Raw genomic sequence first — 142678 nt, 5'->3', positions numbered from 1 at the left:
ACACACACACACACAGGGCCACAGTCAAGTCTTATTATGTAGAGTCCATGTGTGTGACACTATCTAGTCACTACGTTTGTTTGTGACCTGCAAAGCAACTCTTCCGTCCGCTCATGTGTGGACGGGCACAGAGCAGTGAATGGCCACCAGCTCCGCCAGGCCAGAACCCCCAATCTCGGGTGGAACAAGGCCGCACTCAGCCTTCTCGTTTCCTGTCACGCTCCACACAACTGTCTTCCCATGCTCTGCTCTCCATCTTTTGGTGCTTTTTCTTGGTGAATTTGCTGTGAGTAGAGTCCCTGAGAACCGTGCCATAGAACCGTTCCCATTCCTTATCACAAGAAGGCCGGGCTGTGCTCCCCAACAAACCTGGACTTGCACGGGAGCGGCAGCCAGAGAGATGGTGACGGAGATGGGGGACCCCAGCAGGGATGACAGGGGCGATGTGGTAGTGAGGACAAGGCTGATCCTGAGGGACACAGCGCACCGGGGGCCTAGGCAGGGGTGACAGTGTGGTGACAGCGATGGTGACGGTGACAGCGACCGTGCTTGCTCTGATGTGAGGGCGATGTTGACATCGAAGGTGAAGACGATGATGGTGATGATGACGGTGATGATGGTAGTGCTGGGGGTGGTGCTGATGGTGACTGCGATTATGACGAGGACGACGACCACAGTGCAATGGCTGAGTGAAGCTACAGCAACAGGGATGGTGGCACCGTGCAGTGGTGGTGGTGACGCTAACAGTGGAGGTGGTGGGGACGCTAACAGTGGAGGTGACTGCTGGTGATGCTAACAGTGGAGGTGACTGCTGGTGGTGGTGGTGGTGGTGGTGGTGGTGGTGGTAGTGTGGTAGTGATGTTAACAGTGGTGTTGACGTGGTGGTGGTGGTGATGTTAACAGTGGTGGTGGTGGTGATGGTGGAGGTAATAATGTGGTGATGATGTTAACAGTGGTGGTGGTGGAGGTGATAGTGTGGTGGTGATGTTAACAGTGGTGGTGGCGGTGGTGGAGACAGGCACTGGTAGTGATTGTGATGCTATTAGTGGTGGTGATTTTGATAGTAATACGGGTGGATAGAGTTGTGCTGCTGGTGACGTGGCAGTGGTGGTAACAGTAGTAGCTGTGGTGATGGCCACGGTGATTGTTCAGAGTGATGGAGGGTCCGTGTTGGTGAGCAGCACTGTGTGTTCGGTACAGCACGGTCAGTAGAACGAGGCTATATTCTGATGCAGGACTCTCAGGAGGCAGCGTAAGCAAAGGCCGGAGCCAGCCCTGGCTTTCCTTCAGTTCAGAGCATCAGCACTGGGTTCTTCGGTGTTCCAGTGACTTTACAGCACAACTACCTTGAGTATCAAGGATTGACTGTGTGTGTACAGTTACACACAGATGACCTCCACAGGCATTCATGCATAGACATGTGAAATGGCACCCGTCGGGGGTCATATCTTGGTTAAAGGAGACATGGGGTCGGCGTCCTGCGGGGTGAAAGCCAGAGCCCCCCAGGTAGCTGTGAGAGCCTTGTGGAAGGAGCCCATGGTGAACCTCAGCTCTGTGAGATCGGGGTGAGGGTCACGCCCGCCCATCTCACCTCCTCCACCTTCCCAGGCGTCTCTACCTGACACGGCCAGGCTGGCTGGCGAGCTGCCCATGCGGGGGGGCCTCTCTCAAGGCAGCTACGTAGTAACACCCCAAAATTTCAGTCTTGTAAATGTCTAAGCACCACAAGTTATCTCCAAACAGTTTACATTAAAAACTTCAGGCACTAATATCCTAAACAATCACACACACACACACACACACACACACACACACACACACACACACACACACACACACACACACACACACACACACACACCAGCTGGCAGTTCAGAGAAAAAGGAGCATTCCCTGTGTCAACCTTCGGAGCTGTGTGATCACACAGCCTGCAGTCTCCATAGCAACACATCCCACTGCCTAGGCAACAGTGGTCTTATGATGTCACCAATGAGCTAAACTTACTCAGAAACACACGGACAGTTCCTCCTGGGAGCACCCACGTCTTACAGTTTTATGCAAGTCTTCTGGGGTTGGAGTGCCTAGAATGGCTTCAGGGACAAACAGGGAGAGTGGAGCACACAGAATTCCAGGATTTCAGGATTCCTGCGGCAGAACATCTTGTGGGACTGACCCCGCCCCCGTACCTCCCATGCCGTCCCACAGAGAGCGCCCCAGCTGCAGAACAGAGGCCAAAATGAAGACAAAATAGGCAACCACTGGAAAGAGGCACCGAGGGGTGGGGTGCGGAGAGTCTAGTGATCCTGTCTCCCATTCAGCCAAAGAGGGTCACACTGGAAAAAGCTGAACCATCCTAGGCCAGTCTTCTTTCCTGAACTAAGTGACTACCAAAATGCAGGTGCCATCTGGCAATATTCCCACACACTTGCTCTCTGGTGAGCCAGAGTCATACTCAGGCAGAGGTGTGAGCGAGAGAGGGTTACAGAAATGTGGTAGATTCTGCAGTGGGTTCAAGAGCAGGGTGCCTACACTGTCCTCTGCACTTCCTCTCATTCTGGTCTAGAAAATATATGGCATTCAGGAGATATTTGCCTGGGTTGGGCTTTGGTTTTTTGGTTGTTGGTTTTTTGGTTTATTTGGGTCTCAGAACCACTGTCCTGATGCATGTGTTGACTTCCCTGAATAATGGAGCACTTGAGATTGAACTTGAAGCAGCAGTGTGATTTCTTTGTTGCTTTGTATGTCCCTCCCCCACGGTATAATTTGATGTTGGTATAATTTGTGGAGGGGAAGGGAAAAAACAAATCGTTTAAATAGGGATACAGGTGGACCCATTGTAACAATGAGATGTACAAGTCGTTATGTCGAAAAATGAACTTTACACCTTTGGCCCGGGGGGGGGGGGCTGATGGGAGGGGGGCTTGGAGGGGGGAAGGGAAGGGATGGGAAGGGGAAACAAAGGAGGAGGCAACAATGCTAGATAAGAAATGTGCTCATTATCTTGCCCATGGAATTGTAACCCCTCTGTACGGTATTTTCACAATAAAAAAAAAATGGCATGGGCTCTGCCAGGAAAATGCAACTAGTCTAAGTCCAAATGAATTCTCCTTCCCAAAAGTGAGAGGCATGCTTGCATGGCTGTGTCCAACTGGAAGGGTGATATTCCAGGCTCTGGTGAGGCCTGGGCCGAGAGAGAGAGGAAACAGGCACAAGGCCGGTGGAGAGGCCTTCCCCCACACCCGCAGCACGTTTAAAACAAAGCCACGTCACAGACTAAATCACTATGATGATAGAAGAGAAGTAATCTGGGAATAAGACAAGAAAGCATGAGCAATCCTGCATCTGTGACAGAGCTGATATTCCCTACACAGTTGCAAGAGGCAAGGAAGGATGGAGCAGCTGGTGTCACAGTTTTGCTCCTCATTTCTCTTCTCCATAGAAGCAGGACACGGGACAGGATAAAGCTGTTGGCTCTTTGCTGACTGGTATGGGTTGTAAGCCTTTCCTGTTTTCACTCAGTACAGCCTCAAAAGGCAAACAGTAGCAAAACCCGAGGTATACTCCTGACATGAGTCACATGGCATCAGTGCCAAATCTTTTGAGACCCAAGTCATTACCACAAAGCCAAGTAATTACCACAGACCCAAGTCATTACCACAAAGCCAAGTCATTACCACAAACCCAAATCATTACCACAAAGCCCAGTCATTACCACAAAGCCAAGTAATTACCACAGACCCAAGTCATTACCACAGACCCAAGTCATTACCACAAAGCCAAAGTCATTACCACAGTCCCAAATCACTACCACAGACCCAAGTCATTACCACAAAGACCACATCAATACCACAGACCCAAGTCATTACCACAGACCCAAGTCATTACCAAATACCCAAGTCATTACCACAAAGCCCAAGTCACTACCACAGACCCAAGTCATTACCACAGACCCAAGTCATTACCACATACCCAAGTCATTACCACAAAGCCCAAGTCACTACCACAGACCCAAGTCATTACCACAGACCCCAGTCATTACCACAAACCCAAGTCATTACCACAAAGCCCAAGTCACTACCACAGACCCAAGTCATTACCACAATGCAAAGTCATTACCACAAACCCAAGTCATTACCACAAAGCCCAAGTCACTATCACAGACCCAAGTCACTACTACAGACCCAAGTCATTACCACAGACCCAAGTCATTACCACAAAGCCAAGTCATTACCACAGACCCAAGACATTACCACAAAGCCAAATCATTACCACAAAGCCAAGTCATTACCACAAAGCCCAAGTCACTACCACAGACCCAAGTCACTACTACAGACCCAAGTCATTACCACAGACCCAAGTCATTACCACAAAGCCAAGTCATTAGCACAGACCCAAGTCATTACCACAAACCCAAGTCATTACCACAAACCCAAGTCACTACCACAGACCCAAGTCATTACCACAAACCCAAGTCACTACTACAGACCCAAATTACTACCATAGACCCAAATCATTACCACAGACCCAAGTCATTACCACAAAGCCAAGTCATTACCACAGACCCAAGACATTACCACAAAGCCAAATCATTACCACAAAGCCAAGTCATTACCACAAAGCCCAAGTCACTACCACAGACCCAAGTCACTACTACAGACCCAAGTCATTACCACAGACCCAAGTCATTACCACAAAGCCAAGTCATTAGCACAGACCCAAGTCATTACCACAAACCCAAGTCATTACCACAAACCCAAGTCACTACCACAGACCCAAGTCATTACCACAAACCCAAGTCACTACTACAGACCCAAATTACTACCATAGACCCAAATCATTACCACAGACCCAAGTCATTACCACAAAGCCTAAGTCACTACCACAGTCCCAAGACACTACTACAGACCCAAGTCATTACCACATACCCAAGTCATTACCACAAAGCCCACATCATTACCACAGACCCAAGTCATTACCACAGACCCAAGTCATTACTACAGACCCCAGTCATTACCACATACCCAAGTCATTACCACAGACCCAAGTCATTACCACAAAGCCAAGTCATTACCACAAAGCCAAATCATTACCACAAAGCCAAGTCATTACCACAGACTCAAGTCACTACCAGAAAGCCAAGTCATTACCACAAAGCCCACATCATTACAACAGTACCACCTTATTACCACAGACTCAAGTCATTACCACAAACCCAAGTCATTACCACAAAGCCCAAGTCACTACTACAGATCCAAGTCACTACCACAGACCCAAGTCATTGACACAGACCCAAGTCATTCCCCACAAGAGCTTGCAGGCTTCTTCCTTGACCTTCTTTAGAAACCCCACTTGGATGCTTCAATCCAGGCCAGCAGCAGCCATGGCTTTGGCATTGTGAGAATCTCGTTTTCATTCTATTTCTGGCGGCATTTCTGAGACAACCCAAAGTTGGAGCCAGTCCTAAAGCGAAAAGGTGAAGTGTCTATCAGCAACACGAGCTTTGACGGGAAGGGACTCCAGAGAACAAAGCCCCAGCATGCTGTGGGGCTCCGACACTGGGCTTGTGAACAATAGCAATCCGTGAGGAACTCCACTCCGCACAGAGGCTGGGTTGACATTCCTATGGGAACATGAATTTGGAACATGCCATGATTCCACTTTACAGATTCTTTTAAAATGTTGTCAGTAATGATCAGAACTAATGCCAGTTGCCAGTTCCTAATTTGCAATCTGTTAAACCAAACACATTCCTGTAAAACCTGCCAGTTCCAAAAAGTTAAAACGTCAGGATCATGAGACTGAGTGACCTGATTCTCCCACACGTTCCCTTTGGCCCTCACGGGGTTACAGAACTTGACCTCAGCTCAGCCTCCACCAGCAACCGTCGTATCCAACAACCCAGCACCACCATAAACGACGGAGGAAGAGGACGCAGCTGAGGAAGAGGACGCCCCTGCTGCTTAGGGTAGCCCTGCACGCACACTGACCTGTGTTTATATTGATTGTGGTGCTGCACACTCTCATCAGGGGACCGGGAAAACAAATTAAAGCCAGAAGCCGATTCCTTTTGGTCAGCAATTCCCAGCACTCTGCTTCTTCCATGCAGGAAGAGCCGGGTACCAAGGGCTTATACCTGTAACCCTACTGCTCAGGAGACTGAGAGCTGAGGACTGAGAGGCAAAGCCAGTGGGATAGGAAAGTCCCCGAGACTCTTATCTCCATGAAACTACCAAAAAACCTGGAAGTGGAGCTGCGGTTCAAGTGGTAATGCTCTAGCCTTGAGCAAAAGAAGCTCAAGGACAGTGCCCAGGTCCTGAATTCAAGCCCCAGGACCAGCACCAAACAACAACAACAATACACGCACGCACACACACACACAAAATCATTAAACCTTGATTTGCCCACGAGATGCGGGCAACCACACTTCCATTACATTTAACTATAATTAATTACAATCAGAAGTCAGAATAGCCCCATCCGAATCTCCTCTCCCCAAATGGGGAACTCTGGCCAATCCTCTGCCTCTGGCGGGCAACAGAAAACCAATGAAAAATGGTTCAAAACAGAAGTCTTAGGACCAAGTGAACTCAGTATCTTGAAAACATCAGAGCTTTGCAGCAGGCCCTTAGTAGTTCCTTCCCCTGGGCAAGATGGCAGCAGGAACACCCAGCACCTCCCTTGGGCCGCTCACACCAGGGAAGGGGGCTGGTCCTGCACTGCCCAGCCTCTTCATTGGCTTAGAGAAAGTCCTTTCCCCCCAGACCCAGCAGATCCCTCCTCCTGCTTCCCAGGCCCCTGCCAGGTTGGACGATGGCTCTCGGTGAGAGTGGCCATGACTGTCTTAGATCAGTGATGATTTGGGAAATGAAACAGGCAGAGAGGCAGGGAGGGAAGGTGGTGAGTGTCCCACAGCGGCCCTGCCTCCAGCTGGGAGCAGACGTGCGTCAGGGGTGTGCAGGGCAGCCAGAGGTCTGCGCTGAGCTCTGCACAGTGGACACTGGACTTGCAGATGGCACTGAGTTCGCAGTCACTGAACTTAAAACCAGGGTGTCCAGATGTGCGCACATATGCACTATGGTCTGTGTGATGGATGGTGGCGTGTGCAATGTGTAGTGTGTACATATGTATGTGAGGATGTGACAAGTAACTTAGTTATAGATGTGATCTATGACATGTGCAGTGTATATGTGTGTAAAATGCAGCACATGTGATGCTGTGTGTGTGCTGTGTAGTTGTGTGTGTAGTATATGTGGTAAATGGTGTGTGGTGAGTGTGCACTGTGTGTATGTGGTTGTGTGCAGTGTGGTGTATATAGTATGTGGTAGTGTGGTTGTAATGTGGATGATACGTTAAGTGTGTTTGTGAGGTGTGGTGTGTGGTGTGTGTGGTTGTGTGTATGTAATGTGGGTGACATGGTATGTGTGTAGTGTGTGTTTGTATATAATGTAGGTGAGGTGGTATGTGTGGTTATGTTGTGTAGTTCTCTGTATGTAATGTGGATGAGGTGGTATGTGTGGTTTTGGTGGGTAGTTGTATGTATGTAATAAGGGTGACACAGTATGTGTGATTGTGGTATGTGGTGTATGGTATGTGGTTGTGTGTATGTAATGTGGGTGATGTGGTATGGGTGGTTGTGGTATGTGGTTGTGTGTATGTAATGTGGGTAAGGTGGTATGGGGGTGGTTGTGGTGTGTGATTGTGTGTATGTAATGTAGGTGAGGTGGTATGTGCGATATATGGTGTGTGGTTGTGTGTACATAATGAGGGTGATGTGGTATGGGTGGTTGTGGTGTATGGTTGTGTGTATGTAATGTGGGTGACATGGTATGTGTGGTTGTGGTATGTGGTGTATGGTGTGTGGTTGTATGTAATGAGGGTGATGTGGTATGGGTGGTTGTGGTGTGTGGTTGTGTGTATGTAATATGAGTGAGGTGGTATGTTGATATATGGTGTGTGGTTGCGTGTACATAATGTGGGTAAGGTGGTATGTGTGGTTATGTTGTATAGTTCTGTGCATGTAATGTGGGTGAGGTGGTATGTGTGATGTATGGTGTGTGATTGTGTGTATGTAATGTGAGTGACATGGTATGTCTGGTTGTGGTATGTGGTGTATGGTGTGTGGTTGTGTGTATGTAATGTGTGTGATGTGGTATGGGTGGGTGTGGTGGTTGTATGTATGTAATGTGGGTAAGGTGGTATGTGTGATGTATGGTGTGTGGTTGTGTGTATGTAATGCGGGTGACATGGTATGTGTTGTGTGTAGTTGTGTTGAGATGTGGTGATGGTGGCATGCATGTGTGTGTGTGGTGTGTAACCACAAGTGTGAGTACATGTCTGAAAGGGGGTGGGCCTGCTTCCTGTCTGGCCAGGCCAGGTGACCACGGGAAGCAGGCGTGGGTGCAGGTGGGTGCAGACCGGGTGAGGCTGTCGGCCAGAACTGGGGACTGGGCTGCCAGTGGTGGGGCGCTGTGGGCAGGGCTGAGATGGGCCCAGGAGAGAGCCACAGGAGCTGACGCTAAAACGAGCCGACGGAGAACTGTCCTGGCTTGGCATTGTGTGTATTTCTCTGTTTATGAGTGTAGACAGGAGCACTGGGCCTCTGAGTTTCTTCTGTGTCTACCTCGGCTTGCTGTAAACGGCCTGCCATGAACACAGGAGCAGAGCAGCCAGTTCACCTATGTCAGCCCTGGAAGAGACGAGCGCAGCAGCGTGCACCTCCACAATGTCACAGTCAGAACACAGTCAGAGAGGGAAGTTTCTCCCAAGATTACCTCCTGTGGGTAAAGCCTGGGTGTTACCTGGAAAAGATCATAAGGAGGATGAAGCCAGAGCATCACACACAGGCACGCGCCCACGCACACACACACGCGCCCTCTCTGTCACCAGGGCAGTTTTGTGACGGCTGACTTGAGTGTCTCCAGATGTCTGGGACCACGTGAGCAGGCTTCCTCTGCCTCTGCGGTCCATGAAAGCAGCTGCCGGTCCCCCTCAGGGCTAGAGCTCCCTTAGACAGGCAAGGACTGCAAAGCATGACCCCACTCGCTACTGAGCTGAATGTGCAGCTCTGAAGATTAAAAAGCAAACGTAATAAATGAAAGCTATCTTCAATGTTTTGATAGTTGAAGTATCAAGTGAGAAAGAAGTAACTGATTCCTTCCTTCTTTCAAAGTAAGGCCATCTGTTTACTGTCAAATGGGTGGAACAGTGACCCAATGTCACCACAGTCACCGCAAAGCCTGCTGGGATGGCCCTGTGGGGGGGCGTGTGGGAGATTGTGAGAATGTGAAGATTACCCGAGAGCGACCAGAGTCACTCTCACCAGGGCAAGCCTGGAAGAAATCGGTGGCGAACACACCTTTGTCCTCACGCAGACAGATCTGCACACCCAGTCTTTTCAGTCTTGCAAACAGTTGGCTGAATCCAGTGAATGACGGAAGGAAGGACTGCGCGAGGCCCCTCCCAGAGAGCCAGCCCCTCCCGCCCATTCTCAGCACACAGTGGAGGTGCCAGTCTCAGCGAAGTGGGGGGCAGGGGCGGAATTATTGCCACTGCTTTGACCCAAGCTTTGACATTGAACATAGGTTACTGCACCTAACTTTAGGGAGCAAAATGTGAACATACCCTACCTAACCACGGCACAGATTATATAAAAAAAAAAAAATCATGCCGGGCGCCAGTGGCTCATGCCTGTAATCCTAGCTACTGAGGAGGCTGAGATCTGAGGATCGAGGTTCAAAGCCAGCCCAGGCATGAAAGTCCGTGAGACTCTTATCTCCAAAAAAAAAAACACTAGAAAACCGGAAGTGGCGCTGTGGCTCAAGTGGTTGAGCGCTCGCCTTGAGCTGAAGAGCTGAGGGACAGCGCCCAAGCCAGAGTTGAAGCCCCATGACTGACCAAAAAAAAAACACTCTAGGAAGGAAACAGCTGTACAATTTGGACTTATATCCTAGAATGTATCTACTAGTAGTTTAAACTTTACAGCTTGTAAAACAAAAAAGAATGCACATATTTGCCAGAAATCTGTGCCAACTGCCTTTTGGGGGAGAAAAAAAAAAGCAAAATTCTATCTACAGTTAAAGGTAATTCGGGTTCCCAAGCTTCACCTCAGGAAGCAGAAGGGCCACCGAAGCCACGCTACTTCTAAATCCAGAGCTGACTGGGTAGCGACAGCGGGTCCCGTGCTCCTTCTGCTGGCCACCGTTGCCACGTGCTCAGTCATCCCGCACTATCAGCCTTCAGAACCTTCTGTCACCCAGTAGGTGTTTTCCGGAGCTTTCTATGACCTGTGAAGGCAGCCGGAGGGCTCACGAAGTGCAGTGTTGGTGCGGCCCTCTGCACAAAGGTTTTGGGGTCTAAAGGATGAGATGTCACAAAGAACATGGAACAAGGCGATGGGGAAGAATGTGTACCACGGGTTTTCTGAGGTGAGATGAACAAACATTGCAGAAAATACTTAGAAAAGTGCAGGGGGAACCTTCGGAGCCCAGGGCCAGGCTGAGTCTTTAATACTGAAGTGTGATGTGGGCAAGGGTGGGTGGACAAGATGGAGCTCACCTCCATGGCCCAGGCACCCCTAGTTCCAGGGCGACGGTGCTCAGGGTGGGACCAGTGTGAGATGCTCCGCCCCGAGGACACCGCCCCCACGAGCGGACGGGGATCATTGCTGGTGTTGGTGGGGGGTGGGGTGGAGTACTTGCAGGACGTTGGCTGGGGAGTAGAGTCATGCAATGGCCGGAGTCCGGAGCCAGCAGCTCTAATCACGCGATGGAATTGGGTAGAATGCCACACACGAGTGCACACAGAACTTGTAAGTGAGGAGAGTATGTGAAGACTCCGGGCCCTATTCATGATACTAGACTGTAGTAATGCAAGACACCACCATTGGGTTAACTGCAGTAGGAGCACATGTCTGGGACTTCAAAGTAATTCTTACAATTGTATAGAATCTTACAATTGTATAGAATCTGCCTCTCTTTCAGAAGATTTTATTTGCTTTTATTTATTTATTTATTTTTACCAGTCCTGGGGCTTGAACTCAGGGCCTGGACACTGTTCCTGAGCTTCTTTTGCTCAAGGCTAGGGCTCTACTCCTAGAGCCACAGCACCACTTCCGGCTTTTTCTGTGTGTGAGGATGGTAGCAGGAGAGAATCAAGGCGCCTTCCAGACACCAGCAATGACGCGCCACATCCCACCCGGGAAAATATCAGACTTTCCACACGGTCCCATGCCCTGCACCTCGGACGGCGGCGTGGGTCACTGAAGAGCTCCTTCAGCCTGGGAGCTGTCCAAACAGCTCCATGTCCTAGCGAGGCCTGGAACTTCCCATCAGCAAGAACTTCTGCTTTGAACGGACATTGGGTGCCTTGCTCCTGCGTTTGCAGCAGTCTTTAAAGCTTGGGTGGGGCAGGAGGGAGGCAGAGAGGAGAGAGAACTCACTGGAATCCTGTAGCACTCTCAAGGAGAGCCAGAGAGAACCAGCGAGCGCAGCCCGAGGCAGGAAGGCGGTGCATTACACACACAGGGGGTGAGGGGAGAGGCGGGTGTCAGAGGCGAGGCTGACTCCCGGGGGTCAGGGAACCGTGGGTTCCGCGTCTCCCTGGGGACCCTCCCGAGGACTGGGAGCCCCCTGCTCAGAGTGCCCACAGGGAGTGTCTGCAGGAAATGTCTCAAAGCCAGCAACAGCTTAAACAAATTTCTCCACATTCATATCTTAAAATGATCATATAAAACAGCTGGGCTGAAACACAGTCATAATAAAGTGTTTAAAAGGTGGTTTACAAATAGTAACGATAACAAAAATATTATTTTGGAAACGTGTCAGTGCATAATCAGCTATGTGCAGATGACTTAAAGGATGCACACGCATTGGGCTGCGGGTAATCAGAGACTGAATATTGCTCTGTTATTGTTTGCATTTTCTCGCTTTTCTTTCATGAGCATTATGAAGAACTATATAACCCCATTTTAATACATAATTCAAGGTAATTATATATAACTGGTATATCATTATATATTCATTTACACCATTTTATACAATATTTTAATACTTATAAAAATCTGTGAGGGTCTTATCTCCAAGTAACTACCAAAATGCCACAAGCGGAGCTGTAGCTCAAGTGGCAGGGCACCAGCCTTGAGCAAGAAAGCTAAGGGACAGCACCTAGGCCCCGAATTCAAGCCCCAGTACCCACACATGTGCGTGCGCATGCACATGTGCACACAGGTACACAGGTTTCACCAGCAGACTTTCCCCTCCAGACACGTGGAGATTACATTCTGTCTGTATCCAAATGAGCTCACACTTTGCATTCTTCATCCACACACTGCTGAGGAAAGCCATCCTGTACATGGAAGCCCGGGGAGGAAGGAGAGACTCCATTATTTAAGCAGCAGCTCGTGCGCTCAGAGCACTTCCTGTGGACACCCGAGCACTGGGCTCTCCAGGCTGTGGCTCCTCCAGGGAGACATGGAAACCCGCGAGGTTCACTGACCCACAGCCACGCTGTCTCTGCGGCTCTTCCCCGGCCTCTGGGCCGACCCGGTGAGACACAGAACCAACTGTGAGCTGAGGGACTGAGGCGGGGGCCGGACCACGCCAGCTTCACAGGAAAGGCGCCGTGGCCTGCACCAAGGTAGAGCCGGCCTGAGCCTTCTAGTGTAACAGGTGGCGGGGGCCACCCGGTCCCCTCTGCCCACAGGCGCAGACAATATCTCTGCCTAGAGCAGTAACGGGAACGCAGTGGGACCTCGGTGCGCATCTACCCAGCCGGTGAGTCAGAGGGGCCCCTCCAGCACCCCCACCTTGTACCGCCTGTGTGCACCAGCCTTGGGAGAGGCGGACAGAGGTTGGGCCCTGCTCCCTGGTGTTTGAGCCTTGCACAAACCACTCACCCCCCATTCCACAAGACTCTGAGGCAGAAAGAGTTGTTATCAGACTTGATTGTGTGCAGATATGAACTGGGGGGAGGGGCTCTACCCAGTGACGCACAGTGGTCAGCAGCTGTGCCCACCCTCTTCCCCTTGTCTTCCAGCTCTGGGAAATCAGCGTCTTCTGTATGGAAAAGTTCAGATACAAATGTTTGCTCGTTTCTTAAAAACAAAAACAGACACTAGCCAGCTGTCCTCAGGGCTGTTTCCCAACGCTGTCCTGGGGAAGCAGAGACCGCAGCCCAGAGCCCGGCAACTGCCAGGACAGGGCTCTGGGAGGGATGCAGGTCAGGTACAGCACACACCTGTCAACCAACGCTGCCACAGTCCCTGGGGCCAGACAGATTTTAACTGTTGACACACTTAAGTTTTGCTCTTCTGGGGCAAGAAGGATGATAATAGAAGCAGACACTTAAAATACAATCGAAATGTAATTTCAGCTTAACTCATCTCACTGACCGACACGCTTTGTTACTGGAGTTTTAAAATTTAAAACCCATTTCTTTTGTTCTGTCCCATCTCCCTCTCTCCATTCCCTCATGGGATAGAACTGGAGAATGGCCTTACAAACTAGACACAGTGGCTCAAGACTGCAATCCTAGCTTCTTGGAAAATGTCTTTACAAACTGGATGAGGTGGTTCCTGCTGTAATCCTAGCTTCTTTGAGGCAGAAATTAGGAACTCAAGGTTGAAAGCTAGCCAGAACAGCAAAGTTCTCAAGCAACGGCAGGGTGCTGCGGCACACACCTGTCATGTCCCTCCACTCAAGAAAGCAAAAGTAGGAGGATCACAGTTCAGGCCAGGCCAGACATAAAACCAGACCCTACTTGGAGAACAGCCAATGCAAAAAGGGGCTGGAGATGTGGCTGAAGTGACACAGCACCTGCCTAATAAGCAGGAGACCCCAAGTTGTTCAAGAATTGTTAGGCTGAGTGTGGTGGCTCAGACCTGAAATCCTAGCTATTAGGAGGTGGAGATCAGGAACACTGGGTCCCAGGGCCTGCATGGACCAAAACATTCACAAGACTCCACCTCGGCCAACAGAAGCCGAGTGCCGTGGCTTGTGCCATCATTTCAGCTACACAGGAAGCGCAAACAGAAGGAACATGACTAAAACCAACTAAGACAAAAAGGCTGGCGGGATGGTTCCCATGGCAGAGCAACTGTCTAGTAAGTGCAAGGCTCTAAGTTCAAACCCCAGTACAGATGGATGGATGGATGGATGAAGAAAGAACTGTCTACCTTTCAGATTATATTTATTTTCAGAAGAAAGGCCCTTTGAGAAGCATGCTGTAGTGTCTTTACCCGGCTTCTAGTCAGGCTCGGATCCAGGCTCGGATTTGCAGTAAACTGTCTGCAGACATGGCCGGCCCAGAGGCCGCAGGGAGGGAATGCTGTATTCAAACGCATTCGGGGGAAACTCGAGAGCACACAGACATTGGCAGCCACTCACTAACACCCACGCCAAGTGCAAAGTGCAAGCAGGGAAAATCCACCGACCACTCCTTGTTGGAAAGCAGAACCTACTGGAAACAAGAGCCTGGCTCTTAGCATTCACTCTCGGAGAGTTCCCAAAAGGCTTTGTACAGTTTTCCATCTTCTGGACGCTGGGCCTGATGCCCCGGGTAGACTCCCTTCCTGCTCTGAGCAAAGCGGGTGCCGGGGCCTTGTCCACATGGTGCCTGTCCATGCCCGCCCGCCCGCCTGGCTCTCGAGCACCTTCCGGCCCGCAGGCCTCGGGGGTCTCTCCAGAGCCGCCCCCACGTAAGCTCACAGCTTCCCTGTACTAGAGGCCCTGAATGAAGCGAATGCGATTTGTGGCAGAGCATGAACTGAAGCTCATGGTAAAGTATGGGAATAAAGGCAATGTCCTCCACACTCAAGAAAAATTGCTCTTTTTTTAATGAGAAGTGTTTATAGGATTCAAATTGGTTCATCTTCAAGTAACTCTTCGAGAAACTGTGAGCACCACGAACCTGAGGGCTGCTGTCCTGCTCCCCAAGGAGACCGCAGCGGACGAGGCCCAGCGCCCATCCCACAGGGGCCTTGAGGCCAGGAGAGCCCAGGATGTGCTCTAGCCCTGTGCCCTGCCTGGGCTGCTGCTTGCGCTCTCAACACAGCAGCTCACAGGACAGGAGGTGGCAGCTGGTTTCCCTCCCCCAGGATTCTGGAGACTTCCGTGGGACAAGGATGCCTGATGACTCGCAGACGATGCTTTAGTAACTCAGTAAGAGCAAACGTGGAGAAAGGACGTTGATACAAGTCTTTCTGAAGCCAGTGGAAATCCCCGATCTTACACCTGTCAAGGCATTGCTTTCCGGGAGGTCAAGAAATCCACTTCATCTGCTCTCGGCTCAACCCAAATTCACCCCAGTCCGCAGTGAGCGTGCTGTGTCTCCCAGCTTTCCTCCTAGAGTACTCTGTACCTGCGATGCTGAGCACCTAGCCGCAGCACCCACCCACGTGACTCCACCCCACTGTCCCGGCCTTCGTGATTTCTGAATGGATGCCCTTCCCAACAGGTGTGTTTTTCTTTTCCTTATAGAAACTTTGCTTGAGGGCTGGGAAGGTGGCTCAGTGGTAGAGCGCTTGCCTTGCATGCATGAGGCCCTGGGTTCGATTCCTCAGCACCACATAAGCAAAAAGAAAAAAGCCAGAAGTGGCGCTGTGACTCAAGTGGTAGAGCGCTAGCCTTGAGCTGAAGAGCTGAGGGACAGCGCCCAGGCCCAGAGTTCAGGCCCCACGACCAGACCCAAAAAAAACAAAAAACAAAAAAACCAGAAACTTTGCTTGATAAATGTATGGTCCTACCTCCATTTCTAAATATTCCAGTTAGGTCTGCCAACAACCACAGTCATCTGTCACAGATGGATTGAGAGACCGCAGAGGGATTGAAAAATGCCAATTTACAGTGCATGCGTGTGTGTGTGTGTGTGTGTGTGTGTGCATGTGTGCGCACAAAGGAAAATCTCACTAGAGCCTGCTCGTTTTTCATTTCCTCTCTGCCTGAAGAATGATTTTAAAAGATGCTGAGAATGTTGGCGGTTTTGCTCTGAAGGCCGGAGGCACCGTGGAAGTGGCTGCTTCCTCTGTCCCGACACACCTGCTCGCCCGTGCTGGCTGCCCACCCCGCATGGGCAAGGACAACATCATTGCTTGGGTACCAAAACATGAATGAGCTGGTTTCATGGCTACTAAAAAGCATAGCATACGCGCTTATCCCCAGCTCTGGATGCCACTGAGCACACACGAAGAGCAAACACACGTAGCCACTGCTGTTTCCAAAGGTCAAGTCATCACACTTTCAGCCAACGGTGCGGGTTTCTCTTTGCAGGACCACGTCATATCTGGAAGCTTCCTTACTTCCAGCTCCGTGAGACACCACCACACTAAGACTCAACTGGTGCCACCGCCCTAGGGCTGGCCTCCTCGAAGAGCAGCGTCTCCACATTCTAGAAGGCGGACACACAGCCCCCTCCTGCGGTCAGCGCCCCCTCCTGCGGTCAGCGCCCCTCCTGCGGTCAGCACCCCTCCTGTGGTCAGCATCCCCTCCTGTGGTCAGCACCCCCTCCTGAGGTCAGCGTCCCCCTCCTGTGGTCAGCACCCCCTCCTGCGGTCAGCACCCCCTCCTGTGGTCAGCGCCCCTCCTGCGGTCAGCGCCCCTCCTGTGGTCAGCATCCCCTCCTGTGGTCAGCACCCCCTCCTGAGGTCAGCGTCCCCCTCCTGTGGTCAGCGTCCCCCTCCTGCAGTCAGCTCCCCCTCCTGTGGTCAGCACCTCCTCCTACAGTCAGCGTCCCCCTCCTGCGGTCAGTGCCCCCTCCTGCGGTCAGCGTCCCCCTCCTGCGGTCAGCGCCCCCTCCTGTGGTCAGCACTCCTCCTGTGGACAGCATCCCCCTCCTGTGGACAGCGCCCCCCTCCTGTGGTCAGCGTCCCCCTCCTGTGGTCAGCGTCCCCCTCCTGAGGTCAGCGTCCCCCTCCTGTGGTCAGCAACCCCTCCTGTGGTCAGCGTCCTCCTCCTGAGGTCAGCGTTCCCCTCCTGTGGTCAGCGTCCCCCTCCTGAGGCCAGCGTCCCCTCCTGTGGTCAGCACCCCCTCCTGAGGCCAGTGTCCCCTCCTGCAGTCAGCACCCCCTCCTGTGGTCAGTGTCCCCCTCCTGTGGTCAGTGTCCCCCTCCTGTGGTCAGTGTCCCCCTCCTGTGGTCAGTGTCCCCCTCCTGTGGTCAGCGTCCCCTCCTGTGGTCAGCGGGGCCCTCCTGTGGTCAGTGTCCCCCTCCTGTGGTCAGTGTCCCCCTCCTGCAGTCAGCTCCCCCTCCTGTGGTCAGCGTCCCCCTCCTGTGGTCAGCACCCCCTCCTGTGGACAGCACCCCCCTCCTGTGGTCAGCATCTCTCCTGCGGTCAGCTTCCCCCTCCTGTGGTCAGCTCCCCCTCCTGTGGTCAGCTCCCCCTCCTGTGGTCAGTGCCCCTCCTGTGGTCAGTGCCCCTCTGCGGTCAGCTTCCCCCTCCTGCAGTCAGCTCCCCCTCCTGTGGTCAGCGGGGCCCTCCTGTGGTCAGCGCTCCCTCCTGTGGTCAGCACCCCCTCCTGTGGTCAGCACCCCCTCCTGTGGTCAGCTTCCCCCTCCTGTGGCCAGCATCCCCCTCCTGTGGTCAGCACCCCCTCCTGTGGCCAGTGCCCTTCCTGTGGTCAGCGTCCCCCTCCTGTGGTCAGCACCCCCACCTGTGGTCAGCGTCCCCTCCTGTGGTCAGCGCCCCTCCTGTGGTCAGCGGGGGCCCTCCTGTGGTCAGCGCTCCCTCCTGTGGTCAACGGGGCCCTCCTGTGGTCAGCGCCCCCTCCTGTGATCAGCACCCCCTCCTATGGTCAGCGTCCCCTCCTGTGGTCAGCGTCCCCTCCTGTGGTCAGCATCCCCCTCCTGTGGTCAGCGGGGCCCTCCTGTGGTCAGCGCTCCCTCCTGTGGTCAGCATCCCCCTCCTGTGGTCAGCGTCCCCCTCCTGTGGTCAGCGCCCCCCTCCTGTGGTCAGCGCCCCCCAGGTCACAGGGCGCCCTGCCGGCCACGGTTCCACCCCGCTGTTCTCCACGCTCCAGGATGAAGTACTTGATCCGGGGGAAGAAAAGCCCCAGCCAGCGTTGAGTCTCGAACTCAACTCTGTGGGAAGAGACAGATGGCAGAGGCCGACCAGAGCGCCTGAGCTTGGCCTGACCACACGGAGGCCGGAGGCCAGGGAGAGCCGGCCGAGCTGGGCCCCCAGACGGCACCTACCTGCAGCCAGCCGCATCCGACGGCAGCCTGCCCAGGACGCCGCTCCCCGGAGGCCAGCACAGGGCGCCGTGCTGCCCGCCTGACCTCGGCCTGAGAAGCAGTCAGCAGGGCGGAAACCCACAGCCACCAGAACACAGCCGAGCCGCACTTGTGGCCACGGCACGCCTGTGAGCATGTGCACCTGTGACCGAGGTGCACCTACGTGTGTGCACTGTGACCGAGGCGCGCCTGCAATTGTGCATGCCTGCAAGTGTGCACGCCTGTGAGTGTGTGCGTCTGTGAGTGTGTGTGCCTGAGTGTGCACGCCTGTGAGCATGTGCACCTGTGGCCAAGGTGCACCTACGTGTGTGCACTGTGACTGAGGTGCACCTATGTGTGTGCACTGTGACCGAGGCGCGCCTGCAATTGTGCACGCCTGCGAGTGTGCACGCTTGCGAGTGTGTGCGCCTGTGAGTGTGTGTGCCTGCGAGTGTGTGTGCCTGTGAGAGTGTGTGCCTGTGAGTGTGCACGCCTGTGAGCATGTGCACCTATGGCCAAGGCGCACCTACGTGTGTGCAGTGACCAAGGCACGCCTGCAATCATGCACGCCTGTGAGTGTGTGCGCCTAGGAGTGCACGCCTGCGAGTGTGCACACCTGTGAGTGTGTGTGCCTGCGAGTGTGCACGCCTGTGAGTGTGTGTGCCTGAGTGTGCACGCCTGTGAGCATGTGCACCTGTGGCCAAGGTGCACCTACGTGTGTGCACTGTGACCGAGGCGCGCCTGCAATCGTGCACGCCTGCGAATGCGCGCACCTGTGAGTCTGCACGCCTGTGAGCATGTGCACCTGTGGCCAAGGTGTACCTACGTGTGCACTGTTATCAAGGCATGGCTGCAATCGTGCACGCCTGTGAGTGTGCGCGCCTAGGAGTGTGCATGACTGCGAGTGTGCACACCTGTGAGTGTGTGCACCTGCGAGTGTGCATGCCTGTGTGTGTCTGAGTGTGTGCCTAGGGTCAGGGCCACCTGTGAGTGTGCATGCCTGTGAGTGTGCACACCTGAGTGTGCACGCCTGCAAGTGTGCATGCCTGTGAGTGTGTGCGCCTGCGAGTGTGCATGCCTATGAGTGTGTGTCTGAGACTGTGTGCCTAGGGTCAGGGCCACCTGTGAGTGTGCACACCTGCAAGTGTGCATGCCTGCGACTGTGCATACCCGGGGCCAGGGCCACCTGCAAGTGTGCACACCTGCAAGTGTGCATGCCTATGATGGTGTACACCTGGGGCTGGGGCCACCTGCGAGTGTGCACACCTGGGAGCCCGGGGTTGGGTCCTAGCCCATACCCACTCCAGGAAAGGCCACAGAAGCCAGCCTGTCCAGCCTACCCGTGCCCTCAGGACCCCTCATCACCCCACAGCCCCCGGGGACAGGGTCGTGTGACAAGGCACAAGAGCGCGGCCCGTGTGCAAACGCTGCGGAGACACCAGAGCCACAGCAAGCACTGGAACCCACGGGACACACAGGGGAGGGGGAAGCTGTACCCAGGACACAGTCAGGGGCGGGGTCTACCCCAGGCAGTGGCGAAAACCCCAGACATCTGACCTCCAGCCTGCAGCTGACAAACCCACCCGCAACCCCCAGAAGACGGAAGGGTGGAGAACTTGCACCTGGGTCCTGTGATTGCCACCCTAAATTACCAGAACACAGAGAACTCTTTCTGCAGTGCTGTTCTTAGCATGTGCAGTTGTCCATTTCTGTTGTGCATTGTTTTGATAAGTATATACACACACATGTACATATCTTCCTTTTCTCTCCTTCCCTCTTCTCTGTGTCACCTTTCTCCCAGTGATTGAGAGGTGATCACCGGCCGTGGCCAGGGCTGTTTCAAGCAGGCCGCACAGGACTGTATGGGTTTAGAAGCATCTCCTCACGGCTCCTTCCTGGAATAGACCACAGGTTTCTCGAATTTTTCTCTTCCTTACACTCATTCCGCTCTTCCTCCTTTCCTCTCTAAACTCCTCTACCATCCCTCTTTCACCCACAGATTATCTGGGAAATGATTCCTCTCCGTCCTTCCCTTACCTTAGAACCTTAATTGTTTCACGCAATGGATAAGCTTTAATATCACTGCTCCCTATCACAACTGAACTGCATTCCTGCACAGAATGGTCTTCATAAAAGTAAATCTCAACCAAAGATCAGACTCGACCAATTAGCCAACTGAGAAGAAAGAAAAAAACCTATTAGGAAGATTGCAAAACTAGGGAGGTCTTCAAATGACTAAAACCCATCACAGATATACATGAAATCTGAGAAATCAAGAAAATACAAAATTCAAAGAAAACAGACAACAGAACAGATAAGGCCCCGGATGAAACTTCACAAACTAGATTAAAAGATCTGCTGATAAAAAATGATTAGTGGAACTGGGCACTGGTGGCTCTCACCTGTAATAGCTACTCAGGAGATCTGAGGATCACAGTACACAGCCAGCCTGGTCAGGGAAGGACATGAGACTCTTATCTCCAATAAACCACCCAAAACCAGAAGTGGCACTGTGGCTCAAGTGGTAGAGTGCTAGCCTTGAGCTGAAGAGCTGAGGGACAGCGCCCAGGCCCAGAGGTCAAGCCCCATGACTGGCCAAAAAAAAAAAAAATCAATGGAAAAACAGAAAGCTTTTACAAGACATTTTGTGAACAAATCACTGGAAGAATTTATGGAGAAAACAAAATGCTCAAGGAATTCCAAGAGATGGCAAAGGAGTCCACTGGAAAAAAACCACTCAGTTAAAAAAAGATGAAGTCAATACAAAACCTAAAAAAAAAAGACTTCAATAGAAAACCTCAAATATGACCAAATAGAAGACAGAAAAATAAAAAAATAGAAAGCTTCTATAGCAGAATAGATGATGTAAAAGACAGTCTCTGGGTTGAAGATAGAATAGATACAATAAAGAGGGGAGGTAACCACACAAAAACCTAAGAAGCAAGAAGGGAAAAACTTGGAGGAACCTGAGGACTCTTTGATAAACAAGAACATTAATTAGATCGTCTCATCAGCTGGGTCCACAAGCTCCCCAAGGCAAAGGAAAACAAACTCACTGGGGGAAAAACCCTAAATTTGTCATTTATAGTTTTATCTTGAGCTCTGATTACTCAATGGATTAAAATCCCAAGCAACCATGTATGCTGGCACACATGAGTGTGCATGCACACACACACACACACACACACACACACACACAATGAGCTAGGCCAGAATTATTATTATAACTTAAAAAAAAACAGTTAAAACTTAGAAAAAAAATGTTACCCTATTAGGCAAGGGAATTTTCCAGATGTTGAAGAATGCGACTTTTTCCATCCTTTGAAAGTTTTCCAAATTATTCACTGAGGTTTTTGGTAGGCCTTTCCATACATATACACTACTCACACATTCACACATACTAACACACACATAGGCTGGTGTGCACATATTCATACACATACACATGTACAATATCACGCACCATGTGTGCATATTGATAAACACATACATTGATGTGCTTGCATGCACGCACTAACACACTCGTACACATTCACAACTATGCTAACATGTACAAACAGGCATGCACAAACACACAACACACCTGCACAGAGAACAAAAGTCATCTCGACTCCCCACGCGGGCTCCTCATTGTGTCTCACCAAAGGACTGAACAAGGACATAATATATGTGCGTGATTTATTTCCAAGAAGCAGTATAAAGATTGTACGAGATGCCTATGAAATCCAATGGGGGACTAGTCATCCATGTGAGAAATGACAAGGCCCTGAATTAAGATCATAGCGATGGGAAAGACACGAGGAGTGATGAAAACGTTATCCCTCCACCTCTCACTGCAGAGCTGGGACTCCGGCCCTGAAGCGGCTCCGGAGCTGGCTGGGTGACGCAGAGAGGCTGAGGAGGCCCCGCCACCAGGAAGGGCTGTCCATGACTACCCCAAAGATTGACTAAACCATGAGATCAGACACCTACACACACATCCTCCACCGGGCCACAGAACTCCAAGACAGGACTGGACGTCCAGGAGACGAATCGGAGACATCTGAGCCTCAGACCCCATCTCAGACCCAAAGTTAGAGAAGGAGCGGGGGGCCATGGAAAAGTGATGTCTGCAGAAAGAGGGGACTGTGCGTGGGGGAGGCTTGGGGAAACGGGGGGGGGGGGGTGTCAGGGAGCCAATCTCGAGGAGCTGGCTCTGCACCGGCTCTGCACCAGCTCTGCCCACCCACAGGGAGGCCTGCAAAGGGGAGGGGTCTCGTGACCCCCTGCGGGCTCTCAGGGCCCTCCCTCCCCCTCTTGGCGCTGCTGTCCTCACCATGTTTCTCCGTCCTCCACACGCCCTGCCTCTGCACCTGCGGCTGTTTCTAAGCTCTGGGTCTTGGCTGCCAGTACCTGTGCACACACTGAGGGAGGGAAGGAGGGAGGGAGGGAGGGAGGGAGACTCGGCCCAGGGAAATAATGTTTTTCTTCATTCCCCTGCAGTGATTCATGCTTTAAACTGAGACCTGTGCCTTTTTTTTTTGGGGGGGGGTCAGTCGTGGGGCCTGAACTCTGGGCCTGGGCGCTGTCCCTCAGCTCTTCAGCTCAAGGCTAGCGCTCTACCACTTGAGCCACAGCGCCACTTCCGGCTTTTTTCTTTTTGCTTATGTGGTGCTGGGGAATCGAACCCAGGGCCTCAGGCATGCAAGGCAAGCGCTCTACCACTGAGCCACCTTCCCAGCCCCCTGTGCCTTCTTCAGACAGCTCACAAAAGTCTACACAGTGAGCAAGAAAAATAAGAGATGAAGTAACCAGACGAGGGGCCTGGATGAGGAGGGAGGGATGAGGAGGATGAGGAGGATGGGAGAGGGGCGGGACCAGGTGAGAGTGCCGGCCAGGACCGGGTCCCGCTCCCCACGCAGGCCAGGACCCCCGCAAAGGCCAGGACTCCGTCCTCACCCCCAAGCCTGGGCCGCCGCTGAGGATGAAAGGGGGTTTGGGGGTGGAGTTTGCTCTATACAGACAAAACAAATGATCTGGCTGCCAGAAACTTTGGGGGTCACTGGTGACAGCCATTCTCCCTGAACAACCAGAAACCATTTATAAGCACAGGTGAGTCGCAGAGAGCATGTGTGGTGGGTGCAGCCGGGGAGGAGAATGGTCTGGGTGCTGTCTTTGGTGCTGCGTGCGAGGCGGTGGTGACGGCGCGGCCAGGCCCGCAACCGCTCACCACAGGCGCGGTGACCACAGTCCCACGCAGGGGCAGCCTCGCGCATTCCCACGCAGGGCAGCAGTCACAAAACTCAGTGTACAGCTGGACGGCACCGCTCCACACCCGGTGTCCCCTCCCAGATCCAGTGACACCCTCACTGTCACACCAGGCTGCCAACTTGCACCCAAGGTGTAAAACGTGTTCGTGTTACACCCAGAGGTGTCCTGGGGAGGCGCTGGGCAGCCAGAGCACCTTCAGAGTCGTGAGACCGCAGGAGGCGGGTGGGCAGAGGGCACCGACGACCACGGGGCAGGAAAGTGGCGCACGGTGCCTACAACATTCCATCCCCAGGGGACAAAAGAGCTGATAAAACAGAAGCTGGCAGGAAGAGGCAGAAGTGGGAGGCGGTTTACAGGGAGTTCCTGCCAAGGCTAGGTTGAAGACAGGAGAGGCTGACGTCCTGGCTTTCTGGGGCTGATGGGGGAGCGGTTCTCCTTGAGGAGGACAAAGAAATACCCCGGGTCAGCATGGGAGAGCCCAGGCCCCACAGGGGTTTCTACAAGGAAGGCAAAGGTATTGATGACAATGGCTTTGTCTGGCTAAGGAGAAGCAGAATCAGAGTTCCACACCAGGGTAGGAGGGCCATGGCCCACAGGGAGGGAGGAGAAAGTCACCAGGTCCCATGAGATTCTCTAATCCTGACAAAGTGACAGGAAAATCCTTGGCGTATCTCCCACAGGACTGTGTGGATTAAAAGATGAAACTGCAAAAGCCATACGGCCATATCTGCGGCAGCTGGAAACCACTTGGTAAAGATTCTGTCTCCAATGTGCATTCTTGATGAAAGATAAAGCAATAAGTGGCCCGTGGCTAGCCAGAGGAGCCAGCACTGCACCAACTGGCTGGGGACCGAGACGATCCCACACCTCCAGGGGGAGCCCCAGACGACCCCACACCTCCAGGGGGAGCCCCAGATGACCCCCACACCTCCACGGGGAGCCCCAGACGACCCCACACCTCCACGGGGAGCCCCAGACGACCCCCACACCTCCACGGGGAGCCCCAGACGACCCCACACCTCCACGGGGAGCCCCAGACGACCCCACACCTCCATGGGGAGCCCCAGACGACCCCACACCTCCACGGGGAGCCCCAGACGACCCCACACCTCCACGGGGAGCCCCAGACGACCCCACACCTCCACGGGGAGTCCAGGGAAGGGTTCTGTGTGTCACCACAATGATAAACACCAACACCACGATGCATCCCCACAGAAAACCTGTACTGTAATTGTTTAATGACATCCTGGCACCTGGAGGCCATACAACAAGCATTGAAAACACAATTCTGAAAGGAGAAAGCCAATTGGCTGGAGTTGAAGAGTTGGTATGAACTTCTGATGCTGAGTGGACAAAATAATCATAAATACGTTAACAGTAAGTAATTGTACTATCTTAATTCTAGGTTCCTCTTTTGTTAAGACAGAGGGCTTGAGATGGTGACTCTGTATGAAGCTGAAGCAGTCCTGGATACCACAGCTGACCAGACATTTCCAAAGATAATTGGTATGACTTTTTGTAAATTGGCATGTAGGCAGCCATAGTTTTTATTTCCTTCTTTTGCTGTTGCCTCTCTACCTATCAAATCGAGACTAGTTGTATCTCACCCTTGATGGAAAAAAATGGAAGAATTGCATGTCCTTCTCTGGTGACTCAGCTTTACCTCCAAACACGCTAACCGATAAAATACAGAGTGACGTCAAACTTGGCTGTGATCAAGGATAATAACTGAGGCCACAGTTCAGCCTCTCTGGGACGGGGGCCGGGGGGGGGCAGGGGGGAGGGGGCGGCAGAGGGGAGAAAACCTGCGCTGTAACAAAGCACCTCACTCAAAGAAAAAAAATGTAACTATTCCCAAGCACCCTGGAACGAAAGATTGTGAACTGTGTGTGAAAAGTTTTCAAAGGCCTAAAGTTGATGTCAGAAAGGTGAGTGTGCCATTGGCTCAGTGCGGAAAGCAGAGAACATTCTGTTCCACCCTCTGGGGGAGAAATCCGACGGGGCACTGCCACCTACAGACAGGAAGGAGGTCGGCGCCCTAGGCCCCGCCCGCCCCCTGGGCAGGGCCCTGGAGAGGACCTGCCCTTCTTACCCCCTCTCCTCTCCCCTCACCCTACCAAGTGTGTCCCTCCTCCCATTCGTCAAGACACAAGTGATGCGTATCACTAAGTGACAGGTGACAGACCTGGCACACAGGTAGTCGCAGAGCAAAGGCAGGCTGCCAGCAACCATGCAGGAATGCTGGATGTTGGGGGGGGGGGGGTCCACGATCGGTGACGTAAGAGAACCTTAATCCAAGGCAATTTGCTGCCATTGGTTGGCTGATTGATTTTCACTAAAAAACGACTAGAATTCTGGCACTGGAGTCCATCCACTTGGCCAAGGTGGCTGTGAAAGGAAGCCTAGGCCAGGGATTTTACCACTTTTTCCAATCACCATAAAAACGTATCTGAAGTCAGTCGTGATGACACGTTCCCATAACACCAATGCTGGCAGTTGAGGCAGGGAATGACAAGTTGGAGGCCAGCTCAGGCTACAAGGTGAGGCTGTGTCAACAAAAATGTAATTTTACAACTTTGGCGGGGGGGGGGGGGGGGGGGGGATGGGAAAGGGGGAGTGGGGGGGGAGATGGGAAGGGATGGGAAGAGGAAACAAAGGAGGAGGCAACAATCTTTGATAAGAAATGTACTCATTATCTTGCCCATGTAATTGTAACCCCTCTGTACAGTATTTTCACAATAAAAAAATGTATTTGATAACAGAACCAAAGTCACTAATACCTCCTTCTCTTTTCCTCCCCAGCTCTTTGTCCGTCCCCTTTCTGTCCCCCTCCTTCTCTTCCACTCCACTGACTTTTAAGAAAACACGGTTAGGACTCTATAAAAACACAGACTTGATGAGTCACAAATAGGCCACTTTCCACAACTCAAAGACATCCTCTGACATGGAACCAGGGGCACAAGCACGCAGGTATGTTCTGTGAGTGAAAGCCAAAAGGAAGTTTCACTGAGCTGGCTGAAGTGGATTAAAGGACACATTGTATCACAAGTGATGAAGTAGTCACCAAAAAAAACAAAAAACAAAACATCTCAAGCTGGGCACCAGTGGCTCACACCTGCCATCCTAGCTACTCAGGAGGGTGAGCTCTGAGGATCGAGGTTCAAAGCCAGCCCATGAAGGAAAGTCCATGAGACTCTTATCTCCAATAAATCACCAGAAAACCCAAAGTGGCGCTGTGGCTCGTGTGGTAGAGCGCCAGCCTTGAGCTGAAGAGATGAGGGACAGCGCCCAGGCCCAGAGTTCAAGCCTCATGACTGACCAAAAACAAAAACAAAGCCCACCTCTCTAGAAGTCACGCCCACCCCTCCCACGGTCTGAGGATGGCAAGTCTGAGCCGTCCAGCTGAGACCACCAGGGAAGGACATGCAGACACAAGCTCAAAACCAGCCCAGCCGAGACAAGGGAGACAAAGAGCCCCAGGAACCTGAGAGAGCGGACACAACCGGAACGTGGGCTTTCCTGTAAGGATCTGTCCGCTGTCATTGTCTATCCTCTTCAACAGCTTGGCAGTTTCCTTCTTCAATAATACGATAAAATGTCTAAACTGAGGCATTTTTGCAAAAAAAAAAAAAAAAAAAAGCAACAACAACAAACCTAAAAAACCTGAAACAAACTGTTTTCCTCTTATATTTCCTATTATCTACAGACACAACTCCTAAATGATACTGAAATTTAATTCATATTTTCCCTCCATCTGGGAATTTCACTTGTGATTAGTGCAAAGCCTCTTACATCACCAATATGTGGTTCCTTTCTTTCGCGTCTTTCTTCTTTCTACACCCATACATGCTTGACAGGTGACACCTCAGAAACACAGGCGTCTATTTGTTAAAAATAAATACACAAAAGTAGTCTCAGGGCCTCCCCTGCCATTCACCAGCACCAGGACCACAGAGACACGTGCTGCACACGCTCACCCTCGTGCGCAGACTCGCCCGGCCAACAGGAGGAAGAGCGACCTCCCGAGGCACGGAAAGGTGTTCCGACCCCCAGCACTCCGCCACGCCTTGGGAGCTCTGTGACCCTGTCCAGCAGGTAGGACGCAGACGGCGCGGGGTACTGGGGGCTCGTCCGGGTCCAGCTCTCAGAGCACTCTCCTGTTGAGTCTCCAGGGACTTCCAGGGACACCCTGTGGTTGCATGCTCTTTCTTGGGGTTTGGCTGTCGTCCCGAGAGGAGCCTCACACCACAGAGGCGCAGAAGCAGAAGCAGAGACAGACTCGTCAGGAGGCGTGGCTACATTCTGGAATTCACTCAGTGCTTGGCACATCCAGAGAGAAGTGGCACTAAGAAGCAAGTGTGGGTGCACATACGACACACCCAGGGCGCTGAACTTGTGCCAGGCTTGACGCTAACACCGAGAGACGCTGGAAGAAGTGGGGGAGGAGCTTCTGCCTTGCTGGAATCCTATTCTCCTGGGCAGAGGCAGAAAACACAGACAGGCGAAACAAGAAAGTGCCAGGCAGCACTCTGCCCCGTGGGCTGCCCGGCCACCCTCACCTGACCAGCAAGGCTGTGCCCACTCCTGCAGCCCTGGTGCCCGGAGCAGAGCACCACCTGGCACCTGAGATGCATTCGTGATGTATTTGACACTGGAATAGAACGCATGTCAGCAGGGACACTGGATAATCCTCTTCCTCAAATGGGAAGAGCAGGCTCTGACCACGATCAAATGTTCCAGCCAGCATCAAGCTAGGAGGAGAAAGTGGCCTCAACACAGTCTGAATGAGATGGACCTCTACCCAACTGTCAGCTCTGATACCAAGGCACGCGAAGACTGCTGCTCAGGTACAGAGGCTTCCAGGGACCAGAGCTGGCCCCACGCAGGCCTGGAATGGTGGGAGCAGGAAGGCAGCTTGCACCTGAGCAGGCTGAGGGTTCTCAGGCACTGGCTTGAGCTTGTGGGCATTTGACTCCAACTGACACCAAGGGAAGCGCCCGTGGCCTTTGTGATCTGTTGACCCAGGTGTGGGCAGAGGAAAAGGGGACACGTTGCTGCTCCCCTTTTGACCATCCTTACCCGGTGCTCATACCAGAAAATCCAGACTCATACCGGAAAACAGACTTTTACAGGTATGCAACTCTGTGTTGTAATGACTCCCGTATGTTTCATGTCAGAGCAGAGTTTCCCTCGTGAATGAAAACGTTCACAGCTGAGTATATGCCAGGCCACTGGAGAGCAGAGGCAGCCGAGAAAAGCCACTTCCTTATACACCACCGTCCCAACCGTTCTTCGGGGTACTAGCCTGAAATCACTCAAACCTGCAAAACAAGTTAGGTGCTAAAAGTTCCTGCTGACCTCGGCCATATCAATCCTGCATGTGACAACCAGACCCTGTGCAACCTCTCTGATACCAACCGGGGAGTTCGCTGGGGGCGTACCCCAATACACTTTTATTCACATTTACCTCCTCCTGCGTGTTCTTTCCTCGCCTGAAACCTGACATCTGGTGCGGAGCCTGGAAGGTGCTTTGCTTCCCTCTAGGGTGACCGATGGCAGTGCCCCTTCTGGGCCTCTCTCTCCCTTCCTCCTTTCCAGAGGCCTCCTCCATCGGGAGCACAGAGCTTACTTTGGCCTAAACAGCCACCTGAAAAGACCTGGTGGCCTTTGCCTCTGTAAGCGGTGCATATCCCATGGACGGCCACCTAGTGGCTTGGGATATTATTGGACATCTGTGTAAACCCAGCGGAGGGCGCTCTCTCTCTCTCTCTCTCTCTCTCTCTCTCTCTCTCTCTCTCTCTCTCTCTCTCTCTCTCTCTCTCTCTCTCTCTCTCTTCTCCTCCTCCTCCTCCTCCTCCTCCTCCTCCTCTTTCCATCAGACCAGGACCTCAGCCCGGCCTTCTGCACATCCACCACATTCAGACTGGGTGAGTCCTTACCCTTTGTCTCAGGGTGTGCTGCTCTCTGGGAACTTGGTTCCTTCTGTTTCTGTCCATAAAAGTCACGTACGCTCATGCCCGAGTCTCGCTCCGGTCTTTGGCCTTGGTGCTGAGATCGATCAGGGATGCTGGTCTTCTCTGTCACCCCGTTTTTATTTGATAACTCTTTGGCTAAGGCAGGGATGCCTTCTTCAGCCTTAGTTTTACCCCGGGCTGCTTGGGCACCATGGGAAACCAAAATTCCAAACCAGACCCACACACTCCCCTGGGTTGCTTATTGGCTAACCTCAAACCTCTAGGCCTCAGAGCTGACCTTAATCTTCCTCTGTAACCGGGAATGGCCTGTGTACCAGCTGGACAACCAGCCGCGCTGGCCTGAAAATGGGACTTTCAGTTTCAATATATTCACCAATCTCTGCAAATTCTGTGAGTGGACAGAAAAGTGAGCCAAGGTTCCTGACATGCAGGGATTCTTCTCCTTAGGCTCCGTCCCTCCCTCTCTCTCCTGTCCCTCACCCCAGATCTTGCTCATGTGGCAAGATCCCACCAAAAGCTCTCCCCCTCTCCTGACCATCTTGACTCTGTTATCTTCCCCACCTGTGCCATGTCCCCTGCCTTATGCACTACCTGACCCCACACTGGGACCTGTTTCTGATCCACAAAGCCCTTCCTGCCCTGTCCCAACCCCTGCCTCAGCTTTCCCTCCCCGTTGCTGGCCGAACTCACGCCCAGACAAGACCACTGGAACATTTGCTTCCCTGCGCGCGGTGGCTGGGGCAGATGACCTGGTCTATCTCAGACTGAGGCTAGCCTGGGGTCTTTCTCCAGTGACCCGTCCACCTTTATCAGGGAGTTTCGCTATCTGACCCAGGCTTGTGAGCTTGCCTGGCATGACCTCCACGTTATCCTCTCCTCTGCTCTTACCATGGAGGAGTGTGAGTGAGTCCACCAGGCTGCTCAGGCTCATGGGGATGAGACCCAGGCCACAGCTACCACCGTGCCCGTGGGAACGGAGGCGGTCCCCAGACAGGACCCTTCCTGGCCATATCAGATAGACACAGCTGAGGGTCACAATGGCCGCTTGCACAGATGATTCAGCGCCTTTGGCTGGATTACAGGCGGCCTCCCTTTGGGTTATTAACTTTGACAAACTGTGGGAAATGACTCGACTTCAGGATGAGAACCCTGCTGCGGTTCTAGCTAGACTTCCTGAGGCCCTGACTAAGTGCACCCGCTTGAGTCCCACCTCCCAGCCACAGCAAGCCTCTGGTCTCTCATTTCATATTTCTCAGTCAGCCCTGACATAAAGAAAAAAACAAACCTTAAAAATGCTGAGGATGGCCCTCAACCCCTGCCCGTGACCTGGGGAACATGGCCCCTAGTTTTCCATGCCTGGGAGGGACAAGAACAGGCCGATAGGGAAGCCCACTCTTGCCAAAAGGCGGCCTGCCAAGCCAAGCTCTGGTCGCTGCCCTAAGGCCTTGTAGGACACGGGCTCCAGAGGGGTGCATCAATCACTCGGACCCTGCCTCAAGTGCGGCCAGGAGGGCCGGTGGGCAGGGCAATGCCCTAAACCCCGCCCTCCCCAGGCACCTCGCCCACTGTGCAATCAAAAGGGACACTGGAAGACTGACTGCTCCGCCACTGAAATGGTTTCACAGAAATGCTCATTTCATTCAGTAAGGAACTACTGTGGTCCCACTACATAGTGGCATAATGACATGGAAGGGTAGAATAGTGGGGGAGAGAGGAATCAGTACCCAGGTGAAACCACGCATGAGCACATTAGTAAACGTCTCACTGGCCTTCGTGAGTGTACATCCTAACTGAAAAACAAACCAGGAGCCTCCAAACATGAGAAATACATAAAAGGCATAAACTCCAAACTTGGGGCTGTAATTACATAAGAATTCAACATGCTATGTAGTTATATGAACTAAAATTTTAGGTATCTCCTAGAAAGAATACCAATATCCTGTGTTAAAATAATACAATTTTTAATAACAGTTCTCTTGCCAGCATGACCCTAATTCCCTAGATGTATATTGTATAGCAAAATTACAAACCCGTGTCTATGTATCATAGCAGAGATGGGCAAAACACAACGCCAGACTGCACTGGCCAGTCTTAATATCCCTGTGACCGAACACCTGAAAGACTGACCACCTGACGGGGGGAGGGAGGACTGATTGACGGATTGGTTGGTTGGCGGGCTGGTTAGTTGGTAGGCTGACTGATTTATCTACACAGTTTCAAAGCGTCAGTCTGTCATGGTGGGCAGGTGTAGCGGTGTGGAGCAGCTCATACCCTGGCAGCCAAGAGGCAGAGAGAGAATTCCTGAGCTCACGGGATTTTTCTTTCATTCCATCGAGGGTTCCCAGATTGTGGGATAACACAGCCCCTCCCCTTATGCTTCACGCTCCCACAGACACAGGCCAAGTGCATGTTACTCATCTCCTCGGTGCTTCCAACCCAACCAATGACAATCAACATCTGACACCAACCCGCCATCCAATATCTGCTTTAACCAGAGGAAAGGAAAAAAATAGTTTCAACCCTAAAATCCATCACAGGGATGATCACCCTGTGGCTGCGACTATTTGAAATTGGAGAGCTCTATCCATTGATCTGAGGAGCGGACATACATGAATCTCTGAGGCAGGTATCTCTGAGAACTGCAGGTCAAGCTGCCCAAGAAATGGAGGCAGCTGTGGGCAAATTGGGATTTGGTGTTCAAAATGCTATCACATCTTTGACCCAACTCGAATAACAACAAATAAAAATATGCACATACTGAAAAAGTACCCTATGGTTGCTTGTTACAACAGTATTTATTGACGCAAAAGACTAGTTTGCCACCATGCACTGGTGGCTCACGCCTGTAATCCTAGCTACTCAGGAGGGTGAGATGTGAGGATCGCAGTTCAAAGCCAGCCCAAGAAGAAAAGTCTGTGAAACTCATCTCCAATAACTTACTCAGAAAGAGCCAGAAGTAGTGCTGCGGCTCAAGTGGTAGACCATTAGTCTTGAGCATGAAGAGGCTCAGGACAGCACCTAGGCCCCAAGTTCAAGTCCCAGACAGTCAAAATAAAAAAAATACTAGTATGTTGAGTATTATTTAATATTAAAAAGGAGTAATTAAGCCAATTACAGTACATTGTACCTTAGAATACTATAAAGTATTACACAGACAAAAATTATAAACAGATCTGTATATTCTGATAAATACCCAAGCTATATGTAAGTCAATAAAGTACAAGATACACATAGAGAAACATGTAAAGGTGCATGTGTGTGCAGGATATCACATGCACATTCTGTGTAACACAGGGTTGTCTCCAGCTTCACTTAGCCTCATACAAGCCTGGGAACCCAGCAGCCTCATGGCCAGGTGTATGGCAGAAGGCATACTACACATCCACGCACCTGCTCCTGACATTTTACCTGGTATGAGATTAAAAAAAATACTAGTATGTTGAGTATTATTTAATATTAAAAAGGAGTAATTAAGCCAATTACAGTACATTGTACCTTAGAATACTATAAAGTATTACACAGACAAAAATTATAAACAGATCTGTATATTCTGATAAATACCCAAGCTATATGTAAGTCAATAAAGTACAAGATACACATAGAGAAACATGTAAAGGTGCATGTGTGTGCAGGATATCACATGCACATTCTGTGTAACACAGGGTTGTCTCCAGCTTCACTTAGCCTCATACAAGCCTGGGAACCCAGCAGCCTCATGGCCAGGTGTATGGCAGAAGGCATACTACACATCCACGCACCTGCTCCTGACATTTTACCTGGTATGAGAGCTCATTGTGTGTGTGTGTGTGTGTGTGTGTGTGTGTGTGTGTGTGTGTGTGTGTGATGGTTGAGGGTTTCTTTTTATTGAAAGTGCTCCTCTAGCTCACAAAGTGAAGATAATTTCTGTTGACCTGAGATGCAAATGTCCTTTTGTACTGTTGAGTCTGGCTGAAGAAGAGAGAGGAGCAGCTTGGTTATTACATGGCTTCCCCCAGTCCAGTTCTGTGTTGGAGGGAAGAGGGGTGAAACTGGTGTGTGTTTCTGGAGCCGCGGAGAACACTAACATAGGCTTTGCCTCTTTATAATGTAAGCTGGTTGTTCTAGACGACAGGCCAGACGTGTTCTTCCTCCATGACACTCAGAGCTTCTGCCAGTTCCAGAACAAGCTTTTCTCCTGGCTCCCAGCTCTTCAGATGGTCCACTCTGCAGACAGTGTCCTCTTCCTGGCCTCTCACATTCGTGAGAGACCCCTTGCTTTGCTTCTCTTGTGGGTGTGGGTTACCCGTTAGACTGGGGTGCCGTTATCGCTCATTCATCCTTCATCCCGTCACAGAACTGGACCGCCAAGGTTATCTAACGCGTTAGCTGAGAAGAGAGGCACAGAGGGCTGCCTTCAACTTAGAGAGAACTTCCTTCCTGTGTGAATTGGGGGAGGGTAGAAACGTGAGCGTGATAGCACATACCCCGTCCTAGTGCTAGGCGGCCGAGGCAGGAGGTTGGCAAGGTTGGCAAGTTGTGGGCTGGCCTGGGCTCCACAAGGAATCCTCCCCACAGCAACTAAACAATTCGGGGGAGTGTGGTCAGATCCAAGAGTACAGCCCACGCCTCATCCCCCTCCGCCTGTGCTGCTTTCCCCACACCTCACCTTCCTCCCACTCCTTCTTCGGCCCACATGGTAACAGTGGCTTTTCTGTGGCCCAAGAAAGTAACACAAGAGCCAGCCAGAGGTCTGAACTGTAACTCTACCATCAAACTCTAAGTGTGTGCTTCTGTGATTGTTCTCTTTGACACTGATTTCTTCTTCAAAGGGTCATGCCCACACTTTAATGATAGTTAATGTAATGTAATGATTATGTTGATTGTAAGTCGTTCATGTATATCAAAATATTTTTCGTAGCAGATTAAAAATGGTGAATCTGTTCAGCTCCATTAAGAACGTTACCCTTAGATGACTTTAGGGGATGGGGCAGCTGTAGGGTGGTTAACAACCTACACATTCACTTCCTACCGGCTTTGTGGTATGGACTTCTCCGCCTCCAGTTCCAGACTCCCCCAGGGCCAGCTACACATTATCAATATAGGAGGTGAAAAATGAGAATTATTCTGACAGTAGGAAGGCTCGTGGTTAGAAGCGGTCATCCACTTAATTGGCCACAAATTCAGGGGACAGTGGAACAGGCACCTGTAGATGCCCACACGTTTCATTTGGTTCCAGAAATCCCAAAAATGCAAAATCTGAGTCCCTTGGACTCATGACATTAAATTTTATGTAACTGAAATTATTTTGCATCCAAGGGCCATCTTGGGGGGGGGCGGGTGGCTCACGCCTGTAACCCCAGCTACTTAGGAAGCTGGGACCAGGAGCATCAAGTTTCAAAGCCAGCCCAGGGAGAAGTCTTTGAGATGCCATCTCTAATTGGGTTTGAGGCATGGCTCAAGGGTAGAGTGCAGGCCATGACCAAAACAAGTTGAATGACATGCAAGGCCTTGAGCTCCATCAAAGAAAGAAAGAAAGAGGGGATGGGAAGGGAAGGAGAAGGGAGGAGAGGGGATGGGAGGGTGGGAGACTGTGGATCTGGACCTCAGAGACACTTCGGGAGATGATGATGATAAGTACCTCTGGAGTGATCGGGTTTGATATCACATCTCAATGCAGAGTAGTGACAGAGGTCTGTGATTAAACCAAGGTTTCCATGTAAATAATAATGCTTTGAAAAGAGACTAGTAGGAAAAAATACGTAGAGAGTAGACAAAGGTGGAAGACTGTTGTCATGTTATGAAATCAATAAATGCAATTATTAAGTATTTACCTCATAAAAACTCCCCATGAAACCTTCAACATTTCCTTCATCTTCATGGTTAACACTGTGACATACTCTTATTTATTTCTAAGTTCAAAGCAATGAAGACAAGTAGAAACAAAAAATAAATGTGACTGGCACTGTCCATTTGCAGGCCAAATTTAAGTTATTTAGACAAAAACCTTTAGAAGTATAACATTACACGTAAACGTAAATATTCTCCATCAGTATAATCTACATCCATGCTGGGCATAAGGCTAGCTGAAGTCCTCAAGGAGGTTCACTGCACATCACACACACACACACACACACACACACACACACACACACACACACACACACACACACACACACACACACACACACACACACACACACACACACACACGCCTGTCAAAAAAACCTCAGTAGAAATCCAAAGAAATGTTCAGCCAAATCTTGGATGATATACTGTAGGAAAATCACATCAAATAGGATGGACCTCGCCAAGTCAGAGTAGAAAACAAACTCATCCATGTGTGAGAATGGCTCATTCATGACCCTACCACAACCCTCAGAAGTCATCTCCAAGGAAATAGTATCGACCCAGTGTGGCAGCACCATACCACCACCCAAGCACATCCACACACATGGGCTGGCCCCAGTACCTGGTGGGGTTAGTGGTAGGTGAGGACATGGAGAAAAGCAGTGAGTTTTGTTCAAGTCTCCATCACACTCTTCCTTCCTGTCCTCTGCCCATATCAGCCATGTAAAACTTGAGGTCAGATCAAGTTCCTGCCCGACGATCTTAGAACCAGTGAACACCACTGAACGAGCCTTCTTCCAATACCTTTCATGGCTGAAATGCACAAACACCTGCTTCCACCTCAAAGTCCTCTGCGTTTCAATGTCAGCGAGATCTATGCTCCAGAGGGACTAGTGTCCATTTGGCCTGGTGGCCAGAGCTGAGACTGAGGACAAGGCAGGTGCCGGGGGGTTTCCTTTCTCCTGTTGTCCAAGGATGGTCACAAACACAGCCGGCCATGAGCTGTGCACCCACAGTAACACATGGGTGACGGTACACACCTCCGTGCTTTGCAGTCCCACAGTCCTCAACAATCACCAGAAAGAATTGTTATTTACCAAATGCTAGAGATACAGGAAAATCTTTAGACCTTTTGGGTTCTTTTCAAAAAGAAAACCATTTGACCAATAATTTCAAAATGATGCTCATCCCTGAGCAATATGGATATAGGTTCTTATTGCTGCATATTCTGACTTAGAAAATATTCTCTGCAGAGACCCCTTCCCTGGGGACCGAAGGAATTGTCTGTTACTGGCAACATAGCTCTCCCTCTTCTCCAGAGCACAGCTTTTTAGTTCTTTCTAATGCCATATAGGTCCACAAAAGGGAGGAAATGTTTATTAAAATACAATTCCTATTTATTTCCTTATAACAGTCTTTCAATCATTAATTATGAAAACAGCATAATGTATATCCAGAATAATATTTATCTGAATAGTAATATTCATTTCTATTGACTACCTTAGTTTCTTGGTCCACATGGAAAAGCACGTCACTTTACAGAGCTGCCCGGAGCAAAACCGACACTGCATGTGGCGCTCACGGATCTGGAGACAAATTATCCCCCCAGGGATGGAAAAGTACCAACCTTTACAAGTACAGCCATTTGCATTATCTGAACTTCTTAATATCTTTTTCCCAATTAAAAAAAAAAAAACTCATGTCAGAAATGCCCCGGCTTCACTGTAAAAGCGCAACTGAGCAAAAGTCAGAACCAGGCCATGGCTTCAAAGGGAAGAGGGCAGCCCCGTGCCCAGCAGCTGCTCCCACAGCCGACCTGCACTGCCCAGGGGCAGCCAACCCCAGTCCCTTCTGTGGCGGGCCCCCGTGGCAGGGCACAGGGGTGACGGCAGTGACTCCCTGGGCTGCCACGGCGGAGCCCAGTGACTTGAGACACCCATCACCCGCCCTGATGTGCACCGGCCCTGCCACCAGCAAGGCCACCAGCTGGCTGCCGGAGGAAAAGCTGGCACACAGAGCAACTGCTCTTCTAACCAACCAAAACCCCTAGGCCTGGATCACCCCCCACACACAACACACACACACATACCTTCCTACCTCCTAATTCTCACAGCTTGGCCAGCAACAAAACCTTCCCATCCCGTTCTTTTTCCCTTTGCATTTTAACTATAGTCCACAAAAAAACATATCTACTTCATTTGGGCCTACTTCTAAGCAAATCCGGAAGGCCTTGAATGAAATAAAAGGTGTCGGCTGGGGTTTCTTCTACGTGAAAATCGGATGCCCAAGACTCATTTGTGCTTCCAGAAGAAATGTCCCCTCTTTCCCCGGCCCCCCAGGCAGAGAAGTCCCCAGGCCATCTGCTTCCCCCTCACGTCCAACTTGAAGACGCAGCAGAGGGTCCTGCCTGTGCAGGGCCTCTACACTCATGACGCAACCAACCCTGCCTGGGAGAAGCTCCAAGGCCCTGGCCCTCCCTGCTGCCCCCCCCCACACACACAGCCGCTGGAGCCACGGGGCATGGCCAGCCCCTCCTTCAGACATGGGGTCCTGTACCCAGACATCAGGCAGGCCTTCTGTCCCTCCCTCCCTCCCTCCCTCCCTCCATCTCCATCCTTCCATCCCTCCCTCCCTCCCTCCATCCATCCCTCCATCCAGAGGGCAGGCTTTCTGGCCAATGCCCCGACAAGGCAGGCAGGGAGGGATACCTCCTGGCTGACTGCCCCCCCCCGCACCTCCCCACCCCACGTTCCCCCCCACCCCAGCCCCTTCCGCATCCGCCCAGCCCCAAGTTCCCACGGAGCTGGGTCCCAGCCGAGTCTGCTCATCCCCACCCCACCCCGGCTTCCCGGGCCGGGGGCAAAGTGTGCAGAGTTGCCTCCCTCGGAGGGGAGGAGAGCCGGGCATTCCTGAGCAGCCCCCCCCAGCCCCTCCGTCCCGCGCGTCCCCCCCCTACCTGGGTCCTCGCTGCCGCCCCGCAGCCGGGCAGGGGGCTCCTCGCCGGGGAGCCGGGCTTCTCCTCCACCTCCTCCACCCTCCGGGGCTTTGCGTTTCTTCGACATCTCCGCCCGGCCGGGCTGGGGCTCGGCGCTCCCCACCCCCTGGCCCACCCCACTTGGAGAGGGGGGTGAAGGGGCTAGGGGGAGAGGAGGGGGCTCGGGGGCTCGGAAGGGGGTGTGGGGGAGAGGCCAGGGGGGGCGGCGGAGGGGACGAGGGGAAGGGATGGTGGAGTGGCAGGCAGGCAGGAGGGGCCGGGCTGGGAGCGGAGCCCAAACCCCACAGCCACTGCCATCAGTGCGGCCCGGTGTCTGGGGCTGGTTGCGCCTCTCCCCCCCCTCCCTCTCCCTCTCCCCTCTCTCTCTCCCCCCCCACATACACCTCCCTCCCTCTCTCTCTCCCTTCCTTCCTCTCCTTCCTTTTTCCTCCTTCAACTCCCGGGGTGGACCGAGGGGACGCAGAGATCAGCACCAAAGCTCCCCGGACCCGGACCCGGACCCCGGGAGGGGCGCTGGGGCTGGAGCACCCCGACTCCAGCTGGGAGCCAGCAGCGTCTTCTGGCGGGGGGGGGGGGGGCTCAATGGATAGAAGGGAAAACTGGGTAAAATGAGGAAAACAAAACACTGTCAACGGCAAAAGAGTGCCACTTTCAGGCCTGGCAGCTGGGCCCCATCACTTCACAGAGTCTGTGCGAAGAAGCGGATGGGGGGGCTGAGGACGATGACAGGGGAGGGGGAGGGCGCCCCCCAGCCCGGGCGCGCGGCCGCGCTCCCCGGGCACCCGCGCCTCCCTGCGCCTCCCCGGGCACCCGCGCTTCTCCGCGCCTCCCCGCGCCTCCCTGGGTACCCGCGGCCAGGCTGGGCACCGGCACCTCCCCGGGCACATGCGCCTCCGGGCCGGGTCGCGCGGGGCTGGGCCACCGACGGGACCTCGAACCCCGAGGAGCGCCCGGGGCGCGAGCGGCTGCCACTCGCCACGCCGTCCCCAATCAGACTCATGCGCACACGCGCGCTCGCACACACACCGCTCGCTCGCCCCGCTAAGGAAGTTGTGCGGTCTTCAGGACGGGAAGCCGCGGCGGTGAAGTTACTGGAAAGGCCAGGTCCGAGGACCGAACTCACCCGCCGAGGCGCGCCGGGGCCGGGGCGCTCACTCCTCCCCGCCGCCCGCCGCGTGGATCCGAGCCAGGCGGTGCGGAGCGGCCAGCCCCGGCCGAGGGTCCCGGGCCCCGCGGACAGCCGCGCAGACGTGTTTCCGGGCCAGGGCGGCCCAAGTTCGAGCGCCGGGTGTCCTTGTGCCTCGCTCCGTGCGGCGGGCGCATCCCGGGGCCCGGGGCGCCGCGGCTCCGCGCCGCCCACCTCGCCAAGGCCGAGCCCCCCAAGCCCTCCTCCGGCCATCCTCCTCCTCCGGCGGCTCCGGGCTCCGGCCCGGCCCCCCCGCCGGCGGCCGCCCCTCCGACCCCGCACCGGAGCCGAGCGCGCGTGGGTCCGGCCGGCCGGGGGCGCGTGCGCCCGCGCCACGCTCCGCCGCCGCAACTTAGAGAGTTTTCCTTTAAGCCGCGCGGCGCGGGCCCCTCCCGCGTCCCGCAGGCGGCGATGACGTCCGCAGCCTCGTTGCGGAGCAGCCGGGCGCCCGCGCGGCTCGCACGTCAGCGCCGGACCTCGCCGCCCCCGCCGCCGGCGCCCCCGCACCTGCCGGCCGCCAGCGGCGCGGGGCGGGGCGGGCCGCAGGGGGGGGTCGGCCGCCTCCGCGCCCCGCAGCCCCGGGTTATAAATAGCGCAGTCTCCAGCCAGACTCCCGCCCCCCCCCGCCGTGGTAGGGGGAGGGGAGGGCGGGGGGAGGCGGAACGGAGGGCCTTTCCTCTTCCCATTCACAGATTCGCCTGCAGCCACCGTGAATGGACGCGGGGACCGCCTCTTCCCGCGGGGCCGCCCGCGCCCGCCGGGCCTCCCCGCCCACCCCAGTTCGGGGAGTCGGGCCTGTGTTGTCACTGGTGTCCCCCTGCCCCTCGGGGTGCTGGGCCGCGTAGCTCGGCCCCCACCGGGCGGGGCCGCGACCCCCCTTCAGCAGCGCGGTGGCTGGGAGGGGGAGCGGGGTCACCCCTTCCTGTGCCGGGCTAACCCTAACCCCGGACCCCGCCCCCCAGCCCGGCGCCGTGCGGGCGGGTGGGGAGGACGGGGAGGGGGCGCGTGGCTGGCGCCCTCAGAACCCCAAAGTGCAGACCGCGCTGTGGATGGGCGCCCACAGGTGTGGCCACGGCAGGAAGGGCGCCGCTCCCTCGGCCTCCCCGGCACCCACGGGCCTGACGCCACCCCTACCGCCAGCTCCTCCCCCTCCACTCCCTACAGGACCAACAGGCAGCCCGACAGACAGACAGAGCCCCTGGCTCTGCCCGCCTAGGCCCCCATCCGCGCCCCCCCTCCACCCCACACGCTGCTGGGTCTGGGTCTAGGTCTGGGTCGGGTCTGTCTAGGTCTCTGTCTAGGTCTGGGTCTGGGTCTAGGTCTAGGTTTGGGTCTAGATCTGGGTCTGGGTCTGGGTCTGTCTAAGTCTCTGTCTAGGTCTGGGTCTGGCTCTGTCTAGGTCTGGGTCTAGGTCTGGGTCTGGGCCTGGGTCTAGGTCTGGGTCTGGGTCTGGGTCTGAGTCTAGGTCTAGGTCTGGGTCTGGGTCGGGGCCGGGTCCTTCGGGCCTGCTGTCCAGGCCGGGCCTAGGTTTGCCGACCCTCAGCCCCAGGCTGCTCTGTGCTGGGCTGTAGGCCAGCCCCTAGTAGCCAGGCTGGGGGGGAGGGGCATTGTATTGAAAGGCTGCCTCAGCGCTGGAGGACTCTGGCATTTTCCATTGAGCTCAGACTTGTCCCCTAAGCTCCCAACTCAGGACAGCCAACAGCTCCCTTGGGAGCCTAGGGGACCCCCAAACAACCTGGCCAGTGGAGGTTCTACTCCATCCCTATGGCAGCCCTGGTCTCCCCTTGCCCCTCAAGGCCCTTAGACCAAAGCCATTGAACTGAAGCTGGCCCCTCCCTCCTCACACCCCCATTCCTCTGCCCTGCTGGCCCTGAGTGTCTCTCAGGCCTCAGCCAGCACTCTCCACTACCCCCACTGACCTACCTGACTCCGCCCGCCACCTCCCTCCTCGGCCTGTACCTGGTGCAGGGGCCAGGAATGCCCTGGGAAGAGTAGAGAGGCTCACCCCACCCACCCCACCCAGACACAGCCAAAGTCCTGGGAGGATCTGCAGACCCTGGAAACACTGGCTTGGCCCCTCTGGTCCCTCCCCTCTCCTGTGTCCTCACGGACAATCTTGGGGGCACCTGGCGCCTCTCCTCCAAAGCCTTGGCAGCTGCCAGGCCCTCCCCAGGGGCTGGAATAGCACCCGTGTTCCCCTTCCTGCCCCGCCTGTCTCCCCCACCTCAGGCCCTGGCTCTGCCTCCCTCACCATGTCCGCATCCTGTGATGGGCACTGTCTCCCTGGCTTACAGTTGTGTGAAAACCACTCCAGTTTTTCAGAAGTCCTTCCCTCTCATAGCCATGCACATCTGGGAGATGCAGGCAGAAGGTTCGCGGTCCGCTAACTTAAAGCACACACGTGCACATTTTTATGTCTGTAGGAGCATGGGAAAGTCTTTGCCCCAGACCACTGCCTTCTCTCTGGTGATGCCTGAGAAACACAGGAATCTGCTCACTTTCTTCCATCTCTCCTTCTTCCCTTCCCTTTTTCTTGCTGTTTCTTTTCGGTGTGAGCCTAAGGACAGCCACAGCGGCCCAGGAGAGGCGCTTCTGGATGCACACTGCTCTTCCTACGTCCTGTGACACCCTTCCCACCTGGCGAGGGAAAATTCCAGTCTCTGAGGCTCCGGAGCACCCAAAGTATGAGCCCATGAACTCAGCCACCCACCGAGCTCAGGGCCCACACACGCTGCCCTGAAGAGCAGGCCCTCCCCAAGGCACGGGGTGGGATGCCACACATGTCCTGCCCTCAGGAAAATGGTGGAGGAGACCTGGAGGGGAGCTGGAGGGGACTGGCCCCACTGGGGCGTTCAGGTTGTCAGAAGCATGGGATGCAGGGGTGCAGAACCCAGGAGAGGAGAGCTCGCAGGGGGAGAGCAAAGGATGCCAGCCACATGGCCCCCGGGCAGCAGGTGTTGAAAGGCTTTCAGGCCAGGCTGAAGAGTTGGAACTGTACCCGAAGGCCTTGAAGAGATTCGAGAAAGAGGTGAGATCACATCACCAGGTAAGGGCGGAGCTGGCCTATCTGCAAACCTTCTACATGACCGAGAGGGCCTCAGTAAGACCACGGTTGGAGGAATGTACATGAAATCTCACGACACACCAGTTAACAGGAAACAACACTGTCCCTCTGCAGCAGACGGTAGGCCCTCGTGAGAAGAATACTCTTACATTATCTGGGGGGGGAGTCCCTTTCCAGGCCAGCTCCCCTGAGAAGTGCTGTATGATGTGTCCAGCCTGCCAGGGCACCGTGTCCAGCAGCCACACACGCAGCCAGCACGCCCCAGCTCCTCCCTCACCCCCTCCACAGACACATGCATGCCTCCTAAAGGATTCCCTTGAGGAGTTCTGTAAAGGTGGGAGGCAGGAGGAGACTTGGGAGGGCCTGGAGAAAGGGCTTTGCTTGTGGAGGAGCTGCTCGCAGGGATGTGGGCAGAGCTTTTCCTTCCCCTTTGTGGCTCAGATTCTTCCCACTCTGAGACCAGAGATCTTCAGATACATGCAGCATCAAGTCCCATCCCAAAGGACCGGAGACACACAGCAGCTGAAGAAATAAGTGTACTTCATCAACATCACTGACAGAAGAACGGAGCAGGCACTCCACCTCCACGCCTGTGCTGGGAACGCCATCCCCAGCTAAGTGGGGTTGGAGGGAGCTGGCAGGAGGCCAGGTGTTTAGGTAGCCAAGGCACTACGCCCCTGAGTGGAGCCGGCTGGAGCAGGCCGGCCAGCGGATCTGAGCAGGAGCAGGCTTCCCCTCCCTCCTCTGCCATGAGATGCAGGAGCAGCATCCTCTCCAAGGACGGCACTGACACCTGGGATTCCTCCAGGACTGCAGGATGTCAACATCTGTGCTTCATAAACTTCCCAGCCCCCAGCACTCTGAGACAGCCGCATGATAAGGACTAAGATAACACACTGCACTCATCAGCTGAGCAGTCATTTCAGTAATAATTGGAAGGAACATGAACTTACCTAGAGTCCAGCCCCACAGTCCCAAATACTCATGAATGGAAAAAAGGAGGACAAGAAAAATGAACTTTACAACTTTGGTTGGGGGGGATGGGAGGGGGATGGGAAGGGATGGGAAGGGGAAACAAAGCAGGCAGCTACAATGCTTGATAAGAAATGTGCTCATTATCTTACCCATGTAATTGTAACCCCTCTGTACAGTATTTTCACAATAAAAATATATTAAAAAATAAAAAAGATAAAAAAAGGACAAGCTATGCAACAAAGCCAAGAGGTCATGGATTTTTTTTTGTAGCCGTGTATTTCTTTTTTTTTTTTTTTTTTTTTTTTGTCGGTCGTGGGGCTTGAACTCTGGGCCTGAGCGCTGTCCCTCAGCTCTTCAGCTCAAGGCGAGCGCTCTACCACTTGAGCTACAGCGCCACTTCCGGTTTTCTGGTGGTTTATTGGAGATAGGAGTCTCACGGTCTCTCCTGCCCGGGCTGGCTTTGAACCGCGATCCTCAGATCTCAGCCTCCTGAGTAGCTAGGATTACAGGCGTGAGCCACCAGCGCCCGGCGTGTAGCCGTGTATTTCTTTAAGACATTAAACCAAACATTAATTATGTCTGTTCTGTTCCAGAAGTAGGTTAGATAAGTTATCCTAACTACATCCATCTACTTAGATTTCATTGTGTACACTCTGTGCTTTAAATTTTGAATTAATTTCAAATTTGCCAAAAGAAAGTTGCAAGGTACACATAGTAGAAACAGTTCCCCTGACAGCTGGTACCAGATTCCACTCTCATTAACCTTGACCCCATTCACGTCACCAGAGCCTGGGCTGTCTAGTACTTTAATCACTGGAGCATGCCCAGTATGTGTTTTCATTGACATTAAATTAATGTCATCAATACAGTACTGTTAATCTGCTTGGTTGATGGGTGCATTCATGACTCTGAGATGTCACCCCAGGAGGGCATGCAGTCTTTATCTTTGCCTACACTCCTTCAACCTGGATCATTTCCAGAGTCGTTCCTTATCTATTATAACCTGGACATTTTTGAACAATGCAGATCCTCTGTGATTTTTCATGAAGCATTTCTACCTATGACACATTTCCCCATCTGTCGGTCTCCCATGAGTCTCTAAGCTGTGCCGACTTTCCAAGATAGTGATAGAGGGGGATGAACGCTTCACTGGGATGGTTGGAGTCCTAGATTCTCTAGTCTCTCCACTTACTAACTCTCTTTTTCACTCTACAAGTCTATTCCCCTCTCCGATCTTGTCCTTTATAAAACGAGAAGCTACTACCTGGAAGCCTCACTGTGGTCTCCACACTCTGGTCCTTTGTATAACTTCTGTGAAGTTGGCAGCCAGGGTGAGGGAGGGAGGAGGGAAGCGCCATGTCTCTTTGTGAAGGGCTGAACTAGATAAAAATGAGTCGAGGATGGAATTCTTAACAGAGAAATCCATCACGGTTCTTTAAAGCCTAAGATCATCTTTTCCCCCTGGGAGATTCAAGACCAGCCACCTTTGATTCATGATTTTTTTTCCCTTAAGAATCTTTTCCTTTTGTCTTTTCATGATATATAAACTAATGACTCTGAACTTAGTTGGCAAACACAGAAAGCTTCTGAAGGAAGAGAGCGTTCGGTGTGTGGCTGCCACGACTGCCGCCTCGTGTTCATCCAGGAAAGAAAGAGGGTCCACCCCCAGGCAGGGGAAAGAAGACACGAAATTGGAAAGTGGAAGGAATGTATATTGAGAAGGTGTCATTTTGAAATTCAGCTTCATCAAAGACTTCAAAGCCCTGGATCTAAGAGGGCAGCCTACCATCTTAGATTTGTAAGCTAGATTTAGCTTACAAACTCAAAAGTAAACATGTTGAATGGTATGCAAGGGTATCCAAATGTATTCACTGAAATGGGGTAGACTCAAGGGAGATCCCAATACTACAATTCCATAGAAAGCCAAAGCTCAGCACCATGAAACACAGAGAGTGGGTACTTGAAAGAGGTAAGGCGGGGTCAAGGGAAGAGAGTTGATGAACGAAGAGAAGGGGGACTGCAGACAAGAATCCAGTGTGTATCTACAAAATCAAGGGGGTGGGTAGGAGGGGGGGTGGGGGAGGCTGTTGAAAGGGGTGATCTAATCAAGATACATTGTCTTCATAAACTGCTTTGTCAAATAGCAACTCCTTTGTACAGCTACTTAAAGATAACTAAAAGATCAAATTTAGGATGGCAGCCTGTCCTGGCCTAGGGCCTGCCCCGGCTACGCTGGCAGCGGCAGGGCTTGCTGGCCATGCTGTGGACAGAACCAGCCAGATGTGCGCACAGCTCCTGCAACTCAAGGCAAACTCACAGTTCCCAACCCTGCCTGGAGCGGACCACCACCTCTGCCCCCTCTTGCCCCAGTGCTCCCTGTGTCCACTGGGAGCTGCTGCATACACAGTGGTCTTCTCCCTCCGACCTGGCCACCATCACCGCCTACCACATCTGCGCTCCAGGACCCGTCTCTCCAGTCCGCCTCCTCGGCACCCCCATCTGAGCTAGGCCCTTATCACTTTCACCTTTGACTCTTTGGAAGCCCCCCCCCCCCGCCCCCAAACACATCTTCTCCTGTCTCCCAAGTAAATTGTATGAAGGAACATCTGGACCACCTGGTGTCCAATTACTCAATCCATTGGGAACAAAGTACTTTCTCATGTGATCTGTAAGCAGCGCCAAGCTGGAGAGAGTTGGAAATGCTCATCATCTCGGTTATTAAGTGTTTTCATCTTCGAATTTCCTCCCCCCATGGTCTCAGAAACAACTCAACGCTGAGGTTTTCTTATGCGGAGAACAAATACATATGTCATGGAAAGCTGTGAAGTTGTTGCTCCCAGATTTGAGATGGTTCTCAACAGTAAGCTTTAAAATGTTGGCGTCTCTTACAAACCTGGAATTTTCCATTGAGAAATGCCAGGATTTTAACTAGTACGCACACAAGGAACAAACGGATCAAAAACATTTTCAATTACTTCTTATTGGTAACCATGCCATTATTAAGGTAAAACATAAATGTATACAGTGCTGCCCAGTGCCATGAACCATGCCTGAAATCCCAGCTGTGTGGAAGGTGGAGACAGGCATTGAGGTTTAAGAACATAGTGGACCAGAAGGGTAATTTTAAAGAAGACTATCTCAAGCATGGTGGTGCATGCCCACAGCCCCAACTGCTTAGAAGTAGAGGCCAGAGAGAGCAAATGTGGGAATCACTATCTGGAAAAAAAAGAAAAGAAAGCCAACAGGACTGGAGGGCTTCAGGGATAAAGGCTCCCTAGCAATTACCAGGTCCCAAAAAATAAAAGCCAGATACCACCAAAAAATAAAAGCCATACATAATGACTATAGAATGCGTGCTGCAACACAACGGTGGTGGCATTTGCACATGCTGTAGGATGGGTGTTGGTCCAGACCTTCTCATGGCCCTCAACGCCAGCAGCCATCACTGCTGGGGAGGCCTAGGCTGGGCTGCTCCTGAGGTTTAGCTCATCTTTCTCCACTGGCTTCATCACAGAAGATGTATTTATTGAGCAGGCCCCTGGGCCACGGTGCTGGCAGGAGGCTGGTTACAGTTGGCTGGTTGGGGCTGTGGCAAAGAGAGAATATAGGAGCTGACAGGTAATTATAAGTAGAGATAGATCACCACAAGGCCCCCTGTGTTGTGTTGGGACAGACATCAGTAAGATGTCCTGGGCAAGCCCAGGAGCAGTGAGTGGGGGAGAGCCAGCAGGAGGAAGAAGGGGGTCAGTGCAGGGTCCCACTGGAGGACACTCGAGAGGAGAGAAGGGAGCAGGGCACGGGCAAAATGTGAGGCAGGAAGACAGGGATTTGGGGGACAGGGAAGGATTGGGGGGACTGGGACAGCGTGGACCAGAGCCCAGAATTGGCATGGCCACTGGGAAGAGACATGTCTGAGGGCACAGGTGCACATCAGCAGGTGTCAGCCACAAAGTGTGGACTGCTGTTTGCTTTTCCAGGGCATAACGGCCTTTCTTGCCTATCTGTGCACTCAACAGAACCTCTGCACAACTGGACAGAGCAAAAACGATGTGTAGCCGTAGCACTGTCTTGTACCAAAATCTAGAAAAGGACAAATACGGGTTTTGTTTTGGTTTGGCTTCTGTTTGTGCTGGCGCTGGGGCTTGAACTCAGGGCCAGGGCACTGCCCCTTGGCTGAGTCTGGCCAGGGAGGAGGAGTCCTGGGCCTGGTGCAGGCCTGGCTTGGTCCCTTTGGATACCAGCACCCTTCCCTGGCCAAGCAGAGGAAGAGCCTGCCCTGCCCGGGAGGGGAGGTGTTGCCCCAGACCCAGGCCCCCACCCAGCCTCAACCCACCCCCTTGCGGGCTGAGCTCAGAGCCAGGCTGGGGGAGGGTCGAGGAGGACTCGAAGCCCACACCCAGGAGCCAATACCCTGGTACTCTTGGTCTGGAGACTGATAAACGGGAAAACAACCCCACTCTAGGGTGTGCTCAGGGCCAGGGCAGCAGGGGAGTTGGGGGTGGGGGGGGCAGCCCAGGCGGCCCAGGGGGCCTCCCCCACCCCTACCCCAGGCTGCTTCTTCCTTTGGATGCTGCAGCCCTGCCCCACTGCTCCCCCACCAGGGACAGAGGAGGTGCCTGCCCGCCAGGGTGGCTGGGGGGGGGTGCCCGTCGGGGTGGGGGTGCCCGCCGGGGTGGCTGGGGGGGTGCCCACGGGGTGACGGAGCAGGGGTGCCCGCCGGAGTGGGGTGCCCATTGGGTGGCTGGGGGTGCGCGCCGGGCGCTGCGGCAGGGCTGCGCGCGCGGCCGGCCCTCGCGCGCCCCTCGCGGCCCCCCCCCCCCGCCCCCGCCGCTGGCGTCAGCACCTGCGTCAGCGCTGCCTGGTGACCCGCGTTTTTTCTCAATGAGCGGCGCCTCCTGGGATCTTTATGGCCGGACCCGCGCCTCCGCCTCCGCGCGGGCCCCACGCGCCCCCCCGCGGGAAAGCGGCCCGGTTCCATCTTTGCATGTCAAGCACTGCAGTGCTGCAGGGAGCCGGGCGGAAGGACGGGGATGCACAGCCGGACAGACAGCCGGACAGGCAGGGGCGGACAGAGGGACAGGAACCGACAGACAGCGGGACAGGGGCCCAGCCCTAGGCGGGGGAGGGGCGGGTCTTTGCGAGGAGCCTGTCGTGCACACGCACCCCCCCCACATACACATGCACACACACATACATACACATGCACACACACACATATACGCACACACACGCGCACACACATACACACACGCACGCACACACATATATACACGCACACACATACACACGCATACGCATGCACACACACGCACACACACACGCACACATATATATGCACACGCACACACACACGCGCGCGCGCACACCCCGGCCCGGGTCGGCTGGGCACTCAGTCTTGTCCCTCCGGGTGCGGGTGTCCGCGCCTGCGCAGGGCGGGCAGGCGCACACCCCTCCCTCCTACGGGGACGGGAACAAAGCCTGGCCAGGAAGGCAAACGGGGACAAAGACGTCAGCGGCCGAGGCCAGGCTGCGGGCTGAGGGCGCACGGCCCCGCCCGGCCCCGCCGCGCCCCGCTCTTCTTCCCACTCGAACCCCGCGGTGCGGCGGAGCTCCGCGGGGCAGGAGGGGCTCGGCTTCCAGAGAGGGCACAGAAGGCACCGTGCCCGGGGAGCCGTCCTGCGTGTGCGCGCGTGCCTGTGTGTGCACGCGCGTGTGCGCGAGCCGGCACCGGTGAAGTCCCAGCCGCGTCCCCGCAGCCGCGCGGCCTCGCGGGCCGGGGTGAAAGCGCGAGCCTGGGAGCCCGCGCCACCACGTGACTCCAGGGCTCCCCCGGCCCGGGAGTCCCCACGACGCGCGATGCCGGGGCCGTGGGCGGGGGCCGGGAAGTCCGCGTTGGAGACCTGGCTGCGGGGAGGCCCGTCCAGGACGGGGAGCCCGCCCGCCCACCGCGGCCGCCCTCGGGACCCCCCTCGGCCCCAGGCCTCCGCCGCCCCCCCCCCGCCGGATCCCGCACCTCCTCCCGCTCTGGCTGCGGTGCTGTGCGTCCGTGGGGACGGGGCCGGGCCGGCTGTCCGTGGGGCAGCGACCCCACCGCGCCCCGCATGCTCCCGCACCCCGGGAGGGCAGGTGGCTCAGAGGGGCAGGTGACCCTGGGACCTTGGCGATTCCCTTTACGTGGATCCTCGGCCGCGGGGGAGGGGCGGGCCACGCCTCGCCCGAGGGGATCTCCCATCCCGCGCCTCGGCCCTTACTCCACCCTCGACGGGAACCAACGGGCAGCGGATCGACGCACCCCGTGCTAAGCCTCCGCCGGGCGCCGCACGAAGGGCTTTCTCCCGCGATTCCGCACGCGGAATCCAGCCGGGAGGCGACCTGACGACCCCGACGGCCACCGGAAAGGCGGCTGAGGACCGGACTGCAAATGCGTTCCGGTGCTGTGGCGGCGGGAACCCCTGGCCGGGAGGGGCTGGCGCTCACCGCCGCACCGCTGGGCTCTGCGCGCTGCCGCTCGGCCTGCGGCACCCGCGTGCGAGCCGGAGCGGGGAGCGGGGGGCAGGAGGGGGCGGGGAGCGCGCGCGGAGGGAGAGCACGGGGAGCGCGCGCGGAGCCGGGTGCGCGCGTGGAGGAGGAACGCGCAAAGGGGCGCGGGAAGGAGGAGCGCGCGGAGGGGAGCGCGGAGAGCGCGCGGAGCGGGGAGCGCGCGGCGGGGAGCGCGCGCGGGGCCGGGAGCGCGCCTCCCTCCCCGCCGGCTACGGCGGCCATGGCAGAGTGCAGGCAGAGTGCAGGCAAAGTGCGGGGTGCCGGGTGCCGCGGCCCTCGGAGGAGGAGCCCTGCCCGCCCGGCTGTCCGGGCGCCCGGCGCGGGCGGACACGGCCTTGCCTCCGAGGGCGCACAGAGCACGTTTTATTCCTAAGTACCGGTACCTTTCCCATAGTTCAGCTTCTTCTAGTACCTTCCTCCGGATCAGCCCCCGGGGGCGACGCGCCCTGGAGCCGGCTCTGCTGCCCTGAGGGGGCGAGGGGGAAGGGGTCACCCCTCGCCCCCCTTCCCCCTCGCCCCGCCCTGCCCTGTGGGGGGTCACCCCTCGCCCCGGCACCGCCCAGGGGTCTGGGCGCGGGAAACTGCGCCTGAGGGAGGACTGGGAAGGGGCGCAGCACGAGGGGAGGCGGGCCTTCTTCTCTCCAGACTGCCCCGACCCCTGGCCCCGCGCCGGCCCACAGCCGACACACAAAGCCGGGTGCGGCCCTGCTGTGCCCGCTGCTCGCTTCCAACCCGGAGGACGCGAGTCTTCTCCCGGTCCTGCCCGCCCCGCCTGTCCAGACTCGGGGCTCAAACCCAGGGCCGGTCCCCAGCAATCAGTTCTCACGCCGGGGTTCCCGGCGGAGTCTGCGGCTTTGAACCGCATCCCCGGACCGCAGCCTCCCGAGGAGGTGGCATGGCAGCTTTGGAGGACCGGGATTGTAAACGCACCCTTGCGTCCCGTGATGTGTGCAGGGCTGGACGGCTCGGGCCGACCGTGTGCGGACGGCGTTTGCTCTGACACACTGCGCTGTGTCCCATGTCAGAGGGCGAGGGCAGACCGAGCCCCAAACGACCCATCATCAGTCTCCCGGACCCCAAGCCCTCCTGGCACCCACTGACTGGCTCGCACACAGACCGCGCAAGGCAGAGGCTTCAGCAAAGCCTGATTCTGGCTGGGCAGGGTTCTGTATGGCGGGGAAGAAAGGAGGGGCGGGACACTCCCAGTTCCCTACCAGGACATGGAAATTAAAGGCTCAACATGGTGGCTCTTCATCTGCGGTGTTTTCACTTTTGAGCCAGCACCTGTGGCCATGGCCTCTAGCAACCAACTCCTAGTCCTTGGGCCGAGGTCTGGGGTGGGGAAGACAACTGAAGCCTAAAAAATGATCTTATCCTAACTAGATTACCCCGTCCCAACTCGACACAAAGACCTTATGTCAGATAACGCAGTCACAGGGAGGGACGCAAGCCTCTTCTTACTATTCAGAGGGGCAGTTTGACCCAGGACCACGGCCTTGGGGGCTGGCAGAGAACCAGGATGCTCGGCCAACACGGGAGAATAAGCAAGTTGCTATGTGTACAAGAGGCGCCCCTTGGTTTCAGCAACACGTGTGAGAAGATGCCTTTCAATGTGGTGTCTTCATGCTCACACCCATGTGCAACTTTGTAGTGTCGCACTCAGATTGTGATGTGCACAATTGTGCACAATATTGTGCATTATTTCTCTGTCCAGCGTATCTGTTTTATATACTACCTTCCCATGCCAACTGAAATAGGAGAGAGAAAATTCACTTAACTTTTATTGCAGTGTGCTGTTACTGTCCTATTTTGTTATTGTTGTTAATCTCTCATTACGCCTAATTTATGAATTTAACTTTACCATGTTAATTTATAAGGAAAACAAGAGCTGGGTTTGGTCACACACACACACACACACACACACACACACACACACACACGTAATCCTAGAATTTGGAAAGCTGAGGCAAGAGGGTAGTGAGATGCCAAGGCCAGCCTGAGCAACATGGCAGGTTCCCGTCCCAACAAACAAACATAAATGATGGAAGAGAAAGGAAAATCATAGCGCCTCCATATGTCTTAGTTAAAAGAGATGGTTATGTCATAATTCAACACTACGTGTAAAATAACCTGATAAACCACCCTACAGATGGAAAACCCCAAATTAAACCAATTGAGATGCTGCTCATCTTACAATGAGATAATGTAGGTCGCTAAGCTCACCTTAAAGTAGAAAATTACAAGTCAAAGCACTGTAGGTGGAGACTATCTATGTAGGGTTCAGCATCTCAGAAGTCTCAGTGCCCAGTGGATAGCCATGCATGAGGAAGGGCTTGGTTGAATGGCAATCTTGTCCACATCAGGGCTCTATCGTCTGGCTTTAATGACGCATGACCTACCATAGCAGCCTCTGCAAATTCTGACCTCCAGGAAGTCCCAGGCCTGTTTCCTAACATTGCCAGTGCAGCCAGGCGGCATCTGCTTCACCTCCCTGCCCTGCAGGCAAGAAAGTTCTCCATGGGGAGTGGTGAGGCCCTCAGAGGTCTTACTGATCTCTCTCCTTCCAGCAGTCTACTCCTATTCTGCCTGCGGAGCAATATCTGCAGCCCCAGTCTGAAGGTTTTCATCTGGGTGAAAGAGTAAATAAGCGCAGCGGTGGATACCTCACGTTTCCAGCACATTCACTACGACACAGTGAACGAGCCATCCTCTGGACATCCCACAATCACCTTTGGGCTTTCTGAACTTAGAGTGTGTTTTCACTCATGATCACTGTTCTCAGACTCTCCCTCCACCATCTCACGGAAGGCCTGGCACTCTTATTCCCCCTGGAAGGAAACTCATCATGGCTCAAGCTTGGAGTCTGCCCCGCCTTGGGTTTCCATTGTCTCTAGGACCTTGCCAGGGCGCTACACTGTGCACCACCAGTCATATGTCCCAGGAGCGTCACTGGTCAGATGTCCCAGGAGAGTGGGCAGCTTCAGGGAGACGCTTCCAGGAAAGAGACATGATGAGCAACTCTATCTAGTCTCTCTTAGAACATGCTCACAACCAGACCTCCTGTCAAGTCACATTTTCTAGGTGAATTCTTGCATGTTGAATGTGTTTTCAGCTAAGTATACGACTATGGATTTTAAATAAAACAACCAGAATTTATGAATACGTGGCAGAGCTCCCTGGGAAGTGTCATGTGAGCCCCACAGCTGTCTTGGTGTCCATGAAGATCTCACAGCTCACATGGCCCCTCCAGATGTGAGGCCGGCTGCGCCCTCTCTCTGTGCCATGCATAGCCTGGGTCGAGCCACACCCTGGGTCCCAGGGCCCAACAACCACAGGTGAGGCCCCAGGTGTCTCCGTGGTGGTCCAGCGTCAGGCCTCAGGCAGGACGGAGAGGTTTCCATTGCTCTCCCTGACCCACACGTGAGGCTCCTGGGCTCTCGGCCAGTCTGGAACATTCCCAGTGGAACATCTCTGTTTTCTGGAAGAGGAAGACGGAGCTGTTCCCCACCGAGGCCTTGGAGTCCCTTTGGGGAGCCCAGAGCTGGGTGAGGCTCTGATGCTCAACATGGCGCGTGCATGGGGGCACGCCTGCGTGCACACCGGCTGTTCTCGGGGGACAGCACACCCACAGTCACACAGCAGAGCTGCTAGGAAGGCGTGGGCCACTGCTGACGTCCCCACCGTGACTTCACTTGATCGTCGTTTTTAACTGGTCAAGAATCACTACCTACTACTCTACAGCCTAACTGTGCTCGGCCCGGAGATGGAGACACAATGCCCAACCTGCCCAGGCCTACCAGTGCCCTTCTGGGAGACTCCCGCTTCCTCTCGGCCATTCCTCTCTGACATGCTCCAATGCATGGGGCCCCATCCGACGCACGGCAGTGGATCCACACCTGCTTTTACTTTAGTTTTCGGTGTCTCTACTGGCGCACTAGGTTCCACATGAACAGCAGAATTTGTCTATGTGGTGATGGGTTTACCCTAAGTGCCCAAGCATTATTTCTCATCTTCCAGGGACCCAGACACCCCCCCCCCATCTTGGATGGAACCTTCTCCCGGTGCTACTCTCGACTTTTAAAACCTTCCTATTCTCATTCCACAAATTTCAATATGTTCTCCTGCCAGCATGTGAACTTACCAAACATTCTGAAAAGCTGTGTGTTCATTGATCTCATGACTATAACCAGATAAGTGACGCGGTCTCGTGATGTATGTAACTAACATGAATTCAAAAGATCCTTTCTCTCCGAAGTCCCATCTCCCAGGCTTCCTTCTCCGCGTGGATGAACGGAGGTGGCCGTGTGCACACATGCAGTGGGCGGGCGCGGGGCTGCGGCAGGGAGGGAGGCTCCGAGGGCTGACGTCACTGGCAGAGCCCCTGGAGGAAGCGCGGGCCTGCCTGCCTCCCACGCGCTCCCCGCTCACTTCCGCTCCTTGGCATTCAGTGTTTCCTACCGTGGCTTCCTCCAGCAGAAAACAGGTGCCTGGTCACCCATGTTCCCTCCATCTGTGACTACGCCAGAGGGAAGTGCAGGAGTCAAGGGCGGACTGCTCCAGCGAACGGTGCCTTTAGTCACATATTGATGCCTCAACACATCGAAGACACTTTCCAAATACCAAGACCCATCCTGTTAGAGTTTTACATTATTTTTATCTGAAAGGGGGCGGGGCTCTGCCCAGAGAGTCTCCAGGCAGCAGGAAGCAGCTGATGCCAATCCTGCGAAGATGGATTTATCCGTGCCCTTTGCCTCTGTGTAAGGCTGAGGTTCTAATTTCAGTGTGTGAAGAGAATCTCTGTCAGGTACACTTACGAAGCCGTCACCACTTTTCTGCTGTGTTGTGAAATACACCAAATGGGAAAAAACCCACATAGCAAAATTGATGCCATCTGATTATATAAATGGGTGTGTGGGGACCTGCCGTGAGTTCAATTCACTATGTAACCAGAAAATGTTTCCTTGAAATAAGACTCGGTTCTAGAATGCATTTTAATTTGAAACCTCTCCTGCTGCGTCAGCGATCTCACGTAACTCCAGGATCTGAGTTTGCAGCCATCTTCAGAAGCCGAGAGGGCCGGGAGTCCTGGCTGCCGCCGGACCAGACCCAGGACTTGGCACGAGCTCCCTGGACTGCCGGACTTGCGAGGTCTCACCCCACATCTTAGGGGACAGTGGCACCTTGCCACCTTCTCCGTCACCCACCCACACAGTCCTCGCCCCATGAACACACTTCACAACTCAGAGACTCTGACGTTCCAAAAGGATCCGTGGCGTCGTTCTCTGGCCAGGTGCACGCGTGCACGCAGCATGCCCCTGACTCACCACAGAGACTTCGGGGGACCGCGGGAGAGGTGACTCTCACCCTGGGCTGCTGCCCCGAGAAGGCGGCTGGCAAGCGGTGGTGCTCCAGGAGGAGGTGAGTGTGACGCTGGAGAGAAAGGCTGAGCCACGGGGAAGTTCACCGTCACACGCCGCAAAGCAAGCCGAAGAGCCGCCACGGGTGGCGGAGGGTCTGGCTGTGGTAAAGGGATAGGCGCGTTCTGCCAGCCGTGCGAGCTGACCACAACGCCCCAGCACTCGGGCCTGGGGGACCACACCCCTGCCAGGGCGGGCTCCACCATGTCCTCCCGCAGGGAGTACCCAACAAGTCCTCCAGTAGGGAGCACCCACCAAGTCCTCCAGCAGGGAGCACCCACCAAATCCTCCTGCGGGGAGCACCCACCAAGGCCTCCAGCAGGGAGCACTCACTATGTCCTCCAGCGGAGCACCCGCAGGTGCCCATGCGCGTGGATGAAGGTAACAAGTAACAAGAGCCAGTCCCCAGAGGGCCCACAATTCCAAGTGCCGGCTGCTGGGTGTGGCGGTGGAGTGTATGTGTGACTTCGTGACGATGCAGTCCTCACTTAGCTCAGCACTCACGGAGGTGCTGCGGTAAAGGTATTCCCGGGCTCTGCCTGTCTTCCACCATCACTGGACTTAAAGCAAAAGAGGTAGGTGGGCATCCTCTGATCAGTGAATGTCTAAAGGACCATTGTACAAGGGCTGGGAAGGTGGCTCAGTGGTAGAGCGCTTGCCTTGCATGCCTAAGGCCCTGGGTTCAATTCCTCAGTACCACATAAGCAAAAAGAAAAAAGCCAGAAGTGGTGCTCTGGCTCAAGTGGTAGAGTGCTAGCCTTGAGCTGAAGGGCTGAGGGACAGCGCCCAGGCCCAGAGTTCAGGCCCCAAGACCGGACCCAAAAAAAAAAAAAAAAAAAAAAAAGGATCAACAACTGAGTACGCGGGAGGCGGCGGAAATAACAGCGCTCAACAACAAGGTGAAGTAAGAGGACGCGATGCTGCCGCAGCTCTGCTGGCTTTACTGAGATCGCTGCTCCCGGACCTCTCTAGGACCAAGATTCTAGAGCAACTGTTGAGACGTTACTGAAAGACAGTGTGGGAATGGCTGGTCTTCAGCATGATCGCTCTTCTTCTAAGAGCAAGTTTGCAACCAGTGCATCCGTGAGGGGCGCCACCCCTGGACAGAGCAGACAGAGGAAACTCAGAACAAGTGACAGAACCAGAGACGGGTTCTGTTTGCCAATCATTGCCCATATCTGGCCACACTCCAAGAGCCATAAGTGTAGACCTGTCTTTACTCATTTGTATTTGTGTGAGGCCATTCTTGTTAAATAAAACATGCTATTAGGAAGCTGTCCACCATATCTAGTATGCCCTAGACGCCTATATAATTCGCAATCATTTTGCACAGAACTACCTAAGCCTAGTGTCTGCCAAATGCACAATTGTTGATTATGAGCTTGAGCTAGATACATAGGAAGACCTTGTCTCAAAAGACCAATGGCCAGGAATGTAGTTCTGTGGTGGAATCTTTGTCTAGCATGTACAAGGCCCTGGGTTTTATCTTCAGACTGGCAAAATAAAGAAAACTAATTACCAGAGTTTGAAACGGGGGTATTTCTTAAGTAACTCGGCTCCTTGTGAGGGCCATGTCTCGCACAGGAGGTCAGAGCTCTCTATGGAGAATGCAGACAAGCCTCGCGTCCATCATCATCCCTGGCCAAAGTCCTGGGATTGCTTGTAATTTCTGAGTTACTGACAAAGCATTATTTTAGGTACAATGTTTGACTCTTGTGAGACTGATTTGATAAGTGACCCAATTTCCTATTTTTACTTTAGAAATGTGTAGAATATACATTCATGATTTTTAAGTCTCTCTTCTGCCTTTGATGATAAAATAACTCTCAACTACAACCTAAGGCATTTGTCTTTTTATGCCCTTGGCTGTCCTGGCCCTAAATTCCACCTGGACAATTACAAGCATAATGCACAGATGCAATGCCATTTTTACTACGAATATTTCAGTGAGGATGGCGCTATGATTAAAAGCAGGAAGTAAGCTGATGCGCCAACAGTCTCTAGACCTTCTTCAAATTTTGCCAAATGTACTAAAATTCTTTACAGGGAGACAAATAAGCAGATGAGCTCAGTCTAGGATTACGTCTCCAGCTGAGGACCTTGCCTTTTCAGATTCTGAAACATCTCTCTGGTATTTCTGTGTCTTTCATGACCTTGATTTTTTTTTTAAGACTGCATAGCCCATACAATTTTTCAAAGGATATTTTTTAACAACATGGTTGACTTAAAGGAGACTATACTTAGGATCAGTTTGGCAAGAACAATTTACCCCACTCAAAAGTCAGGGGGTGATCTGTAAATGACAGCCACAGATTAAAGCATGATAAATTCGAAGTCTCAAAAGTATCCCGCCAAAGAACAAATGCAAGATTCTTTTTTTTTTTTTTTAATTAAGTAGTTGTACAAATGGGTGCCAGTTCCATGAAGGCTCTTCCTTTTGTATGCTCTATTTGTTGTTAAACTCTGAGATCAAAATAACTTACTGAAATACAAACAGACATTTTGAATACGAGAAAGGATTTTTTTTGTAAGAACCATTTTTCTTCCCACTCATTTTTACACGACGTTGATCGAAACGCACAGGTGACGATTTAGGAAATCGGAAGAAAATGGTATGGCGTATTATATCCCCAGCAGCGGCTTTTGTTCTACAGGGCGGTGGGAGGGCTGCTCCGGGGCACTCACAGACAGGAAAGGCAGTGAGGAAGCCCTTCAACCAACTGGCCGCCATGTTCTAGTCCAAACCCACCCTGCCCCAGCACCGTCGGCAGGTGCTCGGTTTCCCCAGTTTGGCGTTGTACTAGATAGTCCTGTCTAGTATAGAGTGCAACAATTTGCCCCATTCTTTATGTCCCCACGTTTCTTTGGTCAGCTGGTCTGACCCCACGGGATGTGAGGAACGTCATTGGCTCCCTTTGGACTTTCCATGGTTTACTTTGTGGCACGTGTTCTTCACAGACAACACCACGCAACCATCCCACCTGCCATGAAATCAACATGGTCGCCATTTCTATCACACCTCCGCTACCCTGGCCACCTTCACCAAGCGACTTCCTCCGTGACCAGATGCCTGTGGAATCTGCTCCAGGAAGGACAGCAGGTTTGTTTGTGGATCTTTTCTTCTTAGCATAACCAAAGCTGAAAATGTCTAGCATTTCTCACATGCTGAAATACTACCGGGGTGCAGTCACACTAACGCTCAGAATTCCACTGTGTGAACGTATTGTAATCCTTATTAGCTGCCTTACTTGGCTCTTTGCATCTTTCTTCCAGAGTTTGGGCGGACCAGCTCGCGCACCTCGGCGCCACGGTTGACTTTCTCACTGTGCTGTCGTAGTGTGTTCTTACAAGCACACTCTTTCCTTTTCACTCAGGAGGTTTTTCTTGCAATTATTCTGAATTTGAGTTTGGTCTCTAGAAGAAATATATAGTTGATTTATAAGCTAGTTCCGCTGGTATTATAAGTAGGACTTTCTCCCTCGACTCCCAATATTTACTGGCTAACTGCTCATCAGGTTCCCTTGTTTTCTTGTTTGCTCTCAATTCCAAGCACGATTTCTAAAGAACCCCACATCACTGATGTGTTGTCTGATGACCACTCCAACGTGGTGGGGTCCACTGGGTGATGTGTCCCCAGTACTGGTGCATGAGTAGTACTAACACATTGTCCACAGTACTGATGCATTTTGTTCACAGGACTGATGCATTGTTCACAGTTCTGATGTATCCACATTCTGTTGCATTCACAGTACTGAAGCACACTTCACAGTACTGATGTATCCACAGTTCCGATGCATTCACAGTACTGATGCACAGTTCACAGTACTGATGCATGGTTCACAGTACTGATGTATATACAGTTCTAGTGCATTCACAGTACTGATGCACAGTTCACAGTACTGATGCATGGTTCACAGTACTGATGTATCCATAGTTCCGGTGCATTCACAGTACTGATCCACAGTTCACAGTAATTATGCACCACAGGACTGACACTTTGTTCAATGCATCACCCACAGTACTACTTCCTCTCTTATGGCTTTTACTGTGGATTCAAATTCTGTATTGTGTCCTTAGCTATTATAACCCTTTTGCAATAGTTTGCCTACATTTTAAAACTATGATATATTGGTTTACTTGTTCCTCCTTATCTTTCTTTTCAACTCAGTTTATTCCTTCCTACAACCTTATTTAGATCTTGATTCAAATGCCATTTGTCCTCATGTATGCACAAAAAGAAAAATATAACTTTTAAGTAAGCACCTTGGAGTACATTGTCTTTAGATTTATCCAGACTTCATATTTTATCATGCAAACCCAACATTTGACCCTGTTTTCAGCTCAGTGACGCTGTTCATCAGCAGCTGGAAGGCAGGTGTGATGCAAATCCAATCCCTTGAGACCACCCGGGGCAGCCCGGCTCCCCCCTCCATACACTCATGACCCTATCACACAAGTGAGTGAACAAGTGAGTCCTTAAATGTACTTCCAGAGTGTCCTCAAACTTACTTCTGACACTCTCTAAACAGGAGAAGGCTCTGCCCAGTGGTCATCTCTTTGATAACTCAAAGACTTCTGAAGCTTGGGACAGAACAAGACCAGCACATAGCACTGCCCCTGCAGGGAGCCATCTCTCATGAGGACAAGGTACAGTCTCCTAACCAGTTCGTATAGTTACTGGTGAATTATGGCTGGCACTGATAACCAATCAATTATCATTGGGTTTTGACCTTGTCACTGTCAGGGACTAGGCTTGCTGGAGTTATTTGCATTCAATGAGATGAAGGGTCAAGAAGGAGTCAGAGCTGGGCACCAGGGGCTCACCCCTGGAATCCTACCTACTCAGAAGGCTGAGTTCTGAGGATTGCATTCAAAGCCAACCTGGGCAAAAAGTCCCTGTGAGATTCTTATTTCCAATTAACCATTCAAAAACAGGAAGAGGCACTATGGCTCAAGTGGTAGAGCGCTAGCCTTGAGCACAGAGAGGCTTGGGACAGTGCCCAGGCCCTGAGTTCTAGTACCACAATCTACAAAAAATGGGCAGGGGGTTCAGAGAAAGGCTAGTGTAAACAACTCACTCTTCATTTCACTCTAATCAAAAGATGTGACATTCATATTTTCCTTGCTCTGTTTCTACCCTCTTTCTAAGTTGTGATAAATCTGTTTTTATAAATATCCCAAGGGCAGGTGGAGAGACATTCTGCCACCACAGCCAACACCTCATGAGACTATGGGCTTTAAGCATCAGGGTCAGGGCTGGGAAGGTGGCTCAGTGGTAGAGCGCTTGCCTTGCATCCATGAGGCCCTGGGTTCGATTCCTCAGCACCACATAAGCAGAAAAAGCCAGAAATGGCGCTGTTGCTCAAGTGGTAGAGCGCTAGCCTTGAGCTGAGGAACAGTGCCCGGGCGCAGCGTTCATACCTCACGACAGACAAAAAAAAAAAAAAAGAGTCAGGGTCACAGCTTCCCCTTTAGAAAGCAGAAGTGATGGGACAGGCTAACACCCATCCACAGCCCTCACCATGCCGGATGCACTGGAGATGGCCAGAGGCCCAGCGGTCCCTACCCCACCTCAGACCACAGGCAAAAACAAATGTTGCCAGTGTCGCATATTCACCCAACTTATACTGGCGTGAGTTACTGTCTTAGACTCTCAGTTCTCAGTATAACTTCCTTAATAGATACAGGGTTAGTTTTTATATTCTACTTTATGGGGTTGGGAGCAAGAAGAAAGTAGAACCATTCACCATTTTGACTCTGTGAATGAGAAAAGCCATAACTAAAGAGAAAGTACATTCTAAAGATAGTAAGACAGGGTTTTAAGGATCATAAAGAAGGCAACAGGTCAGCAGAAAAGCAAGGAGAATCATAGACATCAGAGAAAAAAGAAGTATGAAGCTCCATTCCCAACCTGACTTACCTCAGCACAGGTAGGTGAACTACAGCTGTTTGTACAAGCTAGGGAAGGTGTCCCAGAAAACTAAGTTGCATTGCCAGTCACAGATGAATCCAAACGCATGCAAACCTAAGCTCCGAGGTGGTAGCTGATGAGACAGAGTAATAGAGATAGAAGCTAGACATGGAAAAGGGTGCGATTTAGGGGCTTCACCAACACTGAATTACATGAATCCAGGGTTACGGCTATACACTGCTCAGGAGGGAGACATCTGTTTGGCAAGTGTGAGGAGAAAATACAGGGTCCCCTGGGGAGAAATGGTCTAAGTGGGACTCCTGAGTCCAAGCTGGCCCCCCAGACACAGAGGTAAGCCCCAGGTGCTCAGAGCATGGTGGATCCCTCCCTTCTGGCAAGGGAGATTCCACACATCCGTAAGAAGGGGCCTAGCAGCTCAGAAGGTACAACCCTGTCCCTTCAAAGCTGTTGCTATAACAACCAAAGCCAAACCAACCTTGGCAGCTGGGAAGCTGGGCGTGGCCCAGCCGTGCAGGGGTAACAGGGATTGTGTGGATAGACAAACACAAAGAGAGGAATGTAGTTAGAGGATGAAGGCGGGCACCTGTCACCCGGGCAGAATCCAGGAGCATGCTCTTCACGCTCCTTTCCTCAGCAAGGAGGTAACTCTGCCTGTCCCGTTATCGTTCATTTGAGGAGGAGTTACTATTTTCCTAATCTCTTACAAATTTCTTTATTGACGGTTTATCCTACAGCCTGTGTTCATTAATCGCAACTCCTCTTTCCCGTTGCCATCCTGAATGATGATGTCTTCCTGCAGAGTAATTGACCCGTCTCCCAGTACACTATTATTTTGATTCTTTCCAGCATACAAACTTAACCACTTTCCAATCTTCCTTGCTCCTCCTTTGCTCCCTCGCAGACGCCTTGTTTGTATTACCCAATGTTTACCCCTACACAAACCCTTTCCTTGCTAACCCCCTATTGTGTCATATAAAAACACGGATCCTTTTTATGCGCAATTGATTGGTGATGTAGATGATGGTCCTTTTTTTACTTTATGCAAATATCTAGATTCATATTAAACTGGTATCTTTATTATTGCTGATTCTAACTCCTAGTTCATTGATGAGAAAAGACACACAAATACTGCAACTGCCCAGGGCACATCTTCAACTGAAAGAATTTGCTTGAATTCTAAAATTGTGAATGACTAAAACTACCTATCAATGACTTGACTCCAGATAAGAAAATGTCAGTGTAAAAGCACAGGAAATATCAAAAGAGAGCAAACATTACATATGAAAAGTCAGCAGTCACACAACAAAGGATTAGAGCAACGGTGAAGTAGAGAAAAATCTCAAACAATGAGCACACAAAAATAATGGTAAGAATGACCCTTGAGACGAAAGAAAATGTGTAAACATGTCGACTAAATCAGAGAGAATGAAAGCCAGCAGCCAAATGAATTCAAAGAGAATAAAAATAAAAGTGAATTAAATCAAACTTAATGCAAATAAACAGCTAAATTAACTCAAAGAAGACACAAATAAATAGCTAAGTGAAATAAGGAGGTCAGTCCAAGACATGAAAAAGGAACTCAGTAAAGATACAGAAACACTGGTGGGAAAGGACTAACGTCTTGGCAATTGAAAGCTCCAGTCAGATGCCTTCCAATGGAATAAGGTAAAATGGAACATTCAGATTTGAATACAAGGTGGATATAACATAGCATTCAAAAAAAGGAAAACAATGAATAAATACAAAAGAAACAGTCAAGAACTTCTAGACCATGAAAAGACCAAAGGTACAAAGTATAGGCATAGAAGAATAAAAAGATGCTAGCTAAAGTCACTGTAACAGCAGAAGGCTTCCAAATACTGAGAAAGAGAAGGACATGCAGGCAAAGGAGGCCTTTACATGTAAAACAGAAAAACAAAAACAAAACCAGAATAGAGCCTGCACTTTACAATTAAAACATTAACTACGGATAATGGGCAACCAATACCAAAAGCTACAAGAGAGAAGTACCAATTCACTTCAATGGCAAGCAGATCAAAATAACAGCAGATTTCTCAACAGAAATCTTAAAAGCAACAATATATATGTCAAAGGCTGAAAATAACTATTAACCTACATTAGTCTATGAAGCAAAGCTATCATTCATAATTAAGAAGTAAAAACTTGCTACAGAACTGGGAAGGTGGCTCAGTGGTAGAGCACTTGCCTTGCATGCATGAGGTCCTAGGTTCGATTCCTTAGTACCACATAAGCAAAAAAAAAAAAAAGCCAGAAGTGGCAAGTGTGGCTCAAGTGGTAGAGCGCTAGCCTTGAGCTGAAGAGCTGAGGGACAGCACCCAGGCCCAGAGTTCAGGCCCACAACCGGACCCCCCAGAAAGAAAGAATGGAATCAGATACCTCAAAAACAACAAAATAGCAATATTGTTGCAACTCCCAATGTTGACATTGAGTGGTCTCAGTTCTCCAATCAAGAAATGCAGAATGGAAAGTTGGATAAAGAAACAAAAGCCAACCATCTCTTGCCTAAAGGAACACTTCTCATTGACAAAAGCAAAAGTTTGCTTCAGGTAAAAGCTAAGAAAATTAACTTCCTAGCAAATGAATCAAAAACAGGCATAGTCAGATCTGACTTACATCTGATAATGTAGGTTTCAAACCAAAATTAGGCAGAAGAGACAAAGGTCATTTCTTATTAATAAAGGAATCCATTTAGAAGAAATAAGACCTGCCCTTGTAACACACACCTGTATTCCTAGCTACCCAGAAGGCTAAGATGCAAAGATCATAGTTCAAAACCAGCCCTGGAAGAAAAAAGTCCATGAGATTCCATCTCCAAAATAGCCAGCAAAAAGCCAAGTGAGAAGGACGGCTTAAGAAGTAGAGCATCAAGCCAGGCCCGGAGCAACACAGGCTTATTTGCAATTACTAGTATATGTCTGGGACAAGCAGAAACGGTCAGATAAGTTGATATTAGGCAAAATGAACCCCAAGATAAGGATTCAAATTGTTTTTCTTTCTCGTGATTGTTTCTAACATATTTATAAGATGATTTCTTTGTTGCTTTGTATGTCCCTCCCTCACAGTATAAGCCCTGTTTTCACTGTATTTGATGTCAGTATAATTTGTGGAGGGGAAGGGAAAAAACAAATCGTTTAAATAGGGATACAGGTGGACCCATTGCAACAATGAGATGTACAAGTCATTATGTTGAAAAACAAACTTTACAAGTTTGCCAGGGGGGTGGGGAGGAAGTGGGAAGCAGGGCCGGAGGGAGGGGGGCGGGGGGGGGTGGAAAGGGAAGGGATGGGAAGGGGGAACAAAGGAGGGGAGGAGGCAACAATGATTGATAAAAAATGTACTCATTACCTTTCCCATGTAATTGTAACCCCTCTGTATGGTGTTTTCACAATTAAAAAAAAAAGAAGGAGGAGAAGGAGGAAGAGGAGGAGGAGGAGGAGGAGGAAGAAGTAGAGCATCAGAAGGAGATCCAAGATGACAGCCTGAAGATAGAACAACGCCAGAGCTGGATCTGCTCAATCAGAAACACAAAGCTCTAGCTGGGCGATGATGGCTCATTCCTAGGATCCTAGCTACTCAGGAGGCTGAGATTTGAGGAGTGTGGTTTATCTCCAATGGAATCCATTAAATCAAAAGTCTGAGCTTGTTAGGGTTTTATCTCCTAACTATGTCAGGAATTGGCTCTTAGGTAGTTGGAAACAAGGGACAAAGTTTTGTGCTCAGCACTCACAGCCCACACCAGGAAGAGGATTTAGCCTCTGGCTGATTATACCAGAGATTGGGCAGTGGTGACCCTGGGACAAAGGACAAAGCCTGGGCTCCACATGGGTCTCTGCCCACACCGGTACCTAAGGATTTACCACCACCACCACCCCAACCCCCACCCATCACCATTGCTGACAGGAAGTGCTAGCACCAGGAATCCACACAGAGAGGGACCAAAGAAGAGCCTACTCCAAACCAGAGACCTGCCCTTGAGCTCTGCCCTCAACGTAAGAGAAAGGCACACCTCCAGCAAGTGTTCTCAGGAAGGAGAGACCAAGGCCAGAAGGCCCCAATGTCAGAGTTCCCTCCCCCAAACTCAGCCACAAGTACTGAGTGAAAGGTAAGGCTTCAAATGCCTGGTCTCAGTCGGGCCCCTGCCCCCGGGGAACAGTGTCTGTGGGCCCCTACTGTAGAGAGCTGCGTGCAGCCGCACCTGGAAGATGGCGCCGGCTTCCGCCCTCCGCCTTCCCGATGGCGAGTGCTCTCGTGGTAAACAACTCCTGATATGGCTAAGGCAAAGAATCTGGCTTGCTTTCGCATACCTGAACCTATTGGTGGTTCCCACGTGGCGTATCAGGGTTGGCTACCCAGCGGGTACTTAAGGCGGTGGGGAATTCTCCCCGGGGTTGGGGTCAGAAGATTATTCAAAGGTCCTGAATAAACTGCAGAGAGAAGAGTTCGGTGTCGCGTCTTCCTTGCTGGTCGAGGCGGTAGCAACACCCTACCACTGCTGGCAGAGGCCCAGGGACCTAACCCAGGGAGAGGCCCTGGTGAGACCCCTAATGCTGGGTGGTGGGTACAGCACAGGGCCTCTAAAACTCATGCAGACCTGCAGAGCTATACCGACAAAAACAGTATGGCACAAAAGTAGACCCAAAGATCAATGGAACAGACTAGAAGACCCAGAAACAAAACCATTTACTTAGAGTTATCTGATATTTGATAAAGGAGCCAAAGATATACAGTGGAGAAAATAGCCTCTTCAATAACTGGTGTTGGGAAAGCTGGGCATTCACATGCAGAGAACTAAACGTGGATCCCTGTTTGTCACCAGGCACCAATATCCACTCAACGTGGACCCAAGACCGCAACGTCAGACTGAAACTGAAATTACTGCACTAGAAAGCATGGGAAACCCTAGAACTCAGAGGCATCGGCAGAAACTTTTTGAAGTATCCCAGGGGCCCAGCAGATAGGAGCCAGAGATGACAAATGGGATTACATCAAAATAAATGTTCTCGATGACATGATCTTATATCTAAAGGACTCAAAAAGCTCCATCCCCAAGCTTCTAGAGCTGATCGACGTGGCAAATTAACACATGAGCAAATGCTCATTATCCCTGGCCATAAAGGAAATGCAAGACAAAGCAATACTGAGATTCCATTCCACCCCCATTAGATTGGCCAACATCATGAATTCAAACAATAACAAATGTTGGTGGGGATGGGGTGGGGGGGAGGACCCCTGTTGCACTGTTGGTGGGAATGTAAACTAGCACAACCATTCTGGGCAGCAGTCTGGAGGTTCCTCAAAAAAACTAAACACAGACCTTTCCTGTGACCTAGCCAGACCATCTTGGGCACCTACCCAAGCCAGGACACCATAAAGACACTAGCGCATCTGTGTTCACTGCTGCACTGTTCACAACAGCCAAGGCATGGGAACAGCCCAGATGACCTACAGTAGAGTGGATCCAAAAAACGTGGTATCTATACACGGTGGAATTTTACATAGCCACTGGAAATAATACTGTGTCACTCGCAGAGAAATGGATGGACAAATCATGGTACGTGAAGTAAGGCAAGCTTAGAGACAAACCACATATTCTCTCTCATAGGAGGAATCTAGATCTAAAATACACCAGGAAGGATAAATTACACAGGACGGCGGGCACTCACACGGTGAGACAGAAGGAAGACATTCTCAGGGGTGGAACACAAAGGCGCAATGTCTCTGGGCCTCTGGGTATATAAAATAATATTTTTTCAAAATGAATTCCAGATGGAAACAAGAGGGTTTTTTTTCTTTGTGATTGCTTTTGTTCTTTTTGTTTTGTGTGTTCACTTTTCTGTCTTTAGGAGGGGAAGGGGGACACAGAAATGGAGGGACACAGGGGGAACAGATGCAGCAGTGGTCCTCACTGGACACTGTGTTGAAATGAGCTGTGCAACCTGTGGGTGGTGATGGGAGGGCAATCCTGGGAGAGCTCGAGGGAAGGGGTGACACTGTCCAAAGAGAAACGCACTCACTGCCTGACTTCCGGCTCTGTGACCGCTCTGAGAGGCAAGTCCCTGCCCTCTTCTCACACATCCTGGGGAATGGTGCCTGTGTGGTCACCTGGCTCACAGCCCGCGCTGGTCCCCAGGGTGACCTGCACGTCCACCCTCCGGCCCACTGCCCCACCGTCTCAGACAGGCTGCTCTGCCACCGCTGCCTCCTCCCTGCCACCCGCAGAACCCCGGGCTGCTTGGTCTGCAGAGACCAGAGCAGTGCCCTTGCCGCGCTGGGCCTAGGGAAGAAGCCAGTGGGGCGTCTCTGGGCTGGATGGAAACTCAGGAACTAAGCTTTCGGGTGCCGATGGGGAAAAGTACTCACCGAAGCAAAACCAGGCTGGCCAGGCTTCCGCGGGCAGGCCCGCCCTCCTGTGGCCTCCTGCGCTACCGCAGCTGGGGCTGAGCAGCTTTAGAGGCAGGCGATGCCTGACGGACTCTCTGGCCAGGGAGTTGGATCTGGGCACCGAGGACCCACAGGGTCCACTGCCCTGTCAGCAGGGAGTTCCCCAGGGAGTTGGATCCGGGCACCAAGGACCCACAGGGTCCACTGCCCTGTCAGCAGGGAGTTCCCGAGGTCTGAGTTTGGCTTTTGCCTTTCTCCATGTGCAGCCCTGTAGGTCACTCACGGCACCAGAACATTCTGCACCTCCATCCTGGCCCTTTCTCCCCCACACTCCCAGTAAGGATTTAAAGCAGTGCCTGCATCCAAACACTAGCGTCCCTCTTGGTTTCATCTCGGAGCTGGAGCTGCTCAGGAGTGAGCTGTAAAACTGACACACTCGGAGGGGCTGTCAACACTTTATTGTGACCAATATCAAGCTGAATTCCACTGTGTTGAGAATATATGTTGCAAAAGTTCTAGTCCTCCAATGTACTGGTTTACAAGATTTCTACTCCTTTACTTTAACCTGCTGGTTTAATGTTCCAACATCATGTCTTCTTAGGGACACTGGATGCGTTGTCCAAGTGTTGAATTATCACAATTTTTTCCACCAATCTTAGAAAAGAGTACATTGGGAAGCCATAGCTATCCCTGTGTAATCCTGTGCATTTTCCAGCTCTGCCCCCGTTTGCTCTGTGTACGCAAGCCCCGTGGCTAAGCACACGTTCTGATAAGTTGCCACTTCTTATGCTTAGTGTATGCTCCCAGTTTAATTTTTGGGTCCATTGTCTCAATATATCTGTGTCTTTATGTTTAAAGCCATTATATAGTGCATTATATAGTACAGTTTTATTTTTCATTGGCTCTGACAATGTCAAGCTCCTAATTAATATTTATACCATTAACATTTAATGTAAGTAGGGGCATAGTCAGATTTGGGTCTTCCATTGCATTGTTGATTTTGTTGGTTCCTCCCCCCTCCCTTCCTTTGGATAATTTGATGTTTTGTGTGTGTTAGTGGCTGCTAATCTTCTAGAACGTCAGGGTCACTGTTTTAGGGCACCAGCTCTCCACCTTTTCTCAGCGATGCTTCCCTTTGTTCTCCACACCATTCATTGATCCTTTAGTCAGCTGACATTTCTCTCTGCCCTTTCCAGTCTACTGAGCCCATCCAAGCAGCTTCTGACTTCACTTCATCTTTTCCAGTTTGTTTTTCTTTTTCTTTCTTTAAAACGAGGTCTGACGTGGCCAAGGCTGTAGGCTTGACCTTGCAATTCGTTCTTAACCTCCTAAGTGCTGAGATTGTCCAGATTTTATTCATTTTGTCTCTTTTTTTTTTTTTTAACAATTTCTCTTTCTCTGCCATCAACTCCTATAGTTCTGTCTGTTTCAAGCGAGCTAACCATTGCTTCGTGGAGCGTCATGACAATGATCGCCGCTGTGAGTCCTGGTCAGATCATGCCAGCACCTGTATATCTTGGGGCTAGCATCCATTGGTTGTTTTCTCTCTTGAAGATCCATCACAAAAGCCGGATGTGGCCGTGCACACCTGTAATCTCAGCACCCAGGACACTGAGACTGGAGGATCCAGAATTCAAGGCTTCATAGCAAAATGCTGTCTCCAAAAATAGATGACATGTTCATACTCTATGTGTTTCTTTTGGGTTGTGTTGTGGACATGGGAATATAGTAACTTGGGGTGGTGTCGTGCATGTGACAAGGCCACATCACAATCCTCCGGGGAATACCGGGGCTCTCCAAGGCCATGGGTCCAGCCAGACTCCAGCCCCGGGTCTAGGCATATTGTCTGATGGCTAGAGCTTCTCTCCCTGTGGCAGAGCCTCTTCCTGGGCTGTCGGTCTGTCTTTCTCTCCCTTCCCCTGGGCTAGCCCCTTCCCTTCCCTCATCTGTAAATGGTCGTCCAAGGTTTCCACACTCAGCCCTCCTTTCTGCATGCCTCCAGTCACGGCCTGCCTGTGGTCCGCCGGGGACCCCACTCCAGACGCCCCAGGTGGAGGAGTGCATGGGAAGCCTCCTGCCCCTTCTGCCCTCCCCCCCCAACTTCACACATGGGAGACCTGAGGCTCCCCCCCCCCCCCCGCTCCCCTCCGCCTGTGCGCCCCGTCTGCTCCTCGCAGCCAGCCGGCCTGGGTGCCACTCTTCACCCCTGCTGTCCATCCCCTCCTCTCCAGCATCCTCTCCTGGAGCGCCCCTTCCAGAGGCCCGCAGAGCTGGGGGGCGGAGGCGGGGAGGGGGAGGGAGGGGCTCTGCACCCCACAGCAGCCAGGGTGGCGGCTGGGAGGGGCGCACACACTGGGAAGCAAGCGCACACTCAGGGAGTCCATGCAGGGAGCAGAATACACAACGCGGCTGCAGGCAGCACCCGCCTCTGTCTGCGCTCCGGCTGGGGAGCAGGGCCGCCATCTCCCATTCCACCTCCTGGCTCCAGGCAGGGATCCAAGGATCCCCGGCAGTGTCCGAGTGTGAAAACCCGCACCTCCCTTCACACCAGAGTCCCGGCTTCTTAGAACTCCTGCTGTAGTCACCCAGATTCTAAGAGGGGCAAAGGGGGGCAGCCACTGAGAAATCAACTATGAGGGCGTGAAGAAAGCAGGGGTGAACTGGCAAGTCACCCGACACGCCGAGCCCTGCCACCAGCACGGGCATGGGCCAGAGAAGCCCAGCCCTGGGTGGGGAAGGAGCGACGTGACACGGGCCAGGTTGAGGGGAGACGGGGCACAAAGGCGCCTTGTGCGCTGGAGGCCGAAGGCTGGGCCAGGCCGCGCCCTGTGAAGCAGGGACACACGAAGGCTGGGCCAGGCCGCGCCCTGTGAAGCAGGGACACGGCTCCTGTGTGCCAAAACATCCAGAAATCGCACTTCCTCACTGTTTGGGGAGGGAGCTGACAGACGTGCAAGAGCAGAGTCCATGTATTCATTCCAACTCATTCACATTCATGGCGTGCTCCTAGTGAGCAAAGGCCACCATCCCTTTGTGTGTATGTTGGCACAAGAACTTGAACTCAGGGCCTTGAGTTCTTGCTTGGCCTTTTCCCCTCGAGGCTGGTGCTACACCATTGGAGCCACACCTCTACTTCTGTCTTTTAGCTGATTAGCTAGAGATGAGAGTCTCAAGGATTTTTCTGCTCCGTCTGGCTTCCAATCACAATCCTCAGATCTCAGCTGCCTCACTAGATAGGATTATAGGTATGAGCCAAAAGCTCTGAAATGTTTTCTTCGTGGCAAAATAAGGATAAGAAATAAATGTGTGTATGTGAATATGTACACACAGATATGATGAGGAAACAGGTGAACATGAATATTTACTATAAAGGTATATGGATACACCTTTATGAATATTTTATTATATGGGTATGAGCATTCTTGTATGTTTACATGTATGCTTACTGTTGGGCATATGTGTTATGTATGTATACTTCTACATATATGTATATGCTGTGTTTGCACAGATGAATAAATGGGCTATCCATATACCATATATATGTGTGAATGTGTATATTGTGAGAGATGTGCATCTGTGTGGCACACATAGATGACATGTATACACACTTACATGAGCACGGGTATGCAATGAATGTACTGTGTATATGTGTATGCCTGCATATACGGAATGTCAGTGTGTGTGTGTGTGTGTGTATGTATGTGTGTGTGTGGATCTGTGCTGTGTGAATGCATGTGTGTGTGTGAATGTGGATATCTATGCTGTGTGAATGTGTGTGAATGTGTGTGTATGTGGATATCTGTGCTGTGTGAATGTGTATGTGTGTGAATGTGTGTGTGTGACTGTGGATATCTGTGCTGTGTATGTGTGTGTGTGACTGTGGATATCTGTGCTGTGTATGTGTGTATTGTGAATGTGGATATCTGTGCTGTGTGACTGTGTGTGTGTGACTGTGGATATCTGTGCTGTGTATGTGTGTATTGTGAATGTGGATATCTGTGCTGTGGTGTGTGTGTGTGAATGTGGATATCTGTGCTGTGTGATTGTGTGTGTGAATGTGTGTGTGTGTGTGTTGTGAATGTGGATATCTGTGCTGTGTGTGTGTGTGAATGTGGATATCTGTGCTGTGTGATTGTGTGTGTGAATGTGTGTGTGTGAATGTGGTTATCTGTGCTGTATGATTGTGTGTGTGAATGTGTGTGTGTGTGTGTGTGAATGTGGATATCTGGGCTGTGTGTGTGAATGTGTGTGTGTGACTGTGACTGTGGATATCTGTGCTGTGTATGTGTGTATTGTGAATGTGGATATCTGTGCTGTGGTGTGTGTGTTGTGACTGTGGATATCTGTGCTGTGTGAACGTGTGTGTGTGAATGTGTGTGTGTGTGACTATGGATATCTGTGCTGTGGTGTGTGTGTGTGTGAATGTGGATATCTGTGCTGTGTATGTGTGTATTGTGAATGTGTGTGTGTGACTGTGGATATCTGTGCTGTGTGTGTGTGACTGTGGATATCTGTGCTGTGTGTGTGTGTGACTGTGGATATCTGTGCTGTGTGATTGTGTGTGTGACTGTGGATATCTGTGCTGTGTGTGTGTGTGTGGGTGGGTGTCTCGGGGGCACTTCTGCACCCTCTGCTCCAGGCAGGCTGGAGCTTCTCTGTCGCCCACAGCACCCTGAGCCCTGCCCTCAAGGCAGCGTCCCTCGGAGCTGCATCCTCCTTTTCTGGGCACAGTTTTTCGGGAGAGAAGAGGGGCCTGGGCACACAGGTGGACCAGCTCCAACTGACCACAGCTACCCATAGCCGCCTGCCACAGGCCCAGACACCGCCGGTCTAGCTCAGCTCAGCTCAGCTCACTTCCCTGGCAGTGATTATCTCCAGCCCTGGGCCCTGCTCCACCCTGCCCTGCCCTCTCCTGCCCCACTGCACCCGGCCTGTAGCCGTCCCCAATCTGCCTTCACTCCCCAAAACCCTCCCGTGTTTCTGACGACTCCCTATTCCATGTCTATAGCTTTACTGCTGTGCAGCACAGGGCAAACTGCACCTAGCTAGCTGCACAGTCTCCGGCTTTGGAATATGATACTGCCGGGAAGTTGTCATCACAATCAGGACCAACACCACACCCTCACACCCACACTGAGAAACCCATCTCCTCCCAGCTTCTCCCAGGCAATCACAGATACATTTTCTTAAACAAGGATTATGCGTGTTTTTTTTATAATTTTACATAAATGTCAAGATGCACTATCTTTACCTTTGATCTTCTGGCTTCTGATACACAGCACAACTATTTTAAGATTCTTCAGTGTTGTTACATTTATGAATACTTTGTTCTTTTTAACTACTGAGTAGTGTTCTATTGTGTAGAAATACCAAAATATGCCTACTCATCCTACTCATTGTAGATATTTGGGTTATTTTCAGCAGGCAGCTGTGTCAAATAAAGTCTCTCAAGATTTGTGTCCCTATTGCACCTGTTTCTGAGAAATAGTTTCCCTTTCTCGTTAGGGGGAAAATCTTTAGGGGGGGAAAAAGGTAGGCTGTGTGGTAGGTGTCTCCCAAATATTTCAGGAAACTTCCAGATGTTTCCTAAAGTGTTGCCAGAGCGTGAGTACAGTCTACATCACACACCTGGTGTAATCTTCACACACCAGGTATAATCGTCTACCTTTAATACTTCAGTTTTTCACATTGCTGGGTGGTGCTTCTCCTTGGAGCTTCAATTTGCATTTCTATTAACTAATTGTGTTGAGCATATTTTATTTGTTTGTTATCTATTTTATCTTATTTTGTTGGTATGCCTGTTCAAATCTGCTGTACATATATTTATACTGGCTGGTTGTTTTCTTATAATTTACTAATTCAAGTGCCTTTGTTAGATATATAGTTTACAAGGTGAATAAATATTTTCACAAAGGTTTTCTTCTAATCTGAGGCATGCCTTTTAAGTTTCAGAGTAACGATCTTGAAGGGCAAGATTTCATTTGGAATAAATCAAATGGTTTTTTTTAGGGGGGTCCTTTATTGTCTGTGATTTCAGGGTATTTTTATGGAAATTTCTTTTTCAAATCCCAAATTACTTATATTTATTTTGCAGTTTTTCTATTATGGAAGTTTAATAATTACATAATGAGAACTTTATTTTACAGTTTTTATATTACACTTGAGCCTGCGACCTATTTCAAGTTGATATTTTTAATGGTCTGAGGTGAAGGTTTATAGTTTAGGGTTGGCTTGGCGGTTGGATGGACTTTCACAAGGCTTCCAATTGTCCCATGTGTTGAGATTTTTCTTGAACTGACTTGGGACCTTTGTCAAAATCAGAGCCTCACAGGCATGTGAGTGTGACTTTCTACTTCACTGACCTCTTTATTACAATGCCATTGTGCATTGATTGGCTGGGAGGAACAGAAATGACAAGGCAGTAGGGTAGAACAGAGAGATGTTAAATCGGATCACAGTCTAAGACATAAATGTATAATGGATGGGCGTGCACATGAAATACCTGTCCAGGATGACACTAATGCAAAAATGAAACTAAGCAATGGATCGATTCACCAAGTCTTAGACTGTCATGCTAATGCAATTCTTGCAAAATCTTATGTAAGTATGGTGGTCATATTTGCAAAACCAAAGTTTGAAGCACATAGTTAAATAAGACTCAAAGTATTTGACTCCAGATAGTATAGCAAGATAAAAATGCTAATAAGTGATTCTTAATGACTACTTACAATGTTCTTCATGCAAGACTTCTTAAAAGAAATTTATAAATATTTTTAAAATAGGTTATTTCTAGCCGGGCACCGGTGGCTCACACCTGTAATCCTAGCTACTCAGGAGGCCGAGATCTAAGGATTGGAGTTCAAAGCCAGCCCGGGCAGGAAAGTCCATGAGACTCTTATCTCCAATAAACCACTAGAAAACCGGAAGTGGCGCTGTGGTTCAAGTGGTAGAGTTCTTACCATGAGTTGAAGAGCCCAGGGACAGCGCCCAAGCCCAGAGTTCAAACCCCACGACCAACAACAACAAAAAAAGGTTATTTCTTATTCTTTTTCTTAAATATCATCTCAATTTACTGAATGAAAAATTATAGGCATTTAAAATCCAAAATGCAGTTCATTTCCTGAAAACATTTTTCCCATGTGGAAATCAGATAAAAGTTGCAGTTTCTGTAGGAGCCGCTACACAGTGATATTAACCACCATTAAGCCACCATTCAAGCTGTAGTTAGTTTTCCATGTCAAAAAATAAATCTCGAAGACACTATGAAGACACGTCACTTCTTTCAAAACCATTTAATTTGAGCCCACACCACCTCCTGCCTCTCCTTCCATCTCCCACCAATCACCCAGACTCAGGAATTTCCTGGGCACCGTCTGGGCTGTTCTGGGCTGTTTTCCTGATGAACACATTCTCCCACCTATGTGAGGAATGGCACGCATTCCCAACACTTAGCCTCTAAGAGCCTAGCACATACAAATGGGCCGCCTCGGGGAGAAACCCGGCCGGGGTCCCAGCCTGGGCTTCCTGGGAGGCCAGGCTTGAAATCCTTTCTTGTCACTGGGCCAGCCCTGAGGCTTGAACTCGGGGCCTTGTGCTGTCCCTGTGCTTTTGAACTCAAGGCTAGCACTTTGCCACTTGAGCCACAGCTCAGAAAACCTCTTGGCTGTTTGGTAATTAACTCTAGATAAGAGTCTCACCAGCTTTGCTGCCCGGGCTGGTGGTGAACAGCAGTCCTCAGATCTCGGCCTCCTGAGTAGCTAGGATTACAGGTGTGAGCACCAACGCCAGGCCAGACAGGGAGCTTGGGGAGTGACCTCTGGCCTTGGTAACACAAAACAATGACGTGATCTCAAGGACTTGTGTCTTTGACAGGAACCTGTGCCATGTCCTACTACCGGACAGTCTGGAGTTGACTGCGGGGAGAGTTCCCGGAGGAACACGCGGCCTGCAGGAAGTCCGGCTGCCCTTCGAGTAAGGTCAGTAGAGAAAGCTGTGTCTGCTCTTCGTGTAATGATTTCTCCAGCCTGTTCTGGTGGGGGGAGGGGTGGCGTGATGACGGGGAACCACCTGAGCTCTCTCCAGCCACCCGGCCCAGCCCAGTCAATGAGGCATTGACTACAAGATAACTACACGCAGGTGGAGAAACACGCCAACGAACAAGAATCACACCCAGTAGGCCCGGGGCCGAAATCTGCCAGGGGGCGCGGCACACGAGCCAGCTTCCCGCCCAGCACAGCTGCTCTCGGTCTCAGCGGCCAATCAGCACCCACCTCAAGGTCGCTCCTGAAGGTCGCTCCTGAAGGTCGTTCCTGAAGGTCACACCTGAAGGTCGCTCCTGAAGGTCCCGAATGGCCGCACAGGACCCCAATCATCCAGAGGCAGGGAGGTTTTACCACCAAGCTGCTGGTCGGCTGGGCCAATGCCAGGCACCCTGAGGCCCGCCCGGCCTGGCCTGGAGACCGGCACTGGGGAGCCCGGGGACCCCGCGAATCCCAGCCTAGGAGGAGCCATCAGGGAGAGGACAGAGCAGCCCGGCCTGCTGCCCACCTCGCCCCACTCCCAGACACAGCCACCCTCTCCACACCGGAGACCCACACGGCCTGCATGGCCCACGGACGCCGGCACACGCCCCGAGAGGAGCCGTTCAGATGCTCGGGCTGCGCACACACGTGTGCCCGTTCATTACACTCCACCCCCTCCCCACCCACCGAGCACCTCCATTACACTCCACCCCTTCCCCTCCCCACCCCCAGTGCACGTCCATTACACTCCACCCCTTCCCCTCCCCACCCCCAGTGCACGTCCATTACACTCCACCCCTCCCCCTCCTCCTCCCCACCCACTGAGCACCTCCATTACACTCCACCCCTCCCCCTCCCCCTCCCCAGTGCACCTCCATTACACTCTACCCCTCCCCTCCCCCTCCCCAGTGCACCTCCATTACACTCCACCCCTTCCCCTCCCCACCCACTGAGCATCTCCATTACACTCCACCCCTCCCCCTCCCCCTCCCCAGTGCACCTCCATTACACTCCACCCCTCCCCCTCCCCCTCCCCAGTACACCTCCATTACACTCCACCCCTCCCCCTCCCCACCCACTGAGCATCTCCATTACACTCCACCCCTCCCCCTCCCCCTCCCCAGTGCACCTCCATTACACTCCACCCCTCCCCCTCCCCCTCCCCAGTACACCTCCATTACACTCCACCCCTCCCCCTCCCCACCCCCAGTGCATGTCCATTACATTCCACCCCTCCCCCTCTACCCCTCCCCCCCCTTGTAAACTGGTATTCCCAGCAAAGCTAATATTCACAATTGATGGAGAAGCTAAAACCTTTTACAACAAAAACTAGAAGAATTCATGACCACTAAACCAGCAGTACAAAGGATACTAAAGGGAAACCTACAATCTGAAGAAGACAAAGTCAAGGAAGCACAGCATTGAATAAAAATCAGGGGAAGACTAGTTTAGTAAACACAAGAGAGGAAAGAAGCAAGCTACAAGCTACAGAAAACAGCAAAATGGCAGAAACATGACATATTTCTCCACAGTAGCGTTAAACATCAACCAGCTCAACTCTCAAACCAAAGATGGAGGGCAACAGATTGGATCCAAAAGCAAGATCCAATCATTTGTTGTCCCCAAAAACCCATCTCACAGTCAAAGATGAACACAAATTCCAAGAGAAGGGATGGAAAAAGCATCCAGCGGGAAGGCTGGGGTAGCCACGATATGTTCTGATTAAATAGACTTCTCATTAAAATCGGTAGGAAGAGAAAACACAGGTCATTCCATATTCACGAAAGGAATGATTCATGAAAGAGAAATCACAGTGGTCAATAAATGGAACACCTAAATACATCCAACAAACCTTCTTAGACTTACACAACAGGGAAGACCTCCATACAATGATACAAAGCACAGGTCAACCAAACAAATTAGCATCAAAGCCTCTGAACTAAATGACACCATAACTCAAACGGACATCTACAGGGTGTTTCACCCAACAACAACCCAACTCACATTCTTCTCAGCAGCCCCTGGACCCTTCTCCAAAATGAACCATATCCTAGGCCAGGCATCCAGCCTGAGAAAACACAAAAGGATAGAGGTAACTCCTTGGTTCCTATGTGATCACAATGGAATCACGCTAGATGTCACAAGACACTACAGAAAACATGCACACACTGATCAGCAACACATGGGTCACCACTGAAGAAAGAAAGGCGGAAATCCAAATGTTCTTACAACTCAATGGAAACATATCATACTGAAACTTCTGGGATTAGCAAAAGCATCATGAAGAAGTAAGTTCATAGCTCTAAGCATGCACATAAAAAAACTGAAATAAATAGCTCAAGTAAATACCTCTAGCTGCAACTAAAGCTGCTAGAAAAAAATCAGAAACAAACAAAACCCAAAACTACCAGAAGAGAGAGTAACTATTAGTGCAGAAATCAATGGACTAGACTAAAAAAAAAAAACTACATAGATTGGCCAACATTGTGAATTTGAACAAGTGTTGGTGGAAATGTCGGGGAAAGGAGGAACCCTACTGGAATGTAAACTGGCACAACCAGTACAGAGAGTAGGGTGGGTGTTCCTGGAAAAGTTGAACATAGACCTTCCCTATGACCCAGCTCTACCACTCCTGGGCATCACAAGCCAGGATACCATAAGAACACTTGCACAGCCAGGTTCACTGCTGTACGGTTCACAATAGCCAAAGCATGGAAACAGCCCAGATGACCTACAATAGATGAGTGGATCCAAAAACTGTGGTATCTATACACAAAGGAATTTCACATAGCCGTTAGAAAGACTAATGTCATTTGCAGGGAAATGGAGGGACCTAGAACGACTCATGTTCAGTGAGGTAAGGAAGCTCACAGATACGAACAGCACATGCTTTTTGATGTGGAGAAGCTAGATCTAAAGTACATGACAACACAGTACATTACACAGGACTCTGGGCATTCACACAGTGAGACCAAAGGATATTCTTAGGGGAGGAACATGATATAAAATATTTATCAAGATGAACTCCAGGAAATGGGGGGATTTCTTTCTTTTTTTTTCTTTTGTCTCGTATGTTTATCTTTGTGGGGAGTAAGGAGGGCACAGAAATGGAGGGACAAAGAGTGAACAAATACAGCAGACACTATGATGAAAATGAATTATACAACTTGTGGGTGGGGACTAGAGGGGAAAACTGGAAGTGAGGGGAGGGGTGACACTGTCCAAAAAGAAATGTACGCGATACCTGACTCATGCAATGGTAGCCCCTCTGCGCATCATCACCTTCATAATGAGAAAAAGAGTAACAGGAGAGTTGAGGGATTCAAGCACAGGGTTCAGTTACGAATGCGGTCGGCAGTGGTGCTGTGGCTCAAGTGGTAGAGTGCTACCCTGGAGCACCAGGAAGCTCAGGGACAGCACCCAGGCCCTGAGTTCAAGCCCCAAGACTGGCAAAAAAAAAAAAAAAAAAAAAAAAAAAAAAAGAATGCAGTCAAAAATTCAGTGTAAATCCTACAAAAATAAGAAGCATGAGGGAAGGAGCAGGCAGGGAGCGGTGGGTGAGAAGGTTGAAAGGGGTGGTGTCGATCTTCGTAAACAGCTTTGTTGAATGCAACTCCTTTGTACAACTACTAAAGATAACAAAAACATATTTAAAAAACAAAAATAAACAAAAGTTTTGGTTTAAGATGATGGAAAGGGACTGAGGGCAAAGCCCCATAGCGAGCCCGCTGGTGGGGGAGGGGAGCAGGGAACGGACTGCCTGTGGTAGGTTTCACCAAAAACTCTGAAGACACAGCTTGCTCCAAACCCTGGGATTTGGACACCTACGGGGCGGGGTGGGGGCGGGGTTGGCATGTACCCCATTCATGCAGGAGAATTACTGAGCTCAAATCCAGGTCTTTTTTTTCTTGTCTGTCCTGGGGCCTGAACTCTGGGCCTGGGCGCTGTCCCTCAGCTCTTCAGCTCAAGGCTAGCGCTCTACCACTTGAGCCACAGCGCCACTTCTGGCTTTTTTCTGCTTATGTGATGCTGAGGAATCGAACCCAGGACCTCATGCTTACAAGGCAAGCGCTCTACCACTGAGCCACCTTCCCAGCCCAAATCCAGGTCTTTCATATCAGATTTCAGGCACTTTCCATGACACCTCTCTTTAGAGTATTAAAATATGAGTTATCTGACCTTGAACTCTGGACGCTTTTCGGAACTACAGCCCTGTCCAGTACCCATGCACAAAGCTTCCTGCTCTTGGGGCTGTTGCTCAAGTGGTAGAGCGCTAGCCTTGAGCTGAAGAGCTGAGGGACAGCACCCAGGCCCAGAGTTCAGGCCCCACAACCGGACCCAAAAAAAAAAAAACCAAAGCTTCCTGCTCTTGTCATCCCACAGCATACGGCCCTTTGGGAAGGACGCTGGGCCGCAACTCCCGTCCCCGCCCCCCCCAGCCATGGGGGGTGAGGGGGCCATGTCCCTACACACCAGAAACAACTCCACAGTCCTCTGGCTCTCCAGGCTCCTTTGCCCCACGAGTGACCCTGCTGAAGATGTGAGGAGGTGAACGTGGCCCGTCTGAGCAGCCGGGGAGCAGACCGCAGGTTAGCAGCTGACTGGAAGAGGCCGCAGGGGCCCCTTCCTCCCCCAGCCTCCTCCTCAAATGTCTCCCCTCCTCCTTCCCAGAAGACCCACCTACTGTACTGAGTCCCAACAAGGGGGCCAATGTTGTTCCCCAAATCTGGCATGGACCGGGGGTTCACTAAAATAAATAATAATAATAACATAATTACTCTTCCAACACGTTAGCAGATCTTCTCGTGGGGAGACAGTTCTACACAAGCAACAATAACTAGTCATTTACAATAACCAAGTCCTGCCGGATGACAGGCAAAAATGGCACTAAAATCCAGCATTCACCCTTCCATTCCAGGCTACCCATCAAGCAGACCTGAGTGTGTGTTCTGGGGTGCCCAGCAGAGCTGGGAAGACAAAGACCAAGTGGAGAGTAACTTTTCCTGTAGCATCGGGAGTGTCTCTCAGTTTTGGGGTTTGTGGGTTTTTTGTTTTTGTGTATGCTAGTACTAGAGCTTGAACTCAGGGCCTGGGCACTGTCCCTAAGCTTTCTTGCATAAAGGTGTTCTACTACCACATGAACCACACAGCTCCACTTCCAGAATTTTACTGGTTAGAGATAAGGCTTTCCTGCCTGGGTGGCTGTGAGCCTGGATGCTCAGATCTCAGCCTCCTGAGCAGCTACAAGTACAGGCGAAGGCACCGTGCCGGCTCTCCCTCAGCATTTTATCAGCGCTGGGGGATCTCACCCTGGGCCTTGAGCATGCGGGTCAAACACTCTACCTTATGGACCACAAACATCTCATCTTGACTCTCCATATGCCCAAGGCCACCTTTGGTTCAGCATTCCTGCGTGCCAACTGCCCCGCCACTGAGGATTCCGCCACTAGGGGAAACAACTGCCCCATCCAGCACCCCTAACCTCTGCCCCGCTGCTGGGAACAAGCGGGAGACATGGGTACCCAGGACCTGTCCTCCAAGTTACTACAGCAACCACACTTCACCAACTCCTATCCGCTCATCTTACGACTGTCCCTTCCCTGCTGCATTGATTCTTCATTATCCATATTCATCTATGATTCAATGTTACTTAAACCTCTTGAAAATCATTTAGCATAGCCTCATTTTTGTGGCAATTAGTACTGAGTCTATAAACATTTCACTTCCAATCTTGCAACTGATTAGATACAGTACGAACATTTAGAATAGGTCAAAGATGTCCAGCTACAGTAAACAGCAAAGACACATTCACAAAGAGAAACTGCACCAGCCAAACCTTCTTTATTGCTTTTATTTTTTGCAGAAAATGCTTTCTGCGGATTGTCTTTGGCTACTTCATCAAAAGAAAAAATACAAAACAGTTGATTTCCCAACACAGGAAGCTACATGTGCTCAATGAGAAGGCTTCTACGGGGCAGAGGCGGCGAATGTTCAGATCAACTAAAACCTGCTGTCCTCAGGTGACTCCATCCTCTCCAGAACAGCTCAGGGCTTAACTACTTATAAGCCACACGGAAGGGAGTGAAGTCTGCATGTGTAGCGTCTCCCTGGGGTGGGCCCACTCCCGTGTGCCAAAGTCTGTGAGAAATACACACAGCGGTCTGGGAGCCTGGAGGAGGACTGCTGACTGAATTAGAGGAGGAACTGAGCCATAACCTCTGCACTGGGAGCTCACGGTGGGCTATGCCTGAAGCCCAGCCAGGGTGGTGCCCGCCTCCTCTTCCTTTGGACTCACTTCCTGTCCCTCTGCCCGGAGCTTCCACACTACCCTACTAGATCCAACCACGCGGCACGGGCGGCACGGAGAAGTCTCTGCGCTCCTCGACCAGGGCCGGGCTCACAGGGACGGCGGGGACACGGGAGTCCATGAGGCCAGGAGACGGGCTTGGGCCGAGTCGTACTGGCCGTCGGGAATGTCTGTGACCGTGCTGGCCCCTTCGTACAGCGGAGAGCCGGGGTTCGGGCCGGGGGCGGCGGGGGCCAGGGGTGCATAGTGTACAGGGGAGCCTCGGAAGAACGGGGTCCCCAGCCCACTGGACACTCCGGCCTGGGGACACTGGGCGGCGGGGGTGATGGCGCTGTTGCTCACAGACCACAGGCTGGAGTACTGGCTGAAACAGAAAAGCACCGCCGTCAGGAGCCAGCAAAGAGGCTGTCAGGGGCTGTGGGGCCCTGGGCTGGCAACCCGCTGCACTACACAGCGATCCTCCGCAGGACCGCCTGGCCTGCATCTGGAGTTACATGTGTGGCAGCCTTGTCTATGAGCAAGAAACAAACTAAAAAGACGGCTCGCGTAGGCCAAAGTCAGCGCAGATTGCTGCGGTTCTCAGAAAGTAGCTTCGTGTCCAGGACAGAGAATGGAAAGTTCCAGAGACCTGGGAAGCCCCTCGGTTTGTGAGCGGCATGCTCGCTCACGGCAGTAATCCCCACGACGGAGGAGAAACCCCTGAATGTGGGCCAAGGGAAGCTTTAAAAAAATCATTTGGTTTTGTTCTGGGGCTTAAACTCAGGACCTGGGAGCTGTCCCTTAGCTTTTTCCCCCGCTCAAGACTGGTGCTCTGTCACTTGAACTACAGCTCCCCATCTGGTTTTTTGGTAGTTTATTGGAGATGATTTGTTTGCCTAGGCTGGCTTTGAACCAGGATCCTCAGATCTCAGCCTTCGGAATAACCAAGGCTGCAGGCAGGAGCCACCTGCACCTGGCAGAAGAAGGCGTCTCTCAGTCTCTCCAGGAGAGTGCGCTTGCAGGCCCGAGCCCGTGCGGTGACCTGGTGCGTCCCCAAGGAGGAAGGAGTGGACCCAGGTCGAGACCAGAGCCCTGGCTCTGCGGGGGTGCTCCATCAGACTTGCCCTGCAGGCCGGGGTGGGTGGCACACCTGTAACCCTAACCTGTCAGAAGGTGGAGGATCTCAAGATCTCAAGTTTGAGGACCCCATCTCAAAAACAAAATACAAACAAAAGGGCTAGGTCGTGGTTCAAGTGCTAGAGTGCTCACCCAGCAAGCTCAATCCTCAGTACCACAAAGTAAAAAAGGAGAGCTGATTAAACTGTAAACAACTAGCAAGTCGCAAGTGGAAAGGCCTTTTGTCGGATCCCTATGTGCTTTCCCAAGACATGCCCTAGACTGCAGCTGCACTTGATCCCGTAGCAAGGGGAGGGCTGCAGCGTCCACACAGTCGCAGGGTCCTTGTCCTCTTCTGGGGACCCCAGCAGTTGGTAACCTGCAGGTCAGCTGGCACTGCATCTCGAGCAATGACCTACAACCCTTGAAAAATAAGCTGTCACAGGGCTGGGAAGGTGGCTCAGTGGTAGAGTGCTTGCCTTGCATGCATGAGTCCCTGGGTTTGATTTCTCAGCACCACATAAGCGCAAAAAAAAAAAAAAAGCCGGAAGTGGTGCTGTGGCTCAAGTGGTAGAGCGCTAGCCTTGAGCTGAAGAGCTGAGGGACAGTGCCCAGGCCCAGAGTTCAGGCCCACGACTAGACCAAAAAAAAAAATAAATAAAAGAACCAAGACCTTAGGTAAATGTGGATATTCTACAGAACACCAATGCGCGCTTCTCAGATCCACCGACAGGACTGCATCTCAGGCCGACCAGCATCCGAGGAGGGGGAGTGCCAGTGAACTTTGCTATTTCTTACTTTGTTAGTCCTACAGAAAGTGATACACCTGGAGAAGGATTTGTATTACGTCTTTACCACCTGCTTGATATTTTTAAAGCCATTCTCTCACTACAAAATGGACTGTTAATGAAATAGTCACCATTCTTTACCTGTTGCCCGGCACATGGATAAAGACTTCAATTCTATAGCCACAGAAAAGCCCACACGCTTACTTCCTTCATTGAACAGCTTTCTCTAATTGGGAAAGTCTATAGTTTCTTCAAACTATGTCTACTGATCCCAACAACCCTGTAAGAGACAGCGGGGTGACTTAGTGTCTCCTTTTTATGTATGGAAAAATCAAGACTCACAGAAGTTAGGAGACTGAGTCATCATAGCAGCTACTTAAGGGCTCTGGTCTGGCGAGGGTAGAGAGAAGCATAGCTCACTCCACAACACTGAGGTTCCTGGGACAGCCAGCGAGCACACAGTCAGCAGTCACGGAACCAGCTATGCGCACACTTACCAATAAAAACCCGACCACCCACAGGTTCAAGGCAGCAGCAGGAGAGACCAGGAGAAAGGGAAGCAGCACAGGGCACAGCAACCCGACAGCACGCCCCACGCACACACCTGGAGCCGGACGGGCTGGAGCTGTGGCTCATGGGAAGCATGCTGGCATGGGGAGAGACTCCGAGGCTAGACCAGTTGTCGTGGGGCTGCAGCATGGACAGGCAAGCAGACGAGTTGTCCGGATACGCTGAGGGATGCAGAAGAAGGGGTGGGCGGGGTCTTACAACAACAAAGTACAGAGAAAATACCCACATACAGCTAGGAAGATAGCCAGCATTCAAAACCAATGGCCTACGGGATACTAAATATAAAAAAGAATCCATTAGCTTGCTATGAACAGTTATTGCCAAGTACAATTACTCTTTCCTTTATAAAAGTTAGATCAGCTGCTGCCTGGCAGACACTGAATCCTGCAACCATGTACTTAGGGAATTTTTTTTTCAGTGCCAAGGATCAAACCCAGGGCCTTACACACACGAGATTAGTGCCCTGCCACCCAGGCCACATGACAAAAATCCAAGTGTTATTTCGACCTGCCCTTTCCGTGCAAATTAAAAATATGATCTTCCTGCTTTGGAGTCTAGCCTTTGATTGAACAAGTTCCGAGGACTATTTCCTTTCGTCTCAAATCAGCTGTAATTGCTTAATTGTTTTATGGTGTTCAGCAGACAGAAGTGAGTCTGAGCACGCAGAATGTTGGAGAGAATTAGCCTGGGGTCTTCAGGGGCTGTCCCAGAGCCCAGAGTCCAGCCTTGAGTCTGGTGGGGCCTGAGACCCGGCCAGTTTCTGGGCCCTGCCACGGGTGTGGGGCTGGAGAGCACCCTGGGGGAGCCACTGACGCCAGGTTCAACATGATCACAGGACAGAGAGAATCACAAAACCTCTCCTCCTGGGGGTGAACATTTGGTTTGGTGGCCAGGCCCCGAACTCTGTCCTTCTGCAAACCTGAGCGTGCTCTAAGCCACACCAGACACCGCCGCCGCCGAGGCCTGGTGTGCCCCTCGGGAGGAGGCAGTGAGCCTGAGGGGGGGGCTGGGATACTTGAGGCTCCTCTGAGTCCACTAAGAACCGCGTTCCGCTGGGAAGCCCCCAAGAGTGGCTCTCCCCGGGGGTCACCACCCCCAGCCGACTCAGGGTTAGACTTACTTGGAGAATTGTTCCGGTGCGCATAGGGGCTGGGGTAGGGTGATGAGCGGTGATTCCTCAGGGCCGGGTACCTCTCGCAGCCGTGCGCCGAGGGGAGCGGGAGGGGGCCGCCGAACTGAGGGTGGGGGCTGGCCGGTGGGCAGAGGGTGCCGGCCCCAGGAATGAGCCACCCCCCTGCTGTGGGAAGAGAACGCTAAGTAGCTGGAATCTGTGTTGGCTCTGTTCAGTGAGCAGAGATTTGGGGTCTCCTGCTCAGAAGGGAAGAGTCCTAAGTGCCCACACGGGGGTGCAGCGCCCCCCAGGACATCAGAGAGCATGGCCCCACCCTGCATGCCACGCGCAAGCAAGGGTTCAACTCACTGAGCACCCAAGAAGCATGGGCCCGGTCCACTCCTTGCCCGGTTCTGGAGTAGTACCCCGGCTGGTTCCAGAAACTCACTGTCTCCCTGCTAACCCCACAGGAGGCTTTCCTTACCCCGCCAAAGAGCAGGTTAATGGATACAAGAGGACAAAGGCAAGAAGCGGAGGAGAGACAGGTAGGTGCCTTCTCTACTTCTGCCCAGACAAGTGCCAGGGCCCCGCCGTCTCTACCCTGCCTGGGCTGGGCATTTCCTGCCCCCACCCCACCCCACCCTTGCTCTGCTTCTCATCAGAAAGCCTCCTAAGACAGTCCTGGCTTCCTTTAAAATTCCCACTTTATTTCCTTTCTTTAAAAGAAAAATGGGCCGGGCGCTGGTGGCTCACGCCTGTAATCCTAGCTACTCAGGAGGCTGAGATCTGAGGATCGCGGTTCAAAGCCATCCTGGGCAGGAGAGACTGTGAGACTCCTATCTCCAATAAACCACCAGAAAACCGGCAGTGGCGCTGTAGCTCAAGTGGTAGAGCGCTCGCCTTGAGCTGAAGAGCTGAGGGACAGTGCCCAGGCCCAGAGTTCAAGACCCACGACCGACAAAAAATAAATAATAAAAAAAAAATTTTTTTAAATGGTTTTTTAGAAGGCTGAAATCTGAGGACTGAGGTTCAAAGCCAGCCTGGGCAGGAAAAGTGCCTGAGACTCTGATCTCCAATAAACCACCAGAAAAACGAAAAAGGTGCTGTGGCTCACATGGTAGAGCACTAGCCTTGAGTTGAAGAGCTCAGGCACAGTGCCCAGGCCAGGAGTTCAAGCCCCACGAGGACAAATTTGAAAAAAAATGTGTATGTTTCTAAACTTCAGAAAAAGCAATTCTTAGGGAGGCAACTACTCTGCTCCACTTCCAAACTACACAATCGTCCCTGAAGTGAGGGAAGGGCTCGCAGTGGGCGCCCCTCACCCCTCTGGGTGATTCTCTCCAAGATTCACCACCAAAGTAGCCCAGAAACCTGACTTTAAAATCTCCTTCATGCAGCCTTTGGAGTGTCCTGCCAGCACTAACCGTTATACCCTGCCCTCCCTCCATGCCTGCCCTCCCTCCACCCCTGCCCTCCCTCCACCTCTGCTCTCCCTCCACCTCTGCCCTCCCTCACCTCTGCCCTCCCTCCACCTCTGCCCTCCCTCCACGCCTGCCCTCCCTCCACCTCTGCCCTCCCTCCACCTCTGCCCTCCCTCCACCTCTGCCCTCCCTCACCTCTGCCCTCCCTCACCTCTGCCCTCCCTCCACCTCTGCCCTCCCCTCCACGCCTGCCCTCCCTCCACCTCTGCCCTCCCTCCACCTTTGCCCTCCCTCACCTTTGCCCTCCCTCACCTTTGCCCTCCCTCACCTCTGCCCTCCCTCCACCTCTGCCCTCCCTCCACACCTGCCCTCCCTCACCTCTGCCCTCCCTCACCTCTGCCCTCCCTCACCTCTGCCCTCCCTCACCTCTGCCCTCCCTCCACACCTGCCCTCCCTCACCTCTGCCCTCCCTCCACCTCTGCCCTCCCTCCGCACCTGCCCTCCTGACACATATGCATCCTCCTTGCACAGAGGGGGAGGCTGGACTGAACTCTCACAGTTTGGACCTGCACTCTTTGCTCAAGTTCCTACAGGAAGGAAGACTTAACGCCCAATGACCCATATCTCACAAACTGCCATTCCACCATGGTTGGTGAAAGACATCAGACAAGGGAGGGAATGTTCTTTAGTTTTCAACTACTAACAACAGGAGAGACCATCTCCACCATCCCCTCAAACACATGGCCAGACTCTCCTCAAGCCCAAGTCTCAACTGTCCCCAGGCGGTAACAAAAGGACTCAGGTCTGTGCTGGGTAAGAATCCACAGCCTCCCAGGAGCAGGCTGAGGACAGGTAAAGCCAGGGTGAGCAGCTCTGCAGCAGGACCTGTGCTTCACACACAGAAACACCACCGCCAACCCCCACCCCAAACACACAGAAACACCACCGCCAGCCCCCACCCCCAAACACACACAGAAACACCACCGCCAACCCCCACCCCAAACACCACCGCCAACCCCCGCCCCCAAACACACACAGAAACACCACCGCCAGCCCCCACCCCCAAACACACACAGAAACACCACCGCCAACCCCCGTCCCCAAACACACACAGAAACACCACCGCCAACCCCCACCCCAAACACACAGAAACCCCACCAACAACCCCCACCCCCAAACACACAGAAACCCCACCAACAACCCCCACCCCCAAACACACAGAAACCCCACCGCCAACCCCCACCCCAAACACACACAGAAACACCACCGCCAACCCCCACCCCCAAACACACACAGAAACACCACCGCCAGCCCCCACCCCAAACACACAGAAACACCACCACCAACCCCCACCCCCAAACACACACAGAAACACCACCGCCAACCCCCACCCCAAACACCACCGCCAGCCCCCACCCCAAACACACAGAAACACCACCGCCAGCCCCCACCCCCAAACACACAGAAACACCACCACCAGCCCCCACCCCCATACACACACAGAAACACCACCGCCAACCCCCACCCCAAACACACAGAAACCCCACCAACAACCCCCACCCCCAAACACACAGAAACCCCACCGCCAACCCCCACCCCAAACACACACAGAAACACCACCGCCAACCCCCACCCCAAACACACACAGAAACACCACCGCCAACCCCCACCCCCAAACACCACCGCCAGCCCCCACCCCAAACACACACAGAAACACCACCGCCAACCCCTGCCCCCAAACACACACAGAAACACCACCGCCAACCCCCACCCCAAACACACACAGAAACACCACCAACAACCCCCACCCCCAAACACAGAAACACCACCACCAACCCCCACCCCAAACACAGAAACAGCACCACCAACCCCCACCCCAAACACACACAGAAACACCACTGCTCAGCATGGCCCCCAGTGTCAGCCCGTCTAGGCTGAGCACAAGCACAAACCAGAATGCAACAAACCATACACTGGGAGCATCCGGGCTGCTGACCGTCCCCCGACTCTTCCATCATGTCCTTGTGATCGCTTCTGCCAAGAGAGTGCATGGAGCAGTTACAGGGAAGCTCAGCAAAGGCTCATCTTTCCACGAGGCTCTTCACCCAAGAAGTAGAGTTAGGGTCCTCTCACCTCTCCTTTGCATCGAGGAAAGCTTTAGCAAATGGGTTGTATTTAATCTTAAGAGCTGTGATCTGAAAAACAAAGTACATTTTCAAGTATATTGCCCATTCACCAAAAGATTTGACAGCAACAAATTGGAAAATGTTAAAAAAAAATATTTAAATCTAGTTACAACTTCTTTTCCAGATATTTTTTTTTTTCTATTTGGCTCCCAAGTGGCTGAGAATTGCAATGAAAAACAGTTTCTGGGTAGAATTTACAGTAAGTTTAGTAAGCCCCTACCTACACTCCATGTATATCAAGGAGAATGGCTCAAAGCATCTCCCTTGGGTCTCCAGGCTAGCGCTTGTGGTCACACACTTTCTCTGCTTTGGGGTGAGCGGCTTCCAGAGGCAGGAACCCCCTCAGTGTTTGTATCTGGCTGAGTGTCATTCTCTCCTTCCAGGAGACAACAAGGGGACACACTGAAGACATTCTTCCAGCATTTCACCTAAATGCCTCATGCATCTTTGCACTCCCAGCGTCTAGTGGATGTGTGCGGCTTTTATATAACTTTATGAGAAGTAAAAGGGGAAATGCGGGTGGGGAGGATGGTTATTCTAACCTTTCTCCCCTCAGCCTCCATTTCCATCTCACTAAGTTAGAAAATGTAACTGTTACCCAGGGGTCCCCATCTCCAGACTCCCAAGCCAAGAGGGCTCCCTCCTGCCCTCTCCCACTTCTCTTCCTCCCGGGCCTCTCTCACCTCCTCGTTCTGATACGCGGTCACAGCTATGAACTGCGTCTCGGGGAAGCAGTGGCTGGTGATCATGCGTTGCGGGCCTCCAACCCTCACTATGTGGATCCGAGGTTCATACTTATGCAAAGAGTTCAACATGATCTGTGGAGGACAGAGGAAACGGCGGTCACAGCCCAAGTCCCGTCTGAAGACAACAACAACCAAAAGCCTTCTCTCATGCTGAGACACACCCAAGAGGCAGAAAGAACGTCTGTCCTGTCAAGGGATCCTCCGGGATAATAACCCATGATTTCCAAACTGACTTGGAGAGGGGAGGCGGTGCTGTGTGCCACTGAAGCCCGGGAATGCGCACACAGCCACCACGTCTGCCTGGCAGAGAAGGCGATGACGCCCTGCAGGTGCAGTAGCAAGCCTGAGGCCCTGGGTTCAAATCCCAATACTACTAAAAAAGAAAAAAATGGTGGAACTGGTCACCAGTGGCTCTCACCTATAGTCCTAGCTAGTCAGCAGGCTGAGATCTGAGGATCTCAGTTTGAAGCTGGGGCAGTTATATCCATGAGCCTCGTATCTCTAATCAGCCACCAAAAATATCAGAAGTGGAACACCAGCCTTGAGTGAAAAGGCTTGGGGACAGTGTCCAGGCCAGTTAATATATGTATATATATATATATATATATATATATATATATATGCACATATATGCATATGCACATATGTTGCAAGCTTACTCCACAGGTTTTAATGTGACTGTTTTGCCCCCTGACTGAGGCCAGACAGGAGAGCTGCGTGAGCTCCAGGCCTGCACTCAGTCTTCAGGGCTTCTGTTGTGCCAGCCCTGGTGTGATCCTCATCAGCCCAACATAAACAGCGCTGAAGACTTAATGGGGAAGGCTGCGCAGCCCCCGGCCACCCTGCCGGCGCCCGCCCTGCCTGCACCCACGCCCGCGCCCCCGCGCACCTGGCCCCCTCCGTTGAGCTTGTTGGTGAGCTTGACTTTGCTGAAGGAGACGGGCGTCTTCATCCAGTGCGCCCCGAAGTTGGGCGAGTCGGGGTGGATGTAGACGCAGCTGGGCGCCTGCGGCTCGGGCTTGCCGCCCGGCACCCACTCCCCATTCACGTATTTCCAGCGGTGGTTGTCGGCCGCCACGAAGTCCAGCAGGAAAGAGTACATGGCGTTGGGGTCCAGGCCTGACACGCTCACCTTCAGCACCGGGAACATCCTCCTGGAAGAGGGGGCGCGGCGGGAGGACCTCGGGCGCGGCCGGGTGGGGCCACCCCCGGGGGACCCGCGCTCTCCGGGCCGGGCGCCGCGGTGCCTCGCTCGGGTCCCGGAGCTCGGAAGGCCGGGGCCTGGGCCAAGGCCGGCCGGCCACCGCCCGCCCGGGCCGGCGCGCGCCGTACCTGCCGTTCTTGGTCACGATCATCTCGTTGGTGAGCTCCTTGAAGCGCAGCCACAGCCCGCTCTCCTCCAGGCCCACGCGCAGCTCGCGCTCCGTGGGGTCGCCCTTCTCGCTGCCCGCCTGCAGCTCGCTCTCCACGGCGCTCAGCAGGTGGTCCACGCGGTACTGCAGGCTCTTCCCCGCGCCCTCGTCGCCCGGGGAGCTCATCCTCCCGCCCCGACGAGCCCACGGCCACCTTCGCCGTCCGGGCGTCCGGGCGTCCGCGCAGGGCCGGGGCGGGGGGGGGGGGGTCCGGGAGCGACGCTTCCACTTGAACCCGCGAGGGGCGCCGGGCTTGCTCTCTGGGGCCCCCAGCCGGGGCCCCTCCCCATAAATAGGGGCCGGGGCGCGGCGGATTGGGCCGCGAGCCCTTTGAAGTGCCGGGAGGCCGCCCATTGGCTGCGCGCGGCCATATCAGACCCGTCGGGCGGGCCGCGCGGCCGGGGGGCGGCGAGCTCCCGAGCGGGGACCCTGCGCGCCCGGCCCGGCACCCCCGCCCCCCAAATGTTTGCACCTCCATCAAAGCGGCGCGGAGGGAAGAGCGCGGGCCGCCCCGCCCGCCCCCCGCCGCCGCGCGCTCCCCGCCCGGGCGGAAGCCGCCTCCGTCCCCTCCGGGACCCCCGGCCCCTCGGTTTCCCACACGCCTGTCCCGGCCGGTTCTGGGCTTGGCGCAGCGGCGAGGCCACGAACGCTGCCACGCACCGTGGATCCGGCCGCGCGCGCGCCCGCCGCCCTCACCGGTGGGGGGGGGGGGGTAGCCCCACCGGACGGCCCGAAAGGAGAGCGGCGGGAGCGGCCAGGGCGGGGAGGGGCGGGCGGCCCGCCGGACCCGGACCCCGAGCGCGGGCCCGGCCTGCGCGCCGACGGCGGCGCTCCCCGCCAGCGCCGGGCGGCCCGGCCCGCGCACCAGGGGCAGGGAAAGCTCCGCCGGCCCCGCACGTCCCTCCGACGGCCGGGGAGGAGAGGAAGCGGGAACCGGGCCGCGGCCTGGCTTTCCCCGTCCTCTTCGCCCGCCCGCCCCGCAGCCGGGGCTTCCGACGGGGACCCGGGCGGGGGCGCCGGGTGGACGGGGAGCCGCGCGCGGGGCTCCGGGCCGCTGGACGCGCTCCGCCGCGGGAGCTGCGCGTCGGACCCGGGTCCCGCCTGCCCTGACTCTGGAAAGCCAGCCGGGGAAGGCGCCAGGCCGGGCGGGAGGGGTCCTTCCCGGCGGCTCCCCGCCCAGAAACCGGGGGACGGGGTGGGGAGGGGGCACCCCATCTCCTCACACACCCCGCTCGCTCGCTTTTGATGTCCAGGATACGGGGTCCCAGGCTGGCCGGAGGCACCGAAAGGCCGCCTTTGCCCGGACGCGGGGACCGAGCCACCTCCCCATCGCCGCGCGGGCTTCCGGGCCGCGCGCCCCTCCGTCCCCAGCCCGCGCCTGGGCGCTCACACGTGGGTGCAGGTGGAGAGGAGGGGGGGCAAGGAGGATGGACCCCGCGACGGGATCTCCGACCTCCCACCCAGGGGACCCGGACCCGGGCCCCTCTGAAGTCCGGTGGGGACTGGCGACACCGGCCCCCCCCCCTCTGTGTCCGGAGACGGCGCCCCCGGGCTCCGGAAGGGGCTGGGCCTGGGGGGCATCGCATCGCTAAGGAATGCTCAGCTTCTGCCCGACGGTCCGGTTCCCCGCGGCCACCCACCGCCCTCTGGCCGTGGGTCCCAGGCTCTCAGGACCAGGTCCTCTTTCAGGGAAGGCTGCGGTGCATGACCGTTTACAGCCGCCCTGCTATAAAGAACCCCGGGCAATAGCATGTGCTCGCTTGGGGTGTCCGGGGGTGGCCCGGGCGCTTCCAGTCCCAGAGAAGCTGGCCATCCTCAGAAAACTAGACCAGAAGATCCAGACGAGGAAGGAAACTGACCCCCACCCCCCAAACCCTTAGGAAACACAGGCACACACCTCAGCTCTCTCTCAGACAAGCAGTTCCTTAAACTGGCTGGTACCAGTGCAGCGCACAGGGCTTCAGAGCCAGCCCAGGGCGGTGGATGCTTCTCAGGCCCGGCCACCAGGTTCTGCCTTCCTGCAAGAAGGAAACACACTCCTTCCGCAGGCAGGCTAGCTCAGGCCGTGCCGCGCGGCCTGGCACAGTGCGCGCAGGGGCGTGGGTGGGGGCCTGCATCCCGACCTTTTCCTCTCCATGCTTCCCTCAGCAAAGCACCCCAAGCCCTGGACTAGAAGCCATGGCGAGACTGCTTCAAAGCAGGCTGCTCCTCCCCGCTCGGTCATTCCTGTTGAAAGGAACAAGTGGCATTAAAGTCGCATTGTTCTTTAGGCTCCTTAGAATCGAAAAGTTTAACAAGCTGTGGATTTTTCTAGGTTTTCATTATTTTGGTGGTACCGGAGGCTTGCAGTCTGTGCCTGAAACTTGTGGGCACGGACATCACTCGAACCATACCCCCCACCCTTGGTTACTGTGGTTTTCAGGTCAGGTCTGGCGGTTCTTCAGGACCGTCCTGGCTGTCTAGACCTCTAGCCACACCTGAGTTCCTGAGGTGGAGGTTTCCATGCGTGCACACAGCGTGTCCTTCCTGTCTCTGGCCTTCCCTCGCCCCTGGCCCTCCTGGGCTCCTCATCCTCACCCACTCTCCGTGTTCACGCCCCTTCTGCTGCTCCTCCCCACAGTCTGTGATTTTTTTTCATGTGTATTGGTTGTACCAAGGTATTTTAGATGTGCACATATTACAGTCGGAGGAATTGTATTGCTTTCTCTTTCTTGTTGACCAACAGCTTTTTATTATGATTTCTTCTGGGTGGCTGTGGTTTTATAGAAAACAATACATTTTTAATGTCCCTCTCTATTTGTCGGGGTGCCCTGCACACACTTATCTGTCACTGTGCCTCTGGGGAGGACACCAGCTTGTCACCCGGAAGCTCCCTCCTGCTTCCTCCTGAGGTCCTGGTGCTGTCCGCAGCAGTGGGGGTGAGGAGCGGCCGTGGCCTCACCTTGAGACCAAGCCGCAAGGGCCCCTGTCCCACATGAAGGGTTCCGGTGGTTCAGTGACAGGGAGTTCGCACATGAACAAGCCAGCCCACCAACCTGAGATTGGGACATCTCTTCACAAGCCTCCTGTGCTCCTGCAGCCGCGTGCTGGGATTCCAGCGTCCAGGGCCGGTCCCTTCGCTCTCACTCTCCATGCTGGGTGACTGGCGTCACTCCTGCCGAGGCTGAAGTGCTTCCGCCCCCTTAGCACCCAGGCTGCTCTCTGGAGTGGGGGTGGGGGGATCCTGTCCTGCTTCTCCCCGGAGGCGCGGGAGCTGTCGCCCCCGCAGGTCCCTTGGTGGTCCCGTGGAGGTGAGGGTTTTAGTGTCTGTGTGGACCTGGGGTGTTGTCCCTATTTCCAGAGAGCCCTGCCGGCTCCACTTCCTCGGGGTTCTGCGGGCTCCTCTGCCTTCTCTCCCGTGTGTTTCCTCTCTTAGGTCTTTCAGCAGACAGTAAGTGGCTTGTCAAGTGTTTTTTCCACACCACTCTGTCAATTGTCAGGATGTCACTTTGGGGTTTTACTGCCTCCCGTGTAGATTTTATTTCTCGCCGTCCCTTTGAGTTTCTGGTAGTCCTAATCAGGATTTCTTGGGCCCACATCTTGCTATTTATTCTGTGGCCTTCTATTACAGTCTTCCTTTTTGCTCCTTGAGACTGTTTCTGTTTCCTGGAGAGTGGGGTGCTCTGTCCCCCTTCCCCGAGCCGGAGGGCTCTCCTCTGGTGGCCACAGTGGGCTGTCTGCAGTGCACCTCCCACCCCCACCCCGTGTTCTTTATCCTCTGGAGAGCTCCAGGTTGTTCCTTCCCTCCGTCCTCCAGCCTACTGCCTGTCTGAGCTCTGCTCTCCCTTCCTGGACAGCAGTAGCTGTCTGTTTCCAAACCAACCAGATGTGCAGCAGAAGCATGCTAACCCTGCAGGCATGACCACGTGGCGGCCTCTCACATTTCCTGAACACAGGTGCCACTGAACCTGCAGCCTGCCGGTCGAGTCACTCACTTCAAGTTCCAATAGTCAGTTGCCTTAGAGAATAAAGGAGACTGGGGGGGGGCATATTAGGTGGGACCTTAAAGGGCAAAAATGGGGAGGGTGGGTAATCACCGGGCTCAGCCTTTCTCTGGAAATAGAAGGCAGGGCAGGGCTCAGTCACAAGAATGACTCTGGGCGCACTGCCAAGGACCTTTTCCTTCTCCTCCGTACCTACATTTCACTATTTTGCTGTTTGGCACCACAGGGAACAGGAAGCTAGGATCTGTGATCTTGTGGCGGAGACAGGGAAGAAGCAGGTACGGGGAAGTGTGTGAGGCTGTGCCTCTGTCGGTGGGCTCCAGGCCCCCATTGCTGGGAGCGAAGCGAAGCAAATACAGGGTGTCCAAAGCCCTAGGGGACGGGATCCGGCACAGACAGGTGCGGGCACCACATGGCCGTGGCTCAGAGCTAGCTCTAAGCAGACCGTGGAACTGCGGGGAAACCTAGGCTGAGAGGGCAGAGCTCCTGCGGGAGGAAGGGAGGAAGGCGCCTTTGTGTGGAGCCTGAAGACCCTGGCAACCACAGGGGTGAGGGGCAGAGGGAAGCCGGGAAGCAAGGGCGAACACAGCCATTTGAGAGGCTGAGTGTAACGTTCATGACCGCGGACCCTCAAGGACGCCATCCACGACGCAGTAAGAACACGGAGAGGGACGTGAGCGTGAAGCCTCGCTGGAGATTCTTTTCCCTTTCAGTGAGACAACTCCCTGCTCACGGGGCGGGGAAAGAGGAGGGAGGTACCGCGGGCGGCGGGGGGGGGGGGGGGGGGGGGGGGGGGGGGGGGGGGGGTTCCTGGCCAGATAAGAGGAAAGCCCTGCCCACAAAAGGCCGGAGGGGAATGGTGTGATTTTGGAAAGACACTAGAAAGAAAGGGCTGCAAGTAAGGCTGTGTCAGGAGAGAGTGGAGAGACAGCACGACAAGGGCTGCCCTGAGAAGTCTGCGGAAGGCAGAGCAGGTGAGGATCCGGGCTGAGCCGGCCTGGACCAGCAGGGAGGGTGGCCAGCACAAGGAGCTGGTGGCCAGCAGGGCCTGCTGTTTATGCGCAGGCGCTTAGACGCGGCCACTGGGTGAGGCCAGCACCAAGGCTCACGGAAAGAGGCACAGCAGAGATGCACGTCAGTTTCTGAGTGTCATCATTTAAACACGCCTTATTCCTGCCAGACGAGGTTAAACATGTGAAAAGGAGAAAAGGTATTTTTTCTTTCTCATCTACCATGTCCACATTAGAAAAAATAAATCACCTGTGCAGTTGGGAAAGAGAGGAAGGAGGACTGGTTGGTTAATTCCCTGTTGATATCTGGATATGGGGGGGGGGATTGTGATCCAGGAGATGACAATGCAAAAAAATCAGCCCCTAGAACACCATGAGCCCAGTCCAAGGTACTGAGTGAAACTACAGAGAGAGCAGCCAGAAAGAAAGGCGAGAGCCAAGCCAGGGGCAAGCTGAAATGCATCTTGCTAAGTTGTTTTCAAGGACTCAGTTCTATTATTCCCCTTATCATAGAAACTTTCCAGAACAAAAGACAATGTTGACAGAAGTCTTTCTGGCTCCTAGGTGTGGTGAATGAGACTCCAAGGTGCTGGTGGACTGCAGGAACCCCAAATCCACCAACTGTGCCCCTTGGACACAGTTTTCATGGTCCAGCTTTCAAACTGCATTCACACTAGAAGCTGGCTGCCCAAACCCAGCCGTGTGCATCACAGCCGCGCTAGTCCCATGAGAGTGGACTGGAGGTGGAAGTGGCCCAGGGAAGGGCCGGCTGGGAGGGCTCTGTCTGGGGCATACCTCTCAGTCTGTTTCTCATGCTGGGGAGGTGGACGTGGGGCTTAGAATGTTAAAATTTAAAACTAAAGATGTGGAAATTTTATACTAGGACACAAAGTTAACCACCAGTTGACTAGCACTAAAGATTAGGTAAATAATGGCCTTCAAGGGGCTGGGAAGGTGGCTCAGTGGTAGAGCGCTTGCCTTGCATGCATGAGGCCTGGGTTCGATTCCCCAGCACCACATGAGCAAAAAGAAAAAAAAAGCCGGAAGTGGCGTTGTGGCTCAAGTGGTAGAGCGCTAGCCTTGAGCTGAAGAGCTGAGGGGCAGAGCCCAGGCCCAGAGTTCAGGCCCCACGACCGGACCCCCCCCCAAAAAAAATGGCCTTCAAGTGTGAAAAGCATCTGATAGGTCTAGCTTACGTTTCTTTCACAGTCCATCAGACAGATTTGTTCGTTCTGCACAGAGGTCTGTAGCAGTGAATAAAGGTGGAGCTGCGAATCGGTGTTGGTTTGGGTCGTACATGGAGATGAGAAAGGCCCTCTGGTGCACAGACTTATATTCTGGGTCTAGAGAACAGGAATTCCAGAATAAGACATGCCAAAGATTAAGTCCCCCTCAGGGGTTGAGCAGAATCTTCCTCACTCACCCTTCAGTGTGTTCGGCAGCATCTCCCAAGACGCACCGTGTGGTAGGCCCAAGTCCTAATAAGACTGAACCTTCAATGAGCGCTCAGGAGTCGGCTATTCAACCTCAGCCAACCTGACCCCAAGGTCCCTACCGCCTCGGTGGCGTCAGCCCGTCAGCCCCTCCTCCGGCCTCTGTCACACCTGTCATGGGGGAGCATGTCATGTGATGCTGTAAAGCAACAGGAGGCTGAGATCCAAGGATTGCAGTTCAAAGCCAGCCAGGGCAGGAAAGTCCATGAGACTCTTACCTCCAAGTAACCACCAGAAAACCAGAAGTGGCGCTGTGGCTCAAGTGGTAGAGCAGCCAGCCTTCAGTGACAGAGCTCGGGACCGTCCTTAGGCCCACAATTCAAGCCTCACAGCTGACCAAAGCAAAAAAGATCTTTTTGAGCCTCTCATTTTTTAAAAAATTTCAGTTACACAAGATTGCTTAAAATTCTGGTACTAATTTATCACCTTCTTCATGAAGGATTTACATATCCTTTCCTAAATTTATTTGTATAATTTTAGTTCATACAACTAATAGCATATTTAATTTTTTTTTTCTGGCCTGGGGCTTGTACTCTGGGCTTCAGTACTGTCCCTGAGCTCTTTTGCTCAAATGATAGCATTCTACCACTTGAGCCATAGCACCAGCCTTTTCTGTGATTAATATGATTAATTGGAGAGAAGACTCTCATGGACTTTGCTGCTTAGGCTGACTTTGAACTGCGATCCTCATATCTCAGCCCCTGAGTAGTTAGGATTACAGGTGTACATACTTTTGTTTGGTTGGGTGCTGGCCCTTGGGTGCTGGGCCTTGCACTCCGGGCCTGGGCATTGTCTCTGAGAATACTCAAGGTGAGCCTTGAGTACTCTACCCCTTCAGCCACAGTTCCACTTCTAGCTTTTTGAGTAGCTAATTGAAAATACTTCCTTGACTTTCCTTCCCAGGTTGGCTTCGAACCTTGACCCTCAAATCTCAGTCTCCTGAATAGCTAGAATTATAGGTGTGAGCCATCAGTTCCTGGCTTTTATGTACAAACCTTTTTTTTTTTTGTAAAAAAAACAAAAATCTCATTAAAATAACTCCTAACACATAAGTTACCACAGTCAGGTAAAGAAATAGCCCAACACCCCAAAAACTGTCTTTTTAACCTCACACCTTTCCCAGCCTTTTAAACCGAGCCATTTTCCAGGAAATTATTATCATTACATTTTTGCACTTCTATATTTATTGAAGATCTGAAGATCTACACTGCACCCATACATGAAACAGATCCACCTTGCTCTAAGCAACATTATCCCATACTTTCTGTGAGCTCAAAGAATTCAGCTCCTTGTGTTTGTGACTCTGAGGAGCAGGGCTCTTCACTGATGGTGGAAATCCTTCTCTGCCTCTTCTGCAGCCTCTCAGCGCTTTCTCCTGGAGATGTGTGTGACGGAGCGCGTGGCGGCCTTCCTTGCTCTGGCCGCCGCGCCCCTGGCTCTGGCTCTGGCACATGCCCCACTGTGCCTTGTTTCTTCACGCTGTTTTTACTCTCCCAGCTCTATTTCAGTATTTCCTCACTCCCCTGATTCACGTTCCTGCCTTCTATTCCGACTAGTGAAGCTCTAGTTTAAAGCTGATCTCCCGCGTGCCATATTGAGCACACTGATTGCATTCTTCATCTGATCATCTCTCAGACTCAGAGACACTTGTTTCTCCTGGCTCTTGTGCATGGCTCTGGGTTCCCTGTTTGTAATCGCGACGGCATGGACACACTTTGTTTTGCCATGGAGACATGACTGAAGCATTGTGTCATCGTTGCTTATCATAACTCTCATCTAAAGAAAAAGAAAGCTGCAATCTCCTCGTGATTCTCCATCTTTTCTGTCTAGTTACAGTACTGCAACCTTATTCTTCATCCACATAATTAATCCAGTATCGACTTGCTGTCTTAGCTTCCTGGAATGAATAAAACAGAACACACACACACGTTTCCACCATAACGGCTTAGCTAGGTGGACTCGAGATAAAGTTCCATGGGGTATGCCCTCCACCACCTCTCCACCCCTAACACTAACTCCTGGCCATCTGCTCCTGTTCACCAAGGAATCAGGAGACCAGTCCTTCCTCTCCAACTTCTTCCGTTGTACTGGGGGACTCCATCCGTGGGAGCCCATTTCTGGGTGCTAGTCCATCTAATTCTACAGCCCGGAAACCCCCAGAAGCCATTCCTCACTCCCAAGGGATTCTATCACCCTCCCTTCCTCCCAGTGCCTCCCACTCCCTTTTAAAAAGACAGGAACCAACCAACACTGGATGAGTCTGGAACAAGTGCTCCAGGGCCAAAGGTGCTGGGGGCCCAGGCGCTGGGGTCTCCCCGCCAGCAGCAGGCTGTGTGCGAGCTGGAAGTTTCTGCCTAAAGGAAAAGGAGGGAGGGCCTTCTCTTAAAAGTTGTGCTTAAATTGCTTTTTCTAGGATTATATCCAGAACGCTGTAGACAACAATATATTCTTTTTTTCTACAGCTATGAGATTTTTTTTCATTTCATTCAATTTCATGACATGAACCTCTTTGGATCACAGATGTTCCTATGAATCTATTTTTTAATGTTTCTACGAATCCTCTAAGAAAGTCATACAAGCGCAATCATGGAATATATTTTAATGGGCGTATGCTTATCCAAGTTTATGAAACTTCAATATCTCAACCTCCTTTATGTTGGCCAGTGGTTTCTTGCCTCTCTGAACATTGTTTTCTTTCTGAAAACAATGGGTATGCATTCACATTGACTGAATCCTGGCCTTTTTTTTTCTGATTGTTTGAATTGATAAGACTATTTTAGCTCAAACTGGAAATTTGACCACGAGGAAAGTCATAAAACATTCTCCAGAATTTTAGAAATAAGGCAGATAAAAATTAGAATCACAAGAGCTTTTTATATACCAACAATGTACAATCAAAGGGGGAGTTCAGGAAAACAATTCCATTGGCAATAGCCTCAAAACAAAAATATTTAGAAGTAGCTGGGCACCTGTGGCTCATGCCTGTAACCCTAGTAACTCAGGAGGCCAAGATCTGAGGAGCGCAGTTCAAAGCCAACCCAGGCAGGAAAGTATGTGAGACTCTTATCTTCAATAAACCACTCAGAAAACCGGAAGTGGCACAGTGGCTCAGTGGTAGAGCATTAGTCTTGAGCTGAAGAGCTGAGGGACAGCATTCAGGCCCAGAGTTCAAGTCCCATGACCAACAACAACAACAAAAAAAATTAGGAGTAAATGTAACCAAGGAAGCAAAAGACCTCTATAGTGAAAACTATAATACTTTAAAATAGAAAGAAATTGAAGATATCAGGAAATCAAAAGACCTCCCATGTTCACAGATAGGTAGAATTAATATCATGAAAATGGCCATATTGCCAAATGTGATCTACAAATTCAATGCAATCCCCATCAAAATCGCAATGACGCTCATCACTGAGATACAGAAAACAATCCCAAAATTCACATACAACAATGAAAGACCTTGAAAACAATTCCAGGAGAAAAAAAAGCAATGCTCTGATATCACAATCCCAGACCTCAAACTCTACTAGAGAGCTAGAATAACAAAAACAGGTTGGTGCAAAAATAGGCCCAAAGATGAATGGAATGGACTAGAAGACCCAGAAATAAAGCCAGAAATAAATCAGGTATCTGATGTTTGACAAGGGAGCCAAAAATGTATAGTGGAAAAAGAGATAGCCTCTTCGGTAACTGGTATTGAGAAAACTGAACATCCATATGTAGAAAACTGAAAGTGGATCCTGTTTGTCACCTTGCACCAATATCAACTCAACGTGGATCAAAGACCTCAACCTGAAACTTGGAAGCTACCGGAAGATGGAGAAGGAGAAATATTAGAACTCACAGGTATAGGCAGAAACTTTTTGAAAAGAGTCCCAGTAGCACAGAAGATAGGAAACAGGACTGGACAAATGGGCTTACATCAAAAAACAAGTTTCTGCACAACAAAGGACATAGTCACTAAACTAGATAGACAGCTGACAGACTGCAAGAAGATCTTTACTAGCGAGATATCTGATAAAGGTCCAATATCCAAAATATATAAGGAGCTCAAGAAATTAACCCCCAAAACTAATAAGCCAATTACTAAATGGGCAAGAGACTAAAGAAAGGCTTCTCAGAAAAAGTAGGAATGGGGGCTGGGAAGGTGGCTCAGTGGTAGAGCGCTTGCCTTGCATACATGAGGCCCTGGGTTCGATTCCTCAGCCCCACATAAGCAAAAAGTAAAAAGCCGGAAGTGGTGCTGTGGCTCAGGTGGTAGAGCGCTAGCCTTGAGCTGAAAAAGCTGAGGGACAGTGTCCAGGCCCAGAGTTCAGTCCCCACGACCGGACCAAAAAAAAAAAAAAAAAAAGAAAAAGTAGGAATGACAAACATGAGGAAATGCTCATCATCCCTTTCCATAAAAGAAATGCAAATCAAAACAACACTGAGATTCCATCTCACCGTCCCCCCCCTCGTTAGATTGGCCAGCATTGTGGATTAGAACAACAAATACTGGTGGGGATGTGGGAGGAAAGGAGCCCTACTGCACTGTTGGTGGGAACATAAACTAGCACAACCATGCTGGACAGCAGTGTGGAGGCTGCCCAAAAATCTGAATATAGACCTTCCCTATGACCCAGCCACATCACTCCTGGGCATTTACCCAGAACATCACAAGCCAGGATACCAAAAAGATACTTGCACATCCATGTTCATTGCCGCACTATTCACAACAGCTAAGATATGGACACAGCCCAGATGACCTACAATAGATGAGTGGATCAAAAACATGATACACACATAGCATTTTACTCATTCGTTATAAAGATTAACATTAAATCATTTGCAAGGAAATGGATGGACCTAGAACAAACCATTAAGATAAGTCAAGCTCAGAGAGACAAATGGTGCATTTTTCTCTCATATGTGGGAGCTACATCTGACATAATAAATGATACAGAACTCTAGGCATTCACACACAGACAGTCAGACCGAAGGATACTCTTAGACAAACCCAAAGGCACACATACCTCCTCTGAACATTTCAGATACTACTTATGGAAATGAGATCCAGGAGACCGAAACATGGGTTTGTTGTTGCTGTTGGTGGTATTTCTTTTGCTTTTTTTTTTTTGCTCTGTTTTAGTGTTTTGCCTTTTTAGGAGGAACAGAGCTGGGAAGGGTGAGCAAATGCAGCAAGCGTGTTTAGCTTTCACAGAGTGGAAAATGAACTGTGCAGCCCGTGGACAGACGGGAAACAGAAAATGACGGAAGGGCTTGGAGGGCCCCACGTGAACTGTCCTCATGTGCTGACTCCGTACAGCACCTTAATAATAACAATAAAATGATACTGAAGTAAGCATAGTCAACAATCTTGCTTTGGAGGCTCTTTTGAAAACCAAGGACTCCAATTGAGACAGCACTACATATATCAGGGCCTAGGAATGAATCCTCAGCAAAAGCTGATTATCAGAGAAAACTGAGCAAATAACTATCAACAAGAACACGAATGAATCCTGATCAAAAGTTGATTATCAGAGAAATGTGAGCAAATAACTATCAACAAGAACACGTGTGTGGGCACATTTGTTGATTTAAAAATGAGCATGAAAACCAGCACAAACTAGTGTCTGATGAGCGTCCACCTGCCTGTGCTGGCTCGAAGCGAAGGACCAAAAACATCATAAAGAATCTGGGGCTGTCCTGGAGACAGGTGTTTGCAGAGTATTCCCGGGGCAAAACTCAGATGGAGGAGTGATCTGCTCTGCCCGCAGGCAGGGGCTGAGGGTTTCCATGACAGCGGCACCCATGCCCCCTGGGGGCAGACACCAGGCTGGCTTAGGGATGGAGTGGCCCTCCCCCACCTCCCTGTTCCCTCCCACACGGGAGGTCCTGGGACCTCTAACACTTACCTGCTGGGTGTTGGCTGCCCCCTTAGGATAAGAGAGCACCAGAGGCTCCTTTTCAGGTTACCGGTACTTTCCCTGAAATAGTAACTCTCTCCCTATCTCTCAGTCCAGGACGGACTCCAAAAACCAAAGGCGATAGTGGCCGGGCAGCAGGGGAAGGAAGGACGGACACCAGTGTCCTGTGCGAGGCTTTCCCAAGCCGCACCACCCTGAGCCGCACAAACCACCGCTGTCCCTCTCACAAGCGCACACAGCACGGCACACAGCCGCGACATGGCTGGGTTTGTCTGGTTGGGGGAGGCCCACCCAGTTCTGGGGCTTTTCGTCATTTTCAGCAGTCCCCGGCTGATGAACCCAGATCCCAAGCTCGACATGGTTTTCTACCCCACACAGCGTCCTGCACCGGAGGCTGCACTTCTAAGAGGACAGGCAGGGCGTTCGCTGCCCGAGCCAGCGCGGCGCCGCAGGACGGCAGCCACCGTGCAGCCACCGCCCCTCTCTCAGGGCCGCTGACCAACATGGTGAGGCACTGGGCTACACTGGGCGAGGTCAGACGCCATTTGTACAAAGAACTCAATGTTAGCTCCGCACTGGGGGCTCATGTCATAGTCCCAGCTACGTGGGAGGCTGGGGTCTGAGGATCACAGTTTGAAGCCAGGCAGAAAAGTCTGTGACTCTCTTATCTTCAATTAACCACCCAAAAAAGACAGATAGGGAGCTGTGAGTCAAGTGGTAGAGCATCAACCTTGAGTAAAAAAGCTATTGAGTGTAGTGCCTAGACCCTGGGGGGGGGGGGAGGGAGGGAGGGAAGGAAGGAGGGAGGGAGGGAGGGAGGGAAGTGGGGAAGGAAAGGACCAGGGAAGGAGGGAAGGAAGGAGGAAGGGAAGGAGGGAAGGAAGGAGGGAAGGAAGGAGGGAGGGAAGGAGGGAGGGAAAGAGGGAGGGAAGGAAAGGAAGGAAGGAAGGGAAGGAAGGAGGGAAGGAAGGAGGGAAGGAAGGGAAGGAAGGAAGGGAAGGAAGGAGGGAAGGAAGGGAAAGAGGGAAGGGAAGGAGGGAAGGAAGGAAGGAAGGAGGGAAGGAAGGAAGGAGGGAAGGAGGGAGGGAAGGAGGGAGGGAAGTGGGGAAAGAAGGAAAGGAAGGAAGGAAGGAAGGGAAGGAGAGAAGGAAGGAAGGAAGAAAGGAAGGAAGGAGGGAAGGAGGGAGGGAAGGTGGGAGGGAAGGAAAGGAAGGAAGGAAGGAAGAGAAGGAAGGAGGGAAGGAAGGAAGGAGGGAAGGAGGGAAGGAAGGCAGAAGGGAAGGAGGGAATATCTCAACATGGAAAGTGGAGCCAGCATTGTGGAGGAGGTCTTGCTCTTGTGACTCAGTGGATCTTCCCAGTTCTTTTTTTCTTGCCAGCAATCTTGGGAGTGGGTTACCATAGTTTGCTGTGCAACATCCGAAGCCAAGGCTGAGGCTGGCTGGGGCAGGCAGGGCGCCCGGACCCGCGCTGGCTTGACCTGAGCTGCCCAGAACCAGACTGGGCCTGACTGGCAGAAGCAAAGAATGCCCTTTTTTGTTTTTTGTTTTTTTTTGGTCGGTCGTGGGGCTTGAACTCTGAGCCTGGGTGCTGTCCCTCAGCTCTTCAGCTCAAGGCTAGTGCTCTACCACTTGAGCCACAGCGCCACTTCCGGTTTTCTGGTGGTTTATTGGAGATAAGAGTCTCATGACTTTTCTGCGCAGGCTGGCTTTGAACCACGATCCTCAGATCTCAGCATCCTGAGTAGCTAAGATGACAGGCGTGAGCCACCAGCGCCTGGCAAGAATGTCCACTTTTATCGTACAGCAGAAACAGTGAGGGAGGCCAGGCAGCTCTGCGGGAGGCGAGGACCTAACGGGGACCCAGCTTCAATCCCAGACACTAAACCAAAGGGGGTTCATGGAGCCATTTGCCCCGGAAAGCGGAGCTCTGCCCTGTGTCTGCGCTGTGCCAGAGGCAGGAGGCGCTGCCTGGCCACCTTCTCACCGGTGGACGGGCCACCACGAGAATGGAGCGTGGCAGGTGACAAGCCACAACCGCGGGGGCAGGGCTGGGGGGGCTGGGGGGACGGGGGCAGGGCTGGGGGGCTGGGGGGACGGGGGCAGGGCTGGGGGGGCTGGGGGGATGGGGGCAGGGCTGTGAGGGGACTGTGAGGGGACACGGGGGCAGGGCTGTGAGGGGGGCTGGGGGGACGGGGGCAGGGCTGTGAGGGGACTGTGAGGGGACACGGGGGCAGGGCTGTGAGGGGGGCACTGGGGGGCTGTGAGGGGGGCTGTGGGCTGTGAGGGGGCGCTGGGGGGCTGTGAGGGGGCGCTGGGGGGCTGTGAGGGGGCGCTGGGGGCTGTGAGGGGGGCTGGGGGGCTGTGAGGGGGGCTGTGGGCTGTGAGGGGGCGCTGGGGGGCTGTGAGGGGGCGCTGGGGGCTGTGAGGGGGCGCTGGGGGGCTGTGAGGGGGCGCTGGGGGCTGTGAGGGGGCGCTGGGGGCTGTGAGGGGGCGCTGGGGGCTGTGAGGGGGGCACTGGGGGGCTGTGAGGGGGGCTGTGGGCTGTGAGGGGGCGCTGGGGGGCTGTGAGGGGGCGCTGGGGGCTGTGAGGGGGCGCTGGGGGGCTGTGAGGGGGCGCTGGGGGGCTGTGAGGGGGTGCTGGGGGCTGTGAGGGGGCGCTGGGGGCTGTGAGGGGGGCTGGGGGGACGGGGGCAGGGCTGGGGGGGGCTGGGAGGGGACACGGGGGCAGGGCTGTGAGGGGGGCACTGGGGGGCTGTGAGGGGGGCTGTGGGCTGTGAGGGGGCGCTGGGGGCTGTGAGGGGGCGCTGGGGGGCTGGGGGGACGCGGGCCGTGGGAGGCTAAGCAGCTGGGTCCGGCGCGCCCACTCCCTGTGCCTCCCGCTGCCAGCTCTGGTCTCGGCGGGGGCACAGGGCGGGGGGCGCAGGGCTGGGGTGCAGGGCGGGGGCGCAGGGCGGGGGACTGGGGGGCTCAGGGCTGGGGCACAGGGCGGGGGGCGCAGGGCGGGGGGCGCAGGGTGGGGGGGCGGGGGCGCGGGGCGGGGGGTGCGGGGCGGGGGCGCAGGGCGGGGGGTGCGGGGCGGGGGCGCAGGGCGGGGGGCCGCAGGGTGGGGCCGCGGGGCGGGGGGCGCAGGGCAGGGACGCAGGGCGGGGGGCGGGGGCGCGGGGCGGGGGGGGGGGCACGGCGGGGGGCGCAGGGCGGGGGGCGGGGGCGCGGGGCGGGGGGGGGCACGGCGGGGGGCGCAGGGCGGGGGGCGGGGGCGCGGGGCGGGGGGGGGCACGGCGCGGGGCGGGGGGCGCAGGGTGGGGGGGCGGGGGCGCGGGGCGGGGGGTGCGGGGCGGGGGCGCGGGGCGGGGGGTGCGGGGCGGGGGCGCAGGGCGGGGGGTGCGGGGCGGGGGCGCAGGGCGGGGGGCCGCAGGGTGGGGCCGCGGGGCGGGGGGCGCAGGGCAGGGACGCAGGGCGGGGGGCGGGGGCGCGGGGCGGGGGGGGGGGGCACGGCGGGGGGCGCGGGGCGGGGGGCGCGGGGCGGGGGGGGGCGCACGGCGGGGGGCGCGGGGCGGGGGGCGGGGGCGCGGGGCGGGGGGGGGCACGGCGGGGGGCGCGGGGCGGGGGGGCGGGGGCGCGGGGCGGGGGGCGCGGGGGCGGGGGCGCGGGGCGGGGGGGGGGGCGCGGGGCGGGGGGGGGGGCGCGGGGCGGGGGGGGCGCGGGGCGGGGGGGGGGCGCGGGGCGGGGGGGGGGCGCGGGGCGGGGGGGGGGGCGCGGGGCGGGGGGGGCGCGGGGCGGGGGGGGCGCACGGCGGGGGGCGCGGGGCGGGGGGCGGGGGCGCGGGGCGGGGGGGGGCACGGCGCGGGGCGGGGGGGGGGGCGCACGGCGGGGGCGCAGGGCTGGGGGTTTCTGTCGGGTTGGACTGTGCTCGTTTCTCACTTCTGGCTTTTTGAACTGCTCACCCGCCACGCGGGGCCGCTGGCTGTCCTCGGGTTTTGGGGTGGGAATCTGTCTCCAGCCTCCCTGTCGTCTGACATTTCAAGAAGCAGAGAGCAGGGTGGGCTCTCGGCCGCCGAGCCGGGGCCAGCGCGTCCTCCTTGGCCTCTGCCGCCCTGGGCTGCGCTTCCTCCCACCACTGGCCGCCGGGGGTCATGAAGTCCAGCTTTTGAGAGGCAAAGAATACTTTCAGTTTGTTACAGTTTTCATTGCACCCAGAACACGAGAAATGCTTCTGAGATATTTATAAAATTATGTCTTTGCTGCCTTGAAGTCCCTCCCCCATGGTATAACCCCTGCTTTCACTATATATGATGTTGGTATATGTGGAGGGGAAGGGAAAAAACCAATTGTTAAAACAAGGATACAGGAGGACCCATTGCAACAATGAGATGTACAAGTCCTTATGTCGAAAAACAAACTTTACAACTTTGGTGGGGGGTGGGTGGGATAGGAAGGGATAGGAAGGGGGGAAAAAAAGAACTGCTTCTGAGAACAGAATTTGGGGTGTTTAGAGGAGCAGCGATCACTTTTTTTGTGGTCTAACAGGGCTGTTTAGGAAAAGCATATGATCAGGAGCCCCCACTGAACCAGAGCCCCAGTAGCCATCTGTAGTCACCAAAGTCCAGGGACAAAGTGAACAGTGTGAAGCTGAGAACACACAGTCCCAACTCCCCCCGGGGGCTCCCCCAAATCCCCAAGGCCAGAGGGCCCGAGGGGACCAGCAGGAACTAACCAGACAGCCAGCTCTGCCCCCAGCCAGCATGTCTGCGAAGCGGCCGTCTCTCTCCAGCAGTCTGTCCAGGTGGCACCAAACAGAGAAAAGCAAACACACAGGAAGCTGTCAGGATCAGCACCCTGAGTCCACAACGTGGAGGTCCCCAACGCGGCGGTCCCGGCCCTCAGCATTTCCCCAGAGCCAGGCTTCACCCTGGCGGTGGTGCTGAGGGAGGGGGAGCAGGGGTGGCAAGCAGGATTTCCAAGGAAACAAATGGAAATGTACCACTGGTACCACAGCAGAGACGTATATGTTTCTTTTACACTAAGCGTTTAAAATCAAGCCTAGGGACTGGGAAGGTGGCTCAGTGGTAGAGCGCTTGCCTCACATGCATGAGGCCCTGGGTTCGATTCCTCAGCACCACATAAGCAAAAAGAAAAAAGCCGGAAGTGGCCCTGTGGCTCAAGTGGTAGAGCGCTAGCCTTGAGCTGAAGAGCTGAGGGACAGCGCCCAGGCCCAGAGTTCAGGCCCCATGACCAGACCAAAAAATAAAAATAAAAAATAAAAATAAAATCAAGCCTAGGGGGCAGGCACTGGGGGCTCACATCTGTCATCTTAGCTACTCAGGAGGCCGAGATCTGAGGATCACAGTTCAAAGCCAGCCCAAGGAGGAAAGTCTCTGAGCCTCTTATCTCCAATGAACTACCAGAAAATCAGAAGTGGAGCTGTGGCTCAAGTGGCATAGCGCTCGCCTTAGCAAAAATGCGAGCTGGTTGTGATGGTGCATGGACTTTGGCAGCCGCGCTGTGCCGGGTTCTGGACTTCTCCAAGCTACGAGGACATTGCTCGCTGGCTGCTGGGTGGCTGCACTCTGCAGCTCGCGTGTCTCTGTGCAAGTGAAGATGTCAGCTCTGAGCTTCCTCGCCACGTGGTGGGATAGTGGTGGAGTGTGTGATGCGTGCGTGCTCAGGTCTGGGAGGGGGTTGTCCTGAGCAGCGCTGATGCCCACGGGCCTGTCCCCGGTCACCGTTCAGACCCCTGCCCCAGGCTCACCGCAGCCGGGGGAGGGCCCGGGTGACTGTGGGAGCTGGTTGAGTTTTGAGGCACAGGCCAGTGGGCCCGGCGCTGGAGGACCTATGGCTTCTTTCTTTTCCAGGTTGCTCTTCCCTGACAGGTGGGAACACTGGAGGCAAAGAGCTACAGCGCCAGGTTTCCGGGAAGTCCCAGGACTCCCTGAGCCAGCAGCACAGCCTGGGGGCTCACGGTGGGGGCACCCGGGGCAAAGGCGGCCACCCCTGGGCAAGACAGGTGCCATTTGTCTCCTACACACCATGCAGCCAGACCCAGGCAGCGCGCGCGCGCACACACACACACACACACACACACACACACACACACACACACACACACACACACACACACACACACACACACACACACACACACAGAGCCTTTCATCAGCCTGGGAACAGCTGTCTGACAAATTGCTTTCCTTGGACCAGCCCTCTAGCTCACACTAATTAAGAGAGCTGGGCGCTACCTTTGGGGCACTTAGAGGTCTCAAACAGCTGGAGAATACAGCTCAAAACAGGGTCTCATCCAGTGTGAGCAGGGAGGGGGGAGCGGGCCTTCTTGGGGAGGGGCCCGTGCTGGAGGAGGAGGTGCTGGCGGGGAAAGAGGAGGAGGAAGGCACTGGAGCAGGTCAAAGCCAGTCTCAGAGGGAGACAATGTCTCACTATGCACAAGGAGACCCCAGGGAGCTGGCTCCGTGTACAAGTCCCTGAAGTTATATCTTCAAACCACCAGCCACTAGACAGCAGGCCACGTTTGGAGTCTCTGCCCTGTGGCTCATGTGTGAAATAAGCCGAGTCTGGCTCCTGACACACCGACTTTCCCAAGTGAGGTTTCCTTAATCAATGCTTTTAGTGCGTGTGTGCGCCGGTCCCGGGCTTGAACTCAGGGCCTGGGCTTGAACTCAGGGCCTGGGCTTGAACTCAGGGCCTGGGCTTGAACTCAGGGCCTGGGCTTGAACTCAGGGCCTGGGCTTGAACTCAGGGCCTGGGCGCTGTCCCTGAAGCTTTAGTGCTCAAGGCTCGTGGAAGGTCTGCTCTGAATACCCGTGGTGTTCTCATTCCTCAGCATTCTCTTAACTTACCTAACAGCTAGCACTCTGCCATTGAGCCCCAGCTCCATTTCTGGCTTTTTGGTTGTTAATTGGATATATGAGTCTTATAGACTTTCCTGTCCAAGCAAGCTTCAAACCTCTTCAGATCTCAGCCACCTGCGTAGCTAGGATGACAGGCATGACCCACCAGCGCTCAGCATCACTGCCTTTTTACGAATTCTAACTCTTTATGTTTCTATGTGCTCAGTGCAAGAAAATATAATGCAAGCTACAGGGGGAAGAAAAGGAGCAATCAGGATTTTTCTTTTTTTTTTTTTTTTTTTTTTTTTTTTTTTTTTTGCGGGTCATGGGGCCTGAACTCTGGGCCTGGGCGCTGTCCCTGAGCTCTTCAGCTCAAGGCTAGTGCTCTACCACTGGAGCCACAGCGCCACTTCCGGCTTTTTCTGTTTATGTGGTGCTGAGAAATCGAACCCAGGGCCTCATGCTTGCAAGGCATGCACTCTACCGCTGAGCTACCTTCCCAGCCCGCAATCAGGATTTTTCAAAAGTTAGCCTTCCATCTTTTAAAAGTTCACAGCTTTATATTACAAAAAGTAGACTGTCCCCTGCTCATAACAAAGTGAAACACTAGAAACGGGGAATTCAGCCCCCAGAGAAGTAGCTGGTGGAGCGCGGAGTTGCCTGGCGGTTGGCTTTGGCTTGGTTGGCCTGCGCCTTCCTGTGGCTGGTGGGAGAAAACCCTGACCAGCAGCCTGTGCTTCCTCAATTATTCAGATTGGCTCTCATTTGCATTCCCAGGAGGCCCAGGTTTTTTCCATCCCTGACCATTTCCCCAACTAAGCCAGCTGATTAAAGGATGGCAGAAGACAGCTTAGGCCCTTCAATTACAACAACAAAGACTTAGCTCCTCTTTTCTATCAAAACAACCAGGCTGTCCCGATTCAAATGCTAATAGCAAGGCCTGAATTGGTCCCTAAACCAGAGAGACACTCCGCCCCCCTCCCCACACCTCTCCCGCAAATGACCAGAAAGTGGCTCTGTGGCTACCGGATGTCCTGTTAGATAAGTCGTGGGAAACCCTCTCTTGGTGGGCTTCAGGACTGGGTGGGCCAGGGAGGGCTGAGGGAAAGCTTCCGACTACACAAGTTCAAAGAGCCTCCCCGTGTGCCACTGTCCTGCAGGCCGCGTAGCAGGTCTGGGCGATTCCTGCAGTCTCTGCAACACTGGCTGTCACCTCAGTTCCCAGCCTAACATACATGTCCCACCCCCATCCAGGGCCAGGGCCTGTGAGTGAGCACACAGGCCTGAGCAGCAGCCTACACCTGCCTTCCTGACCCACTCCTAGCTCCTAGATGGCCAAGCCGGAGGATCCAAGTTCAAGTCCAGACTCTCTCCCTAGGGAGCAGCCTCAGGGCCCTCCTGGGTCCTGCTCAAGGGGTTCACTGGCTGACTGGTGTTGGAGGAACACGGAGACCCATACCACAGCTTCACACAACTGTGGGGAGCGCACACAGGCCAGAGCTGGCTGACCTCCACGGCGAGCCTGACCCTCAGTGGGCACCTGCTGTTATGAGCCCTGGTTCTCTCCTCAAGAAGAGGAGTGGGAACAGCTGATCTGCGAGGCTCACCTGGGTGTTCAGTGGTTTGCCAAAGCCCTGGCACAGTGCCTGGGACCAGTCAGCATCAGACGCTGGAACTTTGTAGGCAGTTAATTATGGGGATGAGGCAGAGGCTCTGTGAGTCTCTCTCTTTTGCCATTATTACAACATGTTTTCTTCGTGTTTATTTTTTGCGTTTGCTCAATATGTAGCTTGCACACTGTGTCCATGTTCACTTTGCACACCTACCAGGCCCCGTGGGTGCCACTGCCAGGTACAAGCCCGGGCACACTCTAAGGCTGTGTGGGTGGGCACACTGGGAGGCTTGGGTGTGCCCTGCCAGGACCTGCAGGCAGGAGCAGAGCGAGCTCTGAGTGTGCAGGGGTGACAGGTTCTCAGCTTCCAGGCCTCTCACCTCCTCCCACTTTCTAACTTCACAGGCTGGGGCTGTCACAGGGCAGGGGCTGCTGCAGTCTGCTTTTCACATTTATACTGTGCCAGGTTCTTTTATGATCAGAATTTATGTTCTTCTTTTTCTAGAGAACAGTTCTCAGGCCATTTTGTAGAGTGGTGAATATTTAATACATCTATGTAAAATACTGTGGGAGGAGATACTTAAAGTAGACATTGAAGCCAGGCCACTAGTGGCTCACGCCTATAATGTTAACTACTCAGGAGGCTGAGATCTGAGAACTGTAGCTCAAAGCCAGCCCAGGCAGCAAAATCCGTGATTCTTATCTCCAATTAACCACCAAAAAGCTCAAAGTAGAGATGTGGCCCAAGTGGTAGAGTTCTAGCCTTGAGCAAAAAAAAAAACACACACAAAAAAAACGCAGGGTTCGTGCCCAGGCCCTGAGATCAAGCCCTAGTATCTCCCCGCCTCTCTTTCTCTCTCTTTCCCCCTCTTCTCTCTTTCTTTCTCCCCCCCCACCACACACATATTACTATATGCTTTTGGAAGGAACTTACTGCCTGGAGAATTCCATGTGAGCAAGGGAGGTGGAACACATCTGATACAAACAACGGAGGTACACCTTACTCCGGGAATTCTCCTTATCCATTTGACAAATAATCTTGTTCTGAAGGAAATAGGTGATACTTGAAACTTCTTCTTACATTCAGGTCTTACCTTGAGCCTCGAGTTCTAAAATCCCAGGATGAAGACATCTGCATCTTTGAATCTCCAATGTAAATATCCATGCATCACACAGAGGAGCTCTTGCTATAATGTTCCTCAGGATGGTTAAAGGCAAAAACAATTCTTCTCCCAGGCTTATATTAATAATGCTGATTGTGGGAGTATAAATATTCTAAGCTAAGACTGAGATAGACAAACAGAACTTATCAAGGCACTTCAAGTACAGTGTTCAGAGTAATATTTTAAAAACCCAAACATAAACTACATCACTCTTCTGAAAATGAGAAGAAATTTTATTATTATTACTTTTGATCATTATTATTTGCAGTTCTAGGGATCAAACATAGAGACTCACATGTGCTAAACATACATTCTACCACTGAGCTATATCACCAGCTATTTCTGTAGAAACAGCCAGAAAGCTCAGACACTGATGGCTCACACCTATAGTCCTAGCTACTAGAAGACTAAGATCTGAGGATCACAATTCAAAGTCAGCTCAGGCAGGAAAGTCTATGAGACTCTTATCTCCAATTATACAAGACAACCAGAAGTAGAGCTGTGGCTCAAAGTGGCAGAGCTCTCACCTGGAGCAAAAGAGCTCAGGTACAGCGCCCAGGCCTGCGTTCAAGCCCTACAACTGACAAAATGGATAAAATTAAATTAAAAAGCCAGAAGTAGAGCTGTGCTCAATTGGTAGAGTGCCATCCTTCCCCTCCTCCTCCATCACTGATTCTTCGGAATTTACCTTCAGCTCTGACTCCACCCCTTTTCCCAGCCTGCTCTGGGGATGGGGGGTGAGGGCAGGTGTGGGTACCGACTCATCTCCCCGAGTCCCCACGAGAGCTCTCCTGCAGCTTCCCGCTCTTGGCACCTTTTCCTCCATTCCACAAGCCGCGCACGAAGACTCTTGAAAGGAAAGAGATTTTTTCATAAGTGCCACCATTTATGTATATTGTCAGACAAACTGTGCTCCTCCAGCGTTTCACTGGTAGAAAGCACCCTTGGGGGGCTGGGAAGTTGGCTGGGAAGTGGTAGAGCGCTTGCCTTGCATGCCTGAGGCCCTGGGTTCGATTCCTCAGCACCACATAAGCAAAAAGAAAAAAGCCGGAAGTGGCGCTGTGGCTCAAGTGGTAGAGCGCTAGCCTTGAGCTGAAGAGCTGAGGGACAGCGCCCAGGCCCAGAGTTCAGGCCCCACGACTGGGCAAAAAAAAAAAAAAAAGAAAGCGCCCTTGGCCCTGTGCCCCTGGACAGTGAGGGCTGTCCCCACACTTGGCGCTGCTCAGAGCGCAAGGCTGCGGGCAGTTCCTGCTTCTAAGCGCCGGACCAGGCTTCATTCTCTAGGCGTTTGGCGCAGCGGTGTCCAGACCCATCTTCTCTATGCTGTGACAGCATTTTGTCCCCGCCAGAGCAGCCACAATCCAGGCACAGCAGGCAGGCCTCTCCGGAAGCCTCTGCACCGCTTCTGGCCTGGGCGGCTCCCTGTCTGAGCCCAGTGTGCCACACCTCCCCTCCTGGCCTAGTCTACCTCTCAGGAAACCCTCAACACTGCTAAGAGTGGATAAAGAAGATGCGTGAGGGCCCTGAGCTCTTTGAGAGGGGCTGACGTGGGCTGGATGTCTTTGAAGCCATTTTCATACTAAGACCAAGGTGAGGTGAGGTGAACTCAGGAGGGAGGGCCACGGGGGAGACAGCAGTGGCCCTGACCACTGGGCCGCGCAGAGAGGGGGCGGGCTCTGAACAGGAGAGCCGGCCGCTGCGGGCATCGGGTGCCACACCGAGGGGCGGAGGAGCAGGGCGTCAGCTGGCAGAGCCGTCCCTGCACATTTCTCTGTACTGACACGGGCCTTGTACGCCCCACAGACAGAGCCCGAGGGGAGAGCGGCCCCTGAGCTGCAGAGCCCACGATCCCTGCTCAAGCTCTAAAATCAGCAAGGTCTCCCGAAGAAGAAAAGGTTCTCATGCGTGCGCGCGCACACACACACACACACACACACACACACACACACACACACACACACACACACACACACACACACACACACACACACACCCCTCTGGGACAGACAGTTCACATTAAACTGTATAAAAGTGACAAGAGGCACTAATTCCCCCCCCCCCCGACTTTTTTTTGACACACAGAGAGAATCACTGAAAGCAGAGTAAAGAGAAAAAAGTGTTCACTGGAGACCAAAGTTGAGAGGTGAAGTAGGTAGGCCGTTCAGTCGCTTCCTTAGCACCTGGACGGTCAGCAGCAGGAGTCGACGCAGAGATCCCAGAAGGAAACCTGGCGCTGGCTTTGCACTTTAGCCTTCAACTTGATTCCCAGCGCCCAGCACGCATGGGTCGATCTGCAGCCCACGCTAGGCGGGGTGAACGAATGCATTGCTCAGGTGGACCCTGGATGGCCCGTGAAGTCGGGCCATGGAGAACCTGTGTTAAAGCGCCCAGAGCCCGGGAACGGGAGGAAGCGCATCTTCGCTTGTAAAGTGGGCCGCTGGCTCTCTCAACATAGCACGGCCGCCCACTTAACAAGGAAGGAGGAAGTGGTCAAAGTCATGCTTTTTTGCAAACTTCAAAGGTTCCCCCTCCCCCCTCTTTACATTTTACTGTCTGTGGAGCTGGCTGGTCTGCAGCTGTTGGCAGAGACGGTGTCCCCAGCGTCAAACCTGCCTCCTCACGACCCATAAAACTACAATGGGGAACCGGGCGCAGGTGTGGAGGGAGAGGGGCAGGATGCCCCTTCATAATCTCCTGACACCCCCTGCTGAGCGGCAGCGGCAGCCGAGTGCCCTGAGCCTGGGCCCGGCTAGTTACAAGTGGGACAATCACGCAGGACAGCTGGAATGAAGCCAAGTCCCTCGGTCTACAACCACAGCCGCCCCGTGGGAGCCTCGGCCAGGGCAAACCCTCCCAAGCTTGCACCACCTGAGAACAGACACCAGGAGCCATCAGCTCAGGAGCGTCACCCACGGCAGCCTGTGCCCACAGACAGCTTCAAAATCACCCACGGCAGCCTGTGCCCACAGACGGGCTTCGAAATCTCTGCAAATCCGGAGAGGTGGACCAGACCCAGATGCCCTGTCCAACGTGCCGGATTCCGAGGGTATTTATGTACAACAACTTGCCCTTTTTCTTTGCCAGACAACAGAAGGAATCAAGAATTACAGGATACAGGGATGGGAGGGAGAAACTGAGTGAGAGAAGGGAAGAGACGATGTTCTCCCCAAACAGATGCGCTCTTTACCTGACTCAGGCAACTAACCCCTTTTGTACAGCACCTTAATAATAACAATCATTATTTTTAAAGTTTACAGAATACCTATGAACCGACTGCCGGTCACTAGATCATCCCGTGTTGTTTTATGCCAATATTTTTGAAGCAGAGTGGAGTGAAACAAAAGTGATTTATGGAAAGTGATCTCTTAAGGTTTATGTTAGTTTTACTGGGCCAAATTGATAAATAGATGTCATTCTTTAAGGAAATGGAAAGGGCAAGCGGCTCGTGTCTGTAATTCTATCTATTCCACAAGACTCTCATCTCCAAGCTGGAATGGAGCTGCGGCTCAAGCAGTAGAGCACTATCCTTGAACAAGAACGCTCAGCACAGTGCCCAGACCTTGAGTTCAAGCTCCAATACTAGCGCATGTGCACGCACGCACACACACACGCACACACACACACACACACACACACACACACACACACACACACACACACACACACACACACACACACAGGCAGAAATGGAAAGGGGTGAGATCTTCCTGCAAAAGCAAGGCTGCTTGGCCCAGGAGGCAAAGGCTCATCTGTGTAGTGAGGACAAAGTCACACCTGAGGGGGGGGAAAGAGAGTGCAAAGACAAACAAGGGAGAAATGTAAACACTCCTGGGAGTTCAAAGACAGGACTTCCCACTGGGGATACCCAACAAATACACAAAACAGACCTAAAAATCAGCTGCCCAGAATGCATCCGTTATCTTTAGCCTTTCATATTGTGTCTGCACCCAGGAAATAGAAACAAGAGTTACTTTTCTTTCTTTTAAAAAAGATTGTGTTTGCGTTCTGCTCACGCTCATTAAGAGGGTGTTGTGTGATCATTTGCCTCTGTGCTGCCGCGCTTCAAGATGGACAGGGGTGGGTGTCTTCGGCAGAACGCCGTCTGCGTAACACATAACTCTCTGGATTGGATCCTGGGAGCTGCTTGGAAACACATTCTACAGACAACTGGGGTGAGGAAGTTGTGACCGCGGGCTGGAAATGTTTCTCCTGACGTGGCTGGTAGACCTCATCATTCAGGATCGAAGCCCCTCTTTCTACATGGCAGAATCAGGTGATAAGAAGTCTGTCCTTTAGCAAGCCCTTCCTTGGACTCCAAGCTGTGCCAGGCCCTAGACTGTGGTCTTGGTATATGAGGGCAGTACAGCCTAGCTGGTCATTTAAACAGAAGACGAGGTGGTGAACAGGGCACCTTCGTATTTTAGATTCTATGACACCTTTCAATTCATTCTTCTAGAATTGAAGACTAGAAAGGCTTCTTTTATACTTTATATTCAGATTCGAATTCTGAAATCCAGGGGCTGGGAAGGTGGCTCAGTGGTAGAGTGCTTGCCTTGCACGCATGAGGCCCTGGGTTCGATTCCTCAGCACCACATAAGAAAAAGCTGGAAAAAGCTGGAAGTGGTGCTGTGGCTCAAGTGGTAGAGCACTAGCCTTGAGCTGAAGAGCTGAGGGACAGTGCCCAGGCCCAGAGTTCAGGCACCATGACTAGCAAAAAAAAAAAGAATTCTGAAATCCAGACCAGAGACTAAATATATGTTTAAGTTTTTTTTAAAGGGTTATCTATAAAAAGGAAAAAAAGGGGGGAAGGAGAAGGATTGGGATTGGGGGGGAGGGGGGAGGCTGGGAAGGGATGTGAAGGGTAAACCAAAGGAGGAGGCTGCAATGCTTGGTAAGAAATGTACGCATTATCCTGCCCATGTAATTGTAACCCCTCTGTACAGTATGTTCACAAATAAAATAAAATAAAATTTAAAAAAAAATAAAAGGAAAAAAAGAGTATTGATTATATATTTTCCCAACAGAGGTGGAGAATGACCTACAAAGTCAGAAACGATGGTTCTCTGACACTTTCCAGAGAATGCAAACCCAGATTATTAAGACATCTGGAAAACTGTCCCCCAGCTCATCCACCCTCCCTGCTCTGAGTTTTCAAGGGGTCTGGTATTCACGGGCTCCCTGTTTAAAATAACTTAGTTGAACACTTAGTGCTATGTTCTTGTTTTAACAGAAGCCATTTATTACAGAACGTTTTTCTTAAGGAAAAGTCCAGTTGAACACGTGTGGGATTTCTCAAAGGTCTATGCAGGTGTTTCATGTAGTCAGAAAAAGAGTCTTTGCATCACCTTAGTCTTTAAGGAAGGAGATTTCTGGTTGCAACTGAACCACAGGTTATAACTGTATAACCGAAGTGTGGATTGAACCATTACAATGTAATCATGGCTTAAAACAATTATGCCTGTGATCCCTAATAAAGTATACAGCTAAAGCTAAATTTATGTCATTTCTACAAGGGGTAAACATTGCTTCAGTGTCTACCGACAAATCAACACTCTGCCCTTTCTGTCACTTAGGGGTAGCAAACTGAGTTCATGTGCTGATACCGGAATTTTATCATTTAACATCACTTCTCAGTATATGTGGGGTGGATGAAAACTTACACGTATTTTGTGAAATTAACAGGAGGAAAAAAATATTCCAAAAAATCTAAAAAGGAAGAAATACCACCCAAGAAGGAATTTCATTTTGAGCTTCCTTCATTTTCTTGATTATACGCTCAAAGGATTGGTTATATACTTACTCAACACAAACACATAACCCAAATACACTTTCCTGGAGCTAGACAAATCTAAGTGTGGACCTTGCTCTGGGTGGAAGGCACAGTCTGTCCCTAAAACCAGACCCCATTTGGCTTCTGTCCCTGGAGGTCATCTGTGCCATTTGGACAGCACAGGCGCAGGCCCCGGCCCCGGCCCCGGCCCCGGCCACAGCAATGGAGATGCAGAGACCGCGCTGAGCGCTGCCCCTAATGGCAGCCCCGCAGTTTGCCTCCACAGTTAGGTGACTGCATGCAAAATTCCAGCTGCAGCGCTGGAAGATCAACAGAACGCTGCTTCTACGTCTACCTCCCAAAGCCTCTGCCTCCTGACCCTCCAAACCCCTTCCCACCTTCCCAGCCCGGTGATTCTGCCCTGCCGCTCTGGGGCAGCCAGGGCAGGGCCGATGTGCTGCTGGGTCTGCGTGGGCCTGAGAGCAAAGGAGGTTGACAGACCGCCTTGTGTTCAGAGCACTTGGGGGACAAAGGAATGCTCAGAACACAACTGCTCTTCCTAATGAAAACCAAGCCAGCTGAGGGGGCACAGCGCCCCTCCCTGAGCAGCACAGGCTCGAAGCCACTCTGGGGCAGGAGTCCCGGCAGACAAACTGGAAATGCTGGGATACAGCGCACCCAGCCCAACAGCACTGTTTGCCACTGACTTGTGCCCTCCACCCTGCTCACACGTGGCAACAAGACAGCAGGTTGGCCACGGGACGAGGAATTATTTTGTACGAAACAAGTACAGAGAGTGGTCGTGGCATCATCTGCACAGGGCACTTACTCTGAATAATGGCAGGATCAGCACCAAGTCACCTTCCTTCCACCGTTAGTTCTTTTTTGTTTTTGTTTTTTGCAAGTCCTGGGGCTTGAACTCAGGCATTGTGCCTGAGCTTCTTTTCCTCAGGGCTAGCACTCTACCACTTGAGCCCCAGTGCCCCTTCCGGCTTTTTCTGTGTATGTGGGACTGAGGAATGGAACCCAGGGCTTCGTGCATGCTAGGCAAGCGCTCCACCACGAAGCGCATTCCATTAGCTCTTTACTTCTGGCTCCTGTCAGACAATTCAACCTTTGCACAGCCATGATCCTTTAAGTTGAAATAAGTTCCAGGGATCCACAGAGGCTGGAATCACCTTCGTGAGTGCTGAGTTTGTGAGTCTCCCTCAGGGGTTGTACTTGTTGATCCTATTTTGTAGATCAGGAAAGTGAGCCAGGAGGAAATAGGGCTGTATTTGAAGTCTGCAGCAGAAGACTGAGAGGATCAGGATCAGGACTGGGGCTGTGGCTCAGCAGTAAAGCACTTGCTCAGCACGTGTGAGTTCCTATAGTCAATTCTTAGTCCCACAAAACAAGTAATAATAATAATAAAGCCCTGAGAGAACCAGGATCCAAACCTATACTGTGAAAATGCCAAGTAGCTTGCAATGGTGGATACGCTAGTCAAACATCTTCCGCTCAAGCGTGGAAAGCCAAGTGCTTTGATGCGTAATTGTGAAAAACCTACACAGCCAGGCGCTGGTGGCTCACACCTGTAATCCTAGTACTTTAGGAGGTTGAGACCTGCAGATCAAAGTTTAAAGCCAGCCTAAGCAGAGAAGTCCATGAGATGCTTATCATCAATTAACCAGAAAACAGCCAGAAGTGGAGCTATGGCTCAGGAGGTGGAGCACTTTGAGTGAAAACGCTGAGTGAGAGCCCCAGTTCCCCCCCACACCCCCAAAGGACAATCTTGAAACAACAATTTTTCCCAGACCCAGTGGAAATTCCCCAGCCCAGTGAGGATAAGATGCCCTCCAATCCTACACCTGAACTCAGGAGTCATAAGACATGGTGGGTGTGATACCAGTCTCGAAGATGTGAAAACCAGAGCAGAAAGCTCAATGGGGCTCAATGTTGGGGCTCAATGGTCTTGAAAGGGACCACAGGGCCCCAGAGGTGGCCTCGGCCAGGAAGATGTCCCAGCCCAGAGACCCATGAACTCCCTTCAGCCTGAGCCGGGGGAGTTGTTTGTTTGTTTGTTTGTTTGTTACTGAGGCAGAGGTGAAGCCATTACAGGAACGCCTGCGGTGCCTGCTGGTGCATTTGGTGGAATGGTTCTCCGGGAAGTCGGGGTGTAATGAACTGCAGTATTTACAAGCCAAGGCAAATGTTCAAAGGGGACTCAAGCACAAAGAACAGATGGCAAACGGACGCGAGGGCAGGGTGCATTCTGCCAACACCCACAAAATGCAGATTTTTTAAGGTGCTGGAGGGCAGTTTGTGTTGGGAGCATCCTAGATTCTAGCCCTTTGCATGCATGGGACAGAAGATCCTGTCTGAAGCATCCCTGGGCCTGCAAGGCTTTGTGGGCCTCCCTGTCCCCCCCCCCCCCCAGCATCTTGTAAAAGCCAGGCAGGTCTTCCCAGGTTTGTGTGGAAGGAGGAGACGGGGCGTGGCAGAGGCTGCTCTGTCGCTGGAGCCCAAGGCAGTGAAGGAGCACAGGCATGCCTCCCTGGCTTGGGGTGATCAAAGCCCCCCACAACTCCCTCCAAGATGCATTGTACACATAACTGACATGTTGAATTGGAACCCCTTTGTTCAACTAGTTAAAGACAATGAGGTCTAACTATGGGGGTTTCAGAGAGTTTTTAGTGCATTTCCCACCTCTCAGAAGTATCTCTGTAAAACTTCAGTTCTAACCATTTCTTCTTCACTTATGGAAGTGCTTAGTGGTTCCCTAGGAGTCCTTTAGTTAAATGAGGGAACAAGAGAAACACTGGGGCACTGTTAAGAGACAAGCAGGGAGACACCAAGGAGAAGAAGGAATCTTCACGAAAAAGCTCGCTAGCCATTACTTCTTTTCCCTTTGGTTCTTTTTTTTTGGGGGGGGGTGGTCATGGGGCTTGAACTCTGGGCCTGGGCGCTGTCCCTCAGCTCTTCAGCTCAAGGCGAATGCTGTACCACTTGAGGCACGGCACCACTTCTGCTTTTCTGGTGGTTCATTGGAGATAAGAGTCTTGAGGATTTTCCTTCCCAGGCTGGCTTTGAACCACGATCCTCAGATCTCAGCCTTCTGAGTAACTAAGATGACAGGCATGAGCCACTAGCATCTGGCTTCCTTTGGTTTGGTTTCTTTCTTATACTAGACTGTTCTTGTTTGAAAAAATAACAAAATCAAACTGCACATACATTTTGATAATTACCAATTACTCTATACCCCTTCTAAAACCTAAATCAACTTTCCATGCAAGTACATTAATTGAATACTTTCAAAAATTACCAAATGGTATTCACTTGTGCAGTTGGATGAGTATAAGGGTTGGTAGGCGGTTAGATGGGTAAATAGATGTATGAGTGTATGCGTGGGTAGGTGAGTAGATGGATGGATAAGTAGGGGAGGGGGTTGAAGAATGGATGGATGGATAGATGGATGGATAAATGGACAAGCAAGCAGGTGAATAAATGGATGGATGGGTGGAGGGAGGGAAGGAGAGTTGGGTGAACAGGTGCTTTAGGACATGATAAATGGATGGACACAGGAATGCATGTATAGATGGACGGGTGGATGAATGAATGGATGGACAGATGGATGAGTGGGTGGATAAATGGATGGCTGGATGAGAGAATAGGTGGGTGATGGAGTGGATGCATGGATGGAGTGGTGGGTGGATGGGTGGATAGATTCATGTGTGCATGGATGGATGGATGGGTGGATGGATGGATGGATGGATGGATGGATAGATGGCTGGCTGGGTGGGTGGGTAGGTGAATGCATGAATGCAAAGGTGGATGGATAAATGGATAGATGGGTGGATAGATGCATGTATGCATGGGTTGATGGATAAATGCATTGGTGTGTATACATGGGTGGTTGGATGGAGGGGTGAGTGGGTGCATGGATGGTGGGTGGATGCATAGATGGTGTGTGGATAGATGGGTGAGTGGATGCATGGATGGGTGGATGCATGGATGATGGGTGAATGGATGGTGGGTGGATAGGTGGATGGGTGAGTGGATGGATCAATGGCGGGTGGGTGGTGGGTGCATGGACAGTGGTGATGATGCAGGGAAGCACAGATGTTTTGCTAAGTACAGAAGTAAGCATATTGGACTAGAGGCACACACCTCACATAGAGCACACTATTCCACACACCCGGCTGCATCTTTGCAGAGAAGATGTCTCTTTTTCACACAGTCTCATTATCATAAATGTTGGACGGCATGACTAACACCCAGAAGGAGGCCATTCTGCCACACGCCGCTGGGTCAGCTACAGGATGATAAGGAACCTCAGACTTCATGGCCACTGTGGAGACTCACCTACCCTGAGAGGTGGCTGTGGTGATTCTTCCTGTGTGTGAGCTGGACAGGTCTCTGGCTCCAGAGAAGATGTCAGTGTCTGTAAAACACAACACACCATCTCAGCTCTGATGGCCGTGGCAGCTGGGTCTTGCGGAGAGCCATTTTACCTTTTGTAAAAAGACACCCTGTGTCTGGAGATAGCACTATCTCAACACATCTGAAATTAAAAACTGCATTCTTGTATGTTGGGTAGTTGGTAGAGCCTTCCTTCCCACATTCAAAGAAATACCGGCATCACATCTGAATCCTCAGCAGATGTCCAAAATGCGTTGTTGTTTTGAACATTTTAGAGGAAAATTATCTTTAGTTCATAAAAATTTCTTATGTAAACTAGTAACTAATTTCCACACTAGGGTGGGTAATTAATCCTTTTCTCTAAATTTGAGGACCCCATTACTGATTAAAGTGGCATGTCAATGGAGTGAGCTTAGGGTCTTAGCATCTTAGCAAGGCTGTCCTACAGTAGGACTCACGCCTGGAGATCCACTGACGAGGGCGCTCACTGGCAGGGCTGGGAGAGGGCGGGGCTCACTGGTGAAGTGCATGCCTAGCATGAGTGAGGCCCGGGACCCATCCCCAGTACCTCAAAACACACAACAACAACAAAACAACACAACGGTTGAGTCTTTTGTAAAGCCTAGTGCAGTGGCACACACCTGTAGTCCCAGCAACTAAGGAGGCTGCGGCAAAAAGAATTTGAGCCTGGGCAATTTAGGGAGGTCATGTCTCAAAAACACAAGAAACAACCAGTGAACGTCTCGCAAAGATGTGCCAATGTCCACAGGCAGACCATCTGTGTACCGACACGCTGGTGTAGGAGGCAGCCATCCACCACAGCCTCGCAGGGTACGGGAGGGCAGCAGGAGGCTGGGGTGGAATGCAGACATCTCACCCAGAACCAAGCCACCTGCCCGCCGGCCGGCTGCATCGTGCCATCTGCCCTGGTCGCTCAGCTTCTGGCAATTCATTAAACCCCGACGGTTGAACACCTGAGCTGACCCGTCTTGAGCCTGGTCTCAAATGGGTTGAGGGCTGGTTAGAGCCAGCTGCTGCCCCAACCCCAGCCTTTCAGATTCGGGAGCTGGGAGGGCCTAGACATGTATGTTTCTAACACATTCCCAGGGCTGGCGGGGGCCAGGCCCCTTGTGGCCGGGCACACGCCACATGCCACAGCAGCGGCTGGCAGATTTGGAGCGGCCACATCGGGATCCCTGCTTGCAGCTCCCTGTGGCAGGGGCACCGGCTCCAGGACGGCTGTGGAGCGGATTCTGAGCACCTCACCCAGACTCGCATTCGTGCGCCAGCCGGACAGAACGGCTTCCTCGGCAGGACAGTCACCAAGGTCTGTGTTTGCCTCATCAGAGCGCAGTTCTCTGACCACAGTAGGGATAGCACTTCAGTCTGTGAAATGTGAGGGCCGTGTGTGCACACGCGCCAGTCCTGGGGCTTGAGCTCGGGGGGCCTGGGAGCTGATGCTGAGCTGCCCAGGCTGACTCTGAATCATGGTCCTCAGATCTCAGCCTCCTGAGTAGGTAGGATTACAGGCATGAGCCACCAGCACCAGGCTGTGAGAGGTGAGATTTGTGTTCACATTGCTTGGTACTACAAAATGCCAGCAAGGTGACAGTGATAGCCACGCTATCAAATACTTTCCCTGTGAAATTAAAGCAGTCCAAAGCCTGGCCTCGAAGCGGGCAGTTCCCAAGGCGCACACCCGATGTCAGGCAGGCCCTGCCTCTCACAGGGGAGACCTGGCCACTCCCCCGTCCAAGGCCCACGGGGGGTCCCTGTCCCTCACAGTCCACACAGTACCAAAGCCATGGTGCTGGGGGCTCGTGCCTATAATCCTATTTGCCCAAGAGGCTGAGATCTGAAGATCAAGGCTTGGAGCAAGCCCAGGCCGGAAAATATCTGCAACTCTCACCTCTAACTAACCACCCAAAGTCAGAAGCAACACTGTGGCTCAAATGGTAGAATGCTAGCCTTGGCCACAAACACTCAGAGATAGCACACAGGCCCTGCATTCAAGCCCCGGGACGGACCAGACCACACATGCACATGCGCACACTCACCAGACGCCATCTGAAGGATATTTGGGGAGTTCAAGGGATTGCTGGTAGAATGACGTCAGCACCTCTAATGGGTGACCACAGTCACACCCCAAACTGTGTGTGCGCCACACAGCTCCTGTGCGGCCCAGCCAGGCCCGCCCTGGCTTCCTTTCTCTGGTTAACAGCAGCCCTCACCATGCTGGATTGCGCTGCTTTGTTGACAAACTGTTAGGACAGTCCCCTCAAATTCATTTTGAATTTAATTTCAAGTGGCATTTCTTGTCCTTTTCATGTGAAAAAGAGTCTTGCCTCATTTCGGGTTTATTTTTTCTCACCTGGCTGCGAAGCTCTCCTCCCAGCTGACCGGGGAGCATGTGGAGACCAGATGTGAGGCTCTGCTCCCAGCCACCAAACAGATTAAAGGCAGGGCCTTTCTCACAGTTGGGTGTGAGCTGCACCAGCCTCTGGGGTGAGACCAATTTCAAACTCACCTGACTGGCCTTCCACAGAAAGGGCCCTGTGAAGATTCCTACCACGCAGATGCAAGCAACGGCTCTTTCAGACTTAAAATGACTCCTGCCCATGTCTTTATAAAGACTGAAATGGAAGGGCTCCTGTGGCCCCTAGCCCCGCAGGTCCTGCGAGCGCACTCTGCCTTGCAGGCAGGGGGACGCAGAGGCCTGCGGGCTTGGAGACAGACCGGGTTTGCAGCCAGGGCCCACGGTGTGCGCGTGCTGGGCTGCCCGGACGTGACATTGCCCGGCTGTCCTAAGTTTCCATCTCCAGCTCGCGGCCCACCACTGCCCCGCACCTCCACCAACCACGCTGGAAACACTACGGCCAATATGTGAATAGTCATGTTAACACCTCACAGAAAGCCACGGAGCTAAACACTGGCATTACCTGTTACACAGTGTTACCCGTGTGATCGCAACTTGTTACACAGCATTACCTGTGATCGTGACCTGTTGCACACCATTACGTGTGAACGTAACCTGTTACACAGCACTACGTGTGAACGTGACCCGCCACCCAGCCTTGCATGTGATATGAACTCACACTGTCATGCGTGTTTCTGGCCTGTGCACTCGTGTGCACACATCCAAGCCGCCATCCAGGGGTTTTCTGCGGAATACAAAACGGTCTTTCACACTGTCTGTTTTTATTGTTCTAGTTGTTTCTCCTCTGTGTTTGTCATGAGGCTGTATAAACTGGACACATGAGGCTCTTCCTAAGCACACTTTCCTCTCAGAACCCAAGTCCTGCAGGGCTGGAGAGGGGTAGGAGCGCTACAGGGAAGGGATGGGGGAGGGATGAGGGTGGAATGGGGCAGAGCACCACGCTAGGGTTATGCTCACGTCCACCCTATCCAAAGTACGTCTGACCAAGAGAACACCTTCCTGCATAGACCGCGTCCCCCACCCTGAACCGAACTGCACGTCTTCATAACTCCCCACGGGCCCTGTCTCTGGTCTCTGAAGTGACTTAGGGTGAACTGACAGAAACATGAGGTACACTTCTTGAATACTGCCTTCGCTCGAGCAGCCTCAACGGAGGACCACAAGCTGCTGCTTAGCAACAAGAATTTACTTTCTCACAGTCCAAAGGCTAAGAGTGGGAGCCGAGTGAACACGCAAAGAGGCCTTGGCTCAGGTGCTCTTCCTGAGTGTGGACGGCCCCGTGTGAGTCTCCTTCCTGAGTGTGGACGGCCCCGTGTGAGTCTCCTTTGAGTGTGACGGCCCCGTGTGAGTCTCCCCCTGAGTGTGGACGGCCCTGTGTGAGTCTCCCCCTGAGTGTGGACGGCCCCATATGAGTCTCCTTCCTGAGTGTGGACGGCCCCGTGTGAGTCTCCTTTGAGTGTGACGGCCCCGTGTGAGTCTCCCCCTGAGTGTGGACGGCCCTGTGTGAGTCTCCTTTGAGTGTGGACGGCCCCGTGTGAGTCTCCTTCCTGAGTGTGGACGGCCCCGTGTGAGTCTCCCCCTGAGTGTGGATGGCCCCGTATGAGTCTCTGAGTGTGGACGGCCCCGTGTGAGTCTCCCCCTGAGTGTGGACGGTGTCTTCTCACCCGGCTGCTCACGGGAGAGGAGGGCACACCTTCCGTGTCTCGTACAGGACACTGGCCCCGCCACGGGGCCCCGCCCCAATGACCTCACGTAAACCATCTCCCCCTCAGTGCTATGGGGGTTGGGCTCCGGCACAGGCAGTCCAGAGTGGAGACGGCGGACACCAGCTGGATGCCGGAACAAAATCCTTCTCCTCGCATGGTCTTCCTGGCCGGCTGAGCCTCCGCCTGGACTCCTCCATGATGAGCTCTGCTGTCTGGCCTCACTCTCCTTCGCCGAGGGCGTTCCTTCCGTTATCCTGTGGAGATGGTCTCCTGACAAAGTCTTCCTGGCTCTGGCGAGGAGGGGACACTCTGACACGGTGTGCGCTGATGAACCAATAAACAGCCCCAGGTCCCCAGAAATTATGAACACCAAAACACTCAGACAATGTACTCAGATAATAAAGGTGACTATTTTGAGGGACGGTTTTTGGGAAGTTCCGCGTTTCTGGCATGACTTGAAGAAACTCACCTTTCCTAATTTAATGTCTAAGATTTGTTTTATTTATTTATTTATTTTTTGGGTCCGGTCGTGGGGCCTGAACTCTGGGCCTGGGCGCTGTCCCTCAGCTCTTCAGCTCAAGGCTAGCGCTCTACCACTTGAGCCACAGCGCCACTTCCGGCTTTTTCTTTTTGCTTATGTGGTGCTGAGGAATCGAACCCAGGGCCTCATGCATGCAAGGCAAGCACTCTACCACTGAGCCCTAAGATTTGTTTTAATTCAGAAGTGGCGGCTGGGTCTCAAGTCGATGGTCATGGGGCCATTTCATCTTTTCCAGAAGATGCTGTTCCTAAAGATGAATGTTCACTGCAAATTCAACTTTCAGCTGAAATGAGACCGAGCGTGCGGCCCTCCTCACACCCACATGCCAGGCCCAGCCCTTGCTGGCGCCCTGCTGGCTGGCCAGCTGGGCTGGTCCCTGGGGGAGGCGGGGCCAAGCAGCCTGGGGACCCAGCACGTCCAAAGCAACTTCCGAGTGAAGGAAAAGCTCAGGATGCAACCTAGCACATTGTCTAGAAGAGAAGAACACAAACAAGTTCAAGGCCAGACTGAGCTCCATAGCAAGACCCAGGCTGACAATGCATGGGATAGAACCACCTATGACATATCTTCAACCACGTCCTTTCGCGGGCCTCCCTCATAACAACCTATTTACCAGGCCAAGAAGTGAGCCGGGGAGCGGGGGCCCTGCCCGTGCACCTGCAAGGGCGCAAGGCCAAAGGCCAGACCCAGGCCCCTCCATGTTCATTTCTCCTATCACTGTCTTACTGCTGTGGGTGAGTGTGCAAACACCGCTCCCAGAGTGCACAACCTGCCAGGTGCAGAGGAGCCACGCGTACATCTCCTGATGTTCCAGAAGCTTCCAGACCCTTCTGTCATTATCATCCAAGTGTGGCACTCTGGCTGGGAGAAGAGGCTCCTGGGGCTTGGGGTGACTTAGCTTAGGAAGGACTGCCGATGTGCAGAACCGTAAGAGAGAGGGGAGCAAGCGCCAGGCGAACGTTATCCATCTCACTTCACTATGTGGTGAAACAGCTGAGCCTGGTGAAGAGGGAGAGGCTGACACACGCACGCACACACACAGGCACACACAGCACAGGCACACACGCACAGCACAGACACACACGCACAGCACAGGCACACATGCACACACAGCACAGGCACTTACGCTCACATGCATGCACACACAGCACAGGCACACACGCACAGCACAGGCACACATGCACAGCACAGGCACACGCACACACAGCACACGCATGCACAGCACAGGCACACACGCACAGCACAGGCACACACAGCATAGGCACGCATGCACAGCACAGCACAGGCACGGGCACACACGCAAGGCAGCGGCCTTCACGCTGCAGGACAGAGCCCTCCCCCGCTTCAAGTGCAGGTCCTGTAGGCTGCAAAGTCTCCTTTTTGCAGGATGCCCTCCTAGCCAACCGAGCCCCGACATCCTTTCATACAGAGCACAGCACTTTGTCTCTCTGAAAGCCTCAGTTGCTCGTCCTGTTACTCATGGGGTGTTTGCTTCCCGTAGGGCCACAGTTTTCTTTGTAGGAATCATGGCTGTTTTTCATAACTTCCAAATGACAATGGAAATGATGAAAAAATAGTAATTTGCATGCAATAGGAATTTTAAACGGCCTGTCACACCAGTCATTTTCCTGAGTGGAAATTCTACTGTGAAATCATGAGAAATCTGGGAAGGGAGTAGACATGGTCATGGAGGTGGAAATCTACTGTCAGCGAGCGTGTTTTCCTCTGGGAGAAGACTCACCCACTTCCCCCGGCCGGGTCCGCTGTGCGCACGGGCACTGGTCTGTGGCCCGGCCCCGCATCTCCTTGGAGCAGCCGAAGGTCTGGAACTCATCACTGGGGAGAGAAGTTCGAAGGCTGTCAAGAAGCCGAATGTGTGGGATTATAAGTGTTCATTAGCCCATACACAGGACAACCCCGGATTCAGACTGGTGCAAGTACATCAGTTACAGGGTGCAAATGCCTCCCATGGGTGTTAAACCGGAAACCTGCAGACCTCTAAACTGCTCAAGTTACTTTTGCATTTCAGTATTCAAAAATATAATTTAGGTATGGAGGTGCTATTTTTTATTTTGTTTATCATGATTTCAAAGTCAAAAATGTTACTATGGCCGGGTGCTGGTGGCTCACTCCTGTCATCCTAGCTACTCAGGAGGCTGAGATCTGAGGATTGCCGTTCAAAGCCAGCCCGGGCAGGAAAGTCTGTGAAACTCTTATCTCCGATAAACCACCAGAAAACCGGAAGTGGTGCTGTAGCTCAAGTGGTAGAGCGCTCGCCTTGAGCTGAAGAGCTGAGGGACAGCGCTCAGGCCCAGAGTTCAAGCCCCATGACCAACAACAACAAAAAAATGTTACTATGCTCAAAACGTTTACTGAGCGAGCAAAGGAAGGGTGACACTGTCCAAAAAGAAATGCACGCATTACCTGGCTTATGACACAGGAGCCCCTCTGCATATCCCTGTTATAATAATAATTGATTTATTTTTATCTTTCTTTACTGAGCATGAGAGTGTGCACTTGTAACCCCAACACTTGGGAGGTGGGGGAAAGAAGACAGAGTTTGAGGTCAGCACGGGCTTCACAGTGAGGCCCTTCCCCCTAAAACTCTTCTTTTTTATTTATTTTATTTTTCTGTCAGTGATGGAGCTTGAACTCTGGGCCTGGGCACTGTCCCTCAGCTCTTCAGCTCCAGGCTAGTGCTTGAGCCACAGCGCCAGTTCCGGCTTTTTCTGCTTATGTGATGCCGAGGAATCGAATGCAGGGCCTCATGCATGCGAGGCAAGCGCTCTACCACAGAGCCACCTTCCCAGCCCATCTTCTTTTTTATTTTAACTGACAGAGGCAGGCCTGTAATCCCCCATGCTTGGGAGGCAGAGGCAAGAGGACTGCAAGTCTGAGCGCAGCTGAGACAGTGAGACCCTGACTCAACGAACTCAGAGAGAAGGATGAGGGTGGAAATGTCCCAGAGCCAGTGCTTGCTTAGATGTTCAAGGCTCTGGGTTCAATCTCCAGTAACATAAAGCAAAATTTCTGATAGGTGATCAATTAGTAAAAGTTTAGGAAAAGCTGGTCTGATTTTATTATTTAGTGTCAGTCCTGGGGCTTGAACTTGGGACCTGGAAGCTATCCCACGGCTAGCATTCACCCCACTTGGCCCACAGCTCTACTTGTGGCTTTTTTGGAAGTTAACTAGAGATAAGAGCCTCACAGTCTTTTCTACCTGTGCTGGTTTCAAACCATGATCCTCAGATCTCAGACTCTTTAGTTAATATTAGAGGCATAAGCCTTGCGCCCCAGTGACTTAGGCCTGTAATCCTTGGTACTCAGGAGGCTGAGATCTGATGATCATGGTTCAAAGCCAGTCTGGGCAGGAAAGTCTGTAAGACTCTTATCTCCAATTAACCACCAGAAAAAAATGGAAGTGGTGCTGTGGCTCAAGTGGCAGAGCGCTTGCCTTGAATGAAGAGCTGAGGGACAGTGCCTGGGCCTAGAGTTCAAGCCCCACAACAGATCAAAACAACAAAAAAAAAAGATTATAGGCATGTAGCACTAGTACCCAGCTCCAATTTTATTTTGATTGAGAGTTTTAAGAATCTTCTTATACATGATGACCTAAAATTATAGACAGCAACACCTGTAGCCTACCTGGCTCAAAATCTTGAGTTTTCTAGAACATCATATGACTCTTCTGTTGTGATGAACAGACTGCCAGCGTCCCTGCGCTCTGATTCCTTCGCACTGAGATCTAAGTCTGCGCCGTGACGATAGCAGACCCTTCTTTGCCAGTGACCACCGCAGTTAAGATGGCTTCCTCAACAGCCTTTCACAAAACACCAATCGGCAGTAGCAGAGAGCGAGGCTCCGACAGCACGCACACATCCCACCTGACCACAGAAATGGCTTGCTGAGGAGGTGTTAGCCGCGTGTCTGCCTTCAGTCCACCTCTGCACCTCCCCACCGCCCCCCTGCCCTCTGTCTGCACCTCTGTGTCAGCTTCTTTGTCTTCCATCCACTCACCTGTGTCCCTCCCATGTCTCCGTCTACACTAACCTCTCAGGAAGGAGGCAGTGACCGGCCGAGCTCCCCCCAGCTCTCCTGAGTCTCCCCGGCCACTGAAAGGCCACGCACGAGTCACCAGGCCTGGCTGCTTCACCCACACCGTGGGCTGCTGGTGTGAGCCCTGCTGCTCTCAGATGATGGCTCATATCCATCATTTAAAATGCAAGCTCCGCTTGTGATCGCAGTGGTTTAGGAAGCTGAGGAGAAATGCAGCTCAAGGCCAGCCCGGCAGGACAGTTCCCAGGAGCTCTCCTCAGTGGGGAGCTGGAGAGGGCGACCTACGCCTGTTAGCCTAGCGACAAAGCAAAGCCTAAAATAGGGGGACCTGCGCCAAGCACACGCACAGGCAAGAAGCACAACTTCATCCCAAACAGTAACTAGCAAAAGACCGGGCTAGAGGCCCGGTTCATGGCAAAGCACCTGCCCAGCACTACTGAGGCACTGAGTTCAAACCCCCGTACTGCTGAAATATAAACTAAAATCTCCGTATTCTCAACCATTCAAATACTTTTGGGGGACATTGTATTTTTGTTTTTGTTCCTTTTTGTCCCCTCTAGGCCATTTATCACATGTATTTGTGCCCAGATCCTAGCAACATTTACTGAAATGAATTTCTTCACTCTGGTGAGAGGCAGCTGGCAATGTCCAGAGGAAAACATGAGCAGACCTTGCTCGCTTTCGCTCCTGGGGCTGGGTTACCTACCCCAGAGCCCTGAAGGAACTATTTTCCACTATTTTCCACAGCTCACTATATTAAGGAAACAATATATCAAAAATTAGAGCAAAGTGGCGTTGTGGCTCAAGTGGTAGAGCGCTAGCCTTGAGCTGAAGAGCTGAGGGACAGCGCCCAGGCCCAGAGTTCAGGCCCCACGACCAGACCCCTCCCCCCCCAAAAAATTAAAGCAGCCAAGCACCCACGCCCAATCCCAGCTACCTCATTAGTAGGCTGAGATCTGAGGATCACAGATCAAAGCCAGCCTGGGTAGGAAAGTCCGTGGGACTCTTACTTCCAATTAGCAAAGACCCTACGTGGAGCTGCAGCTCAAAGGGTGAAAAAGGATCGGTGCCCAGGCCCTGAGTTTGTAAGTAAGTAAACAAACAAACCAACAAACAGCGGTTTAAAAAAACAAACAAACAAAAATTAGCTGACAAAAAACTTTAACCCAGGGGTTGGGAAGGTGGCTCAGTGGTAGAGTGCTTGCCTTGCATGCATGAGGCCCTGGGTTCGATACCTCAGCACCACATAAGCAGAAAAAGCTGGAAGTGGTGCTGTGGCTCCAGTGGTAGAGCGCTAGCCTTGAGCTGAAGAGCTGAGGGACAGCACCCAGGCCCAGAGTTCAGGCCCCATGACTGGCAAAAAAACAAAAACAAAAACAAAAAAACAAAAAAAATTTAACCCAGAGCCGGGGGCCGGTGGCTCCTGCCTGCCATCCCAGCTCTCAGGAAGCTGAGATCTGAGGATCGTGGTTCCAAGCCAGCCCAGGCAGGAGAGTCCGGGAGACTCTGATCTCCAATCAACCACCAGAAAACTGGAAATGGAGGTGTGGCTCAAGTAACTGGTAGAGTGCTCGCCGTGAGCTGAAGAGCGCAGGGACAGTGCCCAGGCCCAAATCAAGCCCCATGACCAACAAAAAGAAGAAGAAGAAGAAGAAGGAGAAGCAGAAGCAGCAGCAGCAGCAGCAGCAGCAGCAGCAGCAGCAGCAGCAGCAGCAGCAGCAGCGACTCTGCTTTCCTAGCACCTATGTCCTGCACCCACCTGGAGGCCGTAGCTCTCTGCTGACCGGATTGTACTATCTTACAGGACTCTTCTCTGTGCTAGATTCTTAGTCCATATTTCAAGTAAGTATTTAAGGGGATAGTTCCCAGACGAATATAGCAAAATCTGTTTAGGGTATGTATTAGGGTTATGGTACTTGTTAGGTTACATGTTATAGTATGTGGTAAGGTTTGTGGTAGGGTATGTATGTTAGGCTTTGGATGAGGGTGTGTGTTAGGGTATGTATTAAGGTACATCGGTGGTACATATTAAGGTGCATGTAAGGGTACCTGTATGGTTTAGAGCATGTGGTCGGGTAATTGTTACTGTATGTCTTAGTGATTAGGGTGTTTGCTAGGATAGATGTTAGGGTGCTGTGTTAAAGTACACATTAGGGTATGTTTTAGGTTTAAGCTGTCTGTTAGAGTACATATTAGAGTATGTGTTGGAGTACATTTAGGGATACATGTTAGTGTGCATGTAAGGATACTTGTGTGGTTTACAGTACATGTTCAGGTAGTTGTTAGGATTTGAGTACATGTTAGGGCATATGTTACTGTTAAGGTATGTGTTAGATTAGCACACGTGTTAGGGTATCTCTTAGGGTTATGATTTGGGTTAGAGTTAGGCATGTTTGAAGTACTTGTTGGTGTTCATGATTCCAGACCTGTAGATTCACAGTGTGTGTCCAGTCAGTCCAATGGCCTTCAGCAGTCGTGGGGTTTTACTCAGAGTCCTTGCCCTGTCACGCTTGAAGGCGTGGGTCCTGCTAGGCCTAACTTTGGGTGAGACATAGAGGAAACTAGGGAAAAAACTAAAAGAGGGGTGGCATTATCCTAGAGAGAGAGAGGAGAGAGAGAAATGTACTCACTACCTGATGGATGAAATGGTAGCCCCTCTGTACACACCTTAATAATAATAAAATTACATTAAAAAAAGAACCAATGAGAAGCAGAGCTCTGGTAAAACACCATTCTTGAGCGAAACAGTCAAGTAAAAACTGAAGACCTTGAGTTCAAGCCCCAGTACTGGCATAAAAAGAATCTATGAGTAGACTATAATTTATAAATCACAAAAGAATCAGGTTTCAACTGCGCAGATGATAAAAATGCTTCAACAGTCTGTTTGATACTATTTACCTATGAACATGGATACCAACACAAACTTAGATCCTTTAAATCTGATGAAAAAATTAAGACCAAGGAAACAAAATGAAGTTGAGGAAATCAAGGCATGACAAGACCTGTGGTCATACCCTTTCAAAACGACCTTGCAACCTAGCTCTAGCCACCGTGGCTCACGCCTGGAATCCTAGCCACTCAGGAGGCTGAGATCTGAAGATTGCAATTTGAAGCCAGTCCATGTAGGAAGGGCTGTGAGAAGACTTGTATCTCCCATTAACTACAGAAAGCCAGAAGCAGAGCTGTGATTCAAGTGCCAGAGGCCCAGTTTTGAGCAAAAGAGCTCAGGGACAGCGCCCAGGCCCTGAGTTCAAGCCCCACAACTGACAAAAAATAATAATAAATCACGGAACACTTCAAGCCTTCACAAGGAGGGGACAGATTGTTGATCTTTTTACGTTTGGTAGACAACATGTTTAAATTTACTTATATCCAGGGCTGGGAAGGTGGCTCAGTGGTAGAGCGCTTGCCTTGCATGCATGAGGCCCTGGGTTTGATTCCTCAGCACCACATAAGCAGAAAAGGCTGGAAGTGGTATTGTGGCTCTAGTGGTAGAGCACTAGCCTTGAGCTGAAGAGCTGAGGGACAGCGCCCAGGCCCAGAGTTCAGGTCCCATGACCAGACTGCCCCCCCCAAATTCACCTCTTTGCAGCACCCCATTTTCCTGAGAATCTAAGACTCTCACCTATGGCTTTGTTTTGTGTTTTAAGAGTCTGAGGCCTGTGATCCTAGCTTCGCAGGAGGCCATGTGAGGATCTTGGTTTGTGCCAGCCTGGGCAGGGAAGTTCCTGCGAGACTCTTAGCCAGTTAACCAGCATTTATTGGACTGTTCTCAGGAGCTCGGAAGAAGAGAGGAGGGGGAGAGAGGGGGAGAGGAAGGGTGTCGGGGGAGAGGAGGAGGAGGGGGAGAGGTGGGGGGGAGGGCCTGAGGGGAGGACGTGGCTTTAAAATGGAGAGGCCTTGCTTTTAGGAAGGACCCTCCCCAAGGAAGCTGTTTTAAAGCAAATAAATGTTCAGGATGAGGCAGCAAAAGGTGTGAAGCGGGTGTGAAGGGGCTGCTTTGATTTCCCACTCTGTGTATTTGAGCCCCCAGCACCTTGCATGTGCATATGAATGCAATGCTAAGCAGCCTTCTGGAGGCGCGGCTGTCTGCGGAAAGCTGCGGTGCGGGAGGTGGGGCTGGGCGTCTGGGCTGGACATCGGGTTTGATGGAGCCAGTGGGCAGCCGTGGGCTTCTGGAAGGTGTAAAGTCTCCTTCAAAGCCCTCAGGTGACTCTGTCTAACCTCCCTCTGTGGGCTGCGGCCCACACCGGGCGGGGCAGCCCCAGCTTCCCACCCCACCTCTGCCACTGGCCGGTCAGCCTTTCCCGGAGCCCTGGCGGGGGGGGGGGGGGACAGTGCGGTGGGGACGGTGGGGCAGCTCCCGCTGGCCGCTGTAAACCTGCGACTCTCCCCACCGCAGGTGTCCCATTACGGGATGGGGGCCATTTCTAAACATCCACAGGGGCCGAGGGGGAGGAAACCCGCCCCTTGCAGACAGAACGCCGCTCACCCCGTGACAGTGTCCTAAAGGGCAGGAGGTGACATCGCACGGCAGTTTTAACTGCCATGAGCAGTTAAACAGCCGCAACGGGTGTCTGTTTCAAGGCTTCCCACTGTTCACAGCTGAGAACCTTGTTAAGCAGCCCTGCCCCTCTGTCCAGTGCTTCCGTTCCTCTCCTGCTCCCCAGGTCCAGGCCACTGACCCCTGCAGTCCCCCCCTTACCCCGGTGTGGCCGGGACAGGCTGCGGTCCGTGCTGAGACCTGTTGTCACCCCCCCCTCCCCCTCCCCCCCCTTCACAGAGGCTTCATCACTGGCAAGAGCACCACAGCTCAGACCCATGGTGACCACAGTCACTCACGCCTGGAATCCAGCAACTCTGGAGGCTGACATCTGAGGATCACAGCTGGAAGCCAGCCTGGGCAGGAAAGCCCCTGAGACGCTTATCTCCACTGAACCACAAAAAAAGCCAGAAGTGAAGCTGTGGCTCAAGTGGTAAAGTACCAGCCTTGAGCAAAAGCTTGGCCCCAACTTCATCCCCCAATACCAGTACGCACACACGCACATGCACGCACACGCATGCACATGCACATGCACACACATGCACACATGCACATGCACACGCATGCGTATGCACACACGCGCATGCAAACGCATGCACATGCACGCACACACACATGCATGCACATGCACATGCATGCACGCACATGCACACGCACGCACACACAGTCCACCAGGGGATTGGCTGATGGCAGACCTGTAAAGTATTAGCCTGGAACTTGGACTTGGAGTTGCTGAGTGTGACAGGGTATGCCGGCCCAGGCTGCCTGCAGAAAACTGACAAAGCCCTGCAGGGAGGTGGGGACACGGCCCTGCTGGCCACCGCCACTGCGCCAGCTGAGTGCCCGGCCACCGCCACTGCGCCAGCTGAGTGCCCGGCCACCGCCACTGCGCCAGCTGAGTGCCCGGCCACTGCCGCTGCACAGGGCCGCGTGCCCAGCCACCGCCGCTGCACAGGGCCGCGTGCCCAGCCACCGCCGCTGCACAGGGCCGCGTGCCCAGCCACCGCCACTGCCCAGGGCCGCGTGCCCAGCCACCGCCGCTACACAGGGCCGCGTGCCCGAGTGCCCAGCCACCGCCGCTGCACAGGGCCGCGTGCCCAGCCACCGCCACTGCCCAGGGCCGCGTGCCCAGCCACCGCCGCTACACAGGGCCGCGTGCCCGAGTGCCCAGCCACCGCCGCTACACAGGGCCGCGTGCCCGGCCACCGCCACTGCGCCTCCCCACTCAGCATCCCAGCCACGCACAGTCCTGCACACCATGCACCCAGAGCCGTGGCACCGCCGCTCTGTCCTGGGATGTGGGGACCCAACACCCACTGCCCCTCAGCTCGGATCAGCCGCCTCAGCCTCGCCAGCCTGGATCGTCCTGTTCTAACCTCCACACCCCCAGCACAGAGCCTCTCCTGGTATCCCACTAAACGGATGGAGTTACCTTCTGGTTACTCTTATCACCCCTTCCATTCGCACAGTGAAGTATAATGAAGTACAACACGCCGAATAAAGGCCAGGTTTTTTTTTTCTCTTGTCTTGGGGCAGGCCTGAAGGGGCCACTCCGTGTGGGGCAGATGACACAAACAGCGACTGGCTGAGGACCCCCCAACCTAGCCCAGGTTTTAAACAAGCGCGCCCCAGCTTCAGATTCGCCATTCCCTGTCCCCCCACCAGAGGGCACCATGGAGCCAGGAGCGGGATGGGAAGAATGGACAGTCGGGCCGCCCGGGGCTTGTTGCTGATGGACCTCCACTTGCCCTGCACTGTCCTGTGACCTTGTCATGCATACGAAAGAAAACCGAGGAACTGAAAAAGAACACTTCGAATGTTATGTTTTCCAAGGAAGTTTGGGTCGGGCTGTAGCCATAGACGTAGAAGTCCAGCCTGTTCTCATGGGCAAACGTGGTTAGAGTATGAACTGAGACTTGAGGAGGGACCCTTCAAGGCACCACGATGACACCCACAGACCTTGCCTGCTCCCCAAGACCTGCCAGCTGCCCGCCCTCTGACCTCTGACCTGGCCGTGTGAACACTTTCACTCCCACGCTGCCTTCCACTGACCTTCATAGATGACCTTTCAAGATCTAGGACATCTGAGGCCACGCAGATACAGACATGTGGATGGTCACACACACACACGAACACACACAAGGACACACACAGACCTGCACACATGGACACACATACGGCCATACAGGCACACACACAGACACATGCACAGACAGACACATGGACACACTCAGACACGTGGATGGTCACACACAGACACACCTGTGGGACATGTAACAAGCTTGGATCGGGATTGCCCCTGTGGGCTTCGGCATGGTGGACCCGTTGAACAGGATGTGCCCGGCAGAGCAGCTGGAGGTGGGTGTCAGGCCAGCAGGGACGGCCAGCTCTCTCCGAGCAAGGCCTGCTGCCAGCCAGGCCCTGGGCATCCAAATTGGCCATTGTGCCTGGCTGGCAGAGTGGACAGAGCAGGGGCCGCTTTGGGGAGGAAAGGCTGACTGGGGGGGGGGGGGGGAATCAGGCAAGATCACCACAGGACATCCACAGCCCCCCAGCTCAGCGATGCTGGCCCTCCATGTGGGGAGCACCAGGCTGCAGAAGCCGCCCCGGGCCAGGGCTCCATACCCACAGCCCACAGCTCCCGCCCCGCCCCAGCCTCTCCGCCCTGCTCAGCTGTAGCCGGCGACAGGACAGAGAGGCAGGGGAGAGCGTCCTGGCAGGAGTCTTGTGGAGGACGCTTGGAAATGGGCTGGAGGGGCCTGAGCGGCCTCGCGGATGTGGGAGTCCCGCAAGGCGGCGCTGTGCGCGACCAGCGTCGCCCTCGGGTGCTCAGCTCCTCGCAGTGGCATGCACGCTCATCCCTTCAGGAGACGGAGAACGCGCGCCACGCGGCACGGAGGCGGAGCCGGGCCCAGGCTCTCTGGTGTTTCTGCAGATCCGTGCAGTGCACACTGATCACATAAGAACCGTCTCCATCCCCCCAACAGGGAGCCGGCGCTGGGGAGCGGCCCCGCCGCCCCTCCCCTGCAGCCAGCAACAGCTGTCAGCTTTCTGCTTTACACACAGAGCAGACCTGTGCCCCAAAGCCGCAAGCTGGAGTCACACCCAGCACCTCACCCTGCGACTGCTCTCAGAGATGGGCCCTAAAAGGAACAATGGGCGTGGCACAGCCTTGCGTCTGTGATCCCAGCTATTCAGGAGGCTGAGATTTGAGGATCAAGTTGTAGAGCGCTTGCCATGAGCAAAACACTAAAGGATGCCACCCAGGCCCTGAGTTCAAGTCCCAGTGTGGGCACAAGTAGAAGAAGGAAAGAAACCCTATACTGTCTACACTCCCCGCCCCATCACACCCTTGGCCGGACATTCTGCTCCACCTAAACCCAGGAACTGACCGGCCTGGCCCGGCAGAGACGCCGCAGATCTCACCTCCTCAGTAGCTTGTCCTGACAAGGAAAGGCTGCCGCCCGCACCACCTGTTCCCACAGCCACGGCAAAACTGGGGGTGCAGAGGAAGGAGCTGGCCACAACCCCACAAAGCCACACCCAGGACTCAGCTCCTGGGCCATGAAGCCTCAGTGTGTGTGTCTGTCTGTGTCTGTGTGTCTGTATCTGTGTGTGTGTGTGTTTCTGTGTATATCTGTATGTGTATATCTGTGTCTGTGTTCCTGTGTGTGTCTGTTTCTGTGTATTTCTGTATGTGTATCTGTCTATGTCTATGTCTATATCTGTCTGTGTGCCTGTGTATGTCTGTGTCTGTGTGTATATCTGTGTGTCTGTATCTGTGTGTGTCTGTGTATATCTGTGTGTTTATCTTTCTATGTCTATGCGTATATCTGTGTGTGTCTGTGTCTGTGTATTTGTCTGTGTATGTTTGTGTATGTGTGTCTGTGTATGTCTGTGTGTCTATGAAGACTGCAGTGTGCATCTGTGTCTGTGTGTGTGTGTGTGTGTGTGTCTGTCTCTATCTGTGTATGTCTATGTGTATATCTATGTGCCTGTGTGTGTCTGTGTATGTCTGTGTATGTTTGTGTGTGTGTGTCTATGTCGTCTGTGTGTCTGTCTGTCTATGAAGTCACCCACCTCCCTTCACTCCACTGTGTTTGTTTTGAGCTTCCAGTCACTAAAGAAAGAGGACAAATTGTTATGGCCAGAAATACCAAAGGGGAACTTGGCCTTTTGTTCAAGGCGAGCGCTCTACTACTTGAGCCACAGCGCCACCTCTGGTTTTCTGGTGGTTCATTGGCAATAAGAGTCACATGAACTTTCCTGCCTGGACTGTCTGAATTGCGATCCTCAGATCTCAGCCTCCTTGAGTAGCTAGGACGACAGGTGTGAGCTGCTGAAGCAGTCTGCGAGCTTTTCCAGGCCGCTCTCCTCGCTGGGCGTGCGCCTCAGGACGCCGGCCCTGGAGGGCCTGGGGTCTCTTCCTCCTGGAAGAGGGAGGGAGGTTCGAGGATCATCACCCCAGCCAGAAAAGGGCAGGAGATGGGCATCTGGCTGCCAGCCACATGCTGGGTGAAAGTGAGGCTCTGTCTCACCAAGACACTCCGGGAGCGTCTCGCGAGGAGCAGCTCCTTAACTGTCCAACGCAGACTGGCTACAACATGGGGTTCGGGGAGTTTTCCCAGGTGCACAGCCCCCGAGTGAGCACCCTGCCTGCCCTCAGACCCCGGGGCCTCCCTCGGAGCGGGGTTTGCGACCTGCCTTGGCCCCTGTGGCCCGATGGGTGGCGAGTAGACCTCACGCACCCCACCTCTGGCTCCATGGCAGTCCCCAGCCTTGCACTCTGGGAATTGACACTTCTCCAGAATGTTCTGGCTGCTCCCATCCTGTACTTTCCCATCCTGCATTTCCCAGGTCTCTAAACGGCAGTGCGCAAACACACTTGTGATTGTGAGGTTGTCGGTGTAGGGGTCTCCAAACAACAGCTACAGAAACTCCACGGGGGGGGGGGGAGGGCAGGAAGCAAAATGCTCAGGAAACCGCCCCTCCCCCCGCTTACCACACTGAGCTGGCTGTGGTTGGTTGGTTTTTTAACCAGCCAGGATAGACCGGGCTGGGGTGACCAGCACCCCCAAGAGCTGTTCACGCAGTGGGGAAAACAGACCCTGCTGAGTGGCATGGCCGCTCAAGGGTTAAAGACAGAGACGCCTCAAGATCTAAGTATTTCAGAATGTAAAAGATTTCATTTTCCGCGTCCGTCTTTTTCAGGAAAAGCAGAGGGGAGATTCCACTCTCCCGGAGCAAACAAAACCCCCGAGGCGCAAACCCCGACGCGCGAACCCCCAGGCGCGGTGTTTGGTTTTCCCAGGCCTGCCCCCCCCCCCCCGCGGTGGCATTCCCGGAGAGACCCAGCGCCAGGGCCCGGGTTGGCACGGGTGTGTGCATGTGGGCTAGAGGCCGACCCCTCCACCTGCACCCACCCCGTCCCCGGCAGCCCCCCTTCCTCCCCCCTCTCGGCTCAGAGGCCCCGGCAGGCAGGACTCACCACGGCTCCAGGCCACCGCGTTACCACCACACAGCCATGGCAACCAGCGGAGCTGTGTGCCCAGCCCCCCCCCGCCGGCCTGCCCCTCCCCCCCCTGCTTCGGGGCCCCCAGCCACGGCTCTGCCCGTCCACTGCCCGGCTCAGGCCGGTGCGTGGCTCGTTTCTCCTCACTGTGAAACTCTCCTTTGTTCCCCAAGAGCTCCATGGCGGGGCCTCGGCCTCTGCCTGAAAACAAGCAGGGGCCCCGCAGCAGCTGTGAGAACCACGCAAAGCCACGCGCGGCTGTCTGCATCGCACGGGAAACCGC

The 142678-nt window shown here is 53.0% G+C and overlaps 2 protein-coding genes and 2 long non-coding RNA genes across 6 annotated transcripts in view; all 4 read right to left on the bottom strand.

The window, feature by feature from the left end:
* The window catches only part of Pde10a (phosphodiesterase 10A), a 311016-nt gene extending 271452 nt beyond the window's left edge, over positions 1 to 39564 (bottom strand). Inside the window, exon 1 of one of the 2 annotated variants that reach the window (XM_070010313.1) lies at positions 39369 to 39564. Coding sequence is in view for 1 of the 2 variants with exons in the window: in XM_070010310.1 (XP_069866411.1) it covers positions 38207 to 38312 (106 nt within the window). In the remaining variant the exon portion in view is untranslated. Of the gene's footprint in view, positions 1 to 38206; positions 38552 to 39368 lie in introns of those variants that run through there. The other variant, XM_070010310.1, reaches the window with a different exon arrangement.
* On the bottom strand, positions 32324 to 37569 carry LOC138819116 (uncharacterized). Its single transcript, XR_011369319.1, has 4 exons — positions 35873 to 37569; positions 35235 to 35312; positions 33888 to 33981; positions 32324 to 33789 (listed from the first exon to the last, which is right to left on the bottom strand). It is a non-coding gene; the product is annotated as an uncharacterized lncRNA (long non-coding RNA).
* Positions 39565 to 82179: 42615 nt separating the features above from the next.
* Tbxt (T-box transcription factor T) lies at positions 82180 to 91544 on the bottom strand. The gene is made up of 8 exons (XM_070010358.1): positions 91339 to 91544; positions 90896 to 91160; positions 89944 to 90078; positions 89208 to 89269; positions 89047 to 89108; positions 85663 to 85839; positions 84577 to 84703; positions 82180 to 82453 (listed from the first exon to the last, which is right to left on the bottom strand). Exons 1-8 carry the CDS (start codon positions 91542 to 91544, stop codon positions 82180 to 82182), a joined length of 1308 nt encoding a protein of 435 aa, XP_069866459.1.
* A 22655-nt stretch (positions 91545 to 114199) lies between these two features.
* On the bottom strand, positions 114200 to 142408 carry LOC138819114 (uncharacterized). 2 transcript variants are annotated; one of them, XR_011369315.1, is made up of 6 exons: positions 142372 to 142408; positions 130026 to 130120; positions 127702 to 129283; positions 126696 to 126761; positions 123548 to 123622; positions 114200 to 114278 (listed from the first exon to the last, which is right to left on the bottom strand). It is a non-coding gene; the product is annotated as an uncharacterized lncRNA (long non-coding RNA). The 2 variants fall into 2 exon arrangements; XR_011369314.1 differs by lacking the exon at positions 142372 to 142408 and adding an exon at positions 131930 to 132160.
* Positions 142409 to 142678: the final 270 nt, after the last annotated feature.

This window comes from Dipodomys merriami, unplaced genomic scaffold (genome assembly GCF_024711535.1).
Source record: "Dipodomys merriami isolate MVZ:Mamm:240054 unplaced genomic scaffold, mDipMer1.0.p SCAF_8, whole genome shotgun sequence".
NCBI lineage: Eukaryota > Metazoa > Chordata > Mammalia > Rodentia > Heteromyidae > Dipodomys > Dipodomys merriami.
The sequence above is the reverse complement of the archived record's forward strand: the minus strand, read 5'-3'. Positions and strand labels throughout refer to the sequence as shown.

What these genes read in the sequence shown, in the direction of transcription:
- Tbxt (XM_070010358.1), bottom strand. Translation starts at nt 91,544, where the DNA reads ATGAGCTCCCCGGGCGACGAGGGCGCGGGGAAGAGCCTGCAGTACCGC. An exon ending in AGCTCAACGGAGGGGGCCAG is followed by an intron (nt 90,079 to 90,895) that starts GTGCGCGGGGGC and finishes TGTCCTCCACAG; the next exon opens with ATCATGTTGAACTCTTTGCA. An exon ending in GCAGCCCGGATGCTCCCAGT is followed by an intron (nt 85,840 to 89,046) that starts GTATGGTTTGTT and finishes CTCTTCCCACAG; the next exon opens with CAGGGGGGTGGCTCATTCCT.